This window comes from Stylophora pistillata, chromosome 1 (genome assembly GCF_964205215.1).
Source record: "Stylophora pistillata chromosome 1, jaStyPist1.2, whole genome shotgun sequence".
Lineage (NCBI taxonomy): Eukaryota > Metazoa > Cnidaria > Anthozoa > Scleractinia > Pocilloporidae > Stylophora > Stylophora pistillata.
Genome location: NC_142519.1, coordinates 21,066,797 through 21,169,296, shown reverse-complemented (window position 1 = coordinate 21,169,296; position 102,500 = coordinate 21,066,797). Strand labels below are relative to the sequence as shown.

General features: G+C 39.2%; 9 protein-coding genes, 1 long non-coding RNA gene and 3 pseudogenes across 19 annotated transcripts; 8 read left to right on the top strand and 5 right to left on the bottom strand.

The window, feature by feature from the left end:
• The first annotated feature begins 2,294 nt into the window (after nucleotides 1–2,294).
• Nucleotides 2,295–3,260, top strand: LOC148741635 (uncharacterized; annotated as a pseudogene).
• A 1,916-nt stretch (nucleotides 3,261–5,176) lies between these two features.
• On the bottom strand, nucleotides 5,177–8,185 carry LOC111342095 (uncharacterized). Its single transcript, XM_022949140.2, has 6 exons — nucleotides 8,118–8,185; nucleotides 8,017–8,019; nucleotides 6,635–6,833; nucleotides 6,280–6,444; nucleotides 5,900–6,112; nucleotides 5,177–5,698 (listed from the first exon to the last, which is right to left on the bottom strand). The coding sequence occupies exons 1-6, from the start codon at nucleotides 8,183–8,185 to the stop codon at nucleotides 5,177–5,179; spliced, it is 1,170 nt and encodes a 389-aa protein (XP_022804875.2).
• A 7,092-nt stretch (nucleotides 8,186–15,277) lies between these two features.
• Nucleotides 15,278–22,344, bottom strand: LOC148741634 (uncharacterized). 7 transcript variants are annotated; one of them, XR_015994862.1, is made up of 5 exons: nucleotides 22,204–22,344; nucleotides 21,978–22,112; nucleotides 19,684–19,789; nucleotides 16,249–16,306; nucleotides 15,278–15,671 (listed from the first exon to the last, which is right to left on the bottom strand). It is a non-coding gene; the product is annotated as an uncharacterized LOC148741634 (long non-coding RNA). The 7 variants fall into 7 exon arrangements; XR_015994865.1 differs by adding an exon at nucleotides 16,877–16,919 and having other exon boundaries at nucleotides 19,737–19,789; nucleotides 21,978–22,286; XR_015994866.1 differs by lacking the exons at nucleotides 21,978–22,112; nucleotides 22,204–22,344 and adding exons at nucleotides 16,877–16,919; nucleotides 20,810–21,159.
• LOC111345316 (uncharacterized) lies at nucleotides 21,290–48,046 on the top strand. Of its 2 annotated transcripts, XM_088743681.1 has the most exons (8): nucleotides 21,290–21,915; nucleotides 34,919–34,963; nucleotides 36,733–36,780; nucleotides 38,262–38,636; nucleotides 40,596–40,808; nucleotides 41,064–41,336; nucleotides 41,900–42,598; nucleotides 43,889–48,046. In XM_088743681.1, exons 1-8 carry the CDS (start codon nucleotides 21,366–21,368, stop codon nucleotides 44,338–44,340), a joined length of 2,655 nt encoding a protein of 884 aa, XP_088599807.1. In that variant the 5' UTR covers nucleotides 21,290–21,365; the 3' UTR covers nucleotides 44,341–48,046. The 2 variants fall into 2 exon arrangements, with proteins under 2 accessions (XP_088599807.1, XP_088599812.1); XM_088743686.1 differs by lacking the exons at nucleotides 36,733–36,780; nucleotides 38,262–38,636 and having other exon boundaries at nucleotides 21,291–21,915.
• LOC111338965 (uncharacterized) lies at nucleotides 24,473–28,527 on the top strand. The gene is made up of 2 exons (XM_088743734.1): nucleotides 24,473–26,248; nucleotides 26,374–28,527. The coding sequence occupies exons 1-2, from the start codon at nucleotides 26,139–26,141 to the stop codon at nucleotides 27,419–27,421; spliced, it is 1,158 nt and encodes a 385-aa protein (XP_088599860.1). The 5' UTR covers nucleotides 24,473–26,138; the 3' UTR covers nucleotides 27,422–28,527.
• Nucleotides 28,419–29,795, bottom strand: LOC148741633 (uncharacterized). Its single transcript, XM_088743741.1, has one exon. It carries the CDS (start codon nucleotides 29,682–29,684, stop codon nucleotides 28,839–28,841), a length of 846 nt encoding a protein of 281 aa, XP_088599867.1. The 5' UTR covers nucleotides 29,685–29,795; the 3' UTR covers nucleotides 28,419–28,838.
• On the top strand, nucleotides 29,088–33,009 carry LOC148741632 (uncharacterized). The gene is made up of 2 exons (XM_088743707.1): nucleotides 29,088–29,166; nucleotides 30,027–33,009. The coding sequence occupies exon 2, from the start codon at nucleotides 30,266–30,268 to the stop codon at nucleotides 32,852–32,854; it is 2,589 nt and encodes an 862-aa protein (XP_088599833.1). The 5' UTR covers nucleotides 29,088–29,166; nucleotides 30,027–30,265; the 3' UTR covers nucleotides 32,855–33,009.
• Nucleotides 48,047–52,360: 4,314 nt separating the features above from the next.
• LOC148741631 (uncharacterized) lies at nucleotides 52,361–54,461 on the top strand. The gene is made up of 2 exons (XM_088743763.1): nucleotides 52,361–52,715; nucleotides 53,446–54,461. Exons 1-2 carry the CDS (start codon nucleotides 52,376–52,378, stop codon nucleotides 53,535–53,537), a joined length of 432 nt encoding a protein of 143 aa, XP_088599889.1. The 5' UTR covers nucleotides 52,361–52,375; the 3' UTR covers nucleotides 53,538–54,461.
• Nucleotides 54,462–54,681: 220 nt separating this feature from the next.
• On the bottom strand, nucleotides 54,682–56,711 carry LOC148741630 (uncharacterized; annotated as a pseudogene).
• A 2,464-nt stretch (nucleotides 56,712–59,175) lies between these two features.
• On the bottom strand, nucleotides 59,176–62,974 carry LOC148741629 (uncharacterized; annotated as a pseudogene).
• Nucleotides 62,975–63,991: 1,017 nt separating this feature from the next.
• On the top strand, nucleotides 63,992–66,205 carry LOC148741628 (uncharacterized). The gene is made up of 3 exons (XM_088735565.1): nucleotides 63,992–64,118; nucleotides 65,219–65,428; nucleotides 65,949–66,205. Exons 1-3 carry the CDS (start codon nucleotides 63,992–63,994, stop codon nucleotides 66,203–66,205), a joined length of 594 nt encoding a protein of 197 aa, XP_088591691.1.
• Nucleotides 66,206–66,643: 438 nt separating this feature from the next.
• LOC148741627 (uncharacterized) lies at nucleotides 66,644–69,864 on the top strand. Of its 3 annotated transcripts, XR_015994852.1 has the most exons (3): nucleotides 66,644–67,241; nucleotides 68,137–68,504; nucleotides 68,612–69,864. XR_015994852.1 is itself a non-coding variant. In XM_088743748.1 (2 exons), the coding sequence occupies exons 1-2, from the start codon at nucleotides 66,836–66,838 to the stop codon at nucleotides 68,839–68,841; spliced, it is 636 nt and encodes a 211-aa protein (XP_088599874.1). In that variant the 5' UTR covers nucleotides 66,644–66,835; the 3' UTR covers nucleotides 68,842–69,864. The 3 variants fall into 3 exon arrangements, 2 of the variants coding, with proteins under 2 accessions (XP_088599874.1, XP_088599875.1); XM_088743748.1 differs by lacking the exon at nucleotides 68,137–68,504; XM_088743749.1 differs by having other exon boundaries at nucleotides 68,137–69,864.
• Nucleotides 69,865–78,860: 8,996 nt separating this feature from the next.
• LOC111329163 (uncharacterized) lies at nucleotides 78,861–89,011 on the top strand. Its single transcript, XM_022933771.2, has 7 exons — nucleotides 78,861–79,476; nucleotides 80,740–80,787; nucleotides 81,056–81,430; nucleotides 81,792–81,980; nucleotides 82,398–82,616; nucleotides 85,323–86,066; nucleotides 87,557–89,011. The coding sequence occupies exons 1-7, from the start codon at nucleotides 78,921–78,923 to the stop codon at nucleotides 87,946–87,948; spliced, it is 2,523 nt and encodes an 840-aa protein (XP_022789506.1). The 5' UTR covers nucleotides 78,861–78,920; the 3' UTR covers nucleotides 87,949–89,011.
• The last annotated feature ends 13,489 nt before the right edge of the window (nucleotides 89,012–102,500 follow it).

Below are 102,500 nucleotides of genomic sequence, written 5' to 3'. Positions count from 1 at the left end.
CCATTGTGCACGCTGGTGAGGTCGGCAAGCAAATGCCTCGCGAAAATAGTTTTTTCTCGCGAGTGACTTCAGCACTTTTCATTAAAAAACGTGAAAAACTTCCGTAAAAAAGTTAAACTAGACATGGCAACAAGCGAACAAGCTGATAAAGATCTGCCTACTTTTTCTTTGAGAATGGATTTTTAACTCCCGAGAAAGAACCCAGAGAAGGGGAAAACAAAACAGTCAACGCCGGTTTCATCTCGTTTCGCAACTCTAACTTCATTTCCACGCAGTTTTTGACCAATCTGAGACAAGGTCATTGAAGCATAGCGAAATACTTTTCCGAAACAAAATAAGTAAAGAACGCATTGAAGCGTAGGAGAGGGAATATCTACCCTTTACACATAAACTGCAGCGTTGAAAATGTTATAAAACAATTGTTTCAAACGTCAGCTGTGCGTTCATCGAGATATGAAGCACTTGGGAAGCTAGAGTTGCTCGAGGCTACGCCTCGAGCAACTCTTACGCATCTTTCGTGCTCTCCAAACTTCCCGCGTGCTTCATATCTCGATGAACTCACGCTGACGTATGAACCAGTTGTTAAGTGAAAAGCGAAACGGAAAGCTCACTTTTTCTTTCTAAATTAAATAGACAGTGTAAATCTAGCTGCGAAAAGTTTACTTATCTATATCCAACGTTTAATTTTGCAGCTCGGTAGCCTGCATGTAAACACCCCAAGTAAAATTCATGATCTCCCAAGTTGTTGCGGCTCCCGGGTCATAGTTCACTCTGTTAACTGTGTCCAAGTTGTAAAGATCACCTTGACGTCTTCTTTTTTCGATGGGTTTTCATCGCTTTCGATGAAAGGCTATATAAGTTTTTCGATGGGTCTTAGTTTTCGAGGGGTCTTACTTTTCGAGAGGTTTTAGGTCTTAGGTCTTAGGTCTTAGTTTTCGAGACACCCCAGAAATTGCTCACCTGCTTGAATTGGGTGTCATTGAGCCTGCTGTACACACTCCAGATGAATACATTTCCACTATATTTGTCAGAAAAAAAAGAGAAAAGCGGTCAATAACGCATGATTTTGAATTTAAAGGGGCTTAACAAGCACATAGAGAAACACCATTTCAAAATGGATACTCTGTGGTCTGCTGTGCGACTCATGACTCCAAACTGTTTCATGGCATCAATCGAACTAAAAGATGCCTACTACTTAGTTCCCATTGCTAAGGTACATCGTAAGTATCTGAGATGTTACTGGAAGGGTTTTCTCTACCAGTGGCACATGTCTGCCAAATGGGCTTTCATCTGCACCAAGGTGTTTGGTGTTTTACTAAGTTGATGAAACCAGTGTACTCTACCTTAAGACAGAAAGGTCACTTGGGGTACATAGATGATTCGTACCTCCAGGGTAGAGATACAAATGAATGCCTGCTTAATATCTCTGATACGCAGACATTATTTTCTAGTTTGGGGTTTGTGATTAATGTGCAAAAATCATCTGTCACACCAGCTCAGCGAATTATATTTTTAGGTTTTGTCCTTGACTCTGTGTCAATGACAATTACCCTCACTGATGACAAAAAAGCTAAAGCAAAAGCTAACTGTACAGCAATGCAACACAAACATGAAACCCCTATCACTGAGCTAGCCCAATTAATTGGCACACTTGTCTCCAGCTTACCTGGGGTACAGTTTGGGAAACTTCATTATAGGAACCTAGAAATAGAGAAGAACTCAGCTCTCAGAGAGCATAAGGGTAACTTTGAGCCTCTCATATCCCTGTCCCCAAGTGCAAAAGAAGATCTTGCTTGGGGGATTGAAAATGTAGACACGGCCTTTAATCCAATATCACATAGAAATCCTGTCATTGAGATTATAACTGATGCGTCAAAAAAGGGCTGGGGTGCATGCCTTGATGGTCATACAACCCAAGGCTAGTGGTCTGGTACAGAAAGCCAATTGCACATAAATGAGTTAGAATTGAAGGCAATCCACTTTGCCTTGCAAGCTTTTGGTGAAAGGCTATATAATAAGCATGTCAAACTACTTTGTGACAACTCAACAGCTGTAACATATATTAATGCTATGGATGGAACAAAATCTCTAAGTTGCAATCAAGTGGCATATGACATATGGGATTGATGTGTAAATAACAACACCCGGTTAACAGCAGCTCACATAGTTGGAGTAGAAAATACTGAGGCTGACAAAGAGTCCTGGTTGTTTAATGATCGCACTGAATGGGCCTTAAAAAGGGAGATCTTTACACAAATAACCACCCATTGGGACATCCCATAAATTGATCTATTTGGCAGTCCATCCGGGATCAGGGGATTTCACAAGCAGCTGCAAAGCTCATCATGGCTTCATGGCGAAATGGAACAAAGAAAAAATACAGTACCTACATCAAGAAATGGCAAAACTTTTGTGCTCAGAGGCAAATCGATCACACTCAACCATCTGTAGTGCCTGTGCTTGATTTTCTCACTGTGCTATATCAACAAGGCCTTACACACAATGGCATCAACACTGCCAGAAGTGCTTAGTCTAGCTATGTTACTTTAGAGGAAGGGACTTGTGTAGGAAAACACCCATTAGTGTCCAGGCCGATGAAAGGCATATTTCAGGAAAAACCTCCAAGACCAAAGTACACGGAAATTTAGGATGTGTCTATTGTCCTGGAATATCTCCAGTCTCTATCCCCTGTGGACACATTTTTATTAAAGGAACTGACACTGAAACTCCTTGTGTTAATTTTATTGGTTTCTGGCCAAAGAGGTCAGACAGTACATATATTGAATATTGACCGCATGTTTTTTTCAAATAATTGCTACACCTTCCAGCTTGTGGGATACCTGAAGCAAAGCGGACCAGGAGTTAACAACCCACTTGTTAAACTTACAGCTTTTGAAGATAAAACGCTGTGGGTTTTATCTATGTTGAAAGAGTACTTAACAAGAACACAAAACTTAAGAGGCTCAGAACGCCAATTGTTTGTTGGCTATCAAAAACCTTTCAGGAAAGTTAGTAGAAATACTATAAGCCGGTGGGTGAAGACTGTTCTCACTGACTCTGGAATTGACACTTCCAGATTTAAATCACACAGCACACAGGCTGCCAGTACATCTGCAACCAACAATGCCTCAGTAAGTCTTGACGACATTCTGCACACGGCTGGGTGGTGCTCTGAATCAACATTTGCTAAGTATTACAAAAAACCTATTGTTAAAGAGAACACGTTTGCTGATAGGGTACTCAGCACTGTGAAGTAACACACGTGTAAAATAAAAGTTTAGCCATGACAATGTTTAATGTTCGTGTTGCTTAAAAATCTCATGTGATCTTATAGCACGAGAACGACGTGGAATAGTAAAATTAAACGAGACTTACCTGTAAGTTGAAGTTTGATTGAGATTCTACTGAGTTATAAAGTGCTGGGAGATTACATGCCCTCCCACCCACCCTAGTGTAGTGTGGTGCCTTGAACCACTCACATTAAGCTTTTAAAGACTGAGTTAGCGCATGCGCTTGCTATCTCATGTAATCTCCCAGCACTTTATAACTCGGTAGAATCTCAATCAAACTTCAACTTACAGGTAAGCCTCGTTTAACTTTACTATTCTCATGCAAGAGACAAATATGGTACAAGCCATCCCTCAGGTACATGTGTACCATTGAAAGTACCATCTATTCAGGGCTTAGTACAGTATTTCCCTGCAGACTATACACTCCAAATGACAATTATGAACTCAGAGGAGTGCAGATTAGTACATGTGAAATAAATGCAGTGAACAGTTTGAGAGAAGAACACAACTGCCCTTATAAACAATGCTCTGTCGTGGAGCTCTATGCAATGTTACTCAGCAGCAAAGTCTTGTAATTATTGGAATTCCAGAACCCTATGTTGCATAGCTGACCAAGCAAATGAATTCTATCATAACATGGGCATCAACAGGCTTCTAAAAAGGGCAGATTTATACACAAGTCTTGATATTTGTGGAGTTGAGATCTCAGTCCAACTTAATGCTCAAAGCTATGGGATGTTATCCAGTAGTTCGAACAATACAAAAAACAAATTGGGAAAACTTAATTTTCATCAACTGTAGTGGAAATACATTGTGGCTTGCAAGTTACTGAATTACTTGTATTTTTCAACAAACAGTCAGAGCAAAGTACATGTTTTCCTTATTGATCTATGAAGATACTTGTGAACCTGCAATACAACAAATAAAAATAAGTGGTATACCATCATTACTACGAGTTATTTCTAACATTGTTACAAAGAACTTAAAACAGATATTGTTCACTACGAAATGCAATTTTTTTCTTGTACATCTAACATGGACCTTCATCAAATAAAACACACTATGCAAAAGCAAAACGAAAATATAATTATGACAATTTGGTGCCCGCTCCAAAAAAGAAAAGACTGCAACAGGTAAGTTCTTTAAACAAAATCAAATTCAGAGTTAGAGAACAGCATGAGAGTGAGACAATCCCAACTATTAATGTCTGCATTAAATAACTCTTGGGCTGTTCAGCCTCAAGAGCTCCACAACAGCAGCTTCTCTGACACATTTTAGTATTACGCCAAAAATATGTGACAGTGTGTTGTTCTAGAATCGGTGTCTCTTGGGGGTGGAAAAATTTTTACGCCACGCCCACCAACTAGGACCTTGGTACCTCTTAATATTTCTTTTTAGAACCACTGCGCACCTTGAATGGTCAACAATCATAACAGCATGTGTTCCCGTAGCCCGACTTACGATCTAAGATCGTCTTGTTTTTAATTTGTTTTAGAGGGCCACGAGTTTATCAGTATTTTATACACGAAAAATAAATAAAGTTGATTACCTCTGGGGATCCCCCAGAGGATCACATTGTAAAATTCTCGGAACTCGATAGCGTGGCGCTTCGACGCACGTAAACTTGTGAGAGTTGTCTGAATGGTTTAAAGACAACTCGCCCCCCTGGACAATTAGCCCCAGACGATTAGCCCCCAGTCTTTGGACGATTAGCCCCCAGTATTTGGACGATTGCCCCCAGTCTTTGTACGATTAGCCCCCAGCCTTAGTTAATGTAAAGGAGAAGTTACGTTTTGACTTTTATGAGTTTGTGGCTCCTAAAGGAGGTATTTTTTTCGTGAATTGTTATCTTTATTAAAATGTACTTAATTTTTACTTAATTTAATTTACATGGGTTGCACGAGGTGAGCACAGGCCTCCGGAAGTTCTTTTGAGTTCCTTTGGCCGTCTTGATATTGAATCCAGAGGTCGAAGAGTCTTCTCAGGATTGTTCGGTAGGTTGACCGCTGATGTCTCTTCAGCTTTTTGTCTGAAACCAGACGGATCTGTATGTTGGCTAATGTAGCTTCCCGGTGAAGTACCTGGATCAGGATGTACAGGGGGAGCTGTGATCGTCCTTTGGCGCGCCGGTTAAGGCCATTGTGCCAACCCTCTAGGTCGTTATTCGTTCTGACCGCTTCCAGGAACACGCTCCAGGTCTGTGGCGGGAAGGTCTGACTGGTTATCCAGTTTTCATCTACGTAACTGCAGAATTCCTGCAAGGGTCTGACAGTTGCTTGCTGCTGGAGTCGACGGAATCTGCGTTCGATCTTGTCAGCAGGGAGGTACAATAAAGCCATCAGTTGCTTTATTAGCTGGTGGGTGCCACGGTCATTTCTGTAAGCATCCTGGAGTTCAAGCCCTTGTACCTATAGGAGAAAAGCGAAATTTAATATTTTGTTAGTTAGATGTTAAACTAGTTTCTTTTTGAACATTGCAAGAATTTCATTTCTATTTGCTTTATCTGTCGTCCTAGTGAACCCTTTAAACACTTCTAACTATAGCTTGAATAAAGTGAATCATTACCGATTTGTTTGACCAATCAAGGATTTAACAGTTTGAGATCCTACCTTTCTCCAGAGGGCTTGTGTCCAGTGGAATGAACACCCTTTAAGCTGACCGCATGGGAGGGTCTGGCGGAGTGCACTCCAAAGAGCTTTTTCGAAGTCTAGCTTTACCTTGGTGACTCTCGGGGGAGAAGGGAGGATGGATGTTACAGCATCGAGGACCGCTTTGTAATCTAGCCGTTTTTTGCCAGACATTATGACGAAAACCAAAGGCACCTGACATGGACATCAACAGAGACATAGTTTTTTTACTTGACAAAGACTTACCTAACACTTAGCTATGAGGGGTACGCCCATATACTTAAAAAGTACCCGGGCGTACCGTTATTTCACATGGACGCCAACAAAAGTAACATAATAAAACGAAAGATAAAATGTATCACCTGCTTCACGTGATCATCGTTCTTTACAAAGGCGTTTGGGGTCAGGAGCTGAGTAAACGGCTGGCGGCAAAGTGCAAAAGTTCCGTCTATGTACCACGTCTTAGACTGTTGGAGCAGTTCCAGCTGTTTATCAGAAGCAAATACCAGGTGACGGCGCCCTCGTATCTGAAACACACAATATGACATTTTGTTATTAATCGACTAGAAAATGCACAATTTTCCAAGTTTCGTTAAAGAAATTTGTAAGCGATTATAGAAACCAAGAAACCATTAATTGCTTGAAAGTTCTCTCTCTAAAACGAATGAAAACATTCCTGAACTCAGTTCAGGAATGTTATCACGGTCATATTCTTACCTTAACATCTTCACGGAAGAAGCCATCTGGGATATGCTCCATTTGTAAGTCGAAGTCTAAGTCCCTCGGGTCTTGTGGTCGTAACTGCTGGCGGGTGCCGTTAGCGGTTCTCTGCAGACTATCAACACAGGGAAGGCTGGTACAAGGAGCATCTGTCAGTTCTCTGAGGAGCAAGTCGTTGACAACCTCCGAGGCAGGTCTGAAGACGTCTTGTTTGGCTTCCTCCTTAATCAAGGACTTGATTTTGACAGCTACCATTCCACCGACTGGTGCAGCATGGTTGTGGAGGTTTCGGCCAAACTCAAACAAGTTGCCTGGTCTTTGTACAACGGTGGCTTTGCAGCGGTTTCCCTAAAAAATTAATTCCACTGATTAATTCTACTAACGATCTATCGCTAATAAACGCCCACTCTCAAATAAGTAAAATCTCAAGTATTTATCAATGGATTTCTAACTGCACCTTGTTTATGAGATCAAATTATTATGACAAAAAAAAAAAAAAAGAATTCTTACCGTTGGACGAACACTGCATTGCCAGTCGGTTGCTTCGATCAAGGCGCTGCCTCTTGACATTATAGCTGAACCCGCAGCTTTCAATAAGCTTTCGCTTTCCCCTCTCGCTGGCACTCTCCATAATCTGAAAAGTCAGTGGCTGGTCTACTTGCTCAACTGCTTGGGGTATTGGTCACTCGAGTGTGGATTCGTCAATTGTCGGCTGGATTGGAGGTTCATGCACTGTTGATCCTTCTATGCCGATGGCGGATTCTGAACTCGTCTCAATGGTCGCAGGCTCGGTAAGCTGGTCAAACGAGTCTGCTGGAGGGTTGAACTCTTCGGACTCAAGGATATCTTTTGACAGGATTGACATTGAACAATATTAGTCAGATTAGCCTCTGTCATGATGATTTTTAACCAGATTATCAACTATTACATTTAACTATAAAATTAGAGAAGTTTGATAACACAGTTACGAGTAAAAGTTGACGAAAAATTACCTTGATCGGTAGTTTCCTCTGGGTCAAAATCAGCGTGAAGATTGGCAGATGCTGAGATTTCACTTAAATTTTCACTTAGAGCGGTGCTTTCAGCCTGAGGAAAGTCACATGTTAAGAAGCACCAGTCGATAGAGGCACCGGTTTTAGCAGCGTTGCGGTAATCTGCCGGCAACGCACCCGTATGGCAGGTGCGGTGTTACCAACAGAGGCAGCCACCGCACTGGAGGCCCTCTTGACGAGGTCGAACTTGTTCTTTACAGGAGATACACATGGTAAGATAGATGGAAGACATCGTATTGAAGATCGCGATTTGTTGTTGCTGAATAAGCTAATACGAGTATCCAAAATTGAAGGACCCTTTTATTCACATCCCTAGGATCAAGAAACTGACTTCGAACGAAACACGGCATTTGATTGGAGGAGTCGTTAATTTAAGAAAACAATGAGCACTGAAATGGGATGAATGAAATGTCCCACGTCAAATTTACATAAGTTTGCAAATTGCGCGTGGGTTTGAAATAAACAATGAAATAACAATTACTAAAAGTTCGTGCATTTTGCGTGGCTTTGAAATAAACAATGAATAAAAGTTCACACCTTGCGCATGGGTTTGAAATAAGTAGACACCAATGAGTAAACGTTCGCACATTGTGTATGGGTTTTCAATAAACAAATAAATAATAATTAGTAAAAGTTCGCACAGTGCGCGTGGCGAGCTTGAAATAAACCCTCATTGACATTAACAAGTAGTCACCAATAACTTAAAGTTTCGAAGTTTCGTTCCTTGTTTCTTTCCTTTCCTATTTAAAAACGAAGGCGCGCTATAAAAGGAGAGGTGCCTTAGGTACCTCTGGACCATTTGTCAATCAACCGTCGTGTGATGTAGAACTCTAAGAGTCAAGTCAGCTTGAGTTATAACTAATCCAAAGCAGTGAACAGTGGGCGCATTCCTCAAAATTGTTTTATGTTTTCATCTCAATACAACAATTTTTGAGATTTGTATTTCCTTTTTCCAATATGTAAACAGAAGGAACACAGTTCACTTCTGTATAATATACTTTATATTTCGACACGCACGGTAGAGAAACGTTCGTAAGAAGCAAATAACAAGAACATTGTTTATTTCAAAATACATGATAGGGAAACGTTCGTAAAGTAAACAGCAAGAGCATAGTTTATTTGAAGGATGGTGGGTTGGGGGCTAATAGTCCAGAGACAGAGGGCTAATCGTCCAAAGACTGGGGGCTAATCGTCTGTACCGTTGCACTTATGTCCTCTTGTTGAAGATATGTCCTCTGACGTAATGTGATACAATGGCCAATCACATCCTGTGATTTGTAGAGCGACACGCGGCTTGGGACTGGTTAAGAGACTCCGTTGCAGTTATGTCTTCAAGCAAAAGTGCTCATTCAAGAGGGTCGGGATAAGTAGAAAATTTGACACGTATGAGCAACTTCCAACTGATCTCAGGAAAACATGCTGTTCGCAATCTCTCACATTACTTTCCTTGAAGGTCTATCGCTCCTTCGTTAACGCCGTGTGATCGCATCGTTCTTCTAATCTAAACGTCCTAAACGTGGAAGAGCAACTTGCCACGTAAATAACAAAGCGACTTTTGACCAAAGGATGCGTTATTGTTCACGCTTCATTTCCGTCTTGCTTTATTTACAGACGTCATTGTTCGACCTGCGACTTCAGTGACAACATTTTTCCCATATCAAAATTGTTTTATTTTCTTTAATAGTTGAAGATCATATATTATGGTTCGTCGGCATAAAATTATATATTTTTGAAGCTTCGCTGATCTGCCGGAGGTTAGATCGACTGAGAGGTCAAAGTTGTGATAATTTGTCTGCGTCACGAAGTCTTCCTTCAATCACAGAAGTTTGGCCTTCAGTTGATTATCTCGAAAATCGTAGGTTTTTGCTGTATGGCAAAACTCTGAAGTAGTAGATTGTGAAAATTTGAAATAGTAGATTGTGATGTGATTTTATTACGGTTCCGCTGATTTTAGCTGTACTTTCTTTAGTTCTGTCTCTAAATTTCATTACGGTCCGGTTCCGCTGTTTTAAGTTGCTCTTTTTTTAGTACTGTTTCTAAATTATTGTCGGATTTGTTGCACTTTTGGGTGGATTTGTGATAATACCCCGTTTACAACAAATTCACATAATGATCAAATCGAAAATCGGGAAAAGATGGCTATGGCAAGTCATTAGGATATATTCCACCTTAAGGACCTTAAGGATGAATTTCACAGAATTTACCGTTTTTCTAGAATTCGCTGATCAAATGGAAAAACCAGGTAAAGGGGATGGCATATGGAAACTTAGCGTGTTAGCCACTTGCAGATGAATTCGTAGAATTTATCCCGTTTTTCTAGAATTCATAAAAAAATGGAAAATCAGGTTAAAGATTGGCTATGGCAACTAGTGATGTAATTAATTCGGATGAACGCTTAGACTTCACCCCTTTTTTTGTCAAATTCACTGAAAAAAAATTGGAAATTCGGGATAAAGATAGCATGTGGGCACTTCGGGTATTATTCACCTGTAACATGAAAGCTCAGAATTTACCCCGTTTTCCTCGAATTCGATCGCTGATCAAATGGAAAATCGGGGTAAAGATGGCATATGGGAACTTAGCGTGTTAGCCACTTGCGGATGAATTCGCAGAATTAATCCCGTTTCTCCTTAATTCATTGAAAAAAGAAATGGAAAATTGGGTTGAAGACTGGATATAGCTACTTGGGATCTATTTCATCAGGGAGGATGGATTCTTAGATTTTACCCCGTTTTCCTAGAATTTGTTGAAGAACAATTGAAAATTGAAAGATATCGTATGGGAACTTCGGGTATCATCCACTTGTGGCATGGATGCTCAGAATTTACCTCGTTTTTCTGAAATTCACGGATCAAATGGAAAGTTGGGGTGAGATGGCATATGGGAACCTAGGGTACTAGCCACTTTTGGGCCGAAATCTCGAAATTCATCCCGTTTTTCTAGAATTCATTGAAAGAAAAAATGGAAAATCGGGTTAACGATTGGCTATGGCAACTTGGAATCTATTTAATTCGGAGGATAAACTCTTAGACTTCACCCCGTTTTTTGTCAAATTCACTGAAAAAAAGAAACATGGAAATTCGGGGTAAAGATAGCATATGGGAACCTCGGGTATTATTCACTTGTAACATGAAGGCTCAGAATTCACCCCGTTTTTCTCGAATTAGGTGATCAAACGGGAAATCGGGGTAAAGATGGCATATGGGAACTTATGGAAAATCGGGTTAGGGATTGGCTATGGCAACTTGGGATCTATTAATTCGGAGAATGAACTCTTAGATTTTACCCCGTCAGTTTTTGTCAAATTCACTGAAAAAAGAAAAATGGAAATTCGGGCATATGGGAACCTCGGGTATTATTCACGTGTAACATGAAGGCTCAGAATTTACCCCATTTTTCTCGAATTCACTGATCAAATGAGAAATCGGGTAAAGATCATAATATGGGAACTTAGCGTGTTAGCCACTTGCGGATGAATTCGCAGAATTAATCCTGTTTCTCCAAAATTCATTGAAAAAAAAAAAATAGAAAATCGGGGTGAAGACAGGATATAGCAACTTGGGATTTATTTCATTTGGAGAATGGATTCTTAGATTTTACCCCGTTTTTCTAGAATTTGTTGAAAAATGGAAAATTTGGGTAAAGATACAATACGGGAACTTTGGGTATTATCCACTTGTAGCATGAATGCTCAGAATTTACCTCGTTTTTCTAAAATTCATTGATCAAATGGAAAATCGAGGTGAAGATGGCATATGGGAACTTAGGCCCAGTTCAGACGCCGATCTTTTCATGAGCCGAACCTAATTCCTTGAATTAAGTACATGAAAAGATCGGCGTCTGAATCAATTTGGAACGGCTATTTCAATTTGGAACGGCTCACCCGTTCTTCCCGCCTGGCTTGGCCGAGAATTTCGCCTCTGGAACGCCTTTGGAACGGCTTTGATTCAGACGTCGTACTTTTCATGCGTAGATCCTAATACATAAACTATTATAATTTATTTTGCAAGTAATTAATGTGACTGGTTCTACTGGAACTGTATCTGGAACGGCCAAAAAGAACGGCCTCTGAATCAACAGGCGTACTTTTGTTAATTTGGGTCGGTCCAAATTCGAATTGAGCTCGGCTCATGAACAGTTCGGCGTCTGAACCGGGCCTAAGCCTTCTTGTGGGCCGAATTCTCAAAATTCATTCCGTTTTTCTAGAATTATTGAAAACAAATGGAAAATCGGGTTAAGGATTGGCTATGGCAACTTGGGATCTATTAATTCGGAGAATGAACTCTTAGTTTTTACCCCGTTTTTTATCAAATTCACTGAAAAAAAAAATGGAAATTCGGGCATATGGGAACCTCGAGTATTATTCACTTGTAACAACATGAAGGCTCAGAATGTACCCCATTTTTCTCGAATTCGCTGATCAAATGGAAAATCGGGGTAAAGATCATCATATGGGAGCTTAGCGTATTAGCTACTTGCGGATGAATTCGTAGAATTAATCCTGTTTCGCCAGAATTCATTGAAAAAAAAAAAAAATGGAAAATCGGGTTGAAGCCTGGATAAGCAACTTGGATCTGATTTCATTTGGAGGATGAATTCTTAGATTTTAACCCGTTTTTCTATAATTTGTTGAGAAAAATGGAAAATCGGGGTAAAGATCTCATATGGGAACTTCGGTTGTTATCCACTTGTAGCATGAATGCTCAGAATTTACCTGGTTTTTCTAAAATTCACTGATTAAATGGAAAATCGGGGTGAAGATGGCATATGAGAACAAAAGGTATTAGCCACTTGTGGGCCGAATTCTCAAAATTCATCCCGTTTTTCTAGAGTACATTGAAAAAAAAAAAAAAATGGAAAATCGGGTTAAAGATTGGATTTGGCTCTCTAAGATCTATAACACTCGAAGGACGAATTCTCAGAATTTATCCCGCTTTTCTAGAATTCACTAAGAACACAAACATTTTTTAAATGTGGAATTTTTTCTATCTACCATTTAACTAAGACTAGCGAGCCGCACAAAGAAACACTTTTTGTAGTTGTAAGCTTCTCATTTATTTCGGCCGCGTTTCGACCCCAATTAAGACTTCTTTAGGGAATGATTACAGTTAAAGAGGAACAGTACATTACATAGCGCGTTTTGTCTAAGTTTTTAATTTCTATAGAAGTTAATTAATTAATAATAACTGAAAGCGGGCCGGCGTTATAAAAAACTCCTAATTACAATTAAGCTATTTCCGTATTGCTTTATTTTAAGGGGCTAACGATTAGCGCTAATCGTAGAATTCACCGCTGAAAAAAAGAAATGGAAAATCGGGGTAAAGATGGTATATGGGAACTTAGAGTCTTATCCACTTGTAGCATGAATCCTCAGAATTTACTCCGTTTTTCCAGAATTTATTGAAAAAAGAAATAGAAAATCGGGTAAAGATTGAATATGGCGAGTCAGTGGGAGACCCGTTTTTCTACTCATTGAAAAAAAATGGAAAATCGGGGTAAAGTAGATTAGATGTGGCAAGTCAATGGAATATATTCGACTTGGAGGATGAGTTAGTAGAATTTTCCTTGTTTTTCTGTAATTCGATTCCTTGAAAAAAATTCCAAAATCAGAGCAAGATGGCATAAGGGACTACGGATATTATCCGCTTGTAACATGAATTCTCAGAGTTTACCCCGTTTTTCTAGAATTAATTCATTAAAAAAGGAAAATCAGGAAAGACTTGACATGACAACGTAGGTTATATTCCACTTGCGGTATTAATTCTAAGAATTTACCCCTGTTCTCTAGAGTTCACTTAAAAAAAAAAAACTTGGAATATCGAAGCAAAGATGGCATTTGGGAACTTCGGGTATTATCCCCTTGTAGCATGAATTGTCAGAGTTTGTCCTGTTTTTCTGGAGTTGATTCATTACAAAAAAAGGAATTCGAAAATTGGGGTAAAGATTGGCTATGACAACTTAGGATATACTCCGCTTACGGTAAGTTACCGTCCTCCAGGCATTTTTTCTGGAATTCATTGAAATAAAAATAGAAGACCGGGTTCAAGATTGGATATGGAAACTTAGAATGTATTCTACTTATGGGGTGAGTTTTCAGGAATAACCCCGTTTTTTCGGAATTTATTAGAAAAAATGGAAAATCAGGGATGTACTGAGTTATAATTCAATCAGCACGTTGGAATATATTCTTTTTATGACATGAATTGTTTTTTTTTTAGAATTCTCAGAAAATAATGAAAAATCGGGTAAAGATTACACACAACAAGTTGGAATATGTTTCATTTGCAGGATGAATTGTCCGACTTTACCCCATTTTTGGCATATCCCACTTGTGAGATTAATTGTCAGATTTTACCTTATTTGTCTGTAATAAACGAAAAAGAAAAATGGGAAATTAGGGTAAAGATTTGATATGGCAACTAAGGTTATATTCCACTGGCGTGATGAATTGTCAGAACTTATCACGGCTTTCTCAGGACTCGTTGAACAAATGGAAAATCGGGGTAACGATTGGACACGGCAAGTTACGATGTTAACCAATCGAATTGTCACGACTCTCGTTTTTCTACAGTTAATTGAACAAATCGGGGTAAAGATTGGATATGGAAAAGTTATGATATTATCCACTTGTAGGATGAATTGTTATAATTAACCCCGTGTTTCTAGAGTCGATCGAGAAAGTGGAAAATTGGGGTGAAGATTGGATTTGGCATGTTAGGATATATTCTAATTGCTGGATAAATTGTCATAATTTATTGCCTTTTTTCGAGAATTTCCACATTCACTGAAAAATGGAAAAAGGGGTTAATAATGGATATGTCAAGTTTGGATGTATTGCACATGCAGAGTACGAGCTGTGAAATCGTTTTGATTTTCGAATGCACTAAAAACAAGGAAATAGGGATAAACAGATATACTGCAGTTGTAAGTTAGATCGCTGGAAGTGCACCCTTAATTCGCGTAAGAAAATTTTGGGTCGGGCGGTAGTTCTCAGAAGGCTATCCCCGGGCGAAGTCAATAATTTTAGCCGGTACTTTGTAGGATCCCCTGCACAAAGCCTTAGGATTATTCGACAAATATCACTTAGTTTGAGGAGATTATTTTGCTGGAAAAGAGAATGTAGCCTTCCCCATAAAATATTTATCAGTATGCAAGTTTTGGTGTTATGTTTCACCACTGTGATGTTCTGATTGTTGAAAAGGGTGTGCATATTATTCACACCCCTGGAATTTAAGTCAATTTAGCGTTAAAAATGTCTTCAGGCAATGAGAAATTTTCCCAGAAGTCGCTGTATACACAGATGCATGCGCATATATTGACGGCAAACTATTGCTTTATCTTTGCTTGACCAGCAAAGTGAACGTCTTCGTAGAGGCTCACGGGTACTATTCACCGCCAGATAAAACATTGTAACAGAATAATTGAAGGGTTCATGGCAAAAGAAGCCCTTGGTGACTTAGGATGAACTACTGTCGTCCCATTCCAAGGAGCTACCCGTTTACTTGTGGAACCGAAGGAGAACTTAACATGACATCAAGAGTCACTTAGTAGGGCTTCAAAAGAAAAATCTATGTAAGCAAAGGACAAGTTTTAAGTTTCTCTTCCAAATATTTAATGTCTTCCGATGACATTGACGTACTAATATGGCTGTCCTATTATAAACAAGATCATTAAGCTCACTTAAAAATAAAAAAAGAAACAATATACATTAAATTTATATCCCTGATAGAGTAGTTTTCCAAGAGATTATGATTTCACATATTTGAAAAAAAGAGGAATTACTGTGTGACATAGATATATAGGTTGAAAATTTTAAAAGGGATAACTTAAGTATAGGTATGTGTCGGAAAAATGATCTTCTCCCTTTCTTTGTTTCTCTCTTTTCGTTTGCTCCTCCCTTTTTCTTTGTTCTTCTCTTCCTCTTTCCAGCTGCTCTTCCATAACTATTTCTTGTTCCAGCCAGTCCATGTTAATCACATGCTCTTCAAAACATAAGAAATGTATCGCTTAGTAACATCAATATACGACATTTTACAAAGCTGTTTAGCCCTGAGCCTCTGTGGTTTAATACTTCCTTCAAAATCCGTAAACATGGCCGTCCAGTGATGGCCTTCGTCAAAAATATCACCACCAATGTTCATACTAGAAATACAATAACGTTCACCCTAGAATGTACACCTGAACCATTAGGGAGAGTACTTCTTTCCGTGCCAATATTCTTTGATAAGCCTGACACCTAAGTCGCTGATTATTAATTTTTAAGTAATGTTATAAGTGAGAAAACAGTAGTTTGATTGCTTCTCAGGGATGAAATGCACCAGTACTTCACTATGCCAGACACCCTCATCTGAATTTGTGTGTAATTCATTACAGCCTTGTTCACTGGTTTTATTTCATGATAGGTGATAAACCTCAAAGCAACTTCAAGAACTCCCTTAGAACATTCAATCTAAAAGGGACGATTTCCTGTTGAGTTGTTAGGTTAGCCAAAATTCTGTTCTATTCTGAAAGTATGAGAAACCCTCTCAGGATGGCAGAGAAGAAGTTAGTTTATCTCACCACGTGGTCCTCCATCTTGAGCCATGGTAGCCAGCTCAGCAAAAATTGATCAACAATCCTATTTTAAAGAGAACGAGAAAATATGGGTGGTTACCAGTTTGCTCAGCTCCCAGGTATTCAGAGAAAAACATTAGAGGATATGCAGAGGCTAAAGCCACTGTGTATCAAAGCATTCACTTCAATATATAAAAGTAATGTAAATTTTTCGTTTTTAGGGCAGATTTATATGATACGACTTAATCGCATGCGACAAGCTCAAGGTTACTTCCCACTTTTGCGGGTGTCCTTCGGGAAAAAAATTGTTTGCACACTACAGTAGTTTCACTAAAATTTTAGCAAACTTTATATCAGAAGAAAGCTTCATAAATGTTTACGATAAAAATATGTCTCAAGCAACTTTTCTTTTAAGGACGTGCCAAGATCCAATAAGGCGTGAAATGACCGAAGGGTCTTCTATTGAATTTATTGGATATGGGATGCTGCAACACGAGCTAATTCGCTGCACAGTCTTATTCATTATTCACACTTATTACACAACACCTGTGCAAAGCATGTCAATTAAAAATAACAAATATGGAGAGTGCATACTACTTTCAATAATTTATAGTGCAAGCAATTTGTTCCTTACCATCATTATTTTGTGTTTACTTTCCATTTACAGACTCAATTGGCTGTAATCAAAAAAAAAATTCAAAAAATTTTACCTTTAGTTACTTCTTAAAGTAAGAAATCACAAGACTAAACAACAAGTGTAGAAACTTAGACATACTTAGGCTAAAACTCTGATTCAAAACTAAAAAACTAGCTACCCCCCTGCAAAAGAAAAATTATACCAGTCTTTGATACCATCCTGTTAATCTCCATTTTTTTCTTCACTTTTCTTTGCTTTTAATTTTGTAAACACATATCATGCTTCTTCTCAATGGCAAGAGCCTGAGTTTCCAAGAAAACCCAAATAACCAGAAAGAGTATTGGCAAGAAAGATAACCAGATGAGCAGTGGTATAAAACTAGAGCTTGGAGCAATTAACCGACCTGAATGACTGCTACACCCCATTCTTTTTTCCCAGGTCTATGTAAACTAGATTTTGAGCAAAGAATGCAATACCTTGCCAAACATCTGCAAGGATGACTCTATTAAAAGTGTGCATGCATGATCATCATCTCTTGCTGAGATAGCACTCTTCACTTCAATGTTCTTATTACTACACATATGGAGGCTTTGGTAAGATTGTGGAAAGGATGGACAACATTTGAGCAGCTAGGAGGGACCAAAATGACAATGTGGCAGCCATTTATTCCCACTTGGATGGCAAAGTCTGGGGAACCTTCCCCTTGAAATTTAAAAGTTTGGATGTCCAAAAGGGTCCATTTTTGGTTGCTATTTCCCAAGTTGGCTAAAAATTATAACTACTATGAGGGAGAGTATGTGGAGGCATGGTGGCCTCATGGTTAGTGTGCTCGACTCTGAATTGAGTGGTCCGGGTTCAAGCCCCGGCCGGGACATTGTGTTGTGTTCTTAGGCAAGACACTTTACTCTCACAGTGCCTCTCTCCACCCAGTTGTATAAATGGGTACTGGCAATTTAATGCTGGGGGTAACCCTGCGATGGACTAGCATCCCATCCAGGGGGAGGTAGAAATACTCCTAGTAGCTTCACGCTACAGAAACCGGAGTTAAGCTCCGGCCTTATGGGCCACTCGGCTCGTAAACAGACTTTACTTACTTTACTATGAGGGAGAGTATTGACATTGAATGAATGAATAGAGTAGCCTTTACATATCTGAGTACATAAACATTATACATAGCAATGTTGTCTCTGTGATGTCTGTGTGGCCCTTGATTGATTTTTAGCTTTGCCTTGCTCAAAAAATGAAATTGTGCTGAGGACAACATTAGATTTTGGAATACGTTGCTGTGGTTTCTAACACAGAATCTTTAATGCAATTACTGATAGCGAAGGAGTTAATTACCGTATTTATCCATGTATAAGTTGACCCCCATTTTCAAGGTTGAAAATCAGATTTTTCATTTTTTCTAGTAAAGAAAAATTCAGACAGACAGAAATTTCCCATATGGTTGATCTCTTATTTCTGAGAATGTATTGAAAACACGGTGAACAGAGCAAAATGTAACCATGTGCTGTGAAGTTTAGTAGCACTTGTTTACATACCAAGATTCATGATTTAAGCATATACAACCACTTCGATTTACTGGAGAAGTAATTCACCATGTTTTGTACATCGTTTTGAAAATGAAATCTTCATGCATTTAAATAACCTTTTGAAAGGAGATTTAGTAGACTAAAGGAACACCGAAGAGCTTCAAAGGATTGCTTGATGAAAACACGGCCATCTTGGAAACTACACAATATTTAACATAGATGGTCCACGCACGTAACAAACAAGACCGCACAAGAAAACAGCATTTGCCAGGTCACTAAGTTACTGTAATCATTTGCTGAAAATGATAATTCAGCACCCAAGCTGTAAGGAAAATTGTCTGCTCTACACATCAGAAGATACAATAGAAATCAGCCCCACTAGGTTTCTGTTTAAGCCACATAAAATTTATTATTTAAAACTTTTTCATCAATGAAGAACGCAGTGAAAACTGACAAAACTTGAACACAATTAGAACTGGTATTGTGAACCTGGTTTTCCTAATGGACTTCAGGCAATTGTTATGCTAATTTCATGGATTGCTTGGGTCAGGTCTTTATCTATGATCCGTGTAAAAGACGAGGGTGATTTTTTGGGCTAATTTTTCCGTCATAAAGAGTCGACTTATACACAGATAAATATGGTGATACTTCAACGATAAATGTAGAGCATGGCAATCAATGAAATGATCAGCGTCTAATCATGAACTAGCTCTTTGTCAGTGACAAGTTTGCAAAATTAATATTGGAGAAGGGTACATTAATTCATACAACAGTTACTGTGAAACCATCATACTGAAAAATATGGTGACTGCTACACTCAACCAGACCTCTTTGTGCAAGAAAATCCTGGAACCACTCATAAAAACAAGCAGTAAAGGTCTGAAAATTTAAACCTTGCATACGTTGTTGTTTTGTGAAATATTGCTTTCTACATGTGCCTTAGCCTAAGAGTAATGGTAAAATGTACAGGTATTGCCATCTTTGTCTGTCAGTGGATTGAATCTATTGGGTGAACACCAGAAAAATAATAATATTGATACAATTAAATGAGGGTTTAGTATAGGTATGCTGTGGTTCAGTTTCATCCTTAGTTTAATTCTTTTACTTTTAATAGAGGCCAAATTGATGGTGACACATCATCTCATCATAACTTACACTCTAGGAGCTACATTTTATCTTTATTTACACAAAATGCATTTTCATTCATATCATTAACAAAACCAAAGGAAAATTATGCTTATACCAAGGACAAAAATTAATCACAACATTTACCTTTTTATAACTAGTGCATAATTTTCCGAGAAAATGTTTACAATGGAGCTTACCACCTCATTGGCACTTTTGTTTACTTTGCTTTGCTGCTGGTTGTCATCCATGACTGTATGTATGAAATTAAGTAGGGGTGAAAAGATTAGTATTTTCTTTGCAAAGATAGTTGCAGCGAGTGTCTCCCCTAATATATGGATCACCAAAGGCTCACAATGAAAGTCAACAAGACCAAGTTCTTGCTAACACATGTAGGAGCAATAATTGCTAATAATAGGCAATAGTCTCTACTGAATTAAGTATTCAATTGTGCATGAATTAGTATTTATTTCATTTCAATATTGGACACACATAGTTGAAAAAGTATGTAAAGTGTGGTAACATATAACATGCATATCATTATCATATTCCTTATGATTTAGTTCAAAGGGCTTTATTCTAAATAGATCAAAAGAAAGAAAGTGGCTTACGTCAGCCACTGATTTCAATCAAAAAGCATATATTATTAAGTGAAGAGTAATTTTGCTGCAAATGTGTCCCCTTCTGTGCGAGCAAAGAGAATGATTTAATGCATTGTAACCCAACTGTTTCTTGCTGGAGAGCATGGGAGAGAGCACCCTATCCTTTATAAAAGATACCAGATCTTCATGATACGTGTCAACAGTTTATGAGTTGACTTTCCAGGATATATGATGTTTGACATCAACCATACCAGAGGTTGAATTTTTGCGTAGTCCCATACAATTACCATGAATACATGTCTTCAATTGTCTCCATAATAACCATCAATGTAGACACTATGAGATTGCTACATGTAACATTATAATAAAAATTATAATGAGGCTGGAAGAAAATCACAAATTTTCGGTCATTGAAACACGGAGATCTGTCTCGTTTTTTAATTATGTATCATCTAGTTTTGCATGTCCCAAACAAAATGATAAAAAAAAAAAAAATCATCCCTCGACACAGAAGGATTCAATGAATCCAGGTTAGTGGTTACTCGGACGCTTTATCGGTATACATCTGACAGTATTTAGCCCGAAACTTGAACGCGATCTTTGAAGAATGGTTGTAATATTTAAATTTAACAAAAATACTAGCATGAAGTGCAACCGAAACCTTACCTTACCGTACTAGTTCCGATAGAAAAGCACAACTTCGATCACCAACGCACTCCAAACTATTAAGGGAATCTAAGCCACGAGGCAATGTCAAATTCTCGTCTTTCTAAGCTTTCCAACGTATCGAAGGAAATTTCGCCAATAATTCGCACTTAAAAACGCAACCAGAAGCTTAATCTTTCACCAATCCGAAGTGTCCCAAACGACACCAAGGATAGCTCATGAAACAAGGATAGCTCATGAAACAAGGATATCCCGTGAAATTCTTAACCTTCGAGCGAGGAAATCTTAACGATCTTCTTACAATTAATATTTTTGCATTGCATCCCTCCCTTAGTTGGGAAGTGACAAGCAAGAGACACGTTCACAACGCCTTTTGATTGGAAGAAATAAGACCACATTCTATTGGTTATTAGATGTGAGGCCATAACTGCAACGGAAGACACAACTGCAACGCTACAATCGTCTGGGGTTAATTGTCAAGGGGGCGAGTTGTACGGATACCGTCTGAATCGGCCTTAGTGCTACAGCGAGGTGGATGGAAAAGTCGTTCTATCCGTCGAAATGTCGGCTATCGAATACAGCGACTTGGTATTTAAAGTCAGCCAGAGACTCGACGATTTAGATATACTCGAGCGATTGCTATTCATGTGCAGAAAGAAGCTAACTCGTGGCGGCAATATCCAGAGTGCTCTGAAGTTGTTCCAGGCATTGGAGGAACAAAATTTCCTTGGACCTGACCGCTTAAAGATGATGATAGAAGTTTTGAAAGAGCTCAAAGAGTGGTCTCTTTTAAAGAAAGTTAAAAAATTTGAGAGTAAAAGGAAGGAGTATAAAGCGCTGATGGAAAAGATACGTTGTGCACTCGACGAACTAAATGATTTGGAACGGCTGATCACGATTTGTAAAGGGAAAATATCTGAGGAAAAAGAAGGAAACATTCAAGATGTTCGGTCGTTATTTACATTGCTAGAAGATGAAGAGATTCTTGGAATAAGCTGTCTAGATATTTTGAAGGAGATTCTGGAAAATACAGAGCAAAACGATTTGCTTCATAAAGTGCAGGAGTTCGAAGATCGAATAAATCGAGAAGAAAGGTTTGAGAGACAGACAGGTAAGCTTGATTTAAAGCCTTTAAATACTATTTCTAGGAAAGATTTCCGTTTAACCCCATACCAATAAAAAACAAAGCCGCAATCCCGAAGGTAATCTGTTGTCTTGCACTCTGCTTTCTTTTATCCAAGAATTGCATACATAATGAAGTATGGGGTTATATGGAATTCTTGCCGCCGCAGATTTGCTTGATTTGAGCTGTTGACGAAACAGCAGGAAAAGGAAAATTTCACTCACACAGGGCATCAAAACACATTACCATCATGTCAATAAGGAAGCGAATACTCACTAACATATGCCACCCATTCTGTTCGGCACTCGCTTGAATGTGTACGCACTGGAAAGTAAACAATAATTTGCTGTGTGCATCATGATTTATTAGAAACTTCAAACTTCCCTCAATCACCCTCGATGATTGATTATTTAATGCAGAGGAACAGAAGGAAAATGTACTATTTTATATCGTGAATGATGCTTTTGTTTACTCACTGCAATTGGGTGTGGACAAAACATGGGGTAGGCCATGGCCTAGGCCATGGTGTAGGCCATTGCCTGTGGCCTACCCTATGACCTACTGGTGGTCAGATTTTTGAAAGCATAGCATTGCTGGAAACCTCTCAATGTTTTCCCGAGGACTGTCTTACCAATGACTTTCTTCTGCTGTTTTGGTGGGCACTTTCCGATTAAAATTTCTTAACCTTCTGATAGAACAAGGAAATCGAGGAACAGAAGCCGGATAAACGCAACTTCTTGGCAAACATCATATCAGTTTTCTTTTCAAACTAGTACAATACTGGCTTTTTCTTTGGAAAAGCAAGTAAAGTTTGTGAAGTGTTTATGACGGCGATGCGTGCGTGTCTTGGGGTGCTTGTTGCAAATTCAATACTCTACAGCACTTAAAAAATTGGCCTGGCACATAATGTTTGTGTTTCCTTACCTGGATATGTTGTCCGATGTAACACCGTTCATTACATTTTTATACTAGCACTCCAATACGTGTTACCAACTGGCAGCCTGTATGGTAAAGCCCCCATTTTGCATATCCTCTGTGACCATGCAATATTAGCCCCTCCTCTCCCCTCCCCCTTGGCCTACCATTATGGTTGAGTGCTTGGGTGAATGCTGTAATATTTGCATTGTTTCTTTCCCTCAGATGTTGAAAATCGTGTTAGCAACCTCTTGGTCATAATAGCCTTTTTAGAGGCATAGATACGCCAGCGTACTTGTTCAACTCTTACTGATTTTATTTTTGTTTTTAAAAATCTGACCACCGGTAGGCCATAGGGTAGGCCATGGCCTACCCTACGTTTTGTTCACACCCTTGCAATTGGCGCTCGCTTCAGTTTTCAGTATCAATGGGTTGATTGACACAATTTCATTTCTTGCCGTTTGGAGTGTTTTGCCTATCTGCACTTGCAGCCAGCGAGTCTTAAACAAACTTGAACTACAGGTAACTTGCATATGTTTCTCTTCCCTTTTTGGGCAATTTGGTGAACATTGATTGATGAACTACAGGTATCTTACATATAAGGTTTTTTTTTTATTGCACTTGCATGCGATTTTTGTTGAATTTCATGTGTGTTTTTAGGTTAAGGTATATCTGGGTGGTTCTGTATCCTACTCTCTACCTACTAGGAATTGTCTCAAACAATTATCAAGCATTTATGACCTTGAACTTTTTTAAGTCAAACACCCATAATCCAAACATAAACCCTGATTGTAATGTTTTGTGTAATCAAATCCATTGTAAATACTATTCTCCTTAAAAATATGCAGAATTTACCAAAAAACCTGAATCAGAAAATTGTTTATCTTTCCTTCACAATAATATCAAGAGCCTGAGTGAGAATCTTGAAGACTTCTGAAGTAATTTGCCTCATGAGTTAGAATTAAATATAAGTATAACTGGTTTAACTGAGATACATAAATTACAAGCGGAAATTATCTTACTTTCAAACTAAATATCCCTGGATATTTTTTTTAAGTATGTTCCATTGCCTCTTTCTGCAGGGGGTGTTGCAATCTATATAAATGATCATAATTTTCAATTATAGTCTTAGCAAAGACTTTCAATGTATCAGTCTATAATCAAGCAATGTGGATTAAAATTCAGTTTTCAAAAAGAAAAAAAATGTTAAATGTGGAATTTTGTACAGACAACATAATTCTCCTGAGAAGTTTCAACAGTATTTTGATTTAGCTGTTGAGAAATATAGTACTTTTTACATGCTTTTTCAAAAACGAGTGCAAAGGTTTCATCAGGGTTTCCAAACACGAGAAAGCTGATGAAAGCATGAGGCTGCAGACCAAATGCTTTTGTTCGTTTTTGAGCTGCAGATTTCCTAATAATTTTGTGCTTTCTTTGCAAAGTTATGCCATTACTTCTGTGATTGATAAACCAGCTAGGATACATAGTGGCTCAGCAACTCTCATAGATAATATCGTCATTAATCAGGTGGTAATATTATGAGTATCATATGTAAGCTTTATTTCATTCATCCCTTTACAGCTAACCTTAATAATGCAAAGCAAATTTGGCAAAGAATATATTCCTTAATAAATAAAAGTAAGAATAACTCTAACCGCAATGATGAGTAGCACAGTCACCTCACCATTTTGGACTCAAGTGCCTTTGCTAACGAATATCTTCGGGAAGGTTTAACCTCCAAATCTCACACTTTCCACAGTGTAAGCTTAGTTATCCTACTTCATTTTGGTGTGAAGAAAACAAGGTTTGCGACAAAGGTGAAATTGTAAAAAATAAATATTTCCTGAAAATGCGTGAATTTCTGGGTGTAACGCGTAACATGAAATGTATCAGACGGAAGAAAAAAATGTAATATTTCCATACCGAATGCACGTGGAGCCACTATTTTTTGGCCGTTAATAGTTTATGACAAAAGCAACAGGCAGTATGATTTGCAACAAGAATGGTTTATTCTAACGTAAGTTATAAACGTCTGTTTTTATCACTGAACGATGTAACGCTCGGAACCGTTAAAACAACCATAGCTTGCAATAATGATAATTTCGACTGTGTAAGAAACAAACAAATAACAAAAATGTAATGGGCATACATCACAGTATTTACAAAGCAACGCTGAAGTTGAACCGTCAGGTAGAATGTTTTCCAGATCAAAATAAAACGTGCGGAAACACATTTCGTAAGGGCCATATTGAGCTTAATTCCATCACATATCCACCAATTGATCCGTAAGCAGACGGGATTCTTGTTAAGTTGAATAAACAAGGTCACCTCTCCTGGAATGGGCTTGTGTTAAGCTAAATTTACAGAACGTTTCAACCCATTTCGTTGGATCTAACGCTAGAAATTTGCGTTTGGTCGACGCGGAAACACTTTCCACCATTGCTGCCGTGTTCATGAACCGTAACGAAGGAAAGTGACGAAGATATATGGCGAAAAACACCACCAAAACTTCCACGAAATCTGCTCCTTCGCAACTTCTTTTTGAAAGCACATGGACCGTTTACACAGACAATAACAGGGGAGTCCATACAGAGTTTGCAGGGGCAGATTATTGCATCATCATGAATGTATTGCGTGATTTTCAACACGTGCGCCGTTTGTAGTGCATTTCGCTGAGGGAATTCAACCGAAGCAGATGGAAACAAAAGAGTCCAATCTAAATTCAGGTATTTCGCGAAAGAAGGCGGCGCAAGAAAGAAAAGCAGCGGCAAAAAGAGAAAGGGACAAGGCCTATTACCAGCAAAACAAGGAAAATAAGATTGCTCAAGTTAAAGAACGGCGAAAACAATTGCAAGCCGAGAAATAAATTCGGCCGCACACGCGACGCATTGCCGAAAAAACCAAACGCCAACAAAAAGACACAGAGCACAGAGAAGCTTCTCGTATCGCAGCACAAGAAAAAAGAGAAAAGACAAGGCAGCAAACAAGAGAAAGAGTGAGAAAATACCGTGAAAAGAAGCGAACAGAAGCACAAGAATATAATAATAGCCCACTTTGGAAAAGAGCGGTAGCCTGGAACCGAAGTCGCCGCGCAAGCGCTTATGGGACTGTTTGGGGGGACGCAGGTAAAACAAAAACATGGCGGAATTTAGCGCGGAATGTAGTGGTGACAGCAAGGTTTTAACGGAGCAAAATAGCGATAAGGTCGGAGTAATCGAAAGAAGCAAATCTGATAGCGTAAAGCTAAGAGAAGAAGATGCACCAGGAGCAATTTTACCTCGGGAAGTACCAGAAGAATGCACCGTGAAAGCAATTTTACCTCGGGAAGTACCAGAAGAATGCACCGTGAAATCCACCTTTACCGTGGAGCTAAAATAACTGGAAAGAAAATGCAGCTTGTTCAAAGGTAAGAAAGCTCAGGAATTATTCGAGAACTCTTATTATTGCCCCCTGTGCTTCACATTGAGACGTTAGTCGACAATTTTCCGAGAAAATCGTTAATACTTTCGTGTTTTGTCTATTGTGTTTCAGGGTAAAAGACTATATTGCAGGTGGCCTAAGCTCGAAAATAAAGGACCCTGATGGTGGAATCCATTTGGCTAAAGCTAAGGCAGACCTGAGACTCATGGAAGAAATTAACGTTAAAACACTCAAAGAAAACTTTCCAGACGGCTTTACAGAGGATTTGAATATTTTACCTGCCATATCATTTGGTACAATATGGAGGTACATGATTGAAGAGAGTGATGCTAAGAAGCAATTATCCACAGCAAAACCTCTTGTCAAGGGATACAATTTTTTTAAATCTGACCATGTCCTTTGCATTAAATGCAGGGAATCTGACGGAAAGTTTTATGTTAAAAGTCAAGTTATTCCATCAATGAAAAAGACAGTGTTGTATAATTGCTTCATTGTTTTCAACAAAGATGGCAGTGTAGTAACAGCTTATGATGGTTGCCCAGCTGGAGTTGACGGGCGTTGTAACCATGTAACTTCAACACTATTTGCACTGGAGGAGTTCTTCAAACAAAGTAAAGCACCCGTAAATCCTTCCTTAACCTCTGCACTTTCTTGCACTTCAGAGCCATGTGCATGGAATGTCCCAAGAAAAAGAAAGATTGACAATCTGCCAATTGCCAAAGCCAAATTAAAAAAACATCAACAAAGCAAACTAAGCAAAAGGGAGGATAAAGCTCCTCCATCAACAAGGGATGTTAGAGCACCACACCAGCAGAACCCAAATACAAACACCGACATGTATAATTTATTGCACCGTGTCAAGGAAATTGAGAATAAGACAGGCAAGAAAATGGCCTTCAGTCTCATTTTACCACAGAAAACTTTTGAGGAAAATAAAGAAACGATTATGGTTGAACATAATTACTGCACACCCTTGAATCACATTGAACCGGAACAAGGAAATGGTAGTCCAGTGTCAACTGAACTGTTATCACCAGTGAAATGCCATCCAGTGAGTTTGGAAGAAATAAAGGAAAGGTGCATAAAACTTAAGAAAAGGCTCTTTGCTGATGAAAGGATGTCGATCGAATTGAAAAAGAAACCATGGGCCAATCAGTAAATGAAAACTGGAATCTGCATCGAAAAATAAGAATAACTGCATCTAAATGCCATCGAATTGCGACCCTGCAAGCAACTACCTCCCCTACAAAGGCCATTAGTGAAGTCTTACATTACAAGCAGATCCCTCAAACAATTCATATGAAAGAGGGCTTGTCAAGAGAAGGTACTGTTATTGCAGAATACATCAAATCAAGGAAACTGAACAATCAAAATGTCCTAGTGAAACCATGTGGACTTTTCATCTTATCAGCAAATCACATAATTTCTTGGCTACATCTCCAGATGGCTTAGTATACAATGCTGACTCCACTGAGCCAAGTTCCAGTGGACTTATTGAAATAAAACTTGTCTTCCTAAAGGAGAATGAGACTTTGCACGATGGAGTTATCAGAAAAAGAATCTTTCTTCCTGGTTCAACTGATGGACAGCTGGTTATCAACCAGAAACACAAGTATCACTATCAAGTCCAGCAACAGTTGTTTGTTACACAGAAATCATGGGTTGATCTGGTGATTAAGGGAGTTAAAGAACTTCCAGACAGATCATTTGTAGACATTGAAGGTGTTTTCATTTCAACAGTAAACTTTGATCCTTATTTCTGGAGCTCAGTGCTCCCAAAACTGGAGGCATTTTACAATGAGCACATTCTTGTAGAACTTGCTTATCCGTGTGTGAAATATGGCTTTTCAAGATTTGACATGAGAGGATGTTGACTGACATACATAATTAATTTGCTAAATTGGTATGTTGTTGAACTTGCTTTCCTGCATTAGCTTTCAATGCCCATGAATAATGATTTTAATTCACGGTTGGGGCAAACAATTTGCATGTGGTTTGATAAATTTACAATAATTTTGTCTGCCCCAGAATTGACTTGAAATCATTGTTCGTAATCACTTACATGTACTGTAGGTTGAATTCGGGAAAGGTCTATAAGATGCATTAATGAGATGAAACTCACTCCATGTAAACAAGGCTAAACCTTAAATCTAAAATAATATCCCCAAAAAATTTAATGTAATTTACTTTGTGTGTATGGCTTTTTTAACTGAAGGAGCTCACAAACACAATATAATACATAATAATTAAAGTCTGAATGAACAATGTTGTATATTATTGAAGTTGAGGAAAATCAAGAAAGGTTATTAAATACAATTCCACTATCTGCTTGGAGAAAAACATTGCTTTATGTACAAGCAGAAAGTGAAATATTGTTGTATGGTTCTACAAAATCCATACTCACCCAATGAAAGGGCTTCGAAAATCTGAGGGGAGGGGGTCTCAAAAGCCAATATTTATTAGGGAAAGTATGAAGCTAAACTAGAAATTCGGGGGGGGGGGGGGTTGGAAGGGTTTAAATGAAAAAACCCTCCCATGGGGAAGTATGGATATTTCTGGAGTCGTGCATTTACACTTTAATCAATGAGAGGTGGTAAAAGGTTTGTAAGTGCCCCTATGATTATAAACATGTCACTAGCAATAGGAGCCAATGTTAAAGGAATTCTGCTGTCAAAAATATGCCAGTTTTTCATCCTTTCAAAACATCTCTCAACATGTATTCTCAGGCTAGCAATTTTTTTGTTGTGTGCCATTTCTTCTTTGCTGAACTGAGTTTTTCCTTTAAGAAAAGAAGGTATGTTTACAGTAACCCCTTTTGCAGCAAAGTCATCTTGTATGTCAAAGCCTTTGTCTGCCATGACATCATCCCCAGGATGCAAGTAGTGAATCACATGAGACATTTTGGTAAGCTCCTTGTCACTTATGCTACCAGTGTAAAGCTCGCTTAAAAATCCCAGGGCTCCGGTGGGCGAAAGACCAACAAGTCCTTTCATAGTTGTTGTTCCTTTGTACGAGGAATAACACACTGACTGCATGTCAAGTGATGAGGGGCTCTCTGCTCGAATTTCAACAGCATCAATAATTAGAACTGTCCTTGGATAAAGTTCCTTAAAAATGTTTGGCATGAACTGATGTAGAAGCTCTCTCCTGGGGAGGCAAATTAAAGGCTCCAGTTCAATCCTCATAAACCGAACCCAAGTGTTAAACACAACAGAAACAGTAGTTTCAGAAACATCGAATCTGTGTGCAAGATCCTTTTGAAACAAGCCAAGCCTAAGTCTCATTAAAGTCAAAACAAACTCTTCAAATAAAGTTAATGCTCTGGGCCTTCCAAGCTTTTGCTCTGAACCACTGTCTTTCTTTTCGTAACTGCCATAGTTCAGGTTTTGAGCCTTCTGACTGACCAGGTCATAAAGAAGCATAAGTGCATCCCAGTGGGGAAGGCCTGTGTAAAATTCGACATCTTCAGGGCTGTCCTTAAATTTTACAATGTCAAATTTCTGATTTTTCGTTACATGCTGAAGTCTCTAACTCTCTTGATAACTCGTCTCTCTCCCTTGCTAACCTTTCCTTTTCCTCTCTCATCTCTTTAAGTTCGGCTTCCATTCGATCCAGCATTTCTACAGTCATTTCAGTTTGTGTCGCTGCATCGCAAAAAGAGGCTGGAATGGACTCCTCGTGATCAATTTCAATAGGAGTCCCTTCGTCAATTTCGGTAGAAGATCCCAAGTCGACTTTTCTTTTCTTGCTTGCTGTATTTGTAGTCGATTCCGTTCTGGACAAAATCCGTCGCTCCTTTTCCTTCTTGCTCCAAGGAAATATCGATGGAAGGTGAGTTCTGCTGAGCTTAGTACCTCCAGTCCAATGCGCAGAGCAAACGCGTGTGCTGTCGGACTCTATCTTTAAATTATCATTTCTTAGTAAACGGACATATGCTCTGCGAATACTTTCATCTTTTGGAATTCGATAAAACGTGAATCCGAAGCAGTTTCTGAAATTGTTGATGCACAAAGGCACACAGCAACTTACGCGCTTGGGCATAATTCAAGATGGCCGACTTGAGCGTCCCCCCAAACAATCTCATAAGCGCTTGCGTGGCGACTTCGGTTCCAGGCTACCGCTCTTTTCCAAAGTGGGCTATAGCGAGGACTCTCCAGGTTTCGCAAACCAGACATCGCAAAAATGTGCTACCGATAAAGTTAAGAAGACACTCCCTTCCACACCCAGAAAGAAGGCGGAAATTGTTCAAAGCATCGTCAAAAGCCCACGGACAAGAAAGGTTTTATGTGATAGTGGTCTGCTAAAGACTCCCGAAGAAGAAAAGGAAACCGAAACTTTAAGGGCACTCGCTTCTGATATCTCTGAAGGATCGAACCAGGTTAAGCGTTCTGGATCAAATGAAAAACGGGCCGTGTTTAAAGCATTTAAATCTCTTGCTTTTGGAGAAAAAATTAAAAAAGCAAAGGCAAAAAAATCTGTTGGAAAACTTGTCAATCTTAGTGAAAAGAGTATCAGCACAGCCATCCAGCACCGGGAAAAAATTTTGAAAGGGGAAGTGGAAAACTGGCTGTACATAAAACGAAAAGGTAGAGGAGACGCCCTTACAGACGAAGAGAGCAAAGTGATCTATGATTACTGGACAAACACAACAAGCCGATCCACAGGAGTCAAAAAAGATTTTTCAAAGAAAAGAATTGGAAAGAATGAATACATTCACCATGCAAAGCATGTGCTTGAAAAGACACAAACCGAGGTGTTCATTGAATTCAGCAACCTGCATCCTGAAATTAAGGTAAAACAAAGAAAATTTGAAAGCTTGAAACCTTTTTTTGTCAAGCAGGCCAGGGAAAGAGACAGAAAGTCATGTTTGTGCAGAAAACATGTGGAAACACAGATTGTTTTCTCAACATGCATGAAGTTCAGAAAAGCAGCCATGAAAACCTCTGTTAGAGAAGACACGTCAGTTCAAATACCAACAACATTGTCTGAGGCGGTGGAGTCAACCTTGTGCCCTAAATCAGAAGGTGTTTCATTCCACAACATCAAGTGCCTGCAAAGAGTATGGGACCAATGTGGTGTAGCTTTGTTCAAGCTTCTTCCTGCTGAAACTTCAGATGAGGGATCTGTAAGATGGTCACGCTATAATTACATTCCCACTGGAAAGTTTCTTGCCAATGGTCAAGAAAAAAAGAAAATTGCACTCATCCAGAAAGAAACACCCCCATCAGAGCTTTTCGAGTACTTCAGGGAGCTCCTTGCAGCCTACCCCAGTCACTCTTTCATGGCAAAATGGCAACGGGAACAGCTTGACAACTTACTCGACAACCTTCCTGCAGGCCATATGGTGTGTGTGCGTGACTATTCTGAAGGCTACACTTGTCGGCAGCAGGATGAAATCCAGTCAGAATACTTCGATGTTGCGAAAGTGTCCTTACATGTCACCATACTTCATCGTCATGCAGTAGAAGAAGTGGATGGCGTAGTAAGCACTGAAGAAGACCCTCATCTTGTGAAGGAACACATATTTGTCATATCTGATAACCCTGTCCAAGATTATGACAGTGTTCACAAGATGCAAGAGTTCATTCAAAACTACTTGGCCAATGATTTGGGCTACAACACACAGATGATGCACGAGTTCACTGACGGATGTGCTGCTCAGTACAAATCCCGGCACTGCATTGGTGATCTTTCCTGTTCACTCGCTGACTTTGGCTTTCCCATCCAGAGAAACTACTTCGAGACCTCACATGCCAAGGGAGAACAGGATGCTGCAAGTTCTCACGTAAAGCAAAAGGTCAGCCAAGCTGTCCTCAGAAGAACAGCTACCATCACCAGTGCTAGAAGCATGCACGACTTCTTAGTCCAGCACTTTTCCCAGCCAGCACCATCAAGCTTCTCAGCAAGAACAAAGTCAGTTCAGCTAAAGCGCAGGATCTTCCATTTTGTACCATCTTCTGGGGAGAGATCTGTTGTCAGGAATAGAGCTGGACGCAAATTCACAAAATTAAGAGGAATCAGAAAACTGCATTGCGTGAAGACCACCCCGCAGCAGGGAAAGGTGTTTGTGCAACACCGTTCATGTTACTGTACCAGTTGCAGTGTGAATGATGAGGAGAACTGCATTAACAAGGCATGGCTTGATGAATGGAAGCTGGTGGAGCTATCCAGAGAGGGTGATGTGGCAACCTCTCGACAGGCAACTGAAGCACCTATTTTAGACCGTGATACTGCTTCCTACATAGCTGATCTGGCCAACAAGGGAAGTATAGTTGCCATAGCTGCTGAAGATGATCCTTTCTACGACTTCTATCTCCTTCAGGTCACTTCTGATGGAGTTGAAGAACTTGACAGTAATGTCACAGATGACTATCATTGTCATTATTACAGAGGAGACAGAGCTCTCAAGGGGCACTTTTACATAAGGGAGAACATTCATGACATGACTTTCACAATTGACAAAAAATGGAAAGCCTTTGTACATGCTGCTACTGTCTGTCACATTTGCGGTGACCTACCAGTCAGAAAGAGAGGACGAAAGTCTATTTACAAACTCCCTTTGAAAGAAAATGAGATCATTGCTTCAATGTGAAACAACAATTCCAAAACCTCTTTTTTTCCATTTTTATATTGAATTTTTTAAGATTTTACGAAAAAACAGAAATGTGCCACGCCCACAAGGGATTGTGGGTAATACCAAAATTAGTGTTATTAATGCAAAATAATAAAAATATTTACAGATCTTTATTACAATGTACATTTCCATCAAAATTAAAGTCAAAAAGTGATAAAAAGTGAAAAAATAATAAAATAATTATTTTTGGACTTACAGCAAATGGCTATGTGACTGTGCTACTCATCAATACATATATACTGGTATCTTCTATTAAGGGATCTTGAGGACAGAAATGTTTCTACTGACCCAGTTAATTCCGCATGGGTAAATCCAATGCGTTAAACTCAAACTTTGCATTAGTGGGACCTAAGTTAGCATCAGCAATGCCACTCTGTAATCTAAGCAAGATTTCTAAAATGTCTACCAACCTTTTTGCCTCCTAATTTTCCTTTGATTCATTCACACATGATGAAATACAATGTGAAATCTTGTCACTGCAGATAACTAAGGCCCATATTGGATTGTACTCATTTCCAGTCAAAATCTTCAAATATGGTAGATCTGTCAAACCCACTAGCAAGTATTATGAATTTATCCATTGAAAAAGATACGTATCCATCAAAGTTAAAACATGCTAAGATAGTTCCTGATGGTGTTGAACGTGATCATAAAAACGAACATTAACAGACATTTTTGAAAAATGGTATATAATAGCTTTAATAATTTTTATAATCAAGCAAACATTTTATGTCCATCCCAATGTGGGTTTTGTAAACATTGCTCTACAGAACATATGCACTGTCAGATATTGTGGGCAAAATACAAAAATGAATGGCCAAAAAATTATTTCCTTGTGACATTTTTATTAATTTATGAAAAGCTTTTGACACTTTTGGCGACAATATTTTGCTCTGTAAATTACTTCATTATGAAATACAAGGTATCATGACTCTCCACATGTCTAACAGGGAGATTCCAAACCACAAAGCAAATTGAAACCAGATCTTGAAAAAGGTGGTGGTAGCACATATGTGGTGTACCTCATGGATCTTTTCTTAGTCCACAATTATTGTTTTAATTGTATATTATATGTCTTGCCTGTTGTATTATTGAAACCTTTGGGGATCCCCTTAGGGACCCCTGAATGACTTCATGGGCACCCCGAACACGGGAAGCCATGTGCGCGTTAGACGATCGAACTTTATAGTTAGCGGGAATTGAAAAGCTCAGTTTATTGTTGATTTTTGGCTGAATGATATTATAACATTGCCTTCTTCAAGTAAATATGAGTTCTGCCTTGCAGATGACACCAATTTTTCGTGTAAAGATAAACCATTACCATTATAGGAATGGTTTTCAAGGAAAAGTTCACCAATATCTTTCTGCTCTTGACCCAATATAAATACTTGTTTTTATCACAAAATCATGGAGAAGTCAGCCTCTTTCTTGAATTGTTTTGGTACAGTATATATATGTGTACATGGATATGTCTGATAGGTATAACGCATTTTGTATGGGCCCACTGGCTGGTTTGGAAGTAAATAGGGAGTACCGTGACTCCTTAGCAGCCAGACAGATGAAATTGCACATCTAGTATTTAATTTCCAACCATTTTATGGTATTTTTGCAGAAATAAACTAGTTGATTTTGGTATTGACACTTTCCTTGAATGTGCTCCTAACCATTCTCTGTTTTGGAGAACTACCAGAATAATGAAAGGCCACCATATGTTTGTTAAAGAGATATGATGGGCCAATCCTACCCCATTTTGGTTAGTCAGTTGGTAAAACGATCAATGGCAGTGTGGAGTAGATGGTAAAACTGTAGAGATGTGGAAACCTATTTACTTTCAATAATTTAAGTAATTGTAGCTTTAAATTATGTTTCATCTTAAGATATTCTGCATCCTGTTCTGTTACAACTCAGGATATGAACGAGGTAGCTAACCTATGTAATATGTAACAACAATTACTCATTACATGCATTTTCTGTAGGCAGTATTAATATTTAAATTAGGTTCTATTTGTCTTCATATTTCAGGTCAAGCAGCTGCTTGTGTGACATCTGTTGCAGGTTGGATACAAGGTACCTAATGGGAATTGCTTATTTTTTTGAGAACAAAACAGTTGCTCTTCTAGTTCAGTATTTATTTAAAGTATTTCACTTTATATTGAGCCATAGAGACATTACTGATATCACTCTCATTGTAAAACAGTACCGACATTACCTACATATCTCAGGATTGCTTACACATTTTATAAAGTTAACATAATTTTGGGTATTAAAATACAGAGAAAACGCTCTCTGGCCAAGAAGCTTGGAAAAACATATTAAGCTTTTGCCTGTTGATCTACAGCCTTCCACAGATAAAACATTGTTTGAAAAGAATGCTGTACTGATTAGGGATCGGCTTAGAGTTATTGTTCACATTCTTGATAGCAGATCGAGGTGTGCCAAGCCTCTGGAGTTTTTCTAATACGAAAAGAGCCTTTGTCAATAACCCGAGAATGATTGAAATCAATGTGATGATTGAATGAGTTAACCACGTAGGTTTCGCAATGTTTGACCCATCAGCACATGTCTTTACCTTTCTAATGTGTTCTTTCCTGCGGGTTTCAAAGCAACGGGCGTTCACCTACATAACACAAGTCACAATTGGCACTGGGTATTTTATACACCACATTGGGCTGGTGTACAATAGATTGTCTGCATTTAGGAGAACGGAATTCTTGTTGCAAAGACTTGAAGGGCGAATATACAACTCGAATATCGTGCTTTCAAAGAATCCTTGTTAGCGGTTGCTTAACACTATTGATAAAAGGAAGCTATGACAGCATAACAGTTTGAGTTCTCAATCTCTTAAGGTTCCACTCATTGAAAAAACATGCTCTTTTTGTATTAGAAAAACTCTAGAGGCTAATTGGCACACCTCTGTTATCAAGAATGCAGACAATAACTCTAAGTCGATTCCTAATCAGTATATAGCATTCTTTTTAAACACCCTTTCCATGTTTTTAGTTTGTTCTTTTTATCACTTTTATCTCGTTTTTTTTTTGTATATATATTTCACCTATTTAGATTTCATGTTTTATCTGTGGAAGACTGTAGATCGACAGCCGAAAGTTTTTGTTTTTTTCAAAAATTCTTGGCCAGAGAACGTTTTCACTTTATTTAATATGTCTCATCCTGGCTGCACTTCAATTTTCAATCATGTGGGGTATTCATAGTATTATCTCTGCAAATACATGTTTTGATTTATTTACATTCATTTGTTTGCATACACACACATTTTTGTATTTCTGTTGTATTAAGAACCAGAGAGAGGACATATATGTTAATGTATTTGTGTGCTACATGGAGAGAATTTCTCAAAACTCAGTTTAAGGGATCATAAAGTTGATATAACTGCCTTTTATTATATACTGAGAAAGATTAACTGAATACATGCATTTACTGATCATTTTGTAAGACAATAAATCCATTTACCGGTAGTACAATTGGTTGTGTGGGATGCACATGCTCTGATTAAGTCATATCTTACTATGATCTCCTTGCATACGGTGATCATGGCAGGATTACTAAATTTCAAATGGCTGCTTTTATCCAATGTTTGTGAAGTGAGAAATGTGATGGAAGAAAATTCAAACGTGAAGAGCACACAGTTAACAGATGCTAAAAGATTGGCAAAACATTTTCCAAAAGAAAGATAGGAAGTTTCTGCTGGTGATTAAATAAACCAGTTAAAACTGAAGGATAGAAAGTCTGACAGAGGAAGTTTTGTAAGGCTGCTTCTACACAATTACCTTAAGTGATGGACTATTACTGTCAAGTTGAACTAAAAATTTTTTTTTCAGCGCGGTCAGTGGAGAGTGTGTTGGTTTTGGCTGAAAACCTAAAAAGAGGTGAGACATTATAACTAAACAAGTACCAGTAGTTTCCTCTCATTTCAATTCAACCAAACCTTTTTGTGAAATATTTCTGAACTTGCATAACTGCATATAATTTCTAGCTTAAAATACATTTGAACCCCCCTCCCCACCCCCGCCCTCTGAACACTCAGTTTTTATCAACACTATTTGTTTCTGGAACAAAGTGATATCATTTTATTCCTTGTCACCTGTACTTTGATCTGTGCTCTCGAACATGAAACATAATAGTGCAGTAAATAGTTTGAAGTCATGGCTACATGATTTGAACCCTTGTAGTCGGATCGTCAGGGTGAGTGTACAAAAACTGTAGTCCTGAGAAGGACTGTGTGCAAGACTCGAGTTAAATACGTTGATCGTGATAGGTCAGTTTCGATCCTCCAGAGGTGTGGTTCGTTTGTAAAGTAAATGTGAGCAAATGGTTGGTATGGTGCTGGTATTAGCTAACACATGTTAAGGGGAGTCTTCTCAAAGAGCTTGCGGGATCAGTCTTGCAGCCAACGACATCGCAGGAAAACCAACCAGTTCATAATAAAGGATTCAATATAAAGCGAAAAGATTTCGTTTTAATGAGATTCAAAATTGACATTTTTTTTCGAGAGTTAGGAAAGAGAGTCAGCTGTGTTTGTAGCACATTGAAACCTCGAGAGTCGTTTATATTTTATTTGTTTAGACTGTCCGCTACACGAACTTTTTTTGCGCGGGATCACAGTAGGCAATCCCGAGAGGAAAAGATGGGCTTATCTCGCCCGCATAAGGAGCCAATCAGAACACCGGACTCGTTTAATATCCCTTACGGGCGCTGCCAGCTATGAAAAAACGCGTCTTAAAACATTCGACTGACAAGAACTCTTCGCCCGACTCCGATAATGACTTCCAAAAATGTTGTTTACACTTCAATCACCACTTCCGACAATAGTCCTTCTCAGGACTAGTCTCGCTTGTACTATCAGACTACCGCTGTACACGACAGAACAATATACTAGGTATGTTAGAAATGGAGGGGTTCGAATAGAAGACATTTTGACTCTCCTTTACGGCCCATCCTTCTAAGTTTTTCTTGGAAACGATTTATTCTTTCCTCAGCACCCGAACGACACTTAACAGATATAACTTGTATGACGGGTAAAATAAACGTTTATTTTAAGAGTTACAATGCCATTGTGTAAGAGTAAAAGGGGGAAAATAGACTTATAATCAAGTTGTAAGTACGGACAGTGACAAAATCAGACTCAAGTACAGTAGACAAAGACTTCCTTGCGGTAAGGTTAGTTTGAAAACCACTAAACGTTATGTTTTCAAAGTCTTTTCAGTGCTTTAAATGTAGCAAACAACTCATTACTACATCTCTTAATAAGGAAATCAAATTGCATTGCGCCTTCATTAAGTTTTAGATGAAACTTGTCCCAAGCTAACCTTTCCTAAGATTAATCCAGTTAAGTGTATTGTTCCAACAGCTATCACTTTGGTGTGTAATTTTCGTACCGTTGCTGGTGGTTTTCTAACGGTAAACAGTGGCATGGCTCTGCAAAAGTGCTCCAGTCGGCAAGACTACCAGGAGACCTTCGAAAGAGTTGTTTTACCTTCATCCAACAAGCTGATTGAGATTAGTAATGGTTCTATACGCTTCGTGGTAGAAGCTGAGAAATTGGCTGCCTTGAAGGAATTATGGGACATCTACAAAGATGGAACATTGCAGAGTCGTCTCCAAGAATTCCTAGTCACTGATGAAATTAAGCAGCTTGCGAATGGAGAAGACATTAAAGTGACAGTGTCTATTGATGAACATGAGTATAAAGAAGCTTACTTCAATTTGTTTTTACTTCATCAAGGTACGCATAAATACTCCAATTAAGAAATAGCCTATAAATGGAATACTTCCTTGTACAAGCCAAATTGTAAAGAATCGATGTGAGGTAATTGTAATGGCACAAAACTGGAGAATAATGCAGAGAGTAGGTTGGCGAGTGATACAAACTGACAAAAAGCAGTTCAAAACTCATATCTGTTCCTTTAAAGTTCGATTAGTTGAACTGGAAACTCGCGTAATTGTTGTGTTAACTTGCTTTATATCCCAGTAGTGCTTATGGGCTGCTTATAAGAGCAAGGCCATTGTTTTTCGTCGCCTTTAACTTTATTTTTTTGCTCAGAGCGGGAAAGCAGATTACCTTAAATTTTCCCTTACTTTTTATTTGATCGGCTGCCATTAGTATTTATATCTTCGTTCTCACTGACTTTTTACTTGTCTGATTTACAAGTCTGATTACATGTAGCTTCTAAACCGCAAATTTGCTAAAGGTGGGATTGGCCTGCCCAGTACTAGGTCGCTCAAGGGGCATGTTGTTTTTCGCGGCCTCGATCTTTGTTGATTTTGTATGAGATGCAGAATCAAAAACGCCAAGAAAATTCCTAGAAATTTGTCTTTTGCAAGCCTTTTTTTCTTACCATGAAGGATCGAGGTGGTCAATAACGAAAGGTTAAAAAAAAAATCTTTCGTTTCCAATTCATCGGTTCGCACAGAAGTCCTTAATAAGATGTTACACCTTCCGTTTCACGTGGCTTCGATCCTTTTCGTTGTAGAGTCTCGAAAAGCTTCGCAAATGTTTAAAAAGGTACATGTTTGCGACCTTCCTCCGCTCTTTGAAAGGCCGAGGAGAACATGCTACATAAACTAAGATGTTTTTAGTGACGCTAATTGAAGAAAATCTCTTAGTTGCATTTCGTGGTAAAACGTTTTGTTCACGACATCTTCGGAATTCATCACAGTTGTGATATACAATCCCTCTTGTTTTTCTCTTCTTTGCCCAATTTTCAATGGAAATCAATTGATAGCTTTACTCCTATGGTTTTCCAAAGAAATGGTCATTATGCAGACTTGTCGGTAATACCAGATTACTGAAAGTTGATGAATTTCAAGACAAAATCTTCCCATGAACAATACCCTAAGAACATATTATGCTCCACACAAAACTTACCAGTTCAATAGCCGAACTGTTGCACAGCCTCACTTGAAGTCAGCAAGGTCCGTTGTCATTTTCCGCCCATAGGAGACTGCGATTTTGAGAGTTGGATGTTTCATTACTCCGCCAGAGCTGATTCTGTCACTTTAAAGGATTAAAATTCAATTATTCGTGAAATATGTAGTTTTCATTTAAGCTCCATTTGAGGTCTACCTTGATCGGGATGGAACGAAAGAGGTAACAACTTATTACGGACTTCGGCACGAACCTGGAACATGAGTTGGAAATAAAAGATTTACGTTAAAATTTTGTACCTTTCGGAAATGCTTACGGTCATTTTCACGTTCCCACACAGATCAAAGACCCCTCGGCCCATCATGGAAAGAAAAAAATGGTTTGCAAACACAACTTTTGAGAGAACTTTCGAAACTTTTTTGGCTCTGGATCTCATACAACAACAAAGATCGAGGCTCCACGAAACAAAATGCCTTTGAGCAACCTGCTACTGGCTCGGCCAAACTCATTATTTATTTAAACGCAGTATTAGCAAAGTCGCACATAGGCCAGGTTATTTCGTCAAGTTCTGGTTGCATCAGCTAAACTTAACAGTACAAAAGGACTGGTAAGAACCAATCAGATCTGCTCATTTTGGCAGTTACATCATGGTTTTCATGATCGAATTTCAAAATGATTTTGCCGACCCAAACTAGCTGCTGCATCATTGATAAAAACTTTTAAAGTTCTCTACCATCATTGGACATTTGTTTTAATGGATCAAAAAACTTTCTGTCGAAGTACATTCTAGTTCTTGTTCGTTAATCCTTCCTTTAGCGCCAAATGTGGAACAGGAAGAACGGGCTGGACGAAGACCTCGAAGGAATTCTGACTCTTTTCTTTGTCTCAAACCAAATGAGAATGAGATGGCCCTGAAGAGGTTAATGGAAGAAACAGAAGAAAAATGGCGGAAAGAGAAAGAAATTCTTGAATTAAGGATCACAGAGCTCGAGGAAACCTTGAAGGCGGAAAGGACGAGTAATTTGAACCGTAAGCATCCAACTACCTACTTACACCAAACAGACTTTTGAATATTGTAGGAAGAAAAAATTTTGAGCAAATATACACGTTTGTGGATTTGTGGTATATTCTTCCCACAAATTGATTCGATTAATGGTACCTGTCGCTCTTCCTAAGAACCGTGATTTTCTGAATAATTTGACATTAAATGTTACCATCCTGTCTTGGTGTTCAGTTTTTCGAATACAACTGGAAACATTCATGTCTTGTCTTTAACGACTCCAGAAACTACGACTCTCGGGCCACCATTGGAAAGACGACGCAGAAATTCTGACTCTGACTTGTACTACAAGGCAAGAAATAGGGAGGTTGAACAAACAGAGAACGAACCAGAACGAGCTTTTGAAGATGGAGCGGCTATGGATTTCGACAAGCGTATGTTCGTAGAGAATTATTTACGGAATATCCCTGAAACACCCAGCATGACGACAGAGACAAGTGACAGCGGAATAACAACACATGGTTTAACGTCTGAGATAGAAATGCAAGACATATCTGGTAATTATTTCATCTTAGTCCTGGCATCTCAGTTTCCAAGCTGAATCGTAAAACACCGAGTTAGTCTGCCAGTAACCCATAAGAGAACTATTCTGAGGTTAGAAGTGGGGAGAGCATCGGGTCTCTTGAAAAGATGTCTGGGTTACAAGAGAATTGAACGGAATGACCTCTTAAGGAATTAACGAGATTCTGAATCGAGATCTTGCTCAATGTTTTTAAAGTAAAACACTGACATCAGTCGAGAACCCCCACTACTACTTAAACAACAACTAAAACTAAAGGAGAACTACAAGATCATCAGTTTGTGTCGAGCTTTCACTGAGTTACTCTTTACCATATTCGATTTCGCAAAAGATTGCATGATGCTATCCTTGATAATAGAAAAACAATAATGGTAATGGTAATAATAGTGAGAACCTCCCCCGCCCCCCCTCCCTCTTTATTTTGAATCCAGTGAACAAAGAAGAGCCACCCAGTGGAATGTCCATTGCTAAATTATTTATTTATTTATTTATTATTTATTTATAATCCCTTGCTTTTTTGTATTCTTCGCCTTTTGTTAGATGGCGACCGCAAGCTTTGCCTGAAAGATCTCAATGAAGACGTAATCAGAAGACTGAGTTTAAGACTGACGAGTGATGAAGCTGCTCTGGAACAAATCCTTCAGTCATTTGGAATTGATTTTCCCGGGACATCCTCTAAAATGAAGGGCGGTACAGATATTTTCTCTATGTTCCCGGACACACCTGTTAAGGTATTAAGAGAGGTCTCTGAAGCTTTGCAGTTATATGATCTGATAGATTTGCTTGAAGAAGGAAAACCACGAATCACGAGATCTCTGCGACACGCTCTTCCTTTACGGGAAATAGAGAAGTTGAGGAATCCTGGTGATCGTCCCATGTCTTATCACAGCAGTGTTGCTGTTCTGATTATTGACTCTACCGAGACTAGCGACACTGTGGGGATTAAAAAGTTTTTCAAAGGTCTTAACACTGAGAGCGAGGTAACTGTGATACCCTTCAAAGAGTATGCTAGTCAAAATGAAAAAAAGGCAGCGCTTAAGTATAGAATATTCAAAAGAGAGCGTCTCTTACAAGGAGGCTCGTTGGCATTAAAAGACCTTAAGAAGAAGAGGGAGTGGGAGGAGAATTTGAAGGAGATGAAGGAGAAGTCGAAGGAGATGGAAGAGAAGTCGGAGATGGAGTGGGCCAAGTGTAGATCGATTATTTCAGAAGTCATACAGAGTTGGATATCCAACCAAGGTTGGTGGAAATTTATAAACGGATATTTACTTAAAAAAAGATCGTAGTTGTCGTGTTATGTTTTCATACTACGAAGTGGCACCAATTTATTAGTTTAACCTGCCTGGTCTTCATCACGGGTCTATGGTAGTTGCATAATTGACTGGTGAGTGTTATCACCTAAGGACATCAGTACAAGGACATCAGCACAAACTTTGATGGTACCGTGAACGTAGACGAGAACGGTGTTGAGAACGGTGTTGTGGTTGCACCATGAGATCCTTGTCCAAAGGCTGACAAGTTTCTTAGAGAATTCAAAACTTAATACTGTGGTCTAAGAATCGATTAAAATCAACAGGAACGAGGGAACATTTAGCATGCAAAACAGAAGTCCCTTTAGCGTATGCGGGCAGGCGGAGCTAAGCGCGAAGCAAGCACAGAATGGAAGACACGCGCGGGAGGAGGCGCCAGTTACACGCTCCTCCTCCCGTGTGCGACTCGCCCTTCGCGCTTTCCTCGCTTTCTTCTTGTGTTTTCCTCTGCTTGCTTTACAAATGTTCAAGAATAACGTCTCTTCTTTAGGCGAAGGAACAGTTAAGACTGACCGTAAATATTGAGAATCCGCCTACTGTCGCAAAATTTCGTAATTCATTTTATTTTTTCTAAAGGACCCTTTTAATGAAGCTTTTTCGAAATTTATATCAAAAAGTTCTGTCGCGCTTTTTTTTCTCCAAAAAATCGAAAAGTTCAAAATACGCCTTAATAGCCGTTGTTCCCTCCCCCCCCCCCCCCCCCCCCGTAAAGCAATAACAAAATATACTTGGGCAACTTCGTACGCTACAACGTGATGCAATCCCGCTTTTAAATTTTGTGTGCCAACAGATGGTCCTTTTATCTCGTAGAACTTATTAATTTGTTAACGGCCATTTCCGCGTATTTTAACCTTTTCGGTGAAAAAAAAAAGCTCTTTAAAAGGGTCCTTTGGAAAAATTAAAATAAATCACGAAATATTGCAACTGTCGGCGGATTCTTAATATTTACGGTTAGTGGCTCTTAATTACCTACTTACGTCGCTCGTGGTTAAAAAATCTGTGCTTGGTTCGGTTTAATTTAATAGCATTGACCTTAGTTAAAACGAGTCAAGGCGCTTTCTGTTGAGCAAGCGGCCGTGATAGATACTGAGACATAATTCCCCTTACCTTATAGTCAATTGTCTGTTACTAAATCTTCATTTGTTTGCCGTAAATTCTTAATTGTAATTTTGTAACGAAGAGGCTCACGTTTTGCGTTCGTTTCAAAATTTATCCCCAGATGAATTTACGTTATTTGCTGTCTTTTTATTCCTCGATCGTCCCGTTAACTGGAATTCCCCAATGAGATCAATATCTGATGATATTATGGAGAGGTTGGTCACCGCATTCCCCACAAAAGGGAAATTGGTCATCCATCCGGAGTGGGACATAAGGGATCGTGGAAAAAAGCCGCACGAAGAGGTTGTTGAGGTGTCTGTTGATTTTAAAGGTGATGATTTTCCAACTTTGATGCTGGATATTTTTACCAAACGCTGGCAAACAATGGACCTGCTATCAATGATGAGAGAGTTAAAGAGGACTTTAGCAGAAAGACAATTGGAGAGGAGACAAGTGTACCGGGGCTTTCTAACAGTAACAAACAGACCCCTGCCTGTCTCTTCTATACAAGTACAGGAGAATCTGTCGTGTCTTCTAAGGTTCGTAATGCATGAGGAGCCGACTAATGAGTGACGTTACTGAAGAAAGCGAGATAAACCATCAAGGCTGGCTGATTTTACTCAGTTTTAACTGAATTACACTGAGAACAGAAGCAACTTTTCAGACATTCCCGTTGTAAAATCGATATTTTTTAAAATGCTGTCCTGCTTGGTATGCTTTAGTACGAAAATCAGGGCGATTTTCTGAGTACGACCCATCGCGAAATTAAGCCTTTACTTTTACTTCTTAACTGCCATGTGTATAATTATACTCAAACCTCAAATCTTTCCCGTTCCATTCGATTTCAGTCCGGAAATATCGAAAATGTTGGTCAAATGCGTGGGCGCTTTCCATTCAACAAAAATCACCGGTTCAAAATATCGGAACTTTAGCTGTTCGAATGGAACGCGTCCAACCGCATTCAAGAGGGCACACTCACAACGGGCACTTTCCATTCAACAAAAACCACCGGTTCAAATTTTTAACAAAATAACGAGCTTAAGATCCGACGACGGCAGACATCTGGGACGGCAGACTTGGTCGAGGGGGGTTGGAGAGAGATCACCGTTGCGATGGCACGAAAAATAGCCTTAAGATAAAGCGCGCGACGGCGGCTTGACTCGCTTTCCTCTTCGAAGTTTAGGAAAAGCAATGGCTACCTATAGAAAGGTTCGTGGATTGTTGATCGAAAGTTTCGATGATGGTGACATTCAGAAGATGAATTTTTACTGTTGAATGATGCCAGCATTTCAATTAATCTCGATTATCCCTACCAGAATTCAAACATTTTGACTAAGAAGGACTCGACGGAAGTGAGTGCTTGGCAGAAATTCGTTACCGAAAAAGGGACATACCTATTCTCGCAGACATAATGGGGCTACTTGATTCGTATACATGTGAGCAAGGGGCTCTGTGCGATGGAATTGAATGCCTTTCAGTTTTGTTGAGAAGATTAACGTAACCTCGTTGGTACTCCGACGTAAGTGACCTTTTTAAACACAGGAAAAGTCTGAATCACAGCATAGACATGTATGCAAAGCAGCATAATACAGGTATAATCTTATCATGATGATAAATGTTAAACCAATTTCCTGAAGCAAACTTTTCACACTTAATCAAGTACGTTTTTTGTGGCTGAAAAACATTACCAAAACTGTTGACTATGAAAATTTTCTCAGATGAACCATAGTTCACAAGGTCGGTTAGACTCCAGAAAAGACTCCTGGAATAATATCATGGCCATCAATTTATGTCCGAACTAGTCTACGAATTTTCCATCGAAATAAAGAGAAATGGTGAGATTGTAAAACTTACTGGGTTGCTTGATTGACATCGAGCTAGTTTTAGTGACGAACTATTTGTGAGAAAGGCAAACGAATTATTTAAAATTTCCATGAAAAAATCGTTTATTTTTGCTCAGCCATTTCCCAGACATCCTCTCATAACAATAAACTGTTAAAATTGCCAACAATTTTCGCCCAAAGTAACTTAAAATGGCGTTATTTTGCTAAGGTTTACTCACGTTTTAGCCGCGACGGCAAAATGGCTTTCTTCACGTCACAGACAAGGCCGCTACGGCGGGAAACCTCACAACGACGGCAAACGGAAGTAATTCTGGCGGTAACTTAATGTCCAGTACCGTTAAATAGACATCCATCCCATAGTTTGAGGATGTCTTATTTGAAGGGACTTGATTACTTAAAATCTCAAAGCAGTGCTCACTTAGAATACTCTTGGAGCCTCAAATATTGGGGGTCTATCCTCAACTCTCTCTTCGTCCAACACTCCCCCAGCATCATAAGATTGGAGCTCAGCACTTGACAGCTCAATGCCAAGTGGATTCTGTAGCCGGCCAGAAACCCAAAGGCGAATCGGAGAAGATTTTACGGTTCTCATGCGTTGTCTGGACCATGCATTTCTCCTCAACTGTAGTTTTTCGTTAATCTTTGGTAGGCATACAGTGGAGTGCAGCAATATGAAGAGTATTAAATTGATTTAGCATCCCTTCGTCTTCAAGAAAGTAAAACAATTGATAATACATGCTAAGAACCCCCTCATAAACATCCCTCCACAGTCTTTCGATTCTCTGGCTGTGCGTGCTTTTGCCAGTGATCATGCTGCCTCTATTTATACCCTTTCTCGTTAACATGTAATCAGCTACCGAGACGTTTTCCCCTCGTTTATCTGACCTCACTCTGCTTTGGAGGCCGTAGTTTTCCACACCTTTCAAAAAACATTCTAGCACAGTCTGACATTATCGGCAGATATCTCAGCGGTTGATTCTCTACAAGATTCACTAGCTGCTTCTTTGAAGGAAATTGAATGCTGGACGCACACCAATAAACTTCCTCTCAATGAAAAAAAGACTAAAACACTACTGGTCACAGGCAAACGCCTTGGGAAGAAACTTCCAGATGGTTATAATTTATCTCTTAAAACTATGAATGGTGTATCATTGGAACAAGTACCCTCAGCTAAACTTCTTGGTATAGACATTGACCACGATTTATCAATGAACACTTATGTTGACAGACTGTGCAAAAAAATTTCACGTATTTCCGTAGTTTTCCACACCTTTCAAAAAACATTCTAGCACAGTCTGACATTATCGGCAGATATCTCAGCGGTTGATTCTCTACAAGATTCACTAGCTGCTTCTTTGAAGGAAATTGAATGCTGGACGCACACCAATAGACTTCCTCTCAATGAAAAAAAGACTAAAACACTACTGGTCACAGGCAAACGCCTTGGGAAGAAACTTCCAGATGGTTATAATTTATCTCTTAAAACTATGAATGGTGTATCATTGGAACAAGTACCCTCAGCTAAACTTCTTGGTATAGACATTGACCACGATTTATCAATGAACACTTATGTTGACAGACTGTGCAAAAAAATTTCACAAAGAATTGGAATTTTGAATAAGATCAAACTTTGTTTACCATTTAACCAAAGACTTTTATTTTATAATAGTTTGATTAAGCCATTATTTGATTATGCCAATGTTGCATGGCAGTCACTTTGCTCTAATGAATCTCTTTTAAGAATACTTAGGCTACAAAAGAGAGCTGCTAGGGTTTTATTAGATGCTGAACCACGTAGTTCATCAGTTATGCTATTCAATCGTTTAAAGTGGATACCATTTTATAACTCTACTAAGATAGCTAAATGTTCAATACTATTTAAAAGGATTAATTATTGTGTACCTAATTATCTTAATGATAGCTTAAGATTATTAAGTTCAGTACATTCACGCAACAATAGATTTTGTAAATACAACTTTTTATTACCTAAGTTTAAAAGGGCTAGAGAAGGAGGGAAAACTTTTCTAGTTTCTGCCATAAAATTATGGAATCAGTTAAAGCCTGAATTAAAAAAGTCTAATACACTTAAGGCCTTTAAAGACAACGTATTTAAATATTATTATGATGACAAATCATGCTTAGCTCATTTTAATCGGTAAATTTTATTGATAGTAGTTTTATATATTCTTACTTGTTTATATTATCTTGTATTATATATTTTATCAATTAAATATTATTTGTAATTAGCTAAATTTCTATTTATATTTGTAATCTTTTTTTTTTTTTTTTTTTTTTTTTTTTTTTTTTTTTCTTCAATATATTAATGATTCTATTGTATTTATATATTTATTGTAATTAGGAGGACCACAAGTTTATTAGTGTTTGTGCACTATCACGTGCTATCCTCAATAAATAAAGTCTTACTACTACTACTAGTCTCAGCCTTGTTATTGTTTAGGGAACCTTGTTCTAGAAGTCCGTTTTTATCCACTGGGTCTTTAAAAGTCAGCCGGATCAGGCATTTCAGTATAAATTGAACAGCGGAAAGTTTTCCCAAATCGATCACCACCTCAAGCATTGAGAGCGCACGTGCCCCCTCCATCCCTCAGATCGCCGCGGGGGCGTGGACTACACATGTCTTCAAAAAAGTGCACACCATGATGATCCGAAAAATGGAGGCTGACTTGATAACCTCGCGATTTTCTTAGCCTCCATGCACGAACTCTGGAACACTGTTATCTTTAATTTTTAAATATGTATCCTTTCCTGTTTTTTTTCTTTTATGTTGATATTATAATTGAATCTTGAGCGCTAAATAAAGTAAAGTAAAAGGTTCAAAAAAAAAAAAAAAGGCGGGAAAAGCCCGCCCAAAAGAGGGTTGCAAAAAGCTCCCAAAATCCCCCCAGGTTCAGCAGAGCTAAATCTGGGATGGGTGACAAAGTTGGGCACCACTGATAAGAGATGGAGACCGGATGGGTGACCAAAACAAGCAAGCAAAAAGATGTCGGCGTTCCCTCCCGGTAGGTACTTAGCACGACAACAGTTAAAGAAATACTCACAAAAATCCAGCCCAAATTGTGGAATCCGAGGATCCAGAGCCAGTAACTCACCCTTCCAGAGAAAAACCCGCGCCAGAGAGTTTAAAAGTGATCTAGTGACCCACCGGGTTAATATGCAGTCAGTTCAATGATTGAGATTTTCACCAAGCGATGGCACACCTTGGATCTCGTTTCAATGATACAAGAATGGGGAAGGACTCTGGTAAGGTCAGAGGGGTTAAGGACTTCGACAACTGAGAACAATTTGTCAACTCTTGCAAAGGTTTAGAAAAACAGAAGATCAGCGGTGTGAAGAAAACTAAAGATGTTTGTACTTTTATGATAAAACTTCAACCAGTATTAATTCTAAATTCTAACTGCTTCGTGAATGAAGTTCAGTGCCCGCGCAGCAAACTCTCAGTCTATTTCTTAGCTATGAACAAAGGTGAAAAGAAAATAATTTTGTGCCAGCTTGTAGCCGTTACTGTGGCAAGTACGTTCCAAATATCGTTCGTGCATATCTGAAAACATTTAATTTTCCGACTGATATGGTGCAACACATGAGGTTGATCCTTAGTCCACCTTAACCTTCAAGTGAGCGATTAGATTAACGAGCTGGTCCCTGTTTCGTTTTTTCGTTGGCGCTCTTTTCTTACAGTAGTTTATAGTCAACCATTCAAGGCGACTTTTGCCCTCCTCCCACCATTTTCTAATTGAAGGAAGAGAAGGCACTTTTCAAACTCGGCCAGGATTGTCAAAGCTCCTGACTAGGCGAACATATTCACTCTCCTTTAATATGGCTGTGTTCAGTTTCCATAGCCCGGGACCTGGTGGAATGGTATCCGGAATAGAAACCGAGGTGACAACACCACAATGGTCTGAAAAAGGGCACGGCACCACATAGCGCGAAGTGACTGACGTCACCCAAAGAAAGGGGACGCCGACGAGATCTATCCACGAAGCCAAAGCGCCATTTCATTTGGTCCAAGTGAACCCAGGGGATGCCGGAGGCAGATACCGATAAATGTCAAGTACGCAACAGGCGTCAAAGAGACTTCGGAGTGAGACAGTACTCTCTCGCGACGAATCTAAGGGGTCTGAACCTCGTCTGTCCTGAGCGCGATCAAACATGGTATTAAAATTCCCGCACAAGAATGTGGGGACGGAGGGATCTACGTTCGGGTGGATATTATCAATAAACTAGTCTCGTGCAGGGTTGCGATTCGGAGCATACAGACAACAGTTACGGAAAGACTGGTTTAAAATGGAAAATTCACATAGAAGGAAAAGACCGTCAGAACCACACCAAGAATTAGACAAAGACAAAGTGGGGTGAAAAAGAATTATGCACCCACATCAATGAACAGAACCCAAAGACAACGCAGAATCAAAACCAGTGGAAGAAAACCAGGAAGAACATACACTCACAGACACACAATGCGTTTCCTTGAGGCAGACGAGGTCTACACTTACAGGAAGAGATTGAAACCACTGCACGAGACGAACCCGCCTAGACCCATCTCTGATAAAGTTGGTATTCAAAGACAGTATAAACAAGGCCACGATAGTAATAAAGGAAAAAGCCATTAGACACTTATTTCCCCTTCCTCTTAGGGCTTTCCGACACTGGTTTTGGCGCTTTGGGGCAGCGGCGTCTAACGCCGTGTTAGTTGGGGCCTAAACCCGCTTAGACGCTTTTCAAGCCCGTTTACGAGTGACCACTTCGAAACTGTCCTTAGACCCATCCTTCTCAAAGGGGGAGGTGGGGAGATTCCAAGATGTCCGGAGACTCAGCCCCCTCCAAACCATTTGCAGAATCCTGCAAACTAAATTCGCCAATAGTTTGACTAGATTCAGTATCCATACCATTGTTATTTTCTAAATTTACACTTATGTTTGCAGTAACTAAATTATTGATACTTTGACCTTCCTGATTGTTATCAGTTACAACCAGCTTTACTGATTCAATATTCATTGCACTTTCATTACTTTCATTAATTACTTCAATGCATTCATTAATGACATTGTCGCTACTTTCATTTAGATCGATAGAAGCAATTTCCATGGCAATAGTCTCCATTGTAGACAGTGTAGCAGGCACCTCCGCAGTAGACCCGGAGGCATGCGAGGGGCCAGCACTCTCTTCCAAAAATAACATCAGCCACAGGGGCCTTAGCCTCGGCAGGGACTGACATAGGCGGAAACTCTGTGGCCGGGGGGTACATAAGCCTCAGCATCCGTGGACTGCGTGGCCCAAACATTCTTACTACTGCAAGAAGGGCATTCGCGGGCCCGATGTTCGACTATACCACATTTAGTGCACTTCCCATTGAACTTACAGTCGGCCGCCTTATGACCCATGGTTCTGCAGATCAAGCAAAAGGGCTTAATGCCCCTATACCAAACCCGTGTAGGGTAACCATCAACCACCCCTTCGGCGGTGATTTAGGTTTAGAAACAGTCATGGTCAATAAACGCGTACCAGTGATCAAATTTGGTCAAGCCCCCCAAAACACTGACGATTACAACTAATGATCTTCCCCTATTATCGGAACTCATCAGCAAGTCTCTCATCATCCCCTTCGGTAGGGTAATGATAGACATAAACAAGACTTTTCGGACGATCCGAATTGACTACGCTGCACTCGATGCCATCGAGAGCAAGGGAACCTTGTTCTGCTAGTCCATCTTTATCCGCTGGGTCTTTAAAAGTCAGCCGGATCAGGTCTCTCAGTATAAACTGAACAGCGGAAAGTGTTTCCAAATCGGTCACCACCCAAGTATTGAGAGCGCACGTGGCCCCTCCATCACCCAGATTGCCGCGGGGGCGTGGACTACACATGTCTTCAAAAAAGTGAACACCATGATGACCCGAAAAATTGAGACTGGCTCGATAAATTCGCGGTTTTCTAAGCCTCCATGCGCAGAATCCGGAACACTGTTACCTTTAATTTTTACCAGGTACCCTTTCCTGTTTTTTTGTTTATATTTCTATTGTAACAGAAACTTGATTGCTAAATAAATTAAATTAAAGTAAAAAATTCGGAAAAAGAAAAGGCGGGAAAAGCCCGCCCAAAAAAAAGGGTGGGAAAAAGCCCCTAAAAATTCCCCCAAGTTCAATAGAGCTGAAAATGGGATGGGTGACAAAGTTGGGCACCACTGATAAGAGATGGTGACCAGATGGGTGACCAAAACAAGCAAGCAAAAAGATGTCGGCGTTCCCTCCCGGAGTTACTTAGCATGACAATAATTAAAGTAATACTCAAATAAATCCAGCCCAAATTTTGGAATCCGCTGATCCAGAGCCAGCGACTTACCCATCTAGAGAAATCCCGCGCCAGAGAGTCTCTAAGTGGTTGAGTGAGCCACCGGGTGAATTTACAGTCAGTTCAATGATTGAGATTTTCACCAAGCGATGGTACACTTTGGATCTCGTTTCAATGATACAAGAATGGGAAAGGACTCTGGTAAGGTCAAAAGGGTTAAGAACTTCGACAACTGAGAACAATTTGTCAACCCTTGCAAGGTTTAGAAAAACAGAAGATCAGCGGTGTGAAGAAAACTAAAGATACGTATGATGCACGATCCTCGCAGTAGAGAGCGCTATTTATGCAATAGCGAAAATCATACCTGAAAAAAATCAGGCCTGTATGGGATTCGAACCACTGACCTCTGCGATGCAATTTTCGTACCGTTGCTGGTGGTCTTGTAACGGTGAACAGTGGCATGATGGCTTTGCAGAAGTGCTCCAGTCGCCAAGACTACCAGGAGACCTTCGAAAGAGTCGTTTTACCTTCATCCAACAAGCTGCTGGAGATCAATAATGGTTCTATACGCTTCACGGTAGAAGCTGAGAATTTAGCTGCTTTGAAGGAATTATGGGACATCTACAAAGATGGAACATTGCAGAGTCGTCTCCAAGAATTCCTTGTTACTGATGTAATTAAGCAGCTTGCGAATGGAGAAGACATTGTAGTGACCGTGTCTATTGATGAACATGAGTATAATGAAGCCTACTTCGATTTATTTTTACTTCATCGAGATATGCTTGTAATAAATAGTCAAGGTAAGGAATGGCTTATATAAGGACATTTTCCATGTATAAGCTAAAATGTAAAGAATTGATGTGAAGTAATGGTTATGGCACTATTAGAGGAGTATAATGCACGGTGTAGACAGGCGGGTGATAAAAATGGAGAAAAAGTAGTTCAAAACTCATATCCTTTTTTTTTTAAGTTCGGTTATTTAAACTGGAAACTTGCGTAATTGGTGTTTTGCCATTGCTTTCTTTCCCAATAGTGTTCAGCAGGCTGCTTATGAGAGCTAGGCCGTTGTTTTTCGTTGCATTTAACGTCACTTTGCTCGGAACGGGGAACCAGATGAGCCAAAACTTAACCTTTAGTTTTTGATTTATCGGCTACGTAGTTACATCTCATTTTTTTTGCTCTTAGTATTTTCATATTGTTTCTCACCGGCTTTTTACCTGTCTAATTTTACAAGTCTGATTACAAGTAGGTTCTAATTAGCCAGGTTATTTAGCCAAGTTCTGGCTACATCAGCCAAACTAAACAGCACAAAAGGACTGGTTAGAACCAATCAGATCTGCTAATTTTTGCAATTACATCATGTTATTCAAGATCTAATTCAAAATGAGTTCGCTAACCCAAATTGGCTGCTGGGTTTTTGATAAAAGTTTAGAACGTTTTCTACCGTCATCGAATCGTTCTTTTGATAGATCAGTCACCTTTCAATCGAAGTACATTCTCAATGTTCTTGTTGGCTAATCCTTCTTTTAGCGCTAAGTGTGGAACAGCAAGATCGGCATGGACGAAGAACTCGAAGGAATCGGACTCTTTTCTTTGCTTCAAACCAAATGAAAATGAGATAGCCCTGATGAAGCTAATGGAAGAAAAATGGAGGAAAGAGAAACAAATTCTTGAATTACGGATCACAGAGCTTGAGGAAACCCTGAAGGTGGAAAGGACGAGTAATTTGGATCGTAAGCATCAAACTACTTACATACACTTAAGAGCCGTTTGAAAATTGTAGGGGATCGCTCGTAGAATTGTAGGCAGAAAAAATTTTGAGCAAACATACGTGTGTGGTATTTCTTGAAAAAATACCTTGATTTATATTCTTCCTACAAATTGATTCATTAAAAGATACCTGTCTGTGTTCCTCAAGAGCATGACTTTCTTAATAATAATGCAGTTGATTTACCCTGTCGTCGTGGTGTTTAGTCTTTTGTAGAAAACAACGGGGACGTTGTTTTGTAGCAAGAAAAAAAGACAAATGTCTTGCGCAATTGGCACAGTTCCTAAAACTTGTAACATTATTAGAAGACTAAAGTTTGGTTTTATACATTTTTACCTTAGGCAGGTTAAGTACCCGGCTTGTTTTAGGAAACGCCCCATGCTAATCCATTCGAACAACAAGAACAACAACATTAGAAATCACCATCTTTTTCGGGTGTAGCAAAAAGGGAATGACGTGAGAATCTGTGAACGCCTCTAATTTGGAATGATAAATTTGTCGGAATTTCGAAGGCACTCAAATATGTGATTATAATTATGTCAAAAGGTATTCAACGTAACTTACGACTTGCGTACCTTTGTTTTGGTTCATTGTCAAAGTGTAATTGAAAATCACCCATGTTAAGCCTTTGTCACATAGGCTCCAAACGAACCGAACTATAGTAATTATGATAAATACGTTTATCGATATGAAAAGCTTGGTTGAGCTACAGAGAAACCTTCTTCCTTTACAACTACTCGCCATAAGTAAGTCACCAAAAAGGTCGTTGAAAAAAAAAGGGATAAATAATGGAAATACCTGAGTCAACTGCCTATTTTGATAAGATATTTTGCCACAACAAGATAAACAAACTATGAAATGAGATAAACATTTTGTTTATTTCCTTTAAACCGAATGACACAAAGCAACAATAATCCTGGAACCAGTAGACGAAATGAGTCCAATCTGCAACGAAATAAAAAGACTAGTGTTGACACTGTAGTTATGGAACAGGGAGGGAGGGAATTAGGGAATTCTTCGTGCAACAATAATAGAATTCTGATTGTACTTCAGCTACTTTGTAGCCTAGCACAATCTACAATTCTATAGCATGTTGCACTCCGAATTCACTAATTGGTCTCGTTGAAAGCCACTGACCTATGAAATGACTACTGTGCCAAAGGAAGCTGAGTGACGAGGGCTGTAGTAGAAATGATTGAAAGTTGTCTCTCTAGACCAGTCGGCTGCTGCCAAGATATCTTTGACAAATACACCACCCTGTCTTGCTGCAGAGAAAGAAGCACCTTGTGTTGAATGAGCTTTAAAGACACTAGTGTCTATCCCAGAATCTTGTAAAGTCAGCTTCAGCCATCTACCTATAGATGTCGATGAAACAGGAGAAAAAGGTTTCTGAGTGGCTAGAAATAAAGGCTTACTAACACTGCTATGATTGCGGAGCTTTTCTGTTTTCTTAATGTATTCCCTGAGACAGGCCACTGGACACAACTAAACATTGTCTTTAAGGGCTGGGAAAAAAAAGACAACATCCTTTCCAGGAGTTCTAGTTTTAGTCAGGCCTTGAATCCTGAACTCTATGCCCTCTGGAAGAAACTGCACAAATGCCAAGTCCAAGGCATGCAAATCAGACTGTCGCTTGGCACTTGTTAGTGCAAGTAACATTGCACACTTCCTTGAGAGACATTTTAGTTCTAAGTTACTGTTAATAGGCCACTTCTTGAACAGGCCAGTAACCAGAGAAACTTCCTAAGTGCTAGTATAACGGGGTTTAAGTGGTCTCTTATTGAATACCCCTTTCATGAAGCTACACAAAATTTTATGTTGGCCCAAGGGAGTTCTATCCAAGGGTGGAGCTAATAGCTGATCTGTAAGTATTAATTGTAGAGTACTGTTCACCTTGTTCAAACAACTCTGAGAAAGTGAACTAAACCACTTACAGCTGGTCGAAAGTTATCAACCTGTTGTTGGCGACACCCGCAACACCACTAAGCCCAACAGGACTTGTACTGAACATTTTTTGATCTGCGTTGGGCAGAGAGGAGAATATCTGTAGCTTCTTTTGATAGGCCTTCTGAAGAGAGGTGATCCCTGAGACTCTCCATCCTGCAATAGGCAGGGAGTTGTTGATGATCAGGAGATGTCTGTTCCCCAGTGGGTCTAACAGCAGGTTGTTGTGAATTGGAAGCAATACTGGATTGCTTGTTAACAACTGTAGAAGGTGGGGGTACCATGCCTGCGCTGGCCACACCAGGCAAACAATCAACAGTGTTGCTCCTTCGAGGCTTATCTTCTTCAGGCATTTGCTGATCAAGTTGAAAGGGGAGAAGGCGTAAGCATTCTCCTCCCTCCAGGGCTGAACTGGGGCATCAAACTGTTCTGCTTGAGAATCTGGCAGATAACTGTAGAATCTCTCCAGCTGAGCATTGTTCCTGTTGGCAAAATGGTCTATTGTAAAAGGACCGAAAGTCTGATTCAGGACTTGGAACACTTCTGAATCGAGCTTCCAGTCTGCTGCTCTGGCTTTGCTTGAGACTGCATCTGCTATGACATTCAGTCGACCTGGAATGCGCTCTGCTTTAAGGGTGATTTTCTTGTAGAGACACCATTCCCAGAGGGTACGAGCATGTTTATCTAACACCCTGTTTGGCTCCCCCCATTTTGTTTAGATAAGCTGTGGCTGATGTACTGTCCATTTGTATTAGGACATGAGCATTTTGGAGGGATTTGGTGAAGGCTTTGATTGCTTAGGTGGCTGAAGCAGCTCCAGGCAATTTATGTGAAGTGAGGATTCATGGAGGGACCAGCTTCCCCTTGTCTCTATCCTGCTGCACACAGCCCCCCAGCCCGACCCGGAAGCATCCAACTGGATCAGAATGTTGGGGAGGAGGGGTTTCACAGGCCTGGTGTTGGCTGTGGGTAGGTTGTTTACCAACCATTCCAGGTCTAATAAGGCCTCTACATTGTTGCGATTCCAGTCAAATAAACTATCGCAAGGTAGTTGGAATCTTAAAGTTTTAATAGAACAAACAACTTACAAGCGATGCGAATCCCAACACGAGGTAAGACTCACTTGATTGGCTAACTCGAGTCACATAACATAAACGATTTCGTAACACAATAACGTTACACCTTTCTTTCTTTTTTTTAAAACTTTTTTAAGGCAATTGGAACTGTAGAGAAAAAGAAAATAAATAATGAACGGTCCCAGTGAAATATTCGCATAAGTGTGCACGAAGATAATCAGAGAAATATAATAATAATATTCGTCACAAACTTAGCCAAACAGTAAACAAAACCAAAAAGGAACAAACGTAAAAAATCTAAGTCTGAACAAAGTCTTTTAAGTAGCCAGGGAGACGAATAGAGCGTCCGCTGCGTATGACTGCGTTGCTCTTTTGGCACTCAGCCAATGGGGCTGGACAGGTAGCTGGTGATCTTGGCTCTAGTTGGTTTCGGGACAGTGGTGTTGTGCTGTTCTCTCCTGATACGGTTTCTGGGCTGGCTTTGGTTGGTGGACTGTTCAGAATTGGACTTGGAATTTCAATGTCGTCATCCGTAGGCATGAATGGTTCCTTGGACTGTCGAAGATGTCTCCAGTTTCTTCGGAACAACATTGCCATCTTCTGTTCTAATGGCGTAGGATCTGACATCTACTTGTTGTTCAACTTGCGCCTTGGTCCATCTCTGCTTTCCTCAGAGGCTTGCGGTTTCATGCGTACAACGTCACCTGAAACGAGGCTGGAAAGTTCTTTGACATTTTGATTGTAATAACGTGTCTGAACTTCTTTTCTCTGTAACTTCCTCTCTCTAACATCTGTGACTAACTGGGGTTTCAAGAGTTTCTTCGAGGTAGGCAGCAGTGTTCTTGTGCGCCTGCTGAACATTCGTTGTGCTGGTGAACTCTTCACACCTTCTGTTGGTGTATTTCGCCAGTCTAGCAGGACAAGCTGAAAATCCGAGTTTGTACTAGCAGATTTCTTCATCAGGCTTTTTGCTGTTTTAACTGCATTTTCCACTTTGCCATTGCTTTGCGGATACTCCGGCGAACTGGTGACATGTTCGAACTCGTACATTACTGCAAAGGCTGAGAACTCACTTGAAGAAAAGGGTGGACCATTATCACTGTGAAATGTATCTGGAATTCCATGGGTGGCAAAACGTTTCTTAAGCTTTGCAATCACTGTGCCACCTGTTTTGGACTTGTGTAGCTCGTCAATCTCAAAATAATCAGAGAATTACACAGGTAGTCCTGATTATTAAATGTGAAGACGTCACAACCAATCTTTTCCCAGGGATGCTGTGGGATTTCATAGCAAATAAGAGGCTCTTTCTGTTGGGCAGACTGGAAGGTGTTGCAGGTTTCACATTTTGAGATGAATTCTGCCCCTTCTTTGTTCATGTTTGGCCAGTACACCACTTCACGGGCTCTTCTTAAACAACCTTGAATACCGATATGGGATTGGTGGAGCTTTTCCTTGATATTGAGTCTTAAACTTTTCGGGATGACGCATTTGGGACCCTTGAAAATAATGTCATCTTGTGTCGCCAACTCGTCCTTGACCTTGAAGTACTCATGCAGTTCAGGAGGCAGTTCCTTCCTTTGGCTAGGCCAACCATTTGGAATCGTCGCTTTAAGAGTCTGCAGGACAGGTTCTTTGGCAGTTTCTTCACGGATTTCTTGGATCTGTGGCTCAGATATTGATAGGAAATTCACAGAGTGGATCCTCTCCACTTCTTGATCTGCCATTCCTGGGTGGTGTTCCTGAGGCAAGTACGCTCTGGAAAGTGTATCGGCCAGATACATCTCAGGGTCACGTCTGTACTTGATTTCCACATCATACTGCGTTAATCTCTTCATAAGACGCTGTAAACGTTTTGGAGCTGCAGCCAGAGGTTTCCTGGCGATTATCTGTAAAGGCTTGTGGTCTGTCCACAGGGTAACCTTGTAAGACTTGTGCAAGTAGCTCCTCGATTTTTGAGTAGTTTTGCTTAGCTTTCGTGAGAGATCTGCTCGCATAGGTTACAGGCTGACCTTCTTGCATAAGGGCGAAGCCAATTCCTTTCCCGGAAGCATCTCCTTCACTATCGACCGGCTCATTTGGAGTGAAAAACTTTAACACTGGAGCAGTGGACACAACTTTCTTGATCTTTGTAAAGGCTTCTCGTTCTTCTTGCTCGTGAGACCACTTCCAAGGAGCACCTTTATGTGTAAGTCTGCGGAGGGGCTCAGACATATCAGACAGGTCTTCTTAAAACCTTGAGAGGTACTTCACTGTGTTAACAAAGCGCTGTATAGCTTTTAACATCTTCAGGTTTGGGCATGTTGCAGATAGCCTCTACTTTCTCGTTTTTCAATCCTTCGCTAGTCAATAAGTGACCGATAAATGGAACTTGGGAGCACTTAAACATGAACTTGTCCCTATTGAACTTAATGTTCCTTTCTTGGCATCCTTCTAAAAGACCTCTTAAGTTGTTATCTTGGTCCTGTGTTGCTGCTAAGAGGGTAGGATCCTTTCCTGGTGTAAGCGGGTCATCGACGATTCTGTGTACACCGGGTAGCCCTTACAAAACAAGGTGTAATATCGCGAACTGGCAGCCAGTTCACCAACAAAGTTAAGTATCTTGGCTTTAAGTTCACCAAAGAGGAACTTCTGCATAGAATCAGAGTGTTTACCGAACTCAGTGATGTCGGTAATATGTGTAGACTTAACAATATCCTGACGTCTATGTTTGTTTACAGTTGCCATAGCATGTCCCAGCAAGCTGAGGCTCTTGAGAAGCAGGTTAATTGCCTCGCCGACCTGTACGGCCTGTGGGTCCTTCTTTAAGTGCTGGAGATCTTGTTCCCAGCGAAGACTAGTTAGAGACTGCTTACCTTGAATAAGGACAAGCCATTTGTCAAGTTCTGGCACGTGGAGAGCGGTAACATCGGGCTTTGGGAACTGTTTGACGAGCTCGTTGTGTGCTTTGTCCTCCTTACATGAACGGAAATAAATATCAACTATTTCCTTAAAGTCATTGTCGATATTCCACATACAATATCGAGTATTCGTAGAGCTCGAAGGCGGTGGAATCTCATCAACCACCGTCACTTTCGAAGCGTGTTTCTTAGCTTCCCCTATTCACAGGCTTACCACCTTAAATATCCGTGGTTTCTGGTTTCTATGGTAATGGGTCCTGTGACATTTACATGGCCGTTGTAAATGTAGTTCAAATATATTGCCTCTAGAATCTTTCGCTAGTAGTCAGTCTTCAAAAAAACTCAGCTCCGAATAAAGTTTAATAGTTCATTACTTGTTTGGAAGTGTATTGTTCTGCCAGAAAGCCTCAAAATCGCTCGCCTGGGGCTTTCAAAGTTTGGCGGTTAATTCGGCTCGCTCTCCATGGTTTAAAAATGCGACAAGGCAGGCAACCTAGGCATCCAGATCGCACACCACCTCGTACTCGAGACAAAAATGTTTTACCTTCTAGGTCTTATTTTCCCACCGAAATTCAACAGGCCACAGAAGGATTATCCAGCTGTCATGGTGACTCGATTTTAAATCATTCCATTCAACGGTTTACGAGAAAATGGAACGTAAAGTCGTAGATTTGGAGCTCTTCTAGGGATCCGGACATTAGGGGTACTCAAAGGAATTCCAATCATGCGTTTCGGTTATTAGAATTTCGGACCCAGCCACCCTACCCGAGGTACAAAAATGTGAAAAGTTGTACAAAATTGTAACCCCTGTCGGGGCTCCAAAGGCGCTACTTTGTACTTCCGGCGGACTCCGTAAGCCAAGATCGACCAATAAGAATCAAGAAAGTTTTTGTAAACATTCTCAGGAAAACCCATTGAGTGTTACATACGATTACCGAAACGCATGTTTGGAATTCCTTTGAGTACCCCTAATGTCCGGATCCCTAGAAGAGCTCCAAATCTACGACTTTACGTTCCATTTTCTCGTAAACCTTTGAATGGTTTGATTTAAAACCGAGTCACCGTAACAGCTGGATAATCCTTCTGTGGCCTGTTGAATCTCGGTGGGAAAATAAGACCTAGAAGGTAAAACATTTTTGTCTCGAGTACGAAGTGGTGTGCGATCTGGATGCCTAAGCTGCCTGTCTTGTCGCATTTTTAAACTATGGAGATCGAGCTGAATTAAGCGCCGAACTTTGAAAGCCCCAAACGAGCGGTTTTGAGGCTTTCTGGTAGAAAAAAACACTTCCAAACAATTAATGAACTATTAAGCTTTATTCGGAGCTGATTTTTTTTGAAGATTGACTACTAGCAGAAGATTGTTGAGGCAATATATTTGAACTACATTTATAACGGCCATGTAAATGCCAAAGGACCCATTACCATAGAAACCCGAAACCACGGATATTTAAGATGGTAAGCCTGTGCTCTTTTGCCGCCAATAATGCCGAGGCAAAGGGATCTTTTGAAACATCTGAAACCTTAGCGACTTTGCTTAAAGGTTCCTTATCCCTGACAGAAAAGCAGCTTGGTGCTGCAACGCTCAGCTGACTTGCTGGGTAGGATCGCTTTCGACCGGCTTGCTGTTGGGTGGAATTAGGCGGGAAACCGTTCAATGACAAACTGGTTTCTTGCAAGGCCGACTGATCCTGAGAGGCGACAGTTAGTTCGCCATCTTCCAGCGTAAAATTGCCTTGAAACGATCCCCTTGGGGATGCAGGCGTCCCATCAACAGGTTCCGAGCCCGTAGGCTCTGTAACGTGTTCGCTAAGACAGACAGTGAAACACCAGAGACTCTAAACACAACATTTAATCTTGTAAGTGTAATGTTCAGGAGTTCGCTTATACAGTTCGCTTACAGTTCGCTTACAGTTCGCTTACAGTTCGCTTACAGCTCGCTTAGTTTGTTCGTTATCCTAGATTTTCTCACACCCCGTTCTCACTTTACAGTGCATAATAAATACTCGAGTCTACGTCTCCTGGGGCCTTGGTCGTGGACTTGGAGGCCTGGACACTACAGTAAGCCGAGTGCACATCAAGCAAAGCGAGCGAATACATCCGGGAACTCAGATGTAAGGTAAACTGTATAAATTAACTCAACATACATAAATTAACATCCTGACATCTTCCCCCGTTATTCAAAGAGGAAAGAATAAAAAGGGAAAAAAACTAAATCGTTTCTTGGAGTCATTGTTCGGAGAATATAAATAAGAAAGGTAAGTGTCAGCATGTATAGTCACGGAGGTATGCTGGTCTACGTAGGACTCTTCCCCGAGCGCTACATCTTTCTTGACTCATTACGTCATCAGCTTCTTGCGTGCTTGATACTCTCTTACTCCAATGACAATTCTTTGTCTTATTAGACTGTTTTCTAAAACTCCGAAGTTACATGTCTTAGCCAACGTGCGCAGTGCCGTGACGTAAGCATCCAGAGATTCGTTAGGCTCCTGGTCCCTTTGTTAAATCGATATCTCTCGTATATTTCGTTTGTCTCTCCTATGCAATAATACTGTAGCTTTTGGAGAATAACATCAATGTCCTTCTGATCAGCTTCATCCGCAAATTCTAAGCCTTCGTACACATCTAGAGTATCTGAGCCAATACAGGTTAGCAGTGTGGCAGTCCTCAGATATTTGTTTGCAGTAGGGTTTTCAGGATCTTTTAAACGAGCAGCAATTTCATAGTTATTCCAGGCACGGTGGAATTTCTTCCAGTTCGTCGCCAAATCCCCTGTAAGCTCCAATTTTGAGGGCAATGGGATGTTTATTGGGATTTGTACCAGATTTGGTTGTGCGACGGCTTCTTGTGCGTGTACAGAAGCGCCGCTACACTTGGCCATACTTTGTATTTTGAAGTTAATAAGTTAGATTTCTTCAGCTGGGATTTCCTTCCAAAGACACAAGACGATTCCACTTACCGTTGTCTTTCGCTATTCTTTGTGACGAAGTTGTGGGGTGGCTATTGCGGAATACAGTAGAGACCGGAGACTATCCTCTAGAACTTGATAACAGTTCAGAGTTGTTCGACCACGTGCGTGCGAGTAAATTTCTCTCAAGAACGTTTTCCAGTGCACTGAGCGGTAATTCCTCTATGGCAATGGATTTGGGAACCAGGATCCCACCCCTGACACCATGTAACGTGTTTGCTAAGACAGACAGTGAAACACCAGAGACTCTAAACACAACATTTAATCTTGTAAGCCGAGTGCACATCAAGCGAAGCGAGTGAATACATCCGGGAACTCAGATGTAAAGTAGACTGTATAAATTAACTCAACATGCATAAATTAACATCGTGACAGGCTCGTGATGAGATAAAGGTTCGTCATCCATGATCGCCAAAATTCATTGCAAACCAAACTTCTTTACGCAAAGTGAAAATGGCCGCCGGTTTGATACTGATGCTTAGGCTTATGGGATTGCCTGGACCATATATGGTATGACTGTCCTTTTGGGGAAAATTTCTTGACGCCAAATATTTTTGCTTTTAATGACTTTGGTATTTTTATATATATTTAGGGCCAAGACCAATTAGTGAATTCGGAGTGCAACATGCTATAGAAATCTGAATATCCTAACAAGGTTAAAGCCTCACCTAAAGATCAACACACTAATAGATGTATTTATTATTCTCTCATCCCAAATTAAGGAGCACTATATTAGGTTTCTAGATGTGCCCTCTCGTCTCTCCTCTCTAACATTTGAATTTCCAGAATTATAATTGCTCTGTAGTTATTACCTTATTTATTATGTAACTTACCTTACTATTACGTGGAGTGGAGAAATAAATAAAATAAAAAATGCAAAACTTACAAATATTTAAAATCAATAAGCATGACTGAGGATACAATTTAAGTTTCACAAGGAAAACATAAAGGGAACATTCTAAAATGTTCTTGAACGTTGTTCTAGTTTGATTTAACTAATTGCTAACATTGAAACTTAAAATGACAAGAATAGTGAAAGGCGAGGGAGAGGAGAAAGGGTTCATCTCTTATGTAATGTTTTCTGGCCCTAATTGCTGACCCCTGTATCCCTGCTGGAATGTAATGTCCAAAGTATCATGGTGCTACCAGCTTGATACTGCCTGCATAACAAATCCAACAACAGCTGTTTTTTTAGCTTTTTCTAGATGTTTCTCGAATCTTTGTAACATGGGATATGTAACTTTATCCTATAACAAAGAGTTTTTTTTTATATATTTCTTTCTTAGATTTCTTTTATGTATCCAACAGCCATCAAGTTTGTTTGTAGTTTTCGCACAATTGCGGGAGGTATCCTGGTAGTTACTAGTGGTATGGCTTTACGCAGCTGCTCAAGTCTTGAGCAGCTGCGTAAAGGGAAATTACTTTGATGAAGAGGGAAATTACTTTGATGAAGCTGAAACAAGTAGAAAACAAGTTGAGCATCGAAAGACAAGTTTATGGAGAGGAAATGAAGAAACTTCAGGAGAAAATTTTCCTGGCGAGAGAGCCGAGGGGTAAGATTGATTAAGATGTATGTTTTTCTACGTATCCTGTACTCAGGTTGGGTTCAGCTTTGTGACAATTGGAAGGTTACATTTTGAAACGTATCAATAACTGTGAAAGCGCAATGTGATCTTTCGGGTGAGTGTAGTCTGAGAAGGACTGTTGTCGGTGGTGGTGATTGAAGTCAGTTTCACAACCTGTACGGAAGTCCGCATCATCAGAGTCAAGTGAATAGTTGTTGTTAGTAGAATGTTCTTAGTTCAGTTCGTGGAAACCGATTGGTCAGCTTTGCCGTGATGTTATTGGCTGTAGGACTCAAGTTGTGTAAGTCGCTCGTGAATGGTCTGTTTCGATCCGTCGGATAATTAGGTCCTTCTGCTTGGTTCGTTTATAATGTTAATGTCGTAAATGACTCGTTTGTATGGTGCCGACAGTAGTTGACTTCTGATGAGGGGAGTATGTTCTAAGTTGGTAAACCAGCTTTCCAGAGTCAGTCGTTGAGAGTAGTTAGTGCTGTAGGTTAGGCATTGCGCAGAGTCCCAGTCAATAGTGTGGTTCGTCAGTCGATGATGTTCAGCAATATCATTGTTGACATTACCTTTTCGGGTGACGTGGAGAGGTCAGTCACCACCACTGACAACAGTCCTTCTCGGGACTACACTCACCCGGATGATCGCACTGCACTTTCACAGGTTACCCCCGGTTTCAAACCATTCACTCTATATCATTAACTAGGATAGAGCTTAGGAAGGAGCCGGGTTTTGTGTTAGATTAGGGTATAATTCAGTTGAAAAAGTAAATGTTGTCTCAGTGATTTTCCTCTAGTTAGAAAGGTAACCTCTTCTCTAATTTTGTATGGAACGTTACTTTGTGTATTTTCAGGTGAATTTGACATGCTCTGTTTAGTTTATACTACGACCAAATGCCAAAGCGCCAAGAATACCGCATGATGTTGATGATTTTACTTCCTTCCCCGTCCCGCTTCACGCCGGTCATTTGTCTCGGTTTCTAACTTAGAAGTCAAGGTTGATTTTTTCCTCTCGTTCTCTCTTTTTCATGATCTTACAAATTTTCTAATTTGTCCTATTTGTTTTGTTAATCTTTCATACAGCACTAAGTGTTAAACAACAAGAACTGCCTGGACGAAGAACTCAAGGGAAGTCTGACTCTTTCCTCTACTTCAAACCAAATGAGGTTGAAGTAGCTTTGATGAATCTAATAAAACAAACAGAAGAATTGAGGAAAGAGAAACAGATTCTTGAATCAAAGATCGCAGAGCTTGAGAAAACCCTGAAGGCGGAAAGGACGAGTAATATAAACCGTAAGCATCTAAGTACCTGCTTCCACTTGATTTGAGTTTAACGAAATATCGCCGATGGGTGGTAAAATTGTGGGTAGAGTAAATTCTGTGCAAACATGTAGCTTTCGTATTACATCTGAATATATCCTGAATTTTTCTACTCTAACGAGTTAATGTGGCCAAATAAATGCTTCTCGGAGAAAAAGGGGTATCGTAGTATCGTTGTGTTGTTATATTATGGGTCACTGAGGGAAATTATTCCTGTCAGGTGTCATTCTGTCAGGCACAGGCTCTATACAGTAACCTCAGTAAGAATGCTTTCGATCTATACGAAAAGTCTGCTCAAATTAGGAGAAAACATCTTTCACAACCAGTTGCGATAAGTAAGGTATAAAGGGGCCGTTTTAAACAAGCGTAAATACATAAAACTATTTGATCAGATTAACGTTTTTGGAATGATATGTTCTTTAGGCCATTACTACTAACAGTTTTGGATACATTTTTTTTCATAATGTTTTTGCACGGTCTTTAATGATTCCAGAAACTATGATTCTCGAGCGACCATTGGAAAGACAACGCAGAAATTCTGATTCTGACTTGCACTTCAAGGCAAGAAAAGAGGGGTTTGAACAAACTGAAAACCAACCAGAGGAAGCTTTTGGAAGTGGAGCACAAATGGATCTCGACAAGCGTATGTTCGTTGAGAATTATTTACAGAATATCCATGAAACACACAGCGTGATAACAGAGACAAGTGACAGCGGAATAAGAACATATGGTGCAAGACATATCTGGTAATTATTTCATATTAGTCGTGGCATGTCAGTCTCTAAAGGTTTAAGTAGATAGTAGAATGACATTTCAGCTGAATCGTTAAACACTGAATTACTCCGCGAGTGCATGTAACTGAGGGGGAGAACTTAAGATCTCTTGAAAACATGTCTTGATTACAAGAGAATTGAACTGAATGACCTTTTTAGGAATCAATGAGGTTTTGAATCGAGATCTCGCTTATTATTTTGAATTAAAAAACTGACATCGGTCGGAAACCATCACCACTACTTTATCAACAGCTAAAACTAAAGGAGAATTACAAGATCACTATGTTTGATTTCGCATAGGATTTCAGAATGTTATCCTTGATAAAAAAAGAAAAATGATAATGGCAATGAGAGCCTTCCCCCTCCCTTTGTTTTGAATCCTTCATATTTTTGTACTGTTTATGTTTTGTCAGGCGGCGACTACTGACTTTGCTTGAAAGATCTCAACGAGGTCGTAATCAGTAAACTGGAGGGAAGACTGAGGGCCGATAAAGTTGTTAAGAAACAAATATTCCAGTCATTTGGAATTGATCCTCGCGAATTCTACCGTCCGAGACGTGGATTTGGTGTTATTATCGAGGAACTTGAATTTGGTAAGATTGTCAGTATGTTCCTGGAAACACCTGTCAAGGTATTACAAGAGGTCTTTGAAGCTTTGCAGTTATATGATCTGATAGATTTGCTTGAAGAAGGAAAACCACGGACCACACGATTGCTGCGACCCGCTCTTCCTTTACAGGAAATAGAGAAATTGAGGAATCCTGGTGACCTTCCCATATCTTATCATAGCAGTGTTGCTGTTCTGATTATTGACTTTAGCGTGACTAGCGACACTGTGGGGATTGAAAAGTTTTTTAAAGGTTTGAACAGAAGGAGCGAGGTAACTGTGATGAGCGGCAGAGACTTATATGAAAGGGTTATGAAAGTGCTGCCGAGGTCGTCCTTAATGGAAGAGACGAACCGATTGAGCCTGACCTCTTCAGAAGTCATACAGCGTTGGATATTCAATCAAGGTTGGTAAAAATTTATAAACGGATATTTACAGAAAAAAAAAATCACGTTTGTCGTGATATGTCTGCATACCACGAAACTATATGATTTATGATTTATCATCTACGGGTTTATGTCGAATTAATTTGATGGCCTGCTCCCAGTTGGCTTGTTAGCTCAATTAGTAGAGCGCTGCACTAGTATCGCAGAGGTCAGTGGTTCGAATCCCGTAGAGGCCTGATTTTTTTCAGGTCTGATTTTCGCTATTGCTTAAATAGCGCTATCTACTGCGTGGATCGCACATCATATGTATCTAATACCGCAGTTCAAAATATATAAACTTCATATAATTCATTGTATCTCATTTATCACTTTCACGGGTTTATTACGAATCAACTTAACGGCCTGCTCCCAGTTGGCTTGTTAGCTCAATTGGTAGAGCACTGCACTAGTATCGCAGAGGTCAGTGGTTCGAATCCCGTACAGGCCTGATTTTTTTCAGGTCTGATTTTCGCTATTGCTTTAATAGCGCCATCTACTGCGAGGATCGTACATCATATGTATCTAATACCGCAGTTCAAAATATATGAACTTCATATATTTCATTGTATCTCAATCAAGAAGTCGTTTGCTAGATGCTACAGGAACTCTTATGCTGATCGAACATGACTTAACTCAGAGAGATATAAATGTTACTGGAATACCAACAGAAGCTGTACAACTGCCTTTCATAACTTGAGGCACTTACTGGTGCACTTAATCAACCTCTTGTCAGCTGAAATCGAAAAAAGTGAGAATTATAATGAAGATGATACCGCTTATCACGCGCCGTCAAAATCAAAACTGGGGCCTGGGCGAAAGCCATACGATATTTCAAAAGAACAAGTTGAACATCTACGTTCTCTTTTCTTCTCGTAGACAAAAATTGCTGCCATTTTTCAAGTCAGCATTTCAACTCTTCAAAGACGTCGCAGAGAATTTGGCCTTAGTGATGAGCTAGAAAAATTTTCAGATATTTCAGATGATGAATCGGATATAATTTATGCAACAGTATCAGGAAACTTTCAAAGTGGCCCTCTTACTCCAAACATTGGAAGACGAAGATTCATAGGCACACTTAGAAGTAGGGGTTTGCGTGTTCAAAGGTGGAGGGTCAGTGAGTGTTTGCATCGGGTTGATCCAGTTGGAACAACTTTACGATGGAGAATGGCTATTCGCCGCCGAAAGTACTATGTTCCAACTCCAAACAGCCTATGGCATATTGACTCTGGACATAAATTGATTAGGTTTAAGTTGATTACCCATGTTTGTTTTGATAGGAAGACCAGACTGCTGGTATATGTTCATTGCTGTAACAACAACAAGGCTGACACTGTTCTATCTTTGTTTGGAGATGTTGTTCAAAGAATGGGCCTTCCGTCAAGACTTAGAAGTGATTATGGCATGGAAAACATATATGTTGCACAGTACATGTTAGAACACAGGGGAGAGGGAAGAGGAAGTATTATCACCGGTTCCTCTGTTCACAACTGCAGAGTTGAAAGAAGTCACCGCGACATCTATGCTGGGGTGCTGACTTCTATTCACGTATATTTGAGGCAATGGAAGATGAAGGCATTTTAGATGTATTGAATGATTTTCACTTATATAGCCTCCATCATGTCTTTATTCCTCGCATAAATAAGTCTTTGCAGGAATTTTTTCTGCAAATGAACAACCATCCAGTGTCAAGTAAAAAAACACAAGTCCCCACTTCAAATGTGGCAGGAAGGGATGCTTGAAAATATTCATTCTGGTCATACTGCATTGAATCCATCTAAGATTGATGACTTTGGAGTTGACCCATAGGGATTACTCTCAGTGGAAGAAGAAGACTACCAGGTTAATATAGACTCTCCATCAATCAGTCTGTCTGAACAGCAAATTGAGCAACTTCCCAATGCATTGCAAGTAGATGATTACTGTGGTGTTGGTTCTTTTTTACAATGTGTTGAAACAGTCAATAGATTTCAACAGTGAAAACAGTTATGTTATATTAATAGATCCGTATGTTTTAATTGTGTGCTGGTGTGGTTGTCATGTGCAAATACAGTCAGTCTGTATGTAGTCTAGTTATAATGGATTTCACTTGGGCATTTGCAAATACATGCCTTATATTTACCAGCACACATAGGTTGATAAGTGATCAACTATATGCCTGATGCTAAAATCAAACATAGGTATAAAAAAGTCCCTGAATTTAGTTCCAAGAAGCAGCACATCCTCAAAGGACAGCACATACACAAAGTAATGTATATGGATTCCGCTCCTTTGAAAAATTTGTCACTAACTTACTCTAAAGAAACAGAAAGGCTTAAATCAGTGTTCAAATCAAGTTCAATAAAATTTTACTTACAGCCATTATATTTGAATTTAGGAAGATTTTACATCTTTGAACTTAGATGTATGTAGGTCTTATTAACAGAGAACACGGTAGGAAAATTTAAACCCCAGTTAGGAAGCACAGATTGAGCTTGCCAGCGTACGATCGACCAAGGTTTAGATTTTCTTATCTAGATCAAGTAAGCACGGTTAATAAGGGTTTTATTATGCAACCTCTAAATCCTTAAAGATGCTAGAAATAATAAAATAACATCCTGAAAACAATGCAAAAACACTGAAAGTGATTCTTCAATGAGCACACATGGTCTAAATAAGAAAAATTAAATTGCACAACAGACAATAAGAGCGTGCATACTTTATAAAAGGAGTCTAAACTGTAGTGCATATAAGTTCTTGGATTAAATGGTCACACTTCAACAAGGTAATGACCTTAATTTACAGGAAACGTCAACCATCAATTACAGCCATTATCTTGTTGAAGTGTGACCATCAAAGTCCATAGCCTTTTTACTATTGAACATGCAATATAATGGGCTGATTACCAAGATGTGGAGCACTCGAGAAGCAAGAGAAACACTCTCTGCACTGCCTCTTTATATTTATCAAATAAACAAAACAAACACATCAAATGTTTCAACCACAACATTTTTTAATGACAGTTCAAAATGATAGTTGCTATACATTTTAATTTGAATGTATTGTGTCAGTTGGGAGTGAACACAAAAAGACATGATTAAGATCAAAACTTTATTATTAACCCTTTAACCCCCAAGATCTGATTGTTAATTCTCCCCTCTTGCTGCTACACATTTCCTTGTAAATCAGTTATGAGAATTTGGTGTCTAATCAAGGTAACAACTTCTACATGATAAGTTTGACTATTCCCATTACCTGTTTGCTGGATAATGTATGGATATAATGGGGAGAAGTTACTTGTTAGTCACTTTTGGGAGTTAAAGGATTTTAATGGTCAATAAAATAGCAATGTAACAATACGCAACAAAAGCAAAAGGCATTTAAATAACAAGATAACCGTAGTGTTATCTGGAACACTTGTTAAAACTTATGAAAATGCAAATGAACTCAAATGCCAAACTCAGCAGTAACTAATGATTTAAATTGCAAATAAACTGATATTAATTGCATATGAGCACCAGCATTATCCAATGAGCATTTAGGAAAAATGTTCTCAAACATGTCATGAATGGTAAATTCACTTCAAAACAAACCAAAAGGAAACCCTTTTATCTTTCTTTTATGGTTGACGAGCTCAGATTCAGTGTAAATATGAATATCTCATGAATTATACAAGAATTCCTTCCTGCATAAGAATCAGTTCTTGTGACTATAACATTGATTACAGTTTGGCTTTTAAAAACACATCAACAGTTTAAAAAATGGTAATCCTGAAGCTAAGATTTTCTTGAGACATTAGATCTTACCAAAATAGTCTTGAGAAAATGCTAAATCATATAAAGAAAACAGCCTTTCTGTGGATGGAAGAGAGAGTTGCTGAGTTGGTCTTGGAAGAGACAGAACATTCCCACAAGTATGAGCTGTGGGTATGAAATTTCCCTTAACATCAATTTCTTCACTAGTTTGGACTTGATTGGCAAGTTTGGTCATCTCATTTGGAATAACAAATGAAATAACTGGTGGCATAACAAATCCAAGAGCTGGCTCATGACTTGCACCAGTGACAAATTCCAGTATTATTACTAAGGTCAAGGGTTTTTTCCCCACAACTTCTCCTGCCACTTGTTACCTCTCGAATATACCTGATGAAAAGCTGATAAACTTCCTTTTCACACTTCAAAGCATTACTTCCTTCTTCAGAAAAGCTTGGTTTCAAGAGATGTCACAGTATTGGAACAGTGAGCTTGCCCTCTGCACCTGGTCTCAATAGATACTGTAACATAGGCAACTGACGAAGAGATGATAACATTCCAAGTTGCTCAAGGCCTCTTTGCAGTTCAGGTACACATGGGCTGGAGGTTTTGGATGATGACAAAATTTCTTGGAGAAGGTCCTCTTCTATGTAGGTTGGCATTTGACCATTTTGAAGCATTGCGATGGCAATCATTAGCCCTACAAAACAATAGTCCTTTGAAAGGAAATTGCAAAGGCCTTGGTCAAAATACTTCTTCTTAATGGCCTGGTTTACAAGTCTGATCCACTGTTTCCGAGGACCACCTTCATCTACACACTCCTCTCCCATAAAATCAACACAAAATGTACATCTGTAGTTGTGAATAAACTCAAGTTCACTGAATGTTGACTCAAGTAAGTTATCATGGTTAACTGTGATGAGATTCACCTCTCCTTCAAGTGTTTCTTCACAGGTTGACATGTCAAGCTCTCTTCTTTCATTTATTTCCTGCTGTAAAAATCTGAGCACTTCTAATGGTTCAGAGAGATTCAAAGATTTGGCTTTGTCTAATATTGATTGAATGTCAAAAGGGCAATCAATATCACAATATCCTTTACATGTTGCTGGAAACACAGTGGCTGTAGTAGACTCTTCTTTAGCAGGTTCAGCACTTGTTGAAGTTGAAGATGGCTGATGTTTAGCTTCCACAAGTAATACATCATTGTTATCAATTTCACTTTCTTTATGATCAAAGTCAAACACAGACTTAGATAGCATCTCCTCGATTTCTTTACCCACATGTGGAAGATAGTCAAGTAATCTAATAATGATATGTCCTGTGGGTGATATGGACTTGAATAGCAATGTAGCATCGATCTTTTTACCACTTGGGATATTGGGAGTCATTAGAGTTCCCCCACAGCTTTTAACTATTTCAAACCTTAGGTCTTCCATTTCAGTGCCTTTTAGAAGGGATGACAACTGCTTATGCAACTCTTCAGCGTCCCAATTCCTGTCCACATCAAAGCCTGAAACAACTCGTCGCTTTCTTTCCATTTGAAATTTTTCAGTTTTCGATGGCATATGTTCATGTCCTTTCTCAATGATAACAACATCTCGTGTTACAATAGAAGACCTAACTGGGCGCCCGACAGGGGATGCTGTAGACTCATACGGATGAACTCTTGATCGCGATGATGATCTGCGGCCAGATGAACGTGGCACTGTACTCATTGCGGATCGCGAGTTTTAAAGTTGGAAATCTTCTCTGCAACTCGCTTATAGCTGAAGCACTACTACTAGAAGCTGAAATATTCTGAGTGGCAGACGGTACAGTGCCGTTAGTTATCAGAGATGCCATTCTGTTGATATTTTCAATTGCTTCTTTCGCAATTTGCTTGATTTCATCAGGTTGATTCGAGGCCATTATGAATGTGGGATGCACGTGGGAAGAGTTGTTAGGCATTACCTTGGTCACATAGCAATGCTCCGCATCGACTCATGGGATATGCTTAATAATTCGAACACGCCAAAAAATAATTGTATACAAAAATAATTCGAACACACAAAAAAATAATTGTACACAAAAATTATTCAAACACACAAAAAAGTTAATGTACACAAAAATAATTCAACTGTAGAGAAAAATAAAGAGATGTAGTAAAAATGAATTAGTGACAAATGATTACAACTTGGATAAAAATAATAAAACCGTAGTTGATAATTGAAAACCACTTCAAAAATAATTGCCTGACAATACAAACATAATTCAATGTTTACCATAAAATAAAAAGCAATTTTGACTAGACTGGGCCTCCATAGAGGAGTGCAGATTAGTACATGTGAAATAACTGCATGAACAGTTTGAGAGAAGAACACAACTGCTGTTGTAAACAATACTCTGCAGGAGGGCTTTATGCATGTGTTAGTCAGTAGCAAAGTCATGTAGTTATTGGAATTCCAGAACCCTATGTTGCATTGCTGACCAAGGAAATAAATTCTATCGTAATATGGGCATCAACAGGCGTCTAAAAAGCGCAGATTTATACATGAGTCTTAATATTTGTGGAGTTGAGATATCAGTCCAACTTAACGCTTGAAGCCTGTAGCCCGACTCACGATCTTAGATCGTCTTGTTACTGTTCTGCCACCTTCGAGCCCAGGACCCCGCTCTTCCTTTCTGATGAAGCGAAGTGCGCATGCGAAGTTTTCTCGGAGCTTAAGTTGCGTGACTTGCAAATGACGTCACAAATTTCGCGGGAAATTTGAGTCGCCCTGTTGGTGTTCCATATTTTTTAAGATGGCGGCAAATCCCCTGAGCGATTATGCGAACAACCTCGATCCACATGTGAAGAAACGTTACTGTGAAAAGAGTTCTTGCGTTGGTATCGATCCTATTTTAATTCCAGACAAAGCATATGATCTAGAATGTTTGCCACGGGTCGAATCCATGGATTTGGTATCATTTTTAGTGCTTGAGACAAACTACTACAGCAAGGATCAATTTAAAGCTTTTCGGAGTTTGCAAGCGTGTAATCAGCTCGTTTCAGGGTTTGTGAGCTGTGTGAAAGGGCACAAAACAGGAAAAAACTACATTGTTACTGGAAAAGTCAGGCACTCGCAAAGAATGAACGATCCGTGTGTTACACTGTGGATTATAACCGAGGAAAATGGTACTGTTCTCTTCGCACACTGCGTTGGATTTATGGCAGGACAAGGACAGTGCTGCTCGCATATCGTGAGTGTATTCTTCTACATTGAAGCATGGAATCGTATGAACGAGAAGCTGTCATGTACAGAGGTGAAATGTAGCTGATTGATGCCTAAGGCTGTCAAAGAAATTCCCTACGCGCCCGTTTCGGATATTGATTTTCGGTCAGCAAAGAAACTAAAGCAAAATCTTGATCAAACTATCAACAGTTTCACAAGAGATGGAATTTCAAAGAGCGGGGAGGCGGCAAGAGTTTTGATTCCTGTGCCAGACGAGACCGATCTCAGCAATTTTTATACTGAACTGAATTCTTGCAAAACAAAGCCTGTGTCTCTGAGCTTGATTCATCCTTTCTCTGAAACTTTTGTTTCAAGGAGTAGAAATATACCAACCATTCCCGATTTATTTGACAAAAAGTACTTAGACGTAGAATATCACGATCTGTTGGAGGCATGTTCAAATGTCAACATTCAAATCACTGTTGAAGAGAGGAAACTCATAGAGGAAGGTACCCGAAATCAATCCCAAGGTTCCAGTTTCTATCATTTCAGAGCTGGTAGAGTTGGGGCATCAATTAGTAAAGCAGCATCTCATACCAATCCAGCACAGCCCTCACAATCATTAATAAAAACAATATGTTACCCAGACATTTTCAAGTTCAGCAATGCAGCTACAGAACACGGTTGCAAACATGAGAGCATTGCAATTAAAGCATATCAGATGGTCATGAAGGAAAAGCACCAACTTTCATGTTAAAACTTGTGGTACATTTATTAATCAAAAATATCCCCGGTTGTACGCTACACATGACTTTATTTGTTATTGTGATTGCTGTGGTGAGGGGTGTGGGGAGGTGGAGTGCCCCTACTGTTTGAAAGATACAGAGCTTCAAGATTACCCTGAGAAGTCTAACTCATGTTTGAAGTCAGAAAGTGGAACCACAAGTCTTAAAAGAGAACATGCATACTACTACCAATCACAACAGCAAATATTCACTACTGGATACAATTACTGTGACTTTGTTGTTTGCAGTTTTAATGAACAAATTTCTTTCTTTTGAGAAAGAATTCTACCAGATATCTGTCACTGGAATTCTGTCGTTCCCAAACTAAATAACTTTTGGAGTTATTGTGTTCTGCCAGAAATCCTGGGGAGGTGGTATACCCAGAAAAGAAATGTGTCTCAGCCCTCATCTGGCCTCAGTTCTGTTTGCTTTTGCAGAAAGAGTACTACTGATGCTGTTGTGACATGCAGCAACCAAGCATGTCTCTTCTCTTCTTTTCATTTAACCTGCTTGAAAGTCCAAAAAGTACCTACAAGTGGTTTTGTCCTCTGTGCCAAAAAAATGCTGCAGCCAGAAATGAGAAATCGAAAGGCAAACAAATGAAGGAAATTTTGGATGAAGCTCTCAGACTGGACTGCATATGTGTATGCAAAAGGAAGCCATTGCCTTCAGATAAACTCCTGAAATGTCATAAGCCATTGTGTGAAAGCGGAAAGTTTTTTCATTTGGCTTGCTTAAACTTCAAAAGGATGCCCAACAATGCCCTTACAACATGGGAATGTATGGGTTGTAAATCAGGGAGCAAAGTCAAGCTAAATAGCAAGGAAGGTAAAGATGCAAAGCTTCTTTACATGAATGTAAGTTGGACAATGACGATGCCATGATCACTGGAATTTCAACAGGCCTTACTGAAAAGTCAGCATCCCTTGAAAATCTCAATGAAGAAGATTACAAACTGATTTTGTCCCCCCATGGCTGGCTTGATGGTAATATCATTCATGCAGTACATGTATGTCTTAGAAAAATGAACCCTGGAGTTGAGGGACTGCAGAGACCAACTTTGGGCCCCTGCAGAAACTTTAATCAGGTCAATGGTGACTTTATTCAGATTTTACACACTTGGAAAAATCACTGGGTGTGTGTAGCATCGGTGGGGTGTAGAGATGGCACAGTGAATTTATATGACAGCCTATACCATAACATCATTTATAGTGAAGTAGAAGATCAGGTTATTAATCTTGTTGGACAGGCAAATTTTACTGGCATTCAAGTGGTTCCTGTTCAGCAACAGCAAAATGGCAGTGACTGTGGGGTATTTGCTGCTGCCTTTTCAACTTGCCTAGCCTATGGTATATCTCCCCACACTGTGTAATTTCATATCAGCAAAATGAGAGCACATCTGTATCACTCCCAAAAGAATGGTCTATTGCAAATGTTTCCAACATTGTAATGACTTAAGATATGAAACTTCTTTTAGAAACAAAGTCGAACACTTTGACTGGTTTGTGGCAAGACTTCTTTTAACATTTATTTATCTTGGAATGAACAGAAAGTTGAATCAACAGTGAATCTTCCCAAGTTGTTCAAATTACAAAAACATAAGGCTAAGTTAGTAAATTTTATGGGAGGAATGGTTTGTTGTACGCTGAAAAGTTTCAGGGGAATAAGGGATGGGTTATTTTCCTTACTTGCACCTTCCTGCCACTTTAAACCTAGTTTACTTCCCAATTAAGCTAAATTAAGCCACAGATTTGTTAATTACATAAAGTTGAATTAATAAAGCTTACTCGAAAGGGACAACAGATGAGCAAAGATTAGTCAGAGCTGAGCAAACCATGATCATCCTGTCAATCAATGGACAGTTTGCAGCATTGTTAGAACAGATGAGGTAATCCAATGGTAGAGTTGACTGCAAAATAGTATATTTTTTCCTCAAAAGTCCAATGACATGCTCCATGTGTATTCACACATTGGCAATTCCCCGTGTCCTTTCTACATCAAATGGGTCTAGTTGGTTCTTGCCTTTTGTGAAGGCTGGGATACCTAACTGTCCTTGGTAGAGAGCACCACTTTCACTAATTGTGAACCCTCTGTCGGCCAACATGAGGTCCCCAGGCTTGAGGTTGTTAAGAAAACCACACCTCTCTGTTAGGTATTTATCAGGTCTGTCCTCCCCATGCTTTTGAAGTAAAACATACTGATCCTTGAGGTGTCATTCCAATAAGTACTTTCACTGTATTGCGATGCCTATAATTCGAAAATGTCTTTGCTCTTGAGAGCAGATTGGAAGGGCGCTTTATAGAAATTTCAAAACAATCTGTAACTGTCGGTAATAAATACTGTCATGAAGATTAAAAACGCTCAGCCTCACAGAATTGTTTGTACCTTTAATCACTCCTTAGGTTCTTTGTTACATCGCCCTCCATTTCCATTAGTCTTTCCGTTTATATAGGACGAGTAAAACCATTGACAATAAGATCCTTGAAGCAAATTTAACGCCCTGAAATTCATTTAGGTTGGACGAGGTACAACCTTGTCTCGAACAGTGAAAACATGTGTCACTTGTCTTAGCGAAGACTGGTAACAAAATTTAAACTAAATGCCGCTGTACTAATCTAATGCGACAGCATTAACACAATCTATTATGATTGTTGTTTTCTTCCCGAAAGAAAACTGGAGACACATTGGCATTGTACACCACAACTCATCTCTTTCTGGCCACCTAATGAGGGGAGATAACCTTACATCCAAAACAGTCATTCATGTAGTAAATTTTCTTGAAACAGTTGAGAGAGAGACCCCAAACTGAAAGGCGAGGTCCTGTAGTGGAACATTCAGTCTTAGTTTGATTAAAACCATAACAAACTCTTGAAATAGTGTCAATGTTTTGCTCTTTCGACTTACAAGCGGGATAACAAAACGAAAAGTGGTGTCAAGAACATCAAAACTAGACAAACCAGTGTAAAACCGCACCCTATCTTCATTGTTTACAAAGTACTCTTCTGTAAAAGGCTGGACGACTGTCTCCTTCCATAAGTATTCAAATTCATCAGTTTGTGTTGCTGCATGAGTTTGGGTTTTTACAATAAAATCTAAGTTTACTGTCTGAGTTCCAGCGTCCACCGTTGTTTGCTCACGATCGAGCGATGCTTCTCTTTCATCTTCTATTTCACTGTTGGCTTGCCCAGCATCTGTTGCTCAATCTTGTTGGAGGTTTTCACCCAGCACAAGCTCCTCGGAAAAAGGTATTTCTTCAATAATCTTCCCCAGCTCGTCAATTTTGAGCATTTTCTCTGTTATCGTTTTTTCAAGGAACTCAGATCGACGTTTTCGTCGTTCGGCAGCTCTTCGAGACCGAGCTTCTGCTGCCTCAGGGTATTTCAATTGTTGTTTAGAATGCCCAAGGCACAAAGTAGGGCACCAATCCACGTTAAAACGGTCCCAATCTTTAGCAGGTTCTCCTGTCACGAAATGCTTGCTACAAACCCGGTCATTTTCTAAAATAGAGTCAGTAACATCCTCTCTGCTGATGGCAGAAATCCACCTTCTTCTTCGCTCCTCAGTCAACTCTTCCATGCAAGCTCCTTGGTTGACAACAACACGCGGAACACGAAATACCCTTTTTTTTTCAGCGGTGGGCCGTATCTTGCCCGTTTTATTGCCACATCCGACAATGAGGCAAAGGACCATGATGACAAAAATTAAATTTCTTCGCTAAGAACGCTAGAATGTAGTACAGAATGTCCCAGCTGCTGGTTTGCACGAGTAACACGCACTTTGTTATGGAACAACAATATGGCGGATGAACTCGGTTGTCATGACCATATGCAAATTTGTCACGTGAGGGAAAACGCTCTGATGCTTCGCATCAATCATTAACATTTTGTGATGTAGAATTGTAAATCACGAAGGTATCTGCAAAGGGGAGAGAGAATTGCTAAAGACATAGCTTTAAGATGTCTTCCACTGAATACAATAATTTGGTCTTCGCAATAAGCCAGAAACTCGACGAACTGAATGCACTCGATCACCTTCTGTTTATGTGCAGAGGGAAGCTGGCGTCTGGCAGCGAAGGCAACATTCACAACACTCTGTCGTTGTGTAAAAAGTTAGAGGAACAGAATAATTTAAGTATCGATCACCTCCAGCTAATGAAAAGGTTGTTAAAAGGTGTCGAAGACTGGGTTCTTCTTGAAAAGGTGGAGAAATTCGAGTGCAAAAGAAAGGAATACAAGGCTTTGCTTGAAAAGGTTATTTCAGGACTCGACGAACTCAATGATGTGGAACGACTGATCGCGATATGCAGGGAAAGTGTTCGCGAAGGGAGTGAAGGCAACATTGAGGATGTTCGCTCGCTGTTTAGAGAATTGGAGAACCAAGACAATCTTGAGATTGACTATCTCGATGTTGTGAAGAGCATTCTGGCTGAAACAGAGTCAAACGAGCTGTTGAAGGAAGTGGAAGAATTCGAAGAACGAAGAATTCGGGGAGATAAATCCGAAGTGAGGAAAGGTATTTCAATCTCTGTTTTCTTTATTTAATGGTCAACAAGAACTTAGATATGTTCCGGATAAAGTATGAAAAGCCCTTGGTATTTGTTGCCGCTCGTGTCCCATACAGGCTATACATCATTCGAGGTTGAGCGAGGAAATGTAATGTTTACGGCACACTCTTTATCCTCAGTTAAAGGGAAGTGACACCGAATTATAATGCGACAAATTATGAAAGACAACTTGATTCTTTTTGTTGACACAGCACAGTCTGGAAATTTGAAAGTTTCGCGTTTGTTTCGTATATTAACCTACTTTTTCACTCACTCAGATCTCAAAATTTCAGTTTGCTAATTAGTAGAAGTTACTGAACGGATAATTTTTATTTTTGAATTAGCTAAAATTGATTAATCGCTTAATTGGGCTCACGCTTATCTTTTCTAGAAGACAATCAGTTGTCTGCATAGGATGATATTCTATCACACATAATTCTAATAAATTAATTGCAAAGCATTCAACCTTACTTTTAATGAAAAATTAAAAACGAGAACCACTCCCGCTGCTTAATGGGCCGTCAGTTCAAAAATCGAAATTAGCCGGGACTTTGAGATCAACGCTTTCAACAACTTATCTCTATGATAGATGTAAAGGTCAGTTTAATCCTCAACAAAAAAACTTATTCACGACCCTACCTGTGATACGAAATAGAAAGGATGGTTGCAGAAAGCTTGTTTGGCCACAATTTGAAGAAATATGTCAAGAATTTTCAAGATATTTAACTTAAAAAGCGAAATAGTGAAGGTATAGAAAAGATGGTCTGTACGGTTGTATGCAACCCTGTTCCAAGCTTCTTTTCTCTTATCCTTGTTGAAGTGTGTGGGCTAGCGGTCTGTCACATCATGTTGTAGGTGCTGTAAATCTTCTCAGTTTTAGTCTCAAGAAAGTGGGGGGGGGGGGGGGGGGGGATACCAGTTGTGATATGATAAATTTTGTTACCCATTCACTGAGACATTTATGCAGATTGGCAGGGAAGTTTTTCATCGCAATATTTACCCCCTTAAGGACTGTTGTGTTTTGGTAATCCTCCTTGAGAGGGATACCAACTATCTGGAGATCCCTGTGTTTAACCTTCAAGAGGGTTTATCCAAAGGTGCAGCTGACTTAGTTACTTAGCACTCTTTAGGTAAATATCAGGAAAAAGAGGAACATCATGATACAGCATAATACAGGCTGGAAGAATTGTAGTTCACCTGACTGATTTACTTTTGCTGTTCCCTTCATTCAGCACAAAGGGCAGCATATATGTCATCCGTTCGAAGCACTTTGGTAGGAGGTAAGCCAGTTAAAATTTTTACTGGTAAATTCTCTTAAAACGGCTCACTCTATCCCTTACGCGCGACAGTTTTAGACAATAAGGGAGGAGAGGGTGGGGCATTAATAAAAAAAGCCTTGTCTCCGAAAGAGTCAACATGAAACACATTTTTTCAAAAGTCACCTTTTTTTGTTTGAATTATTTAAATAAACAACGCTATCCATCTTTGCATTGTGTCTTGCTCGGAAAGAGTCATGTCACAAATCATATATCTTTTCTTGATTTTCAGTAGTGAACATTAAAACTGTATTAAAAGCAGTTGCTGGCGGCCTTACAGTCGTTTCAGCAATGGAGGTGTTGAGTCGTTGGTCCTCATTTGATCAACTGGTCGCTGCCGTACAAACATGTGTGCTTCCAGCTGGTACAAGGCTAGTTCAAATCACCGACGGCTGTGTTTGCCTCACAGTACAAGCTGAAAGTTTATCAGCTCTTAAAACTTTGTGGAAGTTGTACCAGGATGGAACCCTTCAGAAACGCCTGTACGATTTCTTTGTCACTGATGAGGTGAGGGAACTTGCCGATGGAGAGGATGTGGAGGTGAATGTCACCATTGAGGAAGACGAATATCAGAAAGGCTGTCTCCAGCTGACCAATAGATATCAAGGTAAGTCAGGATGTCTTTTGCAGTTTTAAGAAATGGGATTTTTTTCCCTTGGTTTCACTTTCATCAGCTATTCTGATAACGACTTTTGATATGTTCTCATGATTCAAGTTTTCAGAATTGACATTGTGTCAATTGACCCATGGCTTCCCCGGAAACGAACTTTAAGGGTGCCCATAGGTCATTGTAGTTTTATTAACGTTTGGAGGGCTGAGGAGTTTGTCAAGGAGTTTTGGAAACGGATTGAGAAAAAGTACAGACTTAAGCCGGCTCTGGTCAATAGTTCACGCATCGTTAAGTTGAAGACACTGTTGATGCACAATGTTACATTTTGGAACTGTTTTTTTTTTTGTTTATATTTCAGAAGATGCAACCGTTGATTTTATGAAACGCGGAAGAAGAAACTCTGATTCAGCTGTGTATTCCAAAGCAAGAGAAGATCCGCTTATCATAAGAATTCAACGAGTTGAGGCTGAATTACAACATTACAGTCAAAAAGTAATAAGCTTGGTGCAAATAATTGATAGCATGAGAATAGGCCAATTTGAGGAAGGTTAGTAGTACGTGTATTTTATTTGTAGGCCATAAACATTAAATTAAACTTTTGACAAGGAAAAATTTTTGTGACATTTGACCCCGGCCATAAAATTGTTTGTAAGTTGTGTGTTTTGATTTTTGTTGATTTTATGAAGAAACTGTATTAGAGTTACCTTCAACTACATTTTTCGATAATCTGCTACTTGGTCCGTAAAAAATATCGCTCATAAGAAAAAGGAGTTTGCCAAATTCTCCCCTCCCCCATCAAATCTTTAATCATAGAAACTTGAAGTACAATTCACTTCGATGCCAGGAGGCATGCAGTTGTATGCTAGAGCGCAAGACAATGGAGACTACGGTTGAAGTCCTCTTTATAACTGGGTTATGTGCCTCTGCCGTAATACCGTGACAATCATCTATTTTCTACTCCTAGGTGACAAATCCTGTGTTGCTGGGGATGAGATCAAGAGAAGAGACAAGATGGGAGAATTTCAGCCAGATGCAGCTGACTTGATGGGTGCTGAAAAATTTGCCTTTGTACAGAATTACTTAGACAATTTCCAAGAGACGCACAGTATTACGACTGCAACAAGTGATAGCGCGCTGGGAACACACACCGTACCATCCGAATTTGAAACAGAAGACATTAGAGGTAAATTTAAGGATACCTTAGACCTTCGAGGGCCACTTTTTTAAAACATTTTTTCCATGTCAAACTAAGCATTATTATTTTAAGTATAGTTTCCAAGAAACATGGAGGTAAAATATTGAAACGAACGCGAATTATTTACAAAAACGTATTTTCGAACTGTATTCTTTAACCCGCCAAAGTTGTGAATGGCTAATTATAGCATGTTAACATAAATGACTCTCGAAGAGTTTCTTGTGGCACAACATCCTGGTCCTTGAATTTTGATCGCGTAAACATCTCCTGATTTCGGTTGCACGTGGAGATATTTGCTGCCTCTCTGCGTTTAAAACTAAAATTTGAGTTGAGAAAGATAAAAAGGAAAAGAATCCGTAGGAGAAAGAAAAAAGAAGCCCGGCTATCAGCACAGAAGGCAAAGAAATTCGACGCTGAATGGCGAAAGAACCTCACCGAAATAGATAAAGGCTCGTGGTTTAAGCAATCTTTGCTATCGCACTCGATCAGCAACCATTAAGTTTTGCCGCCGCGTACTTAAGCCATTTTTGAGTGAAAAAAAAGAGTTGAAAACAAAATTGCCTTTCAGCAGAATTGAACGAAAGGTCTGTCAGGGGTAACTGTTAGATAGTTACTCACAATTTATGTTTTTGCTGTGAGTCTCCCTATGACTCTGCCGGATGTTTCTGTGTCTGTATTTACGGTCGACATTTCGACATAACTTGACATGTGGTCACCCAAAGGCATGAATTGTTGGGAAAAGTTTGGAAGGAAAAAAATCTTCGTTTTTACGCGAATGTGCCTTCTTTGACCGAATCAATAGGGTACGTTAACTTTACGGATTGCCTTGAATTTTGGTCCGAGGACTCTCAAAATACCAACCTAAACACCTGTGTGAGGGAATTCCGTTTCAAAATGGATCTCCCGATATGGCCTCCGACGTAATGCATATCGGTAAAATTTTGATCAGCAAGCTTGACAGATAAATTGTAAAGCAACCAATAAAAATATCGAAAAAATCCTCACGGTCTTTAGGATCATCCCCTCGGGATTGAAATTGAGCTCAAGTTTTATTTGTTGGTCAGGTTTGATATGCGACTAATTCGCTCAAAGAAACATCGTCCATTCGGATTGTCGCGCCCTGTTCGGTTTACGATTAGATCAAGCTAAAACGAAATAATATTTGCTGGATACTGCATTTCACAACCTTTCCATGTATAGATAGTTTACGGTGGTCAAAAATTTCTTTTGGCGAAGGACACCCCCTAAGGTCTTCTGTAACCTTAATTGAACTGTCTTATTTTTTTTTCTCTTTCTTCTTTTTGCAGCAATTACTTTATATAGAAAAAATTAATTATGAAATAACAGGATAACATCACTGAAATAGAATACAGTCGCGTCCGAGCTGTCTTTCCTCGGCCGTTACTTATGGGAGCTATCGCTCGCGACGGATAATTAGTAAACTTTCCAGAAAAACGAATCTGGATATACTAATTAAAATTAAAAAACAATGGGCAGCGTTCATCGGGCTTGTTGTGGAGTCACACGCATATATTAAACTAAAATAAGGGATTTTATTAAAAACTGGATCATTGGATAATGCAATTCAAGACTTTTTATTGGCGTAGCCATTATGGTAAATGAGCCAATATACCATAATCTACAAATATGGTAAGCGCACGTGTCAGCTTAAAATTAAAAGGGAGCTAATACGTTGAATAAAATTAAATAATTTAATTTAACGTTTTTAATAAAACAATTATTCCACTCGCGTTTGTTGGATATGAGATGATTATAGCCAACGAGGCGCGTATCATCTCATACCCAACGCGCGCTCGTGGAATAATTGTTAAATAGCATTGCTATGTAAAGTGTGCAAGCAACAATTCATTGGCATTTAGAAATGATAAAAGCACTTTGAAATCTTCTAAAAACAGGGAGAACCAGCGACAGATGAAGCCTCTCATGATAAATTTCATTACACCGAAAGATCGCCTCTGGCGAACGAGTTCTTGAAACTATTCTAAAAAAGTTCCATCTCGTCGTGTCTTTTCCAAGAATTCAAAAATTTTTGAGCACTCCAAGACAGCTGCTAACCCCGGCTGCAATAACAGAAATTCTCACAGCAACTCTGTGCATAACAGCTGCGCGATGTATTTTCTCGCGGATAGGTACCTTATACGTTTCGAAACTATAAAATTCATGTAATGTGGTTATGTTTAAGTCCTACGTTGACCCGTTAAAGCGATTCACTTTTCATCCTTTTCGGCTAGAGTGGTAGGAAGGACAACTTAGAGCGCCACGAAACATATAGTCCCTCTTTACACCAAATTGTTTCTTTTTTAAGCAGGAAGCATATTAGGCGACTTTGTTTGAGCCATTAAGTGGAAGTTTGGTTCTTTTTACGACCGGAAAATACTGGGTTCATCTCAAAGTGCAAGGTTTCTGTGTATTAGATAAAACCCGTTTTCCAATTTGTCTTGCAGTAACATTTCTTTATTTGAGAGGGGCCGTGATATCGTGACTTGATAACGTAGGTTTTGATGAGAGTACGCTAGGCTTCTGAATGGCCATTAACGAATTTGGGCATGGAAAATTTATTTACTAGTACTGATGACAAGTTTTTTTTTTCTGGATCATGCACTCTAACCTGAGGGATCAGGCTACAATTGCTTTCAATAATCATGTGTCCTTTCTTTTTTTAACTTTGATTAGATACCAGTAACCTCTGTTTGAAAGATCTTAGTCCTGGCGTGAGAAGAGAGTTGGAGAAAACATTTGGAGACCGGGATGTTCGTGAAAAATTCGAACAGTTTTTTGGACTTCAGAGGAATTTTTACTCGGGCTATTTTTACTCTCAAGGGAAGATTATAGACTGTATCGGAGGGCTTTTCCCTGACACTCCTGTCAGCATACTAAAAGAGTTTTTTGAAGCCGTGCAGCTTTACGATGTTGCAGAGCTTTTGGCAAAAGTGAGACCTCGTTCTCTTCATCCTGTAATTTCTTCAGAAGAAGTAGAAACATTGAGAAGTGGTAATCTACCCACAAGCTACCACAACAAAACTTTTGTTGTGATTATTAATGACAGTGTCGAAGGGAACAACGCGAAAAAGATTGATACGTTTTTTAAAGATTTAAATTCAAGGAACACAGTAACACTCGTAGAATCCATCCTGACCGAAGAAAAACGAAAGGATCTTAGTAACTTGCAAAGAAAAATACAAAGAGAGAGAGAGCTAGAAAAAACTTTAGAAGCTATGATTGAGGATAGGAGCATTTTTGAAACCATTTATGGACGAAATCGACTTAAAAAAAATCGTGATTCAATCGTGAAAGAGGCTGCATTTTTGAGGAAGGAGATGCACAAGAAAATTGAGCTAATGAATGAGCTGAAGGAGAAGAATCAGGAAGCTACGATGAATTTATCAACAGCTATGGACCTCTGCATTCGCAATCCAGGTTGGTTTCGAATAACAAATGTTTCTATAAGGAGGTACCTGTTCCGAAATGTGATATCCCTTTCCTCTTCAATGTATTAGTAGTTACTGCAAACTGTCAGGGAGAGCTGACGAAACGCTGAGAGAGCGGGGCTGTGCATGACCACGATGACATCTCAACGATGTTTTGGCGTAGTTACTGCTATGAAAGCTGGAACAAAGGAACTCCGGTTTGAATAGCTATGTTGCTCGCATTAAGACTAGACTCTCTGGATCACGAAAAATTCAGTCTTAATTACGGATGTAGGAAGGTGCAAAATGTTTGAATTAATTGTGTGGATTGGTGAAATTAAGATTGAAAACAGCCCCTCTTTCTCAGCTTAGTCTGTCGAGTGAGAGAAAGCAAAGAGAAACTTAGAAACTGAGTTGAAGTAGGCGTGCCGGAGAGATACAGCAGGCAAAGCCAAGGATTTTGAGATGAGTTTCAGAGGATTCAGATTTTGCGCGGTCTTTAGTCTTGCGCAATGACGTGTAGACTGTCATGGGATATTGTGTCAAGAAATGGTTCATTCTTCCGGTTCAACTTTTCATAACAAAAGTTCTTTATTTAGGGGCGACGCTAGAACTACGTACTTGGCTTTGTCTGCGGTCCCTGTTTTCCGCGCACCTACTTTTGTTAAGTTTTCATCCATCGCAGCTTAATCGCTTGCTTTGTGAACTAACCAGGGAAAAAGTCATCGTGGTTTAAATATTAAGAGGCCACGGTTCCCAAATATCTTTCTCACCTTACCTAAAATTTTCAAAATTTTTCACAACTTCGCCTGTTCATGTTCGTAAGTTCGGCCTAGCCTATATGGCGATTGGCCCCTGTAATTGTCGCTAATGGCTTATAAATACAGGCGTTTAGTGTTAACTTGCAAACTCCTAAAAGAAACGCGTCGGAGAGTAAACTGCTGTCCGCAGAGTTCTGCTTAGTAGCTTAGTTTTTAAAAAATTTCAAAGTAGGTTAGGAGAAAGCAAAGCTTATAGATTAAAGAATAAAGAAGTGTTACAACTACTGTTCGCACAGTGCTGCTCACTGGTTCAGTTTGAAAAAAAAAAACTGTTAAAAAATGGGTTAGGAGAAAGCAAAGTATATAGATTAAAGCAAAAATGGAGACTTTTTGGAAACAAGAACTACTTCCCATTAGGCGAAATTTCTTGTAAGTGACATTTCTTCGGCAGAAAAGGGGGTTGAAATGTTGGGCTACATAAATTTTCATTAATAGAAAAGTGAATCGGTGTGGGCGTTTCCTTGGCATTTCATCCTTAATATACTTATGAAGTGTTCAAGTTTATATCAAAATCATTTCTTCGAGAAAACTAGCTTCGTAGTGTTATATTGGTAAAGGGGTTTTTGGGTGTAGGGAATAAATCAGGTGGTGTTATGTTTCAATGATTCGTAATCTGTATGCTAGTTATTTCTTCATAGTTAATTTTATTTATCCATGTTTTTATCTGCTTCTTTTGCAGAGAAATTCACCTTTATTGCAGTATTTTTTATCATCGACGAATATTCCTCTATTCTTGATAATGCAGCATTGAATGAAATTGTGGCGAACACGTTGGCATTGCTTCCCAATCACGCAAAACTCGTGGTTGGTGCACCCCCCTTGGAGTCGAGAAGGATTATCCCTGAGAGTCTATATGTAACGTTTAGTGACATACTACATGATTACGCAGTCGATTCGATGATTGAGATTTTCACCAAGCGATGGTACACCTTGGATCTCCATTCAATGATGAAAGAATGGAGCAGAACTCTGCAAAGGTCAGTAGGGCGATTCTCGAGAAGCACTTTAAGCACTTTTTCAACTCTTCATAGGTTTGAGAAAACAAAAGATCAAGGATGTGAAGAAAACTAATGTTACCATTATTAACTGGATGCAGTTAAGTCAGGACATCCAGTTCGGAACTTCTTCAGTTATGATTGATACTCATGATCAACGAGTGCCAGTTCTAACTAATTGCAATAATAAGTGTCCATACAGCAAACTCGTTCTCTCTTTCGTGGGTATTATGTAGGGGGTTATGCGTATCTAAACACGAATAATTTCGTATAGGTGAAAATTGCATTCGTACTATGCGAAGACTAAACGTCAAAATTTGAAATAGAATGATTACTTTAATTGGTAAAGAACTCAGTCGTATCCCCTGTTTAGGGGACACTTTTTATGACCGAGAAGACTGCCCCTTCAATAAAGTTAACCTACCAATATTTGTAACAAATTGGTCGCTAACTCTCGATAATGAGTGGGTAAAAAATAGTAAAAAATAAATTTCAAAAGACCTTTTCTATCACTCGAAGTCTTGTGAATGTCAAGTGTATTCCGTCACGTTATTCCCATGTAATTGCGTAGGAAATGATTGTCTTAAGGAAATATAGATTAATTCACTCAGTTATGTAGATTGGCTGAGAACGTTTACATGATAAGCTGAATTATACACGCATTTTGATTGGTTCTTAAAAGCCCATTTCCGAATTACCCTTGGCCTCATTTTCAAAATGAGTTCTGGTGCTCATCCTTTCATATGATAACAAGTTTTTATTCACATGCAAATTAAACTCATTTTCACAAGAATGGTTGAGCACCAGGCCTCGTTTTGAAAAAGAGGCCAAGGGTAATTCGGAAATGGGCTATTATGATCTACTGGAGGATAGGTGCATAGATGACGTCACTAAAACTTTAGATTTTAAATTTTACGGAAACTCATTACCTGGAAATCGTGTGGTGTAAATTATCAACACCAAATTCAGAGTATTATGTCGCCAGTGTTAATCATCCACCAGATCCTATTTATGATGCATGTGAGTTGCTGGACTTAATGTCCAACTCTTGTGATCAAATTTTGCATGACGATCCTAATGCAAAAATTATAATTGGTTGTTATATCAACTAATTAAACATTGGGGAGTTTGTCCAACAATTCTCGTTTCAACAACTGGTTAAAGCTCCTACAAGTGCCAACCGAACTCCAGATGTCTTCATTACAAACTGCCCATTCCTTTGGAAACCTGGTTCTTCAATGAAAGTAATTTGGTTTATTACACGACTAGGGCAGTCAGAGGGCCAATAACTAAAATCAACCAATCAAAATGCTCTATTGCTGGTCAATATTCTCTCAGTATTGGACCGGGCACAGTCCCGAGTGGTCCCGAATGATACCGCACTTGTGTCCCTTTGAAGTTCAGTCGTATAATAAATCTCTTATTAACCAAGCTTGCTCGGGATCGTACTGGAAGAATATCGGCCGTCGGTCTTTTTTGTACGGACCGAGCACAGTCTTGACAGTACGGACCTCCGTACTGTCAAGACCTCGGGCCAATATTCTCCCAGTACGGCCCTCACGCTTGGTTAATAAGATATATATATCAACTGAGTTGAAATTGTAAATTGGACACCGTAACGAGTTAAGAGGCACTGTCAGTAAAAATCAGATATGATCATCAACATCGCGGACACAGCCAAAAAATCGATTTCGCTCATACTTTCCATATTGATAGACCCTTGTACCAAAGTAACCAAAACAGGGCTAGTTTTTTCTAATCTTTTTTTTTTTGTAGAGTAATTAAATAACAACGGTCGAGTGCGGATCGAGGCAAATTTCGAGAATTAGTCGAAAATTATCGGTGAATTTTCCTTTGCAATAACATTACAGTTAGGGCCTTGAACAATTCATTGATGACATGAAAAGCAGATATGTTCTCGTTATAAATATTTTATGAATTTTTTTCTCGATGACACCTTGCGGCTGTTTTTCAATAGCTCGATGGTACCCTAAAACAACTGCCAAAAACGCTTGCTATGACGCGAAGAAGAACCCAATAACTATATTGCAAATACAGTTAAGGATAGACATTCTCAGATATACTTTCAATTTTTTGGGATAATTTTTGGTTTTGCAGTAACCCTTGTTTGAAGTTTGCTTATTTTCGAGATTTGCTGCAGCCGCCATATTGAAGTTTTAACTAACCTGACCATCAAGAAACAATTGATCACATGTCGAAAAGAACAGTTGAAGTTAAAACATGGTAAGGTAACTTAAGATAAGACTTGGTTTCTGTTTCTTATCTAGAAAATTAATTAAATTGGTGGTAGACTCTGGCAGATTATTGCTTGTCGTCAGTTTGTTTACACAAGATATTTGGTGACTACTGTACCAAAAGGTTGCGTTTTGTTGATACCTTCGGTTTCAGTTGCAAATCTACTTTATGGGCATTTCAGTAATTAGTTTTATCTTTCAGAATGTACAATCTACGAAAACTCCGGCTTTTCCATGACAAACACTGATCAAATAATAAATAATTTAAACTATGTAGCGTGTGAAACAACCTGTGTTTGTACATCTCCATCGGCAGACTCGGCACGCATGTTTGATGACAGAGCTACCGATATTTAATTAAACATTACAATAGTTATAGTAGTTGGGGATTTCTTCAGTATTACATATTTTATATATAAATCGGGTTAAAAGTGACGGTTAATTAATGATGAAATATGCATCATAGTAGTTGTACTAGTTGGGGATTTCTTACTGCGCATTTTCGGGTTGGAAGGGATAGGTCATAAGTCATAAATTGCAAAGATTACGATTTTCATTCTTTTTATTACATGTTATAACATATTTTTTAGTCAAACAACAACAAACATATGAAACATATGTATGAACTGCGGTTATGAGACGTATATGTGAACGATCCTTCGCAGTAAAGCACTATTTGAGCAATAGTGAAAATCAGACCTGAAAAAAATTTCAGGCCTGTACGGGACTCGAACCACTGACCTCTGCGATACTAGTGCAGCGCTCTACCAATTGAGCTAACAAGCCAACTGGGAGCAGGCCATCAAATTAATTCGACATAAACCCGTAGATGATAAATCAAACAACAACAAACATATGAAACATATGTGTGAACTGCGGTTATGAGACGTATATGTGAACGATCCTTCGCAGTAAAGCACTATTTGAGCAATAGTGAAAATCAGACCTGAAAAAAATTTTTTTTTCAGGCCTGTACGGGACTCGAACCACTGACCTCTGCGATACTAGTGCAGCGCTCTACCAATTGAGCTAACAAGCCAACTGGGAGCAGGCCATCAAATTAATTCGATATAAACCCGTGGATGATAAATCAAACAACAACAAACATATGAAACATATGTGTGAACTGCGGTTATGAGACGTATATGAGAACGATCCTTCGCAGTAAAGCACTATTTGAGCAATAGTGAAAATCAGACCTGAAAAAAATTTCAGAATTTGATGGCCTGCTCCCAGTTGGCTTGTTAGCTCAATTGGTAGAGCGCTGCACTAGTATCGCAGAGGTCAGTGGTTCGAGTCCCGTACAGGCCTGAAATTTTTTTCAGGTCTGATTTTCACTATTGCTCAAATAGTGCTTTACTGCGAAGGATCGTTCTCATATACGTCTCATAACCGCCGTTCACACATATGTTTCATATGTTTGTTGTTGTTTGATTTATCATCTACGGGTTTATATCGAATTAATTTGATGGCCTGCTCCCAGTTGGCTTGTTAGCTCAATTGGTAGAGCGCTGCACTAGTATCGCAGAGGTCAGTGGTTCGAGTCCCGTACAGGCCTGAAATTTTTTTCAGGTCTGATTTTCACTATTGCTCAAATAGTGCTTTACTGCGAAGGATCGTTCTCATATACGTCTCATAACCGCAGTTCACACATATGTTTCATATGTTTGTTGTTGTTTAATATATTCTTTTGTAATTATTCGACGCGCGCCGGTACCTTCGCTCAATATCGTAACTTTATAAAGGGAAAATCGCTTATTTGCGTCTCCAAATCTAGTGGGATCATAGATAAGGCGTTACTGAAAGTAAGTGCCGAATTTTTGGCGAAGTACCTTTTTATCACTGCGTTTTATGGGCAGATTGATATGTTGTTTGAAGGTGACCTCGTGGCCGCCATGGTGCGAGAATGGCATTTTAAAAAGCACTTCTTTCGGTTGACAAATTAGAATATGTGTTTTAGCCGTCGATATTGTGTAGTTTTAAATTTTAGGATTTATGGTGGGAGTAAGTACTCAAATAAGGTTCTGAAAGCATCTGTATTTTGCATGCCAGTATAGAGTCGAACGTCAGCATCTCTGGTTATTTGTGCAGAGGCTGTACAGAGTTTTAACCCTGGGGAATCGTCTCCACTTTTCATCAATTCGTCACTTGCAGTGATGATATCACTATTATCAACCGATGTTGATAATCGCCGCCTTTTGGGTGACTTAGTATTTGAATGCTCAAAAGGAGTCAAAAAAAGAGTAGGTATTGGATTGTTTACTGAAGGCTTTCCGTCTCGAAAATGATTGGAGCGGACGACAACACTCTTCCTTGACTTTCCTATTGAGAAATATTTTCTTCCCTTCTGAACCTGTCAAGACCATGCTTCAATTAATGATTGCTTGGGCTTGTGGAACGATAACTTCTGTACATGTGAGTGGATGACCCATTTTTTCGGATCTCCTCTATCGTTCTTACAGCCGCCGACAAAACACCTATCTCCAAAACACATTAAACCAAGGGTTTCTCTTTGCCGAGTTATTGGTTTTTCAAGAGTATGTTAGCCTGTCTGGACGAAAAGGTTTAAAGAGCACGTAAACACATTTATTTCAATATATCCTCTGCACAATTAAGTTACTTAAATACAAAAAGTCATTCGGAAAAGCTGTACTCTGACCTTCTGGCATTATGTCGGCCGCGAGGTCACGTCCAAAGAAAAACGATCTCAATGTTCCCATAAAACGCAGAGAAGAAAAGGTTTTTCGCCGAGAGGAGAAAAAGTCACTCGCCTTTATTGATGTCTTCTCTTTTTCAGCGATGAATATTAATTTTTGTTCCTGAACAAAGGGAAAATTTAAACGAGGGTAGCGATGCGCGTCTTCTTATCATAAGAGATTCTATGGCTCGTTGCTACGCAACGAGGTTTTGTTTGACCCCCAACCAATATGGCCGATAAAACCGTGGAAGGGTCTATTGACGTTGAAGTGTAGGCTTTTATGGTACACTGTAAAAGTAAGAAAATAAATGGGATTAGATGGAAAGGAAGTTGCTTTATGGTTGTAGTGTATTGAGAACAAAGTAAAAGTACTTGTACTAGTGTTAGTGATATTACTGTAAGATTACTGAGTGATGTGAAAGTACTGTTACTAAGTAAGACTATTCTACTAGCTTATAAGACACTTGATCAACGAATAAAGGGAGAATAGTAGTAAGTAATTTAGGATTGTGTGTCTCTCTACTAAATGAAAACACAACAATGGTGATTTATTTTTGTTCAAATTCAAAGTGCAAAAAATCCCAACTGCGTGTCCACGTCTATAAATAATTGGCAATATGTTGCTCATTACGTGATATTCTTGTTGCTTGTCGAGAGACAGGTAGCCTACCTGAGCAGGTCAAGTAAAAAGCAAATCTTTGGGACTATAACATTCAACTTTAGAATGTCACTATGTTTAAAAACAATTTGGGTTCATTCTTTGCACGCAATTAATATGTGGGTCTTTTCAATAAAATTACTTCTCCCAACATTAAAAAGAGTGCAGTCACGGCTTCGATGATGCCTGTTATTCCATTGCGTGACAGATCAGTCAACTGATCGAACCGCATTGAACGGTCCTCGATTGTTGCAATGTATCAGGTGTTTTTATGTCTACCAGCGCAACACCGAAAAGAGTTCTAATAGGAAACGTCACCAACATGAAGCCGACTTACTTAGCAAAGGTCGCTTGTGAAAAAAAGAAAGCAGAAATTAGCACGAAACAAACTAACATGTCATGACGAGCCAAACACGTAAAGACGAGGTCAAGAGGTGTCACAGCAGATTTTGTAAACGTTTCTCGACCCATTACTGTTACGTGTACCTCTATATTTTGCTCTGGTGCATATTTAACTTATTCCACTGATTTTGCTTCGATTAACAATTTAGAGGAGCTTCACATTGGAAACTTTTAACAGCAAACATGTTAAGTGTTAGTTACTTCAAAATGGCGGATATTGAAAATTGGCTTACTTCAGGAATGTCTTGTTGTACAGATACAAAACATCCCAGGGAAATAAAACGGTAGAAAGTTGAAGCTATTCTTGAACATGGCTCAGGAGATTTCCTAGTCGATTTCATTGCGTACCACGGGCATTGTTGGCACGTTTGTTTGAAGTACCAAATAATCTATTTCAGAGCAGCTGTAGGTGAACTTGAAAAAAAATCATATTTTATTTTTAAGGAAAGGTTATGAGTTGGTTGTGCTGCCAATCAATTGCAGAAGCATCAGACTAATAGGATTAGTGTGAAACTAATTTAAAACTTGCGATGAACTGACTCGACAGTGCCACAAATTATGACAATTTCAAAGGTTTTGTCCAAGAAATTATTGTAAACCGTTTCAAGTAGATTTCTCCTATACAAGCGAAAAATTTAACAAACGGACATTGCTGTCATATGCATGTGACTAAAGCCTACCAATGGACAAAGTATGGGCGAAATTGAATTTTGAGCTTTGTCCGCGATTTCTCTGATTTTTACTGACATTTACTCTTAAAAAGCTGACGTTTCGAGCGTTAGCCCTTCCTCAGAGTGAATGGAGGGGTTTAGGCCCCGTCCACACGAAGACGATTGTAAAGGCAAACGCTAGTAAACGCATATTTTTATCTCCGTCCACACGAAAACGATCATCGTTTACGTGGCGTTTTCACCCGTCCACACGAAAACGCTCGTAAACGCTTTAAACGATGTTTGAGCCTACAATCTGCTTCAGCGCCTTGTTATCAAGTGTTAGCGTCCATGTTGTAAAGTCACCACGGGCGTTTGTTGTGATCGAGAGAGAAGAAAAATGTCGACCTGGTCTGGTCCATAATCTTCTCTCTTTGCTCTCACGTCTGCATCTAAGTCGTTTTACTCGAGTGAAAGTGCTTGTAGTAGTGGATAACAATATTGAGAGGTTTAGTCTTCTTCTTTTGTAGTTTTCCTGTATATCGATTATTGCATGATTCAATTGAATGCTCGCAATTATAATTGAAATAAGCGCAAGCACGACACAGCTCAACACTCGTGTGTACGCCATGTTGGAAACGCACTTGATAAAAGAGACTGGCGCTGACATCTGACGTTAGCGTTTACACAGCGTTTACGAAAATATACGTTTACGGCCGTCCACACGAAGACGCATAAACGACGTTTTCAAATTTATCCACTTTGGAGAGCGTTTTCGAATTTATGCGTTTACGGTGAGCGTTTTCATCGCCTTCGTGTGGACGGAAGGCCTAAACGCATAAAAACATTTGCGTTTACTAGCGTTTGCGTTTACAATCGTCTTCGTGTGGACGGGGTCTTAGTCGAACACCAATTCTTTAGCCAATACAATGGCCCCGAACCTGAACTCTACGGTCGCTACATCGACGACTGTATCGGCGCTACCTATTGGAAATGTATAATGACTGTTTTCCCTTGATTATGCATGGTCAAGACATCTTCGAGAGATCCGCCCTACATGTCGCCACTGGTGAAGCACCTTTGTAAGGTAAGAAATAAGAATGCAAAAACAGACAGCGATGTTATCAGAGCCACTCGCCGAGGAAAAATCAACTACCTGATTCGCAAAAATCAAGTAAATGCTGTCAGCAATGAAAACAGGAAACACTACAGGGGATCTAAGGGATGGCTCGACACAGTCAATAGAATTACTGGTAGGAAAACTCAGCCGGGGTACCTTGGTTAGCAAAGTAATGAATCCTGTTGATATTAACGCATATTTTCAATCTCTCAACACGTGTTGATGCATATGAGGCACCAGAGCCCCTAGAGATACTAGACGGTACACATGTCTCCGAGGTAAACATGCTTTCAGTTTGGAATCTCCTGAGGCACCAGACACGTATAGCTTCTGGGCCTGATGAGATTCCTTACTGGCTCTGACGTGACTATGCTGATTATCTAGCTCCTATAATAATGAAGATCTTCAATAACTCAATTAAAAAGTAAAAAGTTCCACGTCTATGGAAATTGGCTAATGTTACACCTATTCGTAAGGTATCCCCATTAAGCGAATGTAGTCAACTGAGATAATTTGGTAATATCAACCAAGTTGAAATTGTAAATTGGCCACCGTAAAGAGTTAAAAAGCTGACGTTTCGAGCGTTAGCCCTTCGTCAGAGCGATGACGAAGGGCTAACGCTCGAAACATCAGCTTTTTAAGTCTTTTAACTCTTAACGGTGGCCAATTTACAATTTCAACTTAGTTGATATTACCAAATTACCTTGTTACCCCCACCGACGCAGCACCACAGTTTCTTTAGAAACTTACCCCCTTTAGTCAACTGAGACAGACATAATCATGAGAATTTTTGAAAGGTTCGTTTACGAACAAGAAATATCTATTACCCTGCAGTCATCTATTGGGCTTACCAGTTTGCCTGTAAGAAGGGACATGATACCCCAATGGCCCTTCTTAAATGTCAACATTACTGGTTAAACTGGTTGGATGATCCTGCAAACTTTGTTAGGGTGTATTCTTTCGACTTTAGTAAATATTTTGATTTTGTTTCCCATCAGATTGTATGTAATAAGCTCAAGTTATATAATATCAATCCTTATGTTATTAAATGGATAATCAATTTCTTGAGTAACCGTAAACAGAGAGTTGTAGTTGATGGCGTCACAACAAAGTTCATGGTTAATGACATTAATGTTGTGAACCCTGAAACAAACCTGCTTATTAATTTCGCAGACGATATCACCTCAGTTGAGTATTCCAACTAGGTCAAATTTGCCTGATGACTCACCGGTCAGTGAAATTCAGAACATTGAGCTTTGGTCAAGTATGAATCGTTTCAAATTAAATCTAACTAAGACATGGGAATTAGTAGTGAGAAGAAAGACCGAAAAAACCCTACTGTGCCTACTATTAAAAGAAAGAGCGAACTTAAATTATTGGGAGTAACCTTTCATGAAAATCCATGCAACTGGGACACTCGTTTTCATAATATGATGGATAAGGCTAATTCAAGACTCTATCTCCTCAGAATTTGTAAGTACTATGGGTATACTTTAGAAGGCTTACGACCTTATTTCATAGCTTAATTATGTCCGTATTTACGAAATTGAAGTATGGGCATGTTCTTATGGTGGTAAATACCAATCTAAGATCGATAAATTCTGCAAGTGAACATCAAAATATGGCTACACCAAGGAGCGCATATTCATCAATGATATAATTCAAACTAGGAATAAACAACTATGGGAAAACATCGCAGCTACAGATACACATTGTTTAACAGATCTTCTACCGAACAGACGTACATATCAATCTTTACTTCAACGTGGTCATGACTATATGCTACCACGTATTCACACTGAGCGCTTTAAGCGCTGCTTTGTCAATAGATCTCTTTTTAACGTTATCTAATTCAATGTTTGTAAAGAAAATAATACTTTTTAGATAGCTCCTCTTGTGCTGTATTGTAAACTTGCACGTATGTCTGCAAGTGTTTGGTTTAATTAATCAGTAAAGATTTTTCATTCATTCATTCACTAAGAACAATTTTTCTTCTTTATGATAGAAAAACAAATCATGAGATTCTATGTCGTCTTGTGTCAGAACAGTAATAGATTAAGAATATTCAGAATTAAGAATATTAACTTTTATTATCCAACTACACCTAGACGAGTACAGATAACGCCATAGACGAGTACAAATATCACGCGGTATTTGTACTCGTCTATTGTAGAGTACCGGTTAAACAGGTTTTCTCGCATCGCGCAAGCGAAGAATTGGATTGTAGTTACGCAAAAAAAAAACAAATGGCGGTCAATTTGAATCATATTTCCGACGACCAAGTTTCAGAATGGCTGGAAAATATAGATCCAAGTTCATAAGATGAATCAAACGAAGAAAAACAGCTTGACGGCCAGAAAATTTCTTCATTTAATGAAGAAAATAGAAACAGCAGCACAACAACGCGCCAATTCCGTTCCGCTTCGCATACTTCTGTCACGCACTCCCCGTAAATAAACATCCGCGAAATTCGCCCGCACTGCAATAACAGTTTGGCGTGTTGGATAATAAATAACTTATTAGACGTTTTGTTGTGTAGTATCGCTGAGTATTTTTACTCGTTATTTGTATTTTGACTCGCCCTACGGGCTCGTCAAAATACGGCACAACTCGTAAAAATACTCAGCGATACTACACAACAAAACGTCTAATAAGATATATCTATATATATATATATTGCGCTAATATCAATATTAATTTTCGTCAGCGCATAGATCACGGAAGATGTCAAAATGTGGTAGAAACTGACATCAGTGACACACTGAGCTGCCCCTTGTGTGTCACTTTTTTTTTCTTACCACATTTTGATGTCATCTGTGATCTGTTAGTGAACAGACATTGATCAGTAGGTTAGTATCTGTTCTGACCAGAATTTAAACAAGTGAAAATATGGGTTTTTGGCTACTTTTGGAACACAAGATTGATCATGCAAACTTATGTTTCATCTTCTGAAACATTTTCAAGTTCTCTAAATAAACAAATTTACAATTTGATAGTCAAGACTCATTTTTCAGGTACGAAACGAAAACCAGTGTATCATTATACATAGCAGTTTCCCATCTCATCATTAAGTTGGATTCACAACGTTTATGAGAACGTTAGGTGTCCAAATGTAAAATTATGAAAGAAAAGCTACGTTTTTAGCGTTTATCGCTGTATTGTTGTATAAGGTCATTTTAAACCTAGCTCTTTCTATGGTGAAAGGGAGAGTCGGAGAGGTAGCGAGAAAGTACTGACAGTCATGGTGGAGTTCAACCAGAACCTTGCTTTTCCCTTGTAAGTAAAAACGTTCATCAAAAGTTACCAAACTGTCAGGAGAAAGAAAAATGCAATGACACGTATCTCTTTACTATCTAGCTTCATTTAATATTCCTTCGCGTAATCATCATGTGATTCTTAACTTCAGAACTGTTTTTCGGTAACATTCCGTTTAACATTCGTTAAGCATACGAATTCACGAAGACACAAAACTGGCAACTTTTTGGTACAGTAGTCACCAAATATATTGTGTAAAGAAACTGACAACAAGCAAAAATCTGCCAGAGTCTACCACCAGTTTAATTAATTTTCTAGATAAGAAACAGAAACCAAGTCTTATCTTAAGTTACCTTACCATGTTTTAACTTCAAATGTACTTTTCGACATGCGATCAATTGTTTCTTGATGGTCAAGTTAGTTGAAACTTCAATATGACGGCTGCAGCAAATCTCGAAAATAAGCAAACTTCAAACAAGGGTTACTGCAAAACCAAAAATTATCCCAAAAAACTGAAAGTACATCTGAGAACGTCTATCCTTAAACTGTATCTGCAATATAGTTATTGGGTTCTTCTTTGCGTACCAGCAAGTGTTTTTGGCAGTTGTTTTAGGGTACCATCGAGCTATTGAGAAACAGCCGCAGGGTGTCATCGAGAAAAAAAACTCATAAAATATTTATAGCGAGAACATATCTGCTTTTCATGTCATCAATGAATTGCTCAAGGCCCTAACTATAATGTTATTGCAAAGGAAAATTCAAAGATAATTTTCGACTAATTCTCGAAATTTGCCTCGATCCGCACTCGACCGCTTTTACTTAATTGCTGTAAAAAAAAAAAAAAAGATTACAAAAACCTAGCCCTGTTTTGGTTACTTTGGTACAAGGGTCTATCAATATAGAAAGTATGAGCGAAATCGATATTTTGGCTGTGTCCGCGATCGATGTTGATGATCATATCTGATTTTTACTGACAGTGCCTCTTAACTCGTTACGGTGGCCAATTTACAATTTCAACTCAGTTGATATACCAAATTACTTTCATTGAAGAACCAGGTTTCCAAAGGAAAGGGCAGTTTGTAATGAAGACATCTAGAGTTCGGTGTGACGGTAGGAGCTTTAACCAGTTGTTGCAACGAGAATTGTTGGACAAACTCCCCAATGTTTAATTGGTTGAAATAACCACCAATTATAATTTTTGCATTAGGATCGTCATGCAAAATTTGATCACAAGAGTTGGACATTAAATCCAGCAACTCACATGCATCATAAATAGGATCTGGAGGATGATTAACACTGGCGACATAATACTCTGAATTTGGTGTTGATAATTTACACCACACGATTTCCAGGTAATGAGTTTCCGTAAAATTTAAAATCAAAAGTTTTAGTGACGTCATCTATGCATCTATCAAATAATTATCAAATTTTGTGTCAGTCTGATTTTGCCCTTTCCAAAAATGTCTAAATTAGATTTTGAGGTTCTGTGACTTCGCTTAGTGAGTTTCTTTTTTACATACATACATACATACATACTTTATTTATTCCAGAAGCAGACTATGTATACACTAAGAGGAAATGGAAAATATGCTTCCAGAAAAGGAAGTTAAGAGGTTATCCCTATGTGAAAACTCCCTAAAAAATAAGTCTAAATGAAAATAAAATACTTAGTTATAATTAAATATTTAAATACAATTTAAGCTGAGATTTAAAATGCTGAAGACTATCAGCTTCCACTATGTTTCTTGGTAATTCATTCCATAATTTAACAATCCTAATGAAGAACGAATGTTTATAACAATTAAGTCTTGCTGGTTTGACGTAAAGTTTGTACTGATGATTTGCTCTCGTACATCTAGTTGTGGCAAAATCAAAAAAGTTTCAAAATCTAAATGGTAAAAACCAAAAACAATTTTATAACACTCAATTAAAGATAGATAAGTTCTACGGTCGGAAAGAGTAGGCCATTTTAGCAATTTGCATCGGTCTTCGTAGGACATGTCTCCTTTGCGTTGATTTAAAGCAAGTCTTGAAGCTCTTCGCTGTACATTCTCGAGAGCATGGGTGTCCTTGACGAGGTAAGGACACCAGACAGGTACCACATATTCCAAAATTGGCCGTACAAGAGATTTGTAGAGCATAGAAAAAATATTTGCATTAGCGGTGCCTATCGAGCGTTTAATAGAACCTAGGACTTTATTCGCTTTGTTCACAGTTATACCAATGTGGTTACTCCATGAGAGGTCCTTAGTTATTATAACACCGAGATCTTTAAATTTATTTTTCTGAGTCTTCAAAATGTTTCCACAAGAATCTAAAGTTAGCAGCACATCATGCACTTCACGGAGTCAGTGCCAGTGTTAATTGTAACTACCTTCTCCTTCCTTGAACTTTGAGCATTTTTTTACAACCACAAAACCTCGCAGGGGAACTAATGAAGGTATAAGTCAAGAATCGCGGCTTAACGAGGGGGCATTGGGGTCTGCTGGAAACCGCGAAAGCGCAGAAAAAATCACCCAAAACCACAAAATCGCAAGTAAATTCGGCCAAAACCGAAAACCGCATGTAAAACCGTCTAAACCGATAAATTTCCACATCCCAGTTGTCAAAACCCAAACCGATCTGATTCCTTGGTGACAGTGGAGCATACAGAGGTTTCGCGGCTATTCGAGATCAGTGGAGGCGTATGATTGCCAATCAGCTCAGATTGAAGAGAAACCGGAACCGTGGTATTTTTGACGAAAACGGAAAACCAAATGCTAAAAAAAAAAATGGAAATCCGCCAACTGCAACTGAACAAACACCAAAACCGAAAATCCTAATGCCCCCTTCTTAACCTCGGCATTGTTCTAATTGTTCCACTAAGATCGGTGTCGCTGCTGATGAGGTCCTTTAATCCTGATGTTCTATTTCTAAATTTTTACGAACTTTTCACAAAAGGGTAACACAGTTATGCAGTACAATAGAAAACAGCTAAGCGTCAAGTTTTGGTGTATCACAAGACTGCATTTTCCCACCCGCAACCGGGTACAGGAGTCTCAAGAATGTCTTGGAATGGATCACATCTCTAAGCTCCTCAGAAAATTTCTTTTAAAACACTCATCGCTTCATCTCAGTCTCTTCTCGAAAATTAGGTAGGGACGCACACAAACCAAACTCGAAAACACGACTACTCGTAAACGAAAACCTGATATGTGTGTATCTTACTTCAATTTTTTGTAGAATGAATATCCCAATTTTGTCACCCGGAAGATTTAGGGAAGTGGACGGGAGATCAAATATTCGTTAGTTCCGACTTAACCTGCGAGGTTCCTGCAAAGGCATTTTTCGAAATCTCTGTCATTAGTAATGATAGAAACATGTCAGGTTAGGTAACCAATGAATGAAACTGAATGGATCATATAGTTATGCACTTTAAATCTAAAAGATTACAATTACACATAGTTTGGTGAACATAAAAATGCCATCACGAATTAAATAAACGGAACACCAAATTGGATCATTCAAAGATCTATCTTGAATGCCATTCTGGCCCACATCCCGACTAACCTGGCTGGATTTTGATCGATTCATTATGGTGGTCCACACCA

Bases quoted from the DNA above. Each gene is read 5' to 3' on its own strand.
- LOC111345316 (XM_088743681.1), top strand. From the start codon at position 21,366: ATGTCGGCTATCGAATACAGCGACTTGGTATTTAAAGTCAGCCAGAGA. The intron at 36,781-38,261 runs GTGAGACATTAT...TTGTTCCAACAG, and splicing joins GGCTGAAAACCTAAAAAGAG to CTATCACTTTGGTGTGTAAT. The intron at 42,599-43,888 runs GTTGGTGGAAAT...ATTTATCCCCAG, and splicing joins GAGTTGGATATCCAACCAAG to ATGAATTTACGTTATTTGCT.
- LOC111342095 (XM_022949140.2), bottom strand. From the start codon at position 8,185: ATGCACGAACTTTTAGTAATTGTTATTTCATTGTTTATTTCAAACCCA. The intron at 6,113-6,279 runs GTGATACATTTT...TGTCCATGTCAG, and splicing joins ACGATGATCACGTGAAGCAG to GTGCCTTTGGTTTTCGTCAT. The intron at 5,699-5,899 runs GTAGGATCTCAA...TTTCTCCTATAG, and splicing joins CACAAGCCCTCTGGAGAAAG to GTACAAGGGCTTGAACTCCA.
- LOC148741632 (XM_088743707.1), top strand. From the start codon at position 30,266: ATGCACAAAGGCACACAGCAACTTACGCGCTTGGGCATAATTCAAGAT.
- LOC111329163 (XM_022933771.2), top strand. From the start codon at position 78,921: ATGTCTTCCACTGAATACAATAATTTGGTCTTCGCAATAAGCCAGAAA. The intron at 81,431-81,791 runs GTAAGTCAGGAT...TTTATATTTCAG, and splicing joins GCTGACCAATAGATATCAAG to AAGATGCAACCGTTGATTTT. The intron at 82,617-85,322 runs GTAAATTTAAGG...AACTTTGATTAG, and splicing joins TGAAACAGAAGACATTAGAG to ATACCAGTAACCTCTGTTTG.
- LOC148741627 (XM_088743748.1), top strand. From the start codon at position 66,836: ATGTTCCTGGAAACACCTGTCAAGGTATTACAAGAGGTCTTTGAAGCT. The intron at 67,242-68,611 runs GTTGGTAAAAAT...CTTTGTTTGGAG, and splicing joins GCGTTGGATATTCAATCAAG to ATGTTGTTCAAAGAATGGGC.
- LOC111338965 (XM_088743734.1), top strand. From the start codon at position 26,139: ATGCACCGTGAAAGCAATTTTACCTCGGGAAGTACCAGAAGAATGCAC. The intron at 26,249-26,373 runs GTAAGAAAGCTC...ATTGTGTTTCAG, and splicing joins AAAATGCAGCTTGTTCAAAG to GGTAAAAGACTATATTGCAG.
- LOC148741628 (XM_088735565.1), top strand. From the start codon at position 63,992: ATGAAGAGGGAAATTACTTTGATGAAGCTGAAACAAGTAGAAAACAAG. The intron at 64,119-65,218 runs GTAAGATTGATT...TCTTTCATACAG, and splicing joins CCTGGCGAGAGAGCCGAGGG to CACTAAGTGTTAAACAACAA. The intron at 65,429-65,948 runs GTAAGCATCTAA...TAATGATTCCAG, and splicing joins AAGGACGAGTAATATAAACC to AAACTATGATTCTCGAGCGA.
- LOC148741631 (XM_088743763.1), top strand. From the start codon at position 52,376: ATGATGGCTTTGCAGAAGTGCTCCAGTCGCCAAGACTACCAGGAGACC. The intron at 52,716-53,445 runs GTAAGGAATGGC...TCCTTCTTTTAG, and splicing joins GCTTGTAATAAATAGTCAAG to CGCTAAGTGTGGAACAGCAA.
- LOC148741633 (XM_088743741.1), bottom strand. From the start codon at position 29,684: ATGCTTCTTTATGACCTGGTCAGTCAGAAGGCTCAAAACCTGAACTAT.